Raw genomic sequence first — 144,179 nt, 5'->3', positions numbered from 1 at the left:
AGGCACCCAAGGGTTCCAGCACAGGCAGATTTATTGAAGGAAGACAGCAACAACGTTTCAACCTCACAATGAGGTCTTTATCAAGTTATGCCTTAGCACTGTTATGAGCATGAGGAAAGTATGATGGTATAAGCCAGCTAAGAGGCACACAGGGCCTACCTGAGGCAGAGGAGTAGGAACCTCTAGGCAGGATGGAACGCCAGGCCAGGAACCGGATACATGGTCTCAGAACAAGCCGGGGTAAGTAACAGGTTAATAGGTCCAGGAGACTGAGACATATTCGAAACGCAGGCCGAGGTCGGTAACAGTTTAACAGTTCCAGGAGACAAAGACGTGATCGTAGTACAAGCCGAGGCTAGTAAGAGGTTAACAGGTACAGGCGAAGAACTGGTGCAGGACTCAGGGTAGGGATAGAGGAGCAGGAATACAAGCTTATCTGCGGAGGCAAGCTCTAAAGACAACTGAGTACCCAGCTAGGGATGCCAGAGACTAAAAAAATGTCCCAGGGTACTTAGGATGCTGTGCTCGCGGACGGCGTGGGACTGCTCCAGGATGCCCGATGCTTCCCGTTCGGCGAGAAACAGATCCTTCAGGACGGCGGAGGACCTGGGAATGTTGCAGGGTAAGTACTGTTTCTGACAGAATGGTCCAGCAGTGGTCCATATGTTTACATTGTACAATATGGTCAAGGGAGATCCTCTGATCACCTCATCTATGATCAAGATGTTCCAGGCTGGTAAGTAGAGAGGGCTTGCTACTTAAAGCAGCATAGTGATTCCTAGTTGATAAAATGTAGAACTCCATACTCATTGTTAGTCTAATATGTCCTACCGTTGTGCTTTATAGGACTATGTGGACACTCAGCACTCAACTTTTCAAGGCTGAATTAAAAAGCAGAAAAGCTGAACAAGAACAGAGGAAGTTCTGGGGCTTTACAGAAATGAGTCACAAAGCTCTTAGTCACAACATGAACTGTTTGTCTGTAAATATTATCTATTTAGTATTGTCATAATAACAGTCTAACATATTTTATTGTTACAAGGCCCTGAAACTACTTGGTAGTTTTCCACATCTTGAAACTACAACTTTGTGATCAAACTCAGTGATGATGGTAGAGCATTGTCATGGAGTTCTCTTTGTGTTGCTCCTTTGGTAAAACAGTTATAGTGGCAAATACCGTATTTGCTCGATTATAAGACAACCCCCCAAAATCTGAATGTTTAGGAAAAAAAGAAAAAGCCTGAATATAAGATGACCCTATGGGGAAAAAAAGTTTTACTAGTAAATATTAATTCATGTAAACTTTTTTCATATTTAATAAAAGCTATGATTGAGAAAAATATTTGTTTTGTTTTTATCTCCTTTTATTTGCCAACCTGCCCCCAGTTATGTACATCTGCCCTCAGGCTTGCCACTTTGCCCCCAGAAATGCCTTATACCCCCCTATATGCCACTCTGCCTCCCTGATATGCCTTATACCCTCCTATATGCCACTCTGCCTCCCTGGTATGCCTTATACCCTCCTATATGCCACCATGCCTCCGTGATATGCCTTTTAACCCCCTATATGCCACTCTGCCTCCAGAAATGCCTTATACCCCCATATCCCACTTTCCAGTGCTTCTGACTTCCTGGTGTCAGGTGGGGGCAGAGGGTGGAGGCCGGCTTTAGTTCCGCCGGGACTTCTATGACTGAGCACAGGAATGTCATGTGACGCCGGTGCTCCACCACAGAAGCCCCGGCGGAAGTCCCAGCAGACGTTCGCCGGCTGCCAGAGAAGAGAACTCCAGCGACGGTATGCACGATGAGCGTAGACAACCTCCGATGCTGCCGGCACTGCTGCTCAGTGATAAAAGCCCCGGTGGAAGTGCCGGTAGCAGCTCCTGTTACCAGACAGGAGGATCCAGGTCCCCTGCAGCGCTGCGGCGGATCTGAATGTTAGTCTCATAGTCAGATCTCTATTTGAGGTCTGATTAGAAGACAACCTCGCTTATAAGACGAGGGGTATTTTTCAGAGCATTTGCTCTGGGGGAAAAAATCTTGTCTTATAATCGAGCAAATACGGTATATATTTTCTACTAAGTGGAGTAACACAACACAGCAATGGAAAATGGGTCACAAACTGCTCCCTAATGCATGGATGCCTTGTCGTGTCAAGTATTTGCTTTGCTGCTATATATAATGCTATGGATTACGTGTTTTTGCCTAAGCATACCAATTCCATTTAAATGCTTTGCTTGTAATGCACAATGCAGAGCTGTAAATCCATGCACATCTATTTACTTAAAGCAAATACACATGCTCACATGGAACGTGGCATGAAAGGGTGCACATAGTATTCTATTCTGAAGGAAAAGCAAAAATAACACTTTCAGTTCTCAGGCATTGAAACATGCTTTTTTCGTGCTAATGTTTACAATTGAAATTCCTTTCTCGCTTGGTTCTGCTTTATTCAGAACTTTTTTAATAGAGACATTCAATTTGGTGATTTTATCATGAATACTGTAAGTGGTTAATGTGTTTTAATGTTCTCAATGTATACTTTAACGTGTCTCTATACAAAGATTGTTTTGTTCATCATTAACAACCGCCCTCTAGAGCTTGAGAGCAGGGTTCTGTTTACCTAATGTATCGGTTTGTCTGTGTCAATTCTGGTTTCGTCAAACCCTTTTTAATATATGTATTGTAAGAAGCGCTGCATAAATTGTTGGCACTATATGCATAAAAGATAATAATAATAATAATAATGGTATCTGTTTGAAATGTCAGTTGGTTATTTTAACTCATTGTTATTGTCTATAAAAAATATGTATATGGCATCAAAAAGTACCTTCAAGTCCAAACGATGCTTCAGTTGTTTCATTCAGTGCTTTGTTCCAAAATACACACTTATAATTTTGTATTGAATGTGTTTCACTCTTGATGGTACTTGATGTGTTATAAAATCCATCTTTTGTCAGGCTATGGGAAGTATTTGCTGGCAGAGTTATATTGTTGCCATTATTCTTCCAATATACTTCAGCCTTTGGAAAACCTAAGGACTGGCAAGTCAAAGATATTTCATTGCCATCACTTGACACCTGGGTATAACTGTAAATATTCTCATAGGAGGCTGTAAAAGGAATCAACGAAAAGGAAAAAAGAACACTGTTGATCATCTATTGTAGATGCACACTCAGAGTATGAGCATCTATGAAAGTGAATATGTTTACTATTCTTAATGGTTTCTCTAAATGGTCCCCATATGTGCTTACAGTAATGTGCAACTTGTATAAAAAGTCATAGATATACATGGACTGTTGAGGAACTACCAGTATCGACTATGTATGAGTGATGGTATAGAGAGCTGTGAACTGAATAATGATAGTGCAAGAAGGAGAGAGATGACAGTCACAGTGTGAGTGGAGAGAGCATCAATATGAGGGAGTGCTGATGGAATGTGGGTATAGAGGTTAGATTTTGGAAGAAGTGGGAAAGCAATTATAAAGCAAAACTAGTGGTTAGTTACAATAATAATATCGGAGGAACACAGCAACAAGAAATAACAGTGATTATGTGGTATTAAAGAGATGGACTGAAAACCCTTACGATCAGAATATAAGCTTTGCTTTTCCAACAGATTTACCTATTGTGTGACTTATAATGAGTTCTTCAATACATTGTGTTACCAAATGCATTGATATCATATCTATATTAAGGATGAAAAAAAGGGAAAGATATAATCGGCACTAACAATAGATGTCCTTGAGGTGGATGAAACCGTTTATTCTGTAAGAACACATTAAAAGGCTTATGGACATGAAAACTGACCTTGTACCTCAAGAGTAATTGATTTGTAGTCAGATCCCTCCAACTGTAAAAAGCAAGTGTAGACTCCTGCATCGGTGAGCTTTACATGCTTGATTTCCAACACAGCTATCCCATCCTTTAGTTCCTCAATTAGCATTGTTACTCTGTCGCTGTTAGCATTCCCTTGGTTTAGTATATTTATCTTTCCATTATAAAGTCTCAGGATTTCTTTGTTTGCCCTGGTTGATGAATATATATGTTCCCAAGAGGCTAATAATTTAGTAATGTTAAAATTGTCTTCAACTGGGAAGCTGCAGTTCATTTGCACTGTGTCCCCATATTTAGCCTTATATATCAGCTTTGGAGCTGTCACTACAAAGAAAGCTATAAGAAAAAATAGTAAATACAAATGAGGATTAAAAATAAATACAATGATTTTATACTACAGAATACTTTATATAACTTATATTGTGTCCATATTATGTTTATAAACATATAAAACATTACTAGCACCCCCACTACCCAATAGATAAATATCAGAGCACAGGTACATCAGCTTGATTTCATTCCCCAAGATCAATAAAGGTAACATATAACTATATGTAATAACAAGTGATATATATGTGTGTGTCCATTTAATCGTAATCATTTTGAAATACCAATTTCCTTTATTTCCCAATACCCCTATAACTATGATTCAGCACATTCAACTAACGTAATTAAGTATAGTTAAAGGAGAACTATCACCTCTGGGATAAAACCATAACTGAATACAGCACTGAAAACCACCCTTCAATTATATTATTACTTTTTATTTAATATTAGGTTTATAAATTTAGCCAAAGCTAATTTGAATTAAGTAAAAACCCATGATGGATATACAGTATATGTAAGTAATAATCTAAAATATGACGGTTCTCCTTTAATTTGTAGAATTCTACTTGACAAGGTGTGACATCGCAACGAACCTGATACTTCTTGGAAACTGGATGCCATAAGCATTAAAGACACAAGACTGTACATGTTCTCTAATATCTGGAAAACATTTACAATAAATAATCAGAAATTGTCTTTATGGATGTAAATTAGAAATTGTCTTTACAGATTCTAGGTTAATGTCTTCCTTCTGTTTAGTAAATGTTTGTTTTATATGAAAAGTTATGAAGATATGAAAAGCAAGTCAATATAGGTCCTCTACATTTCATATTGTTCCTCTTTCTTCCAGGAAAGAAGATATCAGTTAAAGGACAGGTGAGTAACTCAGCTTCCCCATGTGAAAAAACCCAAGGCTTATGACTAGATATTTTGTCATGGGGATTTTTTAGATTTGAGTCTACCTGCTAGAGAACCTATTTAAGATTAGGGCTGCAACAACTAATCGATAAAATCGATAATAATCGATGATGAAAATCGTTGCCAACGAATTTCATTATCGATTAGTTGAATCGATTTTTATCGATTATTAAATGAGGGTTTTTTCAGAGCAAACACTCTGAAAAATACCCCTCATTATATAATCCGTTTAGTCTGACTCACAGCAGCAGCTCCTACTTACCAGCCCCTCCCTGTAATCACTGTGACAACTGGCCCCGCCCCCTTCCTTCTCCCAGAAGGCCAGAACCACATGGCTGTGACACTCATCTAACTGTAAGTATAACATTAATATTTGGGCTACTGAAAGTTAGGGGAGGTGGGAGTTAATTTAGGGGCAGTTATGGTTAATGGGGTGTTTAGGGTTAATTTAGGGGCAGTTATGGTTAATGGGGTGTTTAGGGTTAATTTAGGGACAGTTATGGTTAATGGTGTGTTTAGGGTTAATTTAGGGGCAGCTATGGTTAATGGTGTGTTTAGGGTTAATTTAGGAGCAGCTGTGGTTAATAGGGTGTTTGGGGTTAATTTGAGGCAGTTTTGGTTAATGGTATGTTTAGGGTTAATTTAGGGGCTGTTGTGGTTCATGGGGTCTTTAGGGTTAATTTAGGGGATGCTGTGGTTGATGGGGTCTTTAGGGTTAATTTAGGGGCAGTTATGGTTAATGGGGTGTTTAGGGTTAATTTAATGATGAGGACTGAGGGTTAATTTTATTAATTTATTAAAGTTAACTTAAGGTGCAGTTAGAGATAAAGGGGGGCAAACTAAGGGGAATCTAAATCCTGGGGGCAGTGAAGATTAACCCAGTACTTATTTATAAAAGTATGGTCTGTGACTCTATGAGGGGACTATGAGATATCTGGGGGGTATAAGGCATATAGGGTATATAAGGCATATGTGGGGAGGGCAGTGTGGCATGTCTGGGGAGGACAGAGTGGTGTATCAGGGTGTATAAGGCAGATCTGGGGCCACAGTGGCATATCTGGGGGTAGAGTGGAGTGGCTTATCTGGGGGTAGAGTGGAGTGGCATATGTGGGGAGGGCAGTGTGGCATGTCTGGGGAGGATGGAGTGGTGTATCGGGGTATAAGGTGTATCAGGCACAGTGGCATATGTGGGGGTAGAGTGGAGTGACATATGTGGGAGGCAGCGTGGAGTGGTATATGTGGGAGGCAGGGTGGAGTGGCATATGTGGGAGGCAGCGTGGAGTGGCATATGTGGGAGGCAGCGTGGAGTGGCATATGTGAGAGGCAGCGTGGAGTGGCATATGTGAGAGGCAGCGTGGAGTGGTATATTTGGGAGGCAGCGTGGAGTGGCATATGTGGGAGGCAGCGTGGAGTGGTATATGTGGGAGGCAGCGTGGAGTGGCATATGTGGGAGGCAGAGTGGCATATGTGGGAGGCAGCGTGGAGTGGCATATGTGGGAGGCAGCATGGAGTGGCATATGTGGGAGGCAGAGTGGAGTGGCATATGTGGGCGGCAGCGTGGAGTGGCATATGTGGGAGGCAGCGTGGAGTGGCATATGTGGGAGGCAGCGTGGCATGTCTGGGAGGAAGCGTGGCATGTCTGGGAGGCAGCGTGGCAAGCCTGGGCTCAAACGTGCATAAATTGGGGGGGGCTGGTTGCGAAATAAAGACAAGAAATGCATTTTATCAAAGTTTTTTTTATTATGCTGTTTGTATTTAATATAATTTGTTTATTACATTATTTTAAATAAATGAAAAATTTACATTCATTTTTTTATCCGATTAATCGATTAATCGGCCAACTAATCGATTATGAAAATAATCGTTAGTTGCAGCCCTATTTAAGATGCTATCACCCTCCATTCCCCTCTTCTGTATTCTACTCCAGTATAAAGTTGTAATATTTTAAATTAGCAGTCAGAAGATGTAGTTTCTATGCTTACTAGGGAATATGCTGCTCTAGGGTATGGCTGAATGTGTTATTAACAGAGTTAGTGCAACCATATAAGCAGATTAGTTTTAATTGTTTGGCTGCATGTTAGGGGGTAGTTGTCGTGCTGCAGAATACATCTGGGGCCAATCAGATGCCTCCCTGATGCTTTTGCATGATGGATGAGTATCTGTCTGTACTTATCAGGAGACCATTAATTCTGACCAAATCCCCAACTCAGACTTGCAAGGAGCCTCCACCATGCTTCACTGTTGCCTGCAAAGACTCATTATTATAGCGCTCTCCAGCCCTTGGCCGAACTGCCTTCTGCTACAGACAGATATTTATAATTTTGACTTATCAGTCCAGAGCACCTGTTACCATTTTTCTGCACCCCAGTTCCTGTGTTTTTGTGACTAGTTGAGTCACTTGGCCTTGTTTCCACTTTGGAGGTATGGCTTTTTCGCCACAAGTCTTCCATTAAGACTACTTATGATCAGGCTTCTCTGGACAGTATATGGGTATACCAAGGTCCTACTGTTTTCTGACAATGCTGACCTGATGGCACTGCTAAACATCTTCGGATTGTTAAGGGAAAAAAGCATGATGTATCTTTCATCTACTGTACAGTTTCCATGGCACACCACTGTGTCTATGGTCCTCAACATTATCTGCTCATTTGTACTTCCTTAAAAGTGCTTGGCCAGAACATCTAGAAATCACTGCCTTGAAATTTCTGCCCCGGGAGAGACCTTCCTGATGCAGTAGAACTACCTTGTGTCATTTTGCTGTGCTCAGTTTTGCCATAGTGTATGACTTTTGCTATATACTATTGCTAGTGAGTTTGGCTGTTCCTTACCCAGTTTTATTCCTCCCACAAGGATGTTTCTGCTTCAGTTAATGACTGTGTTTCAATCTACATATTAAATTGATGATCATTAGCAACTGTTTGCACTAGCGTAACTACAGGGATTGCAGCAGTCGCAGCTGCAACGGGGCCTGTGCCTCTAGGGGGCCCGACGCAACCCCTATACCCGCATACCGATTCAAAATTGTTTAAAAAGACCCCTTTCAACCTGAACCACACCTATCCAAGTGATGCTCTGGTGAAACCGAGGGTGCTCAACATGCGAGGGGCAGTGAGAGCTAAGCGGTGGCAGGCGGTGTGTTAGAATAAATGAGTATGTGTGTATAGTATGAATAAGTGTGTGTAATTTGTGTAAGTGTGTTTACATATGTGCGCCAGAGTATGCTGGAAGGGGGGCAAGGGGCAAAGAGGGCACGGACAAGTTGTTTGGGGGAAATGATGGCACAGACAAGCTGTTGAAGTTTGGGAGCCCCAGGCAATTTTCGCACCAGGGCCCTGTGGTTTCTAGTTACACCCCTGCCTCTGAATTGTATAATGATACACCAAACTATATTCCTTCAAAATCGATGGTACAAGTGTACTTAGAAGAATGATGATGTTTTGACGGCAAAGGATGGTGATACCAAATACGGGTATGATTTTGATTTTTCTTCTGTTCACTCACTTTTTGTTAAATGATAAAACATTATTAACATGTCTATTTTTGCACAGTACTGTATATATTTCTATGTGTATGTAGCACATAATGCAATACGTTTTTAAAAATATATAGCCTGTGTTATATATATAAGAAAGATCATGGTTTATGAAATATCTGGTAAATAGCAAGCAAAAAGCTACACAATAGTAAGAGACAGTAACAGCCTAGAGTGCAGATCTACATGGGGGCACCTCCTCTGCAGTAGACTGGACAGGCAGTCCAGTCTACTGCCTCTGCAGTTTGTCTGACTATGTTAGTGTGTGAACGTGTGCATTTAGGTATGTTAGTATGTGTGTCTTGTGTAAGTTTGAGTATCTGGGTATGTTTGTGCAGTTGTCTGGGGTTGTGGATATAAGTTTGTGTGTTAGCGTTGAGTGACTGGATGTGTTAGTGCTGAGTGTCTAGTTGTGTTGGTGTGAGTGTCTGGGTGCTGTGCATGTCCTATGTGGGTCCCTTGGGTGTGTGACATGTGATCTAAGCCTACAATGTAGGTGCCCTCAATGCGGGGGGGGGGGGCAGGTCATGTGTATTATAGGCCGTATACAAGGGGCAGAGCCAAAGGGGCGGCAAAATTAGGTTTCGCCTAGGGTGACAGCACAGTATAAGTGAAACTATAATATCCTTATTTTAGGAAAAATCAGAGGAGGAAATGAGCATAGTATGTATGTAGTTTACCTCAGGTTACTACTTTACTATTTAAAGTACCTTTGTATATGTGATTGTTTTAGGGTTAATCCTTGTGGAATCACAGAACAACTTCCTCTAAGTTATTTTGCATGTTATAACAAAAAAAAATTCTATATTTACATAAGCAACCCTCATTACTTGCTCTAGGGACTTTCAGGGTAAGTAAACTGCGGAAATGGATATAAACAATAACTCCCCACATTGCATTATTCAGCCTTGCTCTTAAGTAAATTAGATTAACCAAACCATGCAAAGTTTAAGGCATGCTTCAGTCATTGTATAGATTTTTAGAATATCCCATTGGCGACAATTGACACATCATGAGTTTAACCCCTTAATGACAATTGCCGGTCCTGGCACGGCACGGAAAAGCATGTGCTTTACGACAATTGACGTGCCAGGACCGGCACGTCTTTAAACGGGTGCAGAAAGCGATCTACTATCGCTTTCTGCACCCAAAAAGCGTTGCTGAATGCCTTGACCTCGAGGCATTCAGCAACGCCGCGATCGGCACGAAGGGGCCATCTCTGGCCCCTCCACGGGGCGTCAACATCCGCCATACTTTGTATGGCGGCGGACGCCCGTTTTAAAAGCGTTTAGGAGGCGATCGACGATCGCCTCCTAAACTTAAATGGTGTCGCTGGAATGCCTCGATCAGGAGGCATCCAGCGACACCAAACACTAACCTTTTGATGGGCTGTGACCGCTCCGGAGAGCGGTCACAGCCGCAGCTGCCGGCAATCTTCGCCATCAAGGAAGATGGCCGCCGTCCTGTAACGAACCATCTAGAGAACTTTGGCTCCACTTGCAGGTTGAATACAGGTACTGCATTCACCATGCAAGTCAATGGAGCCCAGCTTTCTAATCACAGTGTGATTAGTAAAAATAAATTAAAAAATAAAATAAAATTAATAATAATTAGAAAAAAATAGTAAAAAAACAGTAAAATGTAAAAATCATTTCCCACTGATGTCACTATCAGGGGAACCTCCAAGTTGAAAAAAAATGTTAAATTTTTTTAAAAAAAAAATAATAAAAAAAATATATATATATATATAAAAAATATATTTTTGTGAGCAAGTCCTAAAATTAGCATATTAGCTTAAAACAATTCTCGCATGGAAAGAGTTAAAATACTGGCATATTAAATGCCCGTGGGGTGTCTACTTTTAAAAAATGTATGATTTGATGGGGTAAATTGAATGGGCCAGGTTCAACAACGTCCCAATTAACACGGGGGGAAGGATGGCCACACATCTAATTTCCAATTAGAAAAATGCACACGTACCAAATGTGGCCTTTTAGTTCCCCCAAAAAATGACACACCCATGCATGTGGGGTATCACTGCACTCAGGAGATGTTGCTGAACACATTATGGGGTGTCGTGTGACAGCGGCATATACCAGGAGCTGTAAATTCATACATAAAGTAGGTGTGTGTGGGAAAAATACACACACAAAAATATTACTGCAAACTTTGAAAAAATGCTGGTGGTAAAATATGTGCATGCAAAGAGTTAAAATACCAGCATTTAAAATACCCTGTGGTGTCTAGTTTTGAAAAATATATGGTTTTGTTGGGCACACTGAAATGGCCTGGCTCAAAGATGTACCAAATAGGGCATGGGCAGTGGATCCCAAATGCCAAAGTTCAACATTGAAAAAAGCGCATGCCCCAAATGTGGCCCTTTTGCCCCAAAACAGCCAGGCAAAATCATTCATGTGAGGTATCGCTGTACTCAGGAGATGTTGCTGAACACATATTGGGGTGTTTTGTGATAGTGACATATACGAGAACATTTTAATTCATACCTGAATTAAAATGTGTGTGGAAAACCAAATGCAAAAAAATGACTACCACAAAGTTTGACAAAGACTGGTGGTAGATATGGTGCATGGAAAGAGTTAAAATACTAGCATTTGAAATACCCTGGGGTGTCTAGTTTTCAAAAATATATGGGTTTATTGGGCACACTGAAATGGCCCGGCTCAAAGATGTACCAAATAGGGCATGGGCAGTGGATCCCCAAATGCCAAAGTTCAACATTGAAAAATGCGCATGCCCCAAATGTGGCCCTTTTGCCCCCAAACAGCCAGGCAAAATCATTCATGTGGGGTATCGCTGCGCTCAGGAGATGTTGCTGAACACATATTGGGGTGTTTTGTGATAGTGACATAAACTAGAACCTTTTAATTCATACCTGAAGTAAAATGTGTATGACAAAACAAATGCAAAAAAATGACTACCATAAAGTTTGACAAAGACTGGTGGTAGATATGGTGCATGGAAAGAGTTAAAATACTAGCATTTGGAATACCCTGGGCTGTCTAGTTTTCAAAAATATATGACTTGATGGGGTAAATTGCATTGGCCGGGTTCAAAGATACCCGAAATGGCACATGGGGGGAAGAATTACCAGATTTGGAAAAAATGGCTTTGAAATAGCAAAACGCTACCTGTACTTATTGCCCCATAATGGGTAGAAAAAAGCAAAAAAACATAAAAACATTGGGTATTTCTAAACTCAGGACAAATAGTAGAATCTATTTAGCAGGTTTTTTCATTACCTTTTATAGATGAGTAAAAGATTTTTCAACTAAAAGTTAGAAACAGTCATTTTTTTCTAAATTTTTCACCATATTTTATAATTTTTTTAATAGTAAATAATATGATACAATCAAAACAATGTCATCTAAAGAAAGCCCTTCTTGTCCTGAAAAAAACAATATCTAATGTGTGTGGGTTCAGTAAACGGGAAAGAAGAAAATTACAGCTAAACACAAGCAGCGCAGAAATGTTAAAAAGGCCATTGTCACAAAGGGTACAAAAAGTAAAATCAGCCTTTGTCTCGAAGGGGTTAAACGGGTGTAGAAAGTGTTGTCATGCCTCAAAGCCATATTTAATATGTCAACGTCTGCCTGTTTAAAAGGCCTCCTAACCTTAAACCTTCCTCCTCTTGCAAGTGCCCGAGGGATTTGGCTAAATTTCCCCTGTGCATTTGCCTCCTTCCCTGAGTATGATGATTCCATAATAGGATCTGGGGGAGATCTTATTATTGAATCTATCATCGTTCTCATTCATCTTTCATGTGACTGTATCTTTCTTGAAATGAATTCACTGCACTTATGTGATTAGTGATATTGACATTACAATATCAGGGGCAGAATTGGGTTGAGTCAGGGCTATGTTCACATGGGGGGGGGAGATAGTCCCGAGCGTGAAAGGGTCAGGAAGTAGAGAGTACCGTATGGGAGTGACCAGAGCCAAATTCCAATACTACTAAATCAGCTGCTACAGTACATGTTATGCAAGCATAAACCATTTTTCAATAGTGTCCTATTCATCTAAAGAATATAGCCACAAGTGAAACCTAGGCAAACGTATTATGTTGTTGTTATTATTATTATTATCTATTACAGAAAGGAATATTCAAGACTTTTAAGACAGTATTATTATTTCTTAACATACTGGAAAGTGTGATATCATAATCACCAAGGTTGGACAGTAAGGAAGCACAATGCCTTGTTCAAGCATATAATCATTTTTCAATGGGAACTACTCAGCGCATACTTTAGCTTACCTTGTAATAAGCTATAGTTAATGTGAGACATGTATAGGGCATTTTCTGTATTATTGCTTTTGGTATCATCATGCTTATTGTTTTCTGTGCCTGACCATGGTCCTATGTAAGTAGTTAGAGGAAATGGCCATGGGGAAATCCAGCCGTGAGGGGAAATGGTTGGCCAACAGTAACCCCTAAATTGAGATTTAAAATATCCCTATTACAATAAATATGAAAAAAAATAAAATCAACACAAAGCTGTACACATTAAGAATTGTTTTAAATCATAGTGATATCGGAATGGGCACTTTTTGGCCACTCAGTGTCATATATTATCACACATTACATTGGCCTAGATTCAAATGCTTAGACCAAAATCTATCACACGTTACTAGGGAATATTGTCTCAGTTAATATGTCCGGCAAATATATCTGTTTTGAGTACCTATTTTTTTTCCAATGCAATGTCTGCAAGGATTGTTATATTTATCTGTGCCATCAAACTCAGACTGTTAATGTTATACAAATACAGCTTCCAGTTATGGCCAAGCTTAAGACATACCCCAATTAATTGTGTGCTACACAGTTCTCCTATTTTTACGTTTGACTCTCTCATATACAAATATTTATTGTATGCTATGTTGTCTTTGAAAACATGGTTATATTGGAGCTGGACTCATCATCCCCATTGCTTTACCTGACTATTGGTCTTGTCTTAACTGTGCATAGCAGTTGGATTACTCAACATCATTATCTCATCGCATCATGATTTCCCACAGGATGCAAACCCTGGAGGTTGGGGTGGTTCACTCTGTATCTGGCTATTCCCAAAAGTCAGCAGAAAGTGAAATGTTGTGCTTCATTATGTATCGGCTTTCAGATTGCATCCTGCCTGTTTAAGACAGGAATATGTTCTGTATAATTTAGTTTTTTTTTTAACAAACATTCAGTAACTATATAACCAATAAATTCACTACGTGAATTTTTTAGCAAAGCAGTTCTCACATCTGACATCCATTTATAAAGCTTCATATGTATTATTGACTTAAAATAAAACCTCTAAATAGCCACACCACCTCTTCAAAAAAGATGATACAATTTGCAATCAGATTCTCATGACCATGATGAATTCTGGCCATTTTTTCTCCAAAGTCTCTGTAATCATTTTTCCATAATACTGTGGTACAATTCCTGCTCTAAAAAGACTTTATTTAATTCACTAGAGCAGAAGTATAACCAGGCTTTACTTACACAGTGTTACTTACACACAGAAAAAAAGCTTGATAAGCAGCTGCTAAAGCATTAACCCCTTAAGTTAATTCTATTATTAAAACTACTTATAGACTGCATTTTATTATTCAATATATTTTTATTTTAAAGATACTGTACATGGTTTAAGTAAATGAAAAGCTAGTTTATCTCAGAGAGGTTGAGATCAGTGTTAAACAACTAGCATATGTATTCATTTCTTGTCCACCAAAATTAAAACAAAGATACATTATATGTGCATACAGTACTGTAATGAAGTCTGTGGTGTATAAGGACACAAACACTGGAAACCACCAGTTCCTTAAAAAAAAGTATTAGTCAACAAAACACAAATTCATGAAAACTAACTTACCCATAACTAATAAGGTGGATAATTAAGCCACTCACCATCTTCCAGTGCCCCTGCCAGCTGAAGGGGCAGACAGATGTGCAATTTTCCTTGCCTCCAGATTGTCTTGTCCTTGGTGGTCTTATGACCTGTTCCTTCCTTGTCTGTATTTTTCACTGGCAGCCTCTGCACATAATGTCCCTGTGCTTCATTACACTAGACAGAAACCACAAGTGAACTCTGAGCAGATCTCATGTCAGCTCCACAGTATATAAGTCTGGGGGCAATGTGAATTAAAGGGAGAGTGTGGCCAGAAGAATGGAGAGCAATTAGATGGGTGTAGGATTTAAAGATGGAGGAAGCAGTTATAGTATATACACAAACAGAGACAGCATTAGAAATGACAGAAGGAAGATGGAGAGAAAAATGAACACTTGGGAAGAGACAGAAAACAATACTGAGATGCAAGAAAGACAGACACAAGAAAAAAGTATAGAAGAGAGGTAGACATGGGAGAAGGAAACGAGTAAGTGAGAGAAGTACAAAATCTAGCAATAGGAAAGAAACTGGAGAGAAAAGGGAAATAATTGTAAGATAAACAAAAAAATAGACCGAAACAGATCAAGAGCACATTCCTAGAAGTGCACCCTCTCCTTCAGCTGATTCCCATTTCACAGATATGAACAGTCAAGTACTGTATGCAAAAAGAGACGTTCTACCTGATTTCAGAGCAGCTGCAGAGATGTCAGGTTCCTGGTCAGAATAAATATGTTGTGATTATGTTGCAATGCTGCATCCTTTCACTTTTACTTTCTTTTTACTTGCCTTTGCTCTAACAATTAGATTTTTTTCTGATGGTTCTAATCATTTTTCCATAATACTGTGGTACTCTTCCTGCTTGATAAGCAGCTGCTAAAGCATTAACCCCTTAAGAACAGAGCTGTTTTTGGTGGGGGGGTTGTACCCTTTGTGACAATGGCTGTTTTAACAGAAGTTATGTATTGGGGGTTTTTTCAGGACAAGAAGAACTTACTTTAGATACCATTATTTTGATCATATCATCTAATTTAATATAAAATATGGTGACATTTTTTTTTAAAAGGACCTTTTCCGACGTTTATTAAAGCTAATGGAAAAACCTGCTAAATACCGTATTTGCTCGATTATAAGACGACGACCCAAAATATGAATATTAATTTATGAAAAAAGAAAAAGCCTGAATATAAGACAACCCTATAGGAAAAAGTTTTACCAGTAAATGTTAATTCATGTAAACTATGTGAACAATTTTTTTTTTTTTTAAAAAAGCTATGATTGAGAAAAATATTTTGTTTTTATTTCCTTCTTTTTTTTCCAACCTGTCCTCCCCAGTTATGCACGTCTGCCCCCTGGCTTGCCACTCTGCCCCAGAAATGCCTTATACCCCCTATATGCCACTGTGCCCCATGATATGCCTTTTAACCCTCTAAATGCCACTGTGCCCCATGATATGCCTTTTGACCCCCTATATGCCTCTCTGCCTCCAGAATTGCCTTATACCCCTATATGCTACTCTGGCATTTAGGGGTTAAAAGGCATATTATGGGGCAGGGGGGCATATAGGGAGGTATAAGGCATTTCAGGAGGCAGAGTGGCGTATAGAGGGTTAAAAGGCATTTCTGGAGGCAGTGTGTCATTAAGGGGGTTAAAAGACATTTCACAGAGCACTCTGTCTCCAGAAATGCCTTATGCCCCCCATTTAACACTCCCTCTCCCTCCCTCCACCAAACTTACCGGAGCTTCTGAGTCCCCGTTGCGTAGTCCGGGCAACGTGTAGAGCTCTACGCGATTCGCGTACACAACTTCCACTGCAGCCGGGAGGAGGTGCGGTTATCAGCGGGCGTTGTCTGCGTCCATCGCGCAGACCTTCCCCAGCTGTGAGAGGTCACGAATCGCGTAGACATCTACACGCTGCCCGGACTAATCACCGGGGACTTAGAAGTACCGGTGGGGGGGAGACAGGAAGATCCAGGTCCCCTGCATGGCTGCGGGGGATCTGGATCTTAGTCTCATAGTCAGACCTAGCTGAGGTCTGATTATAAGACAACCCCGATTATAAGACGAGGGGTATTTTTCAGAGCATTTGCTCTGGAAAAAACTTTGTCTTATAATCGAGCCAATACGGTAGATTCTACCATCTGTTCTGAGTTTAGGAATACCCAATGTTTTTCTGTTTTTTCCTTTTGCAAGTTATAGGGCAATAAGTACAAGTGGCGTATTTTTTTTTCTTTTTAAAAACGGTCATTTTGCCCCCATGTACTATTTGGGACATCTTCAGTCAGTGTAATGTGCTTTCATCAAAAACTAGACACCCCACGGTATTTCAAATGCTGGTATTCACTAATTCTACTACCAGCCTTTGTCAACCTTTGTGATAGTAATTATTTTATGTTTTTTCACACACATTGTACCTCAGGTATAAATTTACAACTCCTGGAATATGTCACTTCAAAACGACACCCCAATATGTGTTCAGCAACGGTGCCTTGCTGAAACCTGTCTATTTTTAAAAGCGCCTTCAATGGGCCTGTGAGCATAAGAACTGGACCACGGAGCAATGAAAGAAGGTAGCCATGTCTGATTTTTTTTTACATCACGTGGATGGCCAGGTGCATGTGTATCGCTTACATTGAGAACACATGGCATCAGGATGCATCCATGGAGGCCCCACCACGCAACTTACAAGACTTAAAGCATCTGCTGCTAACGTCTCGGTGCCAGATAACACAGCAGACCTTCAGAGGTCTAGTGGAGTCCATGTCTCGATGGGTCATGGCTGTGTTCGCGGCAAAAAGGGGGACCTACACAATATTATGCAGGTGGTCATAATGTTATTGCTGATCGGTGTATATTTTTTTACTTAAAAAAAAAAATAAATCTTGGAACTGGAAGGTTCCCCTGATGGTGACACCACTGGGGAATTTTTTTTACATGTTACCATATTTTCATTTTTTTAAACAATTTTTCTTCTTCTGGGTTCCCCCTCATTTATTTTACTATTCACATTGTTGTTGGTAAGCTGGGATTCTTTGACTTGCATGGTTGAATATAGTACCTGTATTTATCCTTCAAGAGGCAAAATCTCTTGGTATGGCGCTTGTGACTGATCTCCCGAAATTTCTTTAAAGGAGATGTCTGGTGCCTTATTCAATATGGAGCAAGTGGACACTATGGGGAGTGATCAGGCCAGGCCATTGATGCAGTTTTCAGTGTTGCTGAATGAATCAACATTAATGCATTACAGCGACACCATTTGGGAGAAGAAACCAAGTTTAGATCACTTTCTAATCTATTGATTGCTATGTTGATCAGCATGCTGGAAAACATCTAATCCTTGCTATTAATGTTACCATCACTGTTTTTTTATGAGATGTACATTTTCTCTGAATGCTGTTGTCTAACTGCCAAATCACAAAACAGTACAATTTTATATAGTTTGTTGTATCTTGACAAAAAAAATAAAAAATAGACTTGGGGCTGACTCCTGAGACTATCCAGGTATGATTATGAAGGAATGAAGTAGAACGGTCCATGTTCTAAATTGTAATATATGCAGATTTGCTGGTCATTTTTACATATTTTATTTCCCTACCAAACACATCCAACGTTGGCAGTAAAACAAAAATCTTTATAAGCAATCTTGCCATTTTGGGTATGCCAACTGTAGAAACAAACACCAATTTGTTTTCTGCAACCTTTCCAGACTACAGGGATTCCATGCATGTATAGGTTTGAACAAATTCATTTTTTTTGTAGTGAAGGGCAATAATAATTTTATAGTGTTTTATATTTCTTTTTTCTGTTTTTATCTTTGTTAATGTATTTAAACTTTTAGATATTGCAATCAACCAATGATTGTCAGACAAAAATCGCTTCCCTGTCTGATGTGTTCTCCGAGCCAGCTCTGGAGGTGACCCGCAGTAAGTATATCACGTTTCAGGAGATTTGTTTACACACTTCTATAGTTACTGAGTCTACTGCTGCTGCTACTTGTATATGATACATATACTGCTGCCTTTCTAGAAAGCACGCTTAAGTCTTGTTCCGTCTTACAGTCCTGAAAAAAATGTGCTGTTGTATTCAAACGCACATATTTCATTTTTTCCCCTGCTCCGCACTATAATCAGCACTTTGAAAAATTGTCTATTTCGTGAAAAATAATCGCACCCAGTGAGGACTGGCAACTTTTGGCCCGGGGACAGGTTAAGCCAAATACTTTAAGGGCTTCATATAAAGTGAAACTCTGGTTCGAAATTCAGAATGTGCAGCATTTACCATGGGGAGCAATGAAAAGATATTGGGTTAAGATGCCTTAAATGCCACTCTGCCCCCAGAAATGCCTTAAACCCCCTATATGCCACTCTGCCCCCCTAATAAGCCACTCTGCCCCAGCTATGCCTTTTAACTCCCTATTTGCCACTCTGCCTCTCAGATATGCCTTATACACCCATATATGCCACTCTGCCTCCCTGATATGCCTTTTAACCCCCTATATTCCCCTCTGCCTCCAGAAAACCATTGAACCCCCCCATGCCACTCCCCCCCCCCCCCCCCCGACTTACCACTGCATGCCTTTACTTGTGACCCATGCTTCAGACTCCCTGGTGTCTAGTGGGGCAGCCGGTGGAGGTCTGTGCGATGCAGACCCCCGCTGCTGCTGGCCAGTACTTCCGCCGTGGCTTCTATGACTGAGCGTCAGCATCACATGACCTTCCGGTGCTCCACCTTAGAAGCCCCGGAGGAAGTGCCGGCAGCAGCGGAGGTTGTCTGTGCGCATTGCACAGATGCCCATCAGCTGCCAGAGAGAAGGATCCAGGTTTCCTGCAGCACTGCGGGGAATCTGGATCTTCGTCTTATAGTCAGACCTCTATTTGAGGTCTGATTAGAAGACAACCTTGAATTTAAGACGAGGGATATTTTTTTAGAGCATTTGCTCTGCAAAAACCTTGTCTTATAATCGAGCAAATACAGTATTATTAATAATAAGAAAATGTTTTATAAATTATGCTGGTGTAAAGGCCGATTTCATTAGTAGTTGTGGCCACTTTTTGTACCAGCGCGTAAAATACAAGTGCAGCAGTAAGTAGCAACATTTTCTGGTTGCTCTGATTGCACCAAGTTGTAGTATGTAATATGTTAGAGGAATAGCCTGTTAGGCCTAAAGTGGCCATTATGTGAAAATATAATTTTATTTTTACCTCAGTTAACAAAAAAGTCGATAGACAAGAAAGTTAGCTTTCTGAAAAATAAGATAGAAGCAAAGAAATATTTCAACATAGTCATCATATTATTGTTAAGTTCCAAAATACCCAATGTAATTAATTGTCACTTTTTTCCCTCTAAACCATAGCTATTGGGTAAAGATGGGGTCGTCATGGGTTTCCATTGGCTCTTAGTGATAAGATTTTTGCAAGAGTGATATTTGATATGGTTGCAGAACTATCAGGACCGTTGAGTACATGCATAAACTCCTCTGACACTGATCTTGTATCTCTATTCATAGAACTCAGTGAAGCTGCATGACGGAGGAGATTGAGCTAAGCCAGCTAATACACTTCTCTTCCATCTCATACAATGACAAACAAAGGGACGGATCAGGCCCAGAGTTTCAGTTCCAGGTCAACTTAATGCATCATGATCAGCTTGTAGTCATCCAGATTTTCACCATCTCCTTCTATGATGTTAGCAATGCGTCAGTCTTATAAGGCCTTACAAACCTTATGACCATTGCAGCTATGGTAATTGTTATTTACCTATGTAAAGAACCATACTTAAACTGCAATCAAAAGCAATCAAGGAAATTCAATTTGCCGGGGAAATGCCTGGCACAAGAGCAAACAGGTGTAATGTCACATAATTGGAACAAGGATTTCATTGACAAATCTAATGTGCTAATAACGTTCAAACGATATTACAAGGAAATGTATGATGTATTTTCAACATATGACATTAGCATTAGCTGATAAAAAATGTTTAAAAAAAATCTGTTTTTATTCTGTACCTGCCAGAATATTATATTTATTAAATTCCACGCATTTAAAGTGCTATATATTGCCACACATCCCAATTCTTTCAACGCCCCAGCAGAATAAATTAACTGGAGACTGGAGTGTTGTATTCGTTTTTGTAAAGCATTGAAGAATTTCAGATGAACCTCTTCCATATAAATAATCTGTATGAACAGAACCAGAACTTGATAGAGCATAGTTTATACTTGGAATTTAAGTTCAGGTGTTTAAAAGTCCTGTATAAATTGGTAAACGCTACACCATAAGATACGTTGGGTTCTATAATTCTGCAACTTCAGATGTTTCTGCAGATGTCTGTTGAAATAAAGGTATATTAATTGAATATATATAAATGTATATATATATGTGTTTTATTTTAATAGTTAAGCAGGAAAAGAGCCTTCTAATAAGTAATTATTCATCTGTAATCTAATCAAAAGATTAGTTTTCCATGCACAGTAAATTTCAAGATTACTAAAATGAATACGGTCACAATAAAAGGAAGTCTGTGTAAGAATCCCTCTGAGGGATTGCAAAAAAGGATCCAGTCATGATGTAAATGCCACATTCCTGTCTAGATTACATTGGCTGTCAGGAATAATTATTAATCCTCTATAGTATTTACCAAAGTATGTTAACCTCTCCTGGCTATCATGTAACTTAAGTGGTAAACCAAATACATATGTTACATATTGTTTAATCATATGACGGACTGAAAAAAAAAAAGAACACCCCCCCCCCCCATATAAACACACACACATGTCTATGGTAATACACAAGCAATCATCTCCTGGCAGAGGTATTGTGATCTCTGTATTAAAAGTGTGCCTGTCCCATTTGCTTTATTAATTTAGTCATTATGGAATGAAGTAGGGGTTGGCAGAACTTCTTCTTATTTTTTTTTGGAAGCCCGAGGTGCGTGCTCCTTTGGGTGCCGCATTCTGTGCACAAGGCAGCAGAAGCCAGACTACGATACCGAGTTCCCTCACGGAGAACTCGGACAAATTCCAACCCCCCCCCATGGGAGGGTCGGATCTTGAGTCTCACCCCGAAGAGTGAGACTCCTTGCTGGTTTTGTGAAGAGAGGAAGGGGCCAGAAGGCTCCCAATCCTCCTCCAGCAAAGTCCAGGCTTCACTGCCTCTTAAAAAGAAAACAGTGTCCAAAACGTGACTACAAAATCGTGTGCCATAGAATAGTGAGGGCCAAGCCGTGAATTTGAAAACCGTGAATTCAAAGGGGGGGCAAATTAATTGGCACTCGTGAAAACGAAGTGAATGTATAAATTAAAGAAAAATAATTTAGGGACAGGCCATTGCTGGCCTGCCGAATTCAAAAATAAAGACTTAACCCCAGGACCAGAAGGTACCTGGGGAAAAGGTAGTGCTGGTAGGCCGCCAGTGAGAACGTGCGCTCACCGTGTGCAGTGGCGTGCAATACCACACACGGTGACTCCAGGCCAGAGGATCAGCATAGTCCCCCCCCCTTCCCAAAGAGGAACTACACTTGATCTTAGCCAAAAGGCCGAGAAGCCTAATAATAAGAAACTTCTTATTAAAAAAAAAAATAAGGATATGAAAATAAAGGCAGTGTATTTAGCAATAGGGGAAGTATCTTGTTAAATTTAACCAATTATATTACATTAAGGAATAGGGATTATGCAGAAACGTTATATTGTAGCAATGCTTGAAAAGTCGTTTTTTGCCCTTTACAACTATAGACGGATCACTTTTTATACATTATTCCCCTATGTGTTATACTTACAGAATACAGGAGTTTAGAGGTTGTGTTTGTGGAATAGGGCCATTGATTATTGTGAAGTTGTTGAGCTTTTGTTGGTTTTCTCGCAATGTGATATCTGTGCCAGACTAAAGTAATCAAAATGAAGAAAAAAGTTATAACTTTTTGTTCGAGGAATTTGTATGATCATATTTCCCATTTCGTTACATTATTGCTCCCCTTTGGCAGCATTTGTATGGGTAGACTAAGGAGATCAGACCAGCAAACCGATTAGATATACACATTGTGACATTTTGGTTTATATCTCAATCTGAATTCAAAATCTGCTGCTTTCCTGAAATGCCACTCTTCCCCTTTTAGCGCAAATATTTCCAGGTAGGTATAATTCATTTTAAATTGCTGTTATTCATTATTGTTATTCATTAGTTCGTGCTGAGCAACATACAATATGTACATGCAAATTAGATTAACTTTAATGGTCATTATCATACCTTTAAGAACACCACACGTGGTGGCTAGTATTAATATGCACGAAGCAGTGATTATCATCCACCTATAGCTTCTTATTTTCACAGTGTCATCTAAAATTAAAATTGTAAACATAAGGAGTGCAACAACAGTATACATACTGTGACATAAGGCATAACAACATGTTCAGAAAGTATGCAAGACTTTTAAGTCAAATATTATATTAAAATGTGAATAAATTATACAAAGGATCTAGTCAGTTTACAGTGCATAAAATATATGAAGGGAAAGTAAGGGGAATGAGCAATTGATGGTAACTGTTCCTGTGTATGACCTTGGCTACCCTACTTCTTTGATTTGGGGCTGGTGTTCCTGGTGGACCATCAAAGTTCGGGAGCTGTTGTAAGTTTTATCCTGTAATCCATGAACCATTTTAGTAGCCCTTCTCTGAACTGTCTCCAACATATATATCCTTCTGGAGATACGATCTCCAGTACTGTACACAATACTCCAAGTGTGGTCTCACCAGTGATCTGTACAACGGCATGAGCACTTCCCTCTTTCTACTGCTAATATCTCTCGCTATACAACCAAGCATTCTGCTAGCATTACCTGCTGCTCTACTGCATTGTCCAAATCCTCAGAAATAATTACCCCTAAATCCCTTTACTCGCACTGTGAGGTTACTCTGTCCTTGGGTTTTTATGCCCCAGATGCATTACTTTGCATTTATCCACATTAAATGCCAGTTGCCATTTTTCCAGTTTACCTAAATCATTTGCCATTTGGTTTCTCCCTCCAGGAACATCTACCCTGTCATCAGCAAAAAGACACACCTTACCATCAAGACCCCATTTGGAACACACTAGTCCTATTGACATACTTCTGGCTTTCAAAAGATTGACAGGGCACAAGAAAAATTACACAAGTCTCATTTTCTAACTCCAATAGCAAAAGATTGCACACACCAGTTTGTGGGAGGAAAAGTCTTTGCAATATGGACTCTATTACAGTTAAATAATGGAGACCAGACTACTCTCTACCATTTTCGCAAGTACTGGGTCATTTTTGTAAGTGTTCTTTCATATAAACCTATGATGAAGTGGTATTGTCTACGCAATAATATTGCTTCTTTCAGAAGTTACTTGGTGAGAATTAATAATTATTTGTATGAAAAATTAAAAGAAGAAAAAAATGAATGCACCTGGGATGGTGAAAGTCAAAGATGTAGTGTTTATAATATCCTTATTCCAGAAGCTGCAGGTGAGTGTTCTATTAGCTACAGAGGAAATCCTGATTATACTTGTGACGTTGAACATTTCTTCAGCAGTCTTGACAGAGCTGGTGTTCACCACCATACTTAGATTGTCCCTTGCGTTTAGCCAGGTGACCTCCGCTTCCGGATACCCTACTGACTGACAAGCTATTTCTTTCATTCTCTGTCCTGTTGCAGTGACAATGTCAACAACCTTCACATTGATTTTCTTGTAGGGAGCTAAATCACAAGATGGAAAAAAAAAGAAAACACATTAATGTATGCACTCTCATGTTTTAGCAATGTTAACACACAGTTCATCCATTTGAAGATGTAGTCGAAGGACCAAGGTTCAAGGAGTAAGATGTAGAGTAACATAAGCTTTAAAGGCTTCAGAAGACTCTTTTTCAGGTGTAATGGAAATACATATCAATGAACCATACAAAAGTGGGTGCCATTACCTTGCACTTCCAGATTTAAAATTTTATAGTCCGCTCCTTGGTAAGATACCATGCAGACATACTGCCCAGCATCTCTTAGCGTAACATTGCTGATCTGGATAACGGCATGTCCCTTGGGCAGCTCATCCTTTAAAATCTTAACCCGTCCCTTGAAGTCTTTGTGCTGGGATGAGAGTATGTCCATGCCTTGAAGAAGCTTGACCACTTCATATGTGCCTCCTTTTTCTCTGCTATGTTCCCAGTACACAGTTAGATCTTCCACTTTCACTCCATTACCCACATGAAAATTACATCCCATTCTGATGTTGGTCCCGTACTCTGCTGTGTAATGTGTTTTCGTGGCCTGAACTGTAAATAGAGCTGTGACAGAGAATCCTTATTAGTCAGGAAAGTTAATTCCTTAGCATAACTGACATTAAATAATTGCAAAATACATGTGTTAGAAAAATGCTTATGTTATCGTAAATATTATTGCTGAGAAAGACATAAGAAAGTAGAAAATGTCTAGTCTATGATATATGCACGAGTTTGCGCCAACACATCTACTCTATATATATATATGTATATATATGTATATATGTGTGTATATATGTATATATATATATATATATATATATATATATATATACACATGTGCAAAGGGTCAAGTCTAGGCCATTCTTAATTATGCAGCTTAAGAGGCGTAACCTGCTTGAAAAGTAACCAATCCGAATGATGCATGCTATTAGAAGTAGATAAGAGGTTATATAAACCATGTAATCCAAACATGTAATCAGACAACGCTTCGATGTATGTGTGTTGTGGGCCTTGTCTCGATTATGCGCATGATCTAAATAAATTAAAACTCTTTCTGAGGAGAATTCGACCATTAATTCAACCAACAACATGTCATATAATTTTGATGCCCACGTTTACCAAGATGATCACCATGCCATAATATCTGAGCACCAGACATTTGACACTTTTTGATTCCCTCTGTATTAACATTCTTGGCTGACAATTGACGTCACGTTAAAACATCTTGTTGTCGACAATTGACAATCACTTTTTTCTCCTAGACGGTGTTGCTGTAATGCCTCGATGTCGATAGCGAGGCATTCAGAGACACCAAAAACCCACGTCAGGATGTACTGTGACCACTTCGGTCAAGCGCCATCGCAAGAGATTTTGCCTCTCACAAGCTGGCAGCTCCCTTTTAAAAATAAACAAGTTTCCAAGAGAGTCTCTCCAGACCCGCCTGAGAACTCTGGTACTCAGGTTCTGCATTAAACCAAAGTCAGTGGAGCCCAGCTTACTAATCGCATTAGTAAAATAAATTAGTTTAGTTTAAAAAAATGTATGGTTGTAATCTGAATTGGCCATGTGCAAAAATGTCCTAAACAAAGGACATGGGAACAGACGGACCAGATCTTGTTGAACACATATTGGGGTGTTGTTTGACAGTGGCATATAACAGGAGCAGTAAATTCATACCTGAAGTAAAATGTGTGTAAAAAAATTACAAACTGTATTTGGAATACCCTGGGGTGTCTAGTTTTCAAACACATACGGTTTGAGGGGGTAAATTGAATTAGGCGCCTTCAAAGAAGTCCCAAATAGGACATAGGGGCAGAATTACCAGATTTAAAATAGCAATATGCTACTTGCAAAAAAAACCATAAAAACATTGGGTATTTATAAACTCAGGACAAATATTAGAATCTATTTTGCAAGGTTTTGTTACTAGCTTTTATATAACTTATGTGTTCAAAAAATGATATGAGCATCGCAAAAATGTTTGCCATTGCCATGATAGGTACAAAAAAATAAAGTCAGTCATTGTCACAAAGAGGGTAAGTATCACAACTGATGGGTACAAAAGTAACCGTTGAGTTGTGACACGGACTGGGTCCAAGCTGATGGCAGAAGGACCCAGCGCGCCCGATGGTTGTTTGCAAGAGTCTCGATGCAGCAGTGGAGTCTGGGGCAGGGCCTGGTGCAGGGTGACCACGCTCACCCAGGCGTTGAGCACCTAGGAAGTGCAGCCAAACACCAGCGCCCTGATATGGCAGCAGATGTAGTCCAGAATAAAATGAATCCTGCAGGCACCCAGGAGCAGGCATGAAGCATATCACACGGATCACGAACAGGATGCTGCAGGCTGGGAGAATGAAGGCTAAGCAAAGGGTTAATGTAGCAGACACATAACACAGCAAAGGAAAGGGAGACCAGGCAAGAAACATGATATAGAATATACATGAGAAGTGGCTAGAAACAAGATATGAATAGAGCAAAATATAAACAGGCACTAGACGAGGAATAAACATAACTAGACAAGACATACATAGTACAGGGCACAACAAAGGACAGGGAAGAAGGCAAGGAACACAGGGGAAGGAGTGAGGAGCCGGAACCCTCGGACGCTTCTCCTATAAGCAAGGATAGGACATATTAACAGGGACATGGGGAGAGGAGAGAGGAACCGGAATCCTCAGATGATTCAAGGAAGAAGGGCAAAGGTACATAAAGACACACAAACATGACTACAGAAACTAGCCTAGGACTACAAGATAACTATTGGAGATTTCGTCACATGATATGGCCATAGTATGCTTAGCCCACCACTACGCCAAAGTACTCCAATGACGGTGGGTCCTAACGCTAATCCCTGCTGACAAGATACAAAACAAACCACACATGTAAACCAAACACAGCACAGAGACATACCTTAGACTGCAGACTGCAGACTGAGACAAACAGAACACAGGTGGGGCACACCTAATAAAGGAAGCAGAGCTGAAGCAAAGAGTCGGAGCAGAAGCAAGGAATGGAAAATAGAACAAAGCAAAAGGAAATCCAGGAATGGATCAAAGCAAAGCAGAGAAACTAAATCAGGACAGATATGCAGCTCCGCAGCCTGGGCAGACCGTGACAAGTTGTAACTATCAAGCTGTCAAAATATGAACTACTTACCAGTAAGAACATCACAGTGGCTCCAGAGCAAAAGTGTGACCACAAGACTTCTGTGAATATCCATTTGGACCCTGGTATACGAGACTGGGAGAAAATTGTTGTTTTGCCATCAGTGAGGGAAACATAGAAATAACGCAGATAAGGGTTAGGGCCAGATCAAATAATACTGTTCTGTGGCTGAAAAGTCCGATGTGTCAAAACCTCTCTAGTACTTCCTCATAACTTTACAGTACGTATAAGGGAAATACATCAAAAAGATTATACAAGAAACAATTACTGACAGTTATAGAAACAGATTACGTGGCTGTAGAATATTTCCCTTAACAACCGAGCAGTGTGTGAGCAGGTTTTCATCAGACAACAGTGAACCATTGGCTTTTCATTTAAAAAAAAAAAATTTATATTATCGCATTCTCTTAGCCCCCATCCCAATTGACTGATATGTAGAGCTCTCTATTTCAAAATTCAAAGTCAAGCATATTTGGTTACAAATACAAGTATAAAGCACAATCATCCAGATTACTGTAGCATTTCAATTTCTACTTACAAATACCATAACATGCTGAAATTGCAATTGCACTTACAGCTCCTTGTAACAAACGTTGTTTCTGCCTCATTTGGTATATGATCACTGTAACATGCCATTTGAATAACAGTCAAACCGATGAATGATGTCAGAATGAATAAATCATTCCATGTCAAATATGAACTATATTTCGCTATCTTTAAACAAATACACCCACACCAATACTTTTGCCAATGTCAGTATTCTTTTCAACACCTACTTTTTTTTCCACATAGCAGATAAACATTTGGATGTGGCCACTTTCTGCTTTCTCCCCACCCACTTCCCTCCCTCAAGTAAATATATGCGGCTAACTCTGCCCCTAAATGTGGCTAACCCTGACCTTTTATAAAGCCACTCCCAGGACAGGAAAAGCTCTATGTAGTCTTCAAGTCTTCATCAGGAACGGGGGGGGGGGGGGCTGGCACCCTCTGACCTGGGAGCAGGTAAAGCCAAGTGGCCCCATGGCCCCTGATGACTAATATATGCACTGGCACACATATATACACACACTCTGACACAAATTTACACTAACACACTCATGCTTACACACACTTACATATACACACTCATGTGAACACATGCACTTACACATACACACTCATGCTGATACAAATTTACACACTCACTCGAACATACATTTACGCATACGCATTTACATACATCCATACACACTTACACCCTCCCTTACCCTCTAACTCTTTTACTCACCCCCTTATACCATTACCTTTCCTGGAGTCTTTTGTTCTATCTGCTCGCACATACTGACAGCAGCTTTGCTTTTACCTCCTCTGACATAAGTGATCCCCCCAGCCTGAGAGGTTCACATGTATGATAAAATACATCAGTATACAAATATAATTAGTCTCACTGTTTGTTTGTTTTCTTAGGGCAGGCATGTCCAAAGTTCCGGACTGATAAGGCCCCACAGATAAGTCCAAATATAGATCTTACGGCCCCCCCGGTGAGTCCCCGAGCGCCACTCATGACTCCTGGGATCTCTCGCCGTGGGACACAGAGCCACAAGGGTGACCATTAAAGGCTATTGAAGAAGAAAAAAAACTTCTGTCTACCAAACACCTTGACAAGGATCAGTAACTGCACAGACATCATACTGACAGACAGACAGGGCTGTGCACTCAGGATACATGTATAAAGCAGACAAGGGAGCATATAGGAATCTGTGGTAGCGAGCTGTCATACCCTTCATTAACCCCTGACTGTCCGTGACTGCGCTATAATTCCATTATCCGATGACCTGGTCTATGTGCTGCAGTCCAGATCTCAGTTTCGACCTTCACATGCAGGCAAGTTTTTTTCAATTGAGATGAATACATTGTAAAATCTCAGTTAATGTCAGTTGGTCTAAATGAGTTATAAATATATTTGAACACATGTATACTTGGTGTTATGTTCCTGTTCACATTTTTTGAACATAAAAGTTGACAGACAACCTTTATTACTTTGTGTAATGTACTTTACAATGTTCCTGACATATTTCAGCTTCCTGATTTTTTATATTAAAGGCAGAGTGATTTAACACCTGTTTAGATTTGTCATCCAAGTCACAAAATGAAAAGTATGCAGTTTACAATAAACTTTGCATAAAATAGTTAATTTGCATTTAATTTTAATGGTCCAAAGAATGTCAGGCAAGATGGTCGGCCCTCGCACATGTTCACTTCATCAAATCTGGCACTCTTCGAAAAAAGTTTGGACATGCCTGTCTTAGGGTATGGGGGCACAGAGGATGTAAATCAGAACTGGTAAGTGGAAGAATGTCTTGCTTGTTTCATTATAATTACCGTACAATTGCCTATGTAAAGTCTTAATTAAATGTCAGATTAATCATTATTCTTGATTTTGCAGGTTCCTTAAAGCCAACGCACTAGCTGCTGTGCTCGTGATCATGTTAACCACAGTGGAAGTATCAGAGGTTTTCCCTATTGTGTGTTTATGCTAGTGTTTATGCTAAATACATTTGCATCCAAAACAATAAACAATAAAATAACCAAAGCCCTTTCATTTGTGGCTTTGTTAAGATGTCTTTAAGAAGTTGATCAGTCTATATGAACTTATTTATAGAAACACTGAAGTTTTTTGAACATTTAAAAAATAATTGTCTGATCTAAAGTAAATTAATTATTGATCCACTCTAAATTATCTTTATTTATATTGATTATTATTATATTGACCAATATATAAGAACTGGAACATGTAACATATACTGGAAATGGTTGTACTTACCCAATAAAAATAACATTGTTTTGTAATCTATAAGTAATAATGCAAGTGAAAGGAAACACATTCCAACAATGATTTCACCACAGCAGACACAGCAGACACACATTTAAGGCATATTAGACAACCATGATAACAAACAGTAATCATTGTAATTTGGCATTTAAAATCCTTTAAATGTAAAAGACCTTATTTATTTTTTTAATAGAAGCTATGATTCTACTGAGAAAATTAATTTAATGATATAACATAATGGGGTGTATATTTTCTTTAGTTACAGGTTGTCTGTATTTCAGTAGGAACAAAAATACTTGTTCCCTTTCTTAATTTAGTTCATCTTTGGTTCAATCTAGAAATGGAGTAGGGTTATGTTACTTGAAACAGACAAGCAGGAAAACTTACGTACACTTTTGCATGAGTGTTCTTTAGTTCCTGGTTTTCTCTGTGATTTACAGAGAAAGAATCTGGGGTTTCTTGCAGATTTATATGAACTTTCCTAGCTGTACATAAGTCACGAGTATTCTTGCAAATACAAATATTGTTTCAGAATTTTCTGATGTGTCATATTTAAGAACATGTGACACCATTTGTGGCTAGTTACTTTTCAAAAGTTTAGCATTATCGGCAAAAGAGGCTATGTTTTTGTCGTAGAAATAGTGGTGTTTGCTAACATATCAGCAAATTATTAGAAACATATATACGCACTTTTATAATGTGTTTTTGTTCTATTTTTTTTTTATTTCAGTTTGTATTTCAAAAATGACACCAAAAGGGAAGGCACCATGCTGTCAGAGTTCTATCAGGTTTGCCAGGCAGAAGCACATTAATTTCTTTGGTCTGTAACGTGTGACAAAAGCGTTTGCCTTTAATGTTTGGCAGCAGGTAGCCTTGGAGGAGGAAATGCGTCAATGACTTCCTATCCCAAATTCAGAAATGATGCTGTCCAGTTCTGCCCAAAACACATTTACAGAAAGTGAATGCACAGAAAGTCCACAAAAGGAATGCCACAATGATGTAATCAGGATGTAAATGCTCTTTAGACACCCTGGTGCCTATATGTGAAGCTGAAGTGAAACATACAAAAGAATTAAGGTACACAATGTTTAAATTAGCAACTGATCCTCTGCTCAGCCCTCCCCCAACTGAAAGGAAAAAGGAAATGTTCTACAATTATGTAAATTGTGTTCTATCCATGAAAGTATGCAGCAGCGAGCACATTTGCATACTCCGCACCAAGGCTCCACACCCGGGTTGCTGAGGTAAATCGTGGAAGCAATGTTGCGGCCTCCTATGCTCATACAAATAGGTTAGCTCTGCCCCTTTGCACAGCAACCCCTGCCCCAGCCAAAGCCATTTACCTGTAACAGGGATGACTCCGGCAGTGGCGTACCGGGGGGGTTGGTCTGCCCTGGGTGCACCCTTCCAGAGATGGACTATACTGTCCGCTAGAGGAGCAGGCTCTAAGCCTATCACCAGCTTATAATCAATCAAGGGAGCGGGAGGTCTGTTAATAAGCAGCATTTATTGATGCTGTACCAGCATCAATGTCTGTCTCAGTATATAATGATAGGAGTTATGCTGTACCACTGTCAACTACTGGCTCAGTTCGGGGGGTAACTAGAAATCACAGGACCCTGGTGCGAAAATTGCCCCAGGGCCCCCCAACTTCAACAGCTGGTCTGTGCCATTGTTGTCCCCAAACAACTTATCTGTGCCTTCTTTGCTCCTTGCCCCCCTTTCAACAAGCAACATATGTAAACACACACAAAACACACACACTCCATCTCACCCCACTTACACATACATGGTCATACACACATTAAACAATCATGCTCACACACACACAAGTACACACCCATGCTCACACACAATTATACATCCATGCTCACACACATACATCCCACCCACCCCCTTTCACCGCTCCTGCAGCTTTCTGTCGGGCTGCTCACTCAACGTGTTTGCAGCCTCTGTTTCACCAGTGCGGTGCAGGTCGGAAGGGCCCTTTCTAAAGGGATTTTTCGGTATGAAGATATAGGAACAAGGGGTCGCACCGGGCTCCCTGTAGTTACGCCAGTGGGCTTAGTATATAATGATAGCAGTTATACTGTACCACCATCAATACCTGTCTCGGTTGCGGTGCCAGCAGTTTATGCTGAGCCCCGGGATCTGACGTCATCATATGACAACCTCAACAGTGAAGCTGTGCGCACCGTGATGGAACAGTGAGACAGAGGCCTTGCGCTCTCACCATAGGACTTCAGCAAGGTAAGTGAATTAGAAAAGTGGGGGGGTGGGGTAGTGAGAAGAGGGAAAGTAAGAATATTTCAATAAATAAAGAGAACATAGAGAAGAGTTTTGCTCTTTAGAGTGGGGGTGTTACATAGAGGATCTGCCCTGGTGCCAAATATTCTTGGTACACCCCTGGGCACCGGCTACTATTTATCGGGCATCCCATTTTTAACACAAAGATACTCAATTTTTCTGACCACAAATGTCCTTTAAATAAAATGTAACGGGGAATCTTTATTGCTCTTGTATGTGTCTCTATCCTGTAATGGACCCTTTAGACTGAGGGCCCTAAACAGTTACCAAATATGTTTAGATGGTAGAGCCACCCCTACTAGACTTACGCAAGGAACCTTTAAAATGACATGGTATAATGTTAGCCCTGCCAACGCTTTACCTCATTCCAAACATTGGCATGGATGAGGAATGTCCATCGTGTATTTATTCACTACACTTCATCTCATTCTACATACATGTGTCATTACATTAAGTCTACAATACTCATAGCATTTACTGTTTACTGTAAAGGGCAGAAGGGAACCTTGATAAGGAAACAAAAAGTAATGATGGAATGCAATCATTTTAGTTGTACTTGGGAGATTAACTTTTTTGTTTTATTGTTTCAGCATTAATGGAAATTACAAACACTTCCAATACGCAAAGGATGAGAACAAATGAAACAGGCAAAAAAAAACAATATTAGTGAACATTCACAGAAACAAATTTCTGCAAACAAACCTTAACCTGAAGACACCACTCACACATTAGAAAATTAGAAACGTGACAAATTCCAGAGAGACCTTGAGGATTACAAAAATGGGCATGTCTATAGATGGCAAAGACAGACTGGAATACAGGATAATTTCCGCAATAAACGTCATTTCAGAAGAGATCCTCTTAAAGAGAAACCCAGTATGAAAAGAATGGATGGATCACGGATGAACAGGACTTCAGAACAGCCCAGCACCTCCTCTTCTTCTTTAGCCACTACCCCCCTGTTTAGGGGGGAATCAAGCGAAGAATCAGAAGGGGCAGAAGATATAAGAAAAAACATGAAATTACCCCCATTATGGACACAGAAGAAAGGAGCATCGAAAAGGAAGAAATTCCAATAATATATTTATCTGACATTGAACTCTCTTCTGATGAACTGTCACTTTTGGGTAAAGGTCTGTACTTTTCTCCTTCATATACTTCCAATCGTCTAGATTTGGACATTGATTTTTTAAGGTTCTTGCGTAATTTAAAACTAAAAGTATTTTTTGAAAAAAATTCTATGCACTGGCAAGTCATCTGTTATAGGGTCTATGCTTATTATATAGGGAGGCGTTTTGGATTAAAGAATTGGATACCATCTTTCCTAGGGGTCTTAATTATGAATTTGACTTGATGCCTCTTATTTGATTTTATTTAAAATTTATGTTTTTTTCTTTATTTTTCATTTTTTATGATCAATTTTTATTCTCTTTTTCTTTTTTCTTTTTTAGATTTAACTTCTTTACTCTTTGTTCTATATGTGCTGATGTCGTCTTATATTAGTTTCAGACCCTCATAATTCACATGATCTCATTGATAGTTTAATAGCACTGTGTCACTTTAAGGGATTTTGTGCAAAATAAAACTTTTTCCTCTCTAAAATACATCACTGAATGTGTTACACTTTTTCGCTGACCTCTATTATCAATGCACTTAACTTTTTTAGAATTGGTTACATTTTATACCTACTTTGTACTTTATTTGATTGTGTCGCATTATAACATACCATTGTATATTAATATAATTTATGATGACTTTGCCATTTTTGGTTTTTGTAAATATTCAAGTTTTTTTATAAGAACCAGTGACTTTTATTTGTTTTATTCACAATATGTGTCATAACTATTTATTCCTTCACAATAGATCGTTTTTACTATTTGTTTGGTCTTTACGATAACAGATGGCGATCTGATGATACATGCACTTGGTAATGCTATTGCACTTTAGAAATACACCTGCACTATTTTATCAGAGATAATGCTCTTGCGCATGCATGGAATGAGCATGCGCAGAACATCACCACGCTTTAGTGCTGACAAATGTTTGCCTTTTTTCTTACTTTAATCAGCATATTTGCTTTTGCCGATTTGGTTGTTTGGTTTGATTTAATTCACACTTTTTTTGGAGTATTAATACTGATTGTGTTTACATGGAACTGCACTAGTTAAATCTCTGTAGGTGTCTATTACAGACACTGATTGCACATACTTGATGTATTCTCTTTGGTTATTTAATACATATGGATCTTAATATACTTCTTTATTTGTCACTGGTTTCTTTTAACATCTGCAAGTATCATTTATTTATTATGCGATGTATACTTTTGAATATTTACTTATGTTAATACATGATTATCAATTATATTACACATGGTGTTAGATCAGATCGGTCTTTTGATTGGCTATCCATTTATTGATGTGTGCTATTTAAACTTTTACTTTTTACTTGTGTGGTCAACTTGATAAAGACCTCATCGTGAGGTCGAAACGTTGTTGGTCGTCTCTTCCAATAAATCTGCCTGATGGAACCCATGAGTGCCTGGAGCCTTTTTCTATTTTGATTTATTGGGGAGCTGGCCCTTCCTGGCACAGCTAAGCACCTGAGTTCCTGTGGGGAGTGAGTGCAGATTCCTGATTTTGGTGACCACTCACACATTAGGCAGAATCTTGCACTGACTTGGGTAAAACCCCAGGACACTCTGGAGATCATTTATTAGGCATCAGAACCCCCCAAGTCAGACATCTAATGTGTATTTGTTATAGTTAACATGATATACATTTTTTAATGATTGCAACATTTCCAAAATGAATATAATGTGTATGCAAGGGGAACATTGTTGTTCTTTCATTTGTCTGTTTCTAGTGATGTCTTTTACGTAGGAACGTTGTTGACCTTGGGAGGGGTAAGGAAAAGTGATGGTATTTTTCTAATTCATATAATGTATGTTAAATCTTGACCTCAATATGTAAGGTGTTCATGTCACAGAACACTCATTTGATGAGTTTTAGAATGTGTGTATATCTTGAAGGGAGCTTTGGTTTCATTTTTGTTATTACATTCCAGTAAACCTTATATGCAATAGGTTATTGTGTTTTGACAGCTCTAGAAATCCCTGGGTTGTTCAACCAATTCCTTTTTTCTTCATAGCAATTAGTGAAATATTGGGTAAGCAATGTATAGTTATTTAAAGGAGATAATGCAAAAAAAACAAACATTAAACTGCACATTTTTTGTTTTTCCTTTTGTTTTACTCTGTGCTGGTAGATGTTTGGAAGTGATGACCAATACTTTTTAAGGATGCAATGAGTCTCATATAGGGACTCAATTTGATTGTGGAGTCTAGCTACTAGAAGATGGCCACTCTTGGGGACCACTGTAGATGAGGTGGCTTAAGAGGATGCTAATCACCCATGCAATAGGGGTAGGAAAGAGGGTAGGTGAAATGGTCTGGTACAGAATGATAAGCAATGTAGTCAGAATGTTAAGGTTTAGGGGCTGGTGGCAGTAGACTGACACAACACTGGTATTCATGCCTGGGGCATACTCCTAACAAAAAAACAAGACCTGAAGGATTTACAGAATACATGAAGAAGAAGCTGCAAGCCAAGTGCTTAACATGGACCAATCACCATGGGAACAGATGCAATGTAGCTTCTGAGCCCCCCAAACTTAGTTATTGGCATGGCTGGCCCTGGGATTCTAGGCTCCATAGATGTTTCATGCACGTGTCCCATCCCTGTCACTTAACTTAAATAACTGACAATTGACAATCTCATTTTCTCAAATGAAATTCAATATTGCACAGCTACTTCAGTCAGACCCGTAGTCAATTGGTAGATATTTGGTCGATTTTTAGTATTCTTATCAATTCCTGGATATATTTCAAGCATACTGCTGATATAGCTCCCCCCCCCCGCCTTAAATGCGTGATAAATGCTAAAGATGTTGTGCGGTTAGAGGAACTACTAACTGCCCAAATACTTATTTTGATATTTGCCTTCTTCTTTAGTTTTTCTTTTTGGGGAAGAATAGCAATTTCTAAAATAAACAGAATTCACTTCTGTTTACCCTATTTAAAATGCTGACACTACAAAAAAAAATTACAATTTATATAGAGCCAGCTTATATATTCAGCACAAATGACATTATGCATAGCTGCCAACAGTTCCACCAACTTTGCCTGGTAAGCCAATACAGCAGGACATATACCCAATTATGGACTTGCTAACATGTAGCGATATGCCTCTAGATTCTTTGGAATGTCAAAGGGAAGTGCTTTGAGTTCTTCTGAGTTAAGTCCAGGCTGCCTACGGTTGCGCCTAAGCTCAGCAGTGGAACAAAGACAAACGCCTTTCACAGCCAAATTGGCTTTACGCTTCAGTCAGTTAATTTTAGTAAACTTGACATGGACAAGTTGTAGATGGAAACTGTGTTTAGTATAAAAAAAACAATATAGTAATGCTGGGGCTTTGAACAGATGTACCCTTGCACCACGGTCAGTCATTACTTGTAGGCCAAGCTCATGTCCACTTTCAGATTATAAAACTGAGATTTTTCTAAAATGATTTACATACTTGGGACATTTCAGGGTTTTCCCTGAGTTTTATCACAATCTGTGGGTGAAGAGGTTTTGTTCTCAGAGTCTAGTGCTGCATCCTTTATATTCTGCTCTAATGCAGTGCTCCTCAACCCTCTCCTCAAGGCACACCTAACAGTCCAGGGATTAGGTATTACTCAGGTGTGCCTACAGTGATGCACAATTAAAAAACAAAAACACCTTAGACACCTGAGTAATACCTAAATCCTGGACTGTTAGGTGTGCCTTAAGGAGGGGGTTGAGGATCACTGATCGAATGCCTTAAGCGTGTGTATACACATATCAAAATACAGGCGGTTAAACCAGGTAACATGTAGGGCTGCAACAACGAATCGATAAAATCGATAATAATCGATTATGAAAATCGTTGTCAACGATTTTCATAATCGATTAGTTGAATCGATTTTTATCGATTTATAAAATTAGGTTTTTCAGAGCAAACGCTCTGAAAAACTCCCGTCCTTCTATAATCCGATCTCAAATAGAGATCAGGTTATAACTGTAGAATCCAGACCCCCCGCAAAGCTGCAGGAGACCTGGATCCTCTCTGCCAACCGGTGAGGGTCTGTGCAAAACACGCAGACATCCTCCGCTTCTCCCCTCCACTTCCGCCGGGGCTTCTATTACTGAACCCGGCGTCATGTGACCTTCCGGTGCGGCTTCCATCATGGAAGCCCCAACGGAAGCGGAGGGGAGAAGCGGCTGTCTGCGCGCATCACACAGACCCCTACTGGCTGCCGGAGAGGATCCAGGTCCCGCTGCAGCGCCTGCTGGGGATTTGGATTTTAGTGCGCGATGTGCGCAACCTCGCTACTTCATCTCGCTGCCACTTCCACCTGCCCCACCAGGGGTTAATATATCAACAGAAGAAAAACAGGACAAGTAAGCAGCACTGGGTAAATATTATCTTTATTTTTATGCTCATTTGCCCTGTGTTTCTTCTGTTGATATATTAACCCCTGGTGGGGCAGGTAGAATTTTTGCGGGATCTATTAATTATGTGCATTTGTGGTTTTTTTTTATGTCTATAATATTTCATTTATTGTCCATATATTTATATATATTGTATTGTGTATTTTTTTTGTCTATATTTAATAAATATAAATATAAAAAAACAATTTTAGTGATGTCAGTTTTTCTTATATCGGGGGGGCATAAGACATATCAGGGGGCACAGTGGCATAAAGGGGCTATAAAGCATATCAGGGGGGACAGTGGCATAAAGGGGCTATAAGGTGTATCAGGGGGGACAGTGGCATAAAGGGGCTATAAGGTGTATCAGGGGGGACAGTGGCATAAAGGGGCTATAAGGTGTATCAGGGGGGACAGTGGCATAAAGGGGCTATAAGGCATATCAGGGGGGACAGTGGCATGAAGGCGCTATAAGGCATATCAGGGGGCACAGTGGCATCTCAGTGCCATATAGGGGTAAAAGGCATATCGGGGCATGGTGGCATATCAAGGGTAAAGGCATATAGGGGGTTATAAGGCATATCAGGAGGGCACAGTGGCATATCGGGGCACTGTGGCATATATGGGGCTATAAGGCATTTCAGGGGGCACAGTGGCATATTAGGGGACAAAGTGGCATATAGGGGGCTATAAGGCATATCAGGAGGGGTATAATGCATATCAGGGGGCACAGTGGCATATTAGGGGACAAAGTGGCATATCAGTGGCATATAGGGGGCTATAAGGCATATCAGGAGGGGTATAATGCATATCAGGGGAGAGAGTGGCATATAGGAGGTATCCCCTTATACCTCCTATATGCCACTCTGTCCCCTGATATGCCTTATACCCCTCCTGATATGCATTTCTGGGACAGAGAGGCAAGCTGGGGGTGAGATGTGCATAACTGGGCAAAAATAGTTTACATGAATATTTACTAGTAAAGCTTTTTTTGGTATTTTTTGAGTTCTTGTTAAAATATAGCTTTCATTATTATGTCAGTAAAATAAACAAAAGAAAGTGCAGCGCTCCGTTTGTAATAACTCTATATTAATAGTGTTATGCAATATTTGAACATATCCGTCCTTACAAAATAACACCCACGTGCATAGTAAATACAAAAAACAAACAAAAAAAAAAAAACCAAAAAAAAAAAAAAAAAACAAAAAAAAAACAAAAAAAAACAGGTATACTTAGATTCAAATCACATGTGATGTCTTCTATGAGACTCTCAGCAGGTTCACATGAAAAATAAAAGAAGCATATAGATAATAGTATAATATTGTTTATACAAGAGATATTAACCCTCCTATAAGATTGGTACTCACAATCTTTTGAGCAACCAAGTTTGCTCAAACTATAGGGCGTCTGTGTAGAAATATCATAGGATCCAATAGTTTCTGGAAAACAGCAGCTTTGTGGTGTTCCACTCAATGTTGTTGTTCCTCAATGAGCATCAGCTCAAGATATACAGGAGGTCAAAATGAAGAGGAGGATTTGAAAGTAAAAATAGCAATTTATTAGTAGTAAAATCTAAAGAACGATATGCTTGCAACAAGCAAACAAAGTTTGTGCTACTTCCAGGTGGGCGTATCGCCAATTTGCATAACGCGTTTCACCCAATCAGGCTTCCTCAGATGCATACCAGTCCCTCCTCTTCATTATCCTTATATGCTCTGCTGCATTAGATCTGCCAGGTGGAGTCCCTTTATGTGCAGCTGATGTTTAAATCCAATAGTATTAGAATGCATTATGTATAAAAATTTGTCCATATTCAGCACCCATATTTAAGTGTCCATAAAAATATCTTTAACAATGTCCATATTGCACAAAGAGAATGAATTAAAAACACACTTGACTATAAAACATTTTAATCATAATAAGTTAGAAATTGGCTCAGAGACCTATCAAACCCATCCATATGGGGCATGTAGTGTTTCTCACATATTAGTAAAATATTTATAAAGATCATGTATAAATACCAATATAAATAGATATACATTACATAATTTAAAACATATAAAACATATATGAGAAATATATATCTAAAACCACATATACATATATATTAATTATAAATTAGTTTCATATTTTATGAGGGAATAATTAATCTAAAAAATTAAATAGATCAAAATCCTGATTCAATCCCATAGGATGTAGTGTTTTCAATACATAGACCCACTTCATCTCAATCTGACCAACTTTTTTAATAAAATTTCCTCCTCTCCAATTTCTCTGGACTACCTGTATACCTATATATTTGAGGTGCTTAGGGTCGCTGTTGTGACATTCTTTAAAGTGTAGAGGTACAGTGTGATTTGTTTGAGCTCCCCTTATTGCTCTGACATGTTCATCGATTCTTTTGTGAAGTGGTCTCACCGTTCTTCCAACATATTGGAGTCCACATGGGCATTCCAATAGATAAATAACATTTTTAGTATGGCATGTTATTACATTTTTTATGTTATATTGTTTGCCTGTTCTACAACTCTTGAACACTTTAATTGCTGACCTGTTCATGCAGTTTGTCCCTTGACATGAGGTGCATTGTCCACATTTATAAAACCCTGTATTATTATGTATAAATCCATTATCCTTATGTTGAGATTTAATAAAACTAGAAGTTAAACTTAAACTCAAATTTGGAGCCCCCCTATAAATCACTTTAGGGGTTTCAGGGAGGATTTGTTTCAGGTCATCATCCTTTAAAAGTATAGACCAATGACGTTTAACAATTTTTTTTTAACTCGTGATGGCATTTATCATAATTGAAAATTAAAGGTATCGTATTATCTTGAACGTCCCTTTTTTTGGATGTTAATAAATGTGTCCGTTCTACCATCTCGGTCTCCCTCATCGCTTTTTGTAATATTGATTCTGGATAACCTTTTTGTATAAATTCATCGTTAACCTTATTAATTTGTTGTTGGTATATAGAATTATTTGAACAGTTACGTTTTATGCGCATGAACTGTCCCTTAGGGATGTTATTCAGCCATGGACTATAGTGTCCACTATTATAGAGGATATAACTATTTGTGTCCACTAATTTAAAGAAAGTTTTTGTGCATAACTTTGATTGTTCAATATATATTAAAAGATCCAGATATGAAATTTGTTGTTTGCTATGTTCTGAGGTTAAATTGATCCCCCACTGATTAGTATTAAGATGCTCCAAAAATGAATACAATCCTTCCGCTGGACCATCCCAAATAAAAAACAGATCATCTATATAACGACGATAGGCAATCAAATTTTGCTCCCAGCTATGGGAAGAATAGACAAACGTCTCTTCCCAATATGCCATAAATAGATTGGCATAGCTGGGAGCAAAACGAGTGCCCATCGCCGTTCCTCGTTGTTGTAAATAGAATTGGTCATTAAAGAAAAAGTAATTATTTTGTAAAATCCACTGGATGGCTCTTATTATAAAATCGCCCTGTATTTTAGGTATGTTTTCTTCTCTATTCAAAAAATATCCTATAGCTTCACAGCCCTTTTCATGTTGAATTATCGTGTATAATGAAGATACATCACACGTAACTAAAAAATAACTATCCTTCCATTGGATCCCTTCCAATTGTTGTAGCAAACTTGTTGTGTCTTTTAGATAAGATCTTGTTTTTCTCACCATAGGTTGTAAAAACTCATCAATATATTTAGACAAATTTGCAGAAATCGATCCAATCCCAGAAACTATTGGTCGTCCGGGAGGATTCTGTAAATCTTTATGAATTTTAGGGAGTGTGTAAAAAGTAGGTGTCCGCGGATAGGTTGTATTCAAGAAATTGTATTCCTTACTAGTTAGAATTCCACATAATTTTCCATAATCCAACATTTGTACATTTATGGCATATTGGGAAGAGACGTTTGTCTATTCTTCCCATAGCTGGGAGCAAAATTTGATTGCCTATCGTCGTTATATAGATGATCTGTTTTTTATTTGGGATGGTCCAGCGGAAGGATTGTATTCATTTTTGGAGCATCTTAATACTAATCAGTGGGGGATCAATTTAACCTCAGAACATAGCAAACAACAAATTTCATATCTGGATCTTTTAATATATATTGAACAATCAAAGTTATGCACAAAAACTTTCTTTAAATTAGTGGACACAAATAGTTATATCCTCTATAATAGTGGACACTATAGTCCATGGCTGAATAACATCCCTAAGGGACAGTTCATGCGCATAAAACGTAACTGTTCAAATAATTCTATATACCAACAACAAATTAATAAGGTTAACGATGAATTTATACAAAAAGGTTATCCAGAATCAATATTACAAAAAGCGATGAGGGAGACCGAGATGGTAGAACGGACACATTTATTAACATCCAAAAAAAGGGACGTTCAAGATAATACGATACCTTTAATTTTCAATTATGATAAATGCCATCACGAGTTAAAAAAAAATTGTTAAACGTCATTGGTCTATACTTTTAAAGGATGATGACCTGAAACAAATCCTCCCTGAAACCCCTAAAGTGATTTATAGGGGGGCTCCAAATTTGAGTTTAAGTTTAACTTCTAGTTTTATTAAATCTCAACATAAGGATAATGGATTTATACATAATAATACAGGGTTTTATAAATGTGGACAATGCACCTCATGTCAAGGGACAAACTGCATGAACAGGTCAGCAATTAAAGTGTTCAAGAGTTGTAGAACAGGCAAACAATATAACATAAAAAATGTAATAACATGCCATACTAAAAATGTTATTTATCTATTGGAATGCCCATGTGGACTCCAATATGTTGGAAGAACGGTGAGACCACTTCACAAAAGAATCGATGAACATGTCAGAGCAATAAGGGGAGCTCAAACAAATCACACTGTACCTCTACACTTTAAAGAATGTCACAACAGCGACCCTAAGCACCTCAAATATATAGGTATACAGGTAGTCCAGAGAAATTGGAGAGGAGGAAATTTTATTAAAAAAGTTGGTCAGATTGAGATGAAGTGGGTCTATGTATTGAAAACACTACATCCTATGGGATTGAATCAGGATTTTGATCTATTTAATTTTTTAGATTAATTATTCCCTCATAAAATATGAAACTAATTTATAATTAATATATATGTATATGTGGTTTTAGATATATATTTCTCATATATGTTTTATATGTTTTAAATTATGTAATGTATATCTATTTATATTGGTATTTATACATGATCTTTATAAATATTTTACTAATATGTGAGAAACACTACATGCCCCATATGGATGGGTTTGATAGGTCTCTGAGCCAATTTCTAACTTATTATGATTAAAATGTTTTATAGTCAAGTGTGTTTTTAATTCATTCTCTTTGTGCAATATGGACATTGTTAAAGATATTTTTATGGACACTTAAATATGGGTGCTGAATATGGACAAATTTTTATACATAATGCATTCTAATACTATTGGATTTAAACATCAGCTGCACATAAAGGGACTCCACCTGGCAGATCTAATGCAGCAGAGCATATAAGGATAATGAAGAGGAGGGACTGGTATGCATCTGAGGAAGCCTGATTGGGTGAAACGCGTTATGCAAATTGGCGATACGCCCACCTGGAAGTAGCACAAACTTTGTTTGCTTGTTGCAAGCATATCGTTCTTTAGATTTTACTACTAATAAATTGCTATTTTTACTTTCAAATCCTCCTCTTCATTTTGACCTCCTGTATATCTTGAGCTGATGCTCATTGAGGAACAACAACATTGAGTGGAACACCACAAAGCTGCTGTTTTCCAGAAACTATTGGATCCTATGATATTTCTACACAGACGCCCTATAGTTTGAGCAAACTTGGTTGCTCAAAAGATTGTGAGTACCAATCTTATAGGAGGGTTAATATCTCTTGTATAAACAATATTATACTATTATCTATATGCTTCTTTTATTTTTCATGTGAACCTGCTGAGAGTCTCATAGAAGACATCACATGTGATTTGAATCTAAGTATACCTGTTTTTTTTTTGGTTTTTTTTTTTGTTTGTTTTTTGTATTTACTATGCACGTGGGTGTTATTTTGTAAGGACGGATATGTTCAAATATTGCATAACACTATTAATATAGAGTTATTACAAACGGAGCGCTGCACTTTCTTTTGTTTGTTTTATTGTCACGTAGGGGTTAAGTGTTAAGTGCTGGCAGCTATTTATACTCACTTTATATATCAAAATATTTATCAGAAGCGCCGTCATTCACTTTATTTTTGTACATTTTTGTGTCAGTAAAATAAGAAGGCGAATCGTGAAATGCCATTGTAAATTATACGTTTTTATTTAAAATAAACGAAAAATTTGCATTTTGTTTTTTTTTTACCCGATTAATCGAAAAAATAATCGGCCAACTAATCGATTATGAAAATAATCGTTAGTTGCAGCCCTAGTAACATGTATAAAAATATCACAAAGTATGCTCAGAGACAGACACATTGTTAGAGATTGTATCAGGGACCCTATCAAAACAGTGGAAATAAAAATAAAAGTGTTTATGGTTTGATAGGGTAAATTAACTTGGCCGGGTTCAAAGATGTCCCAAATAGGGCATAGGCGCAGACTGAGTCAGACCCCAAACAACCCGACAAACCCATGCATCGGCACACTGTACTCAGGAGATGCTGATGAATACATATTGTGGTGTTCTTTTGAAGGAAATTAGATGATATGATAAAAAATATGGATGCACCGAAATGAAAATTCTGGACTGAAACTGAAAATTCAGGTATCACTTGGCCGAAACCGAAAATGACCCCCCCTTTAAAAAAAACACCACACAGGTAAGCAGCCTGGCCCCTGCGATAATGTCCCTAATAAATAAAAACCTATATACCTTGTGTGGGTACACACAGACACACATATATACATACATATACACACACATATCTATATTTATACACACACACGCACATATATATACTGTATTTATACATATATATATATATAAACACAAACATATATATCTATTTATACCGTATATATACACACATATATATATATATACCGTATATATACACACATATATATATATATACCGTATATGTACACACACATATATTTATATATATAGATACACACACACACACATTATATATATATATATATATATATATATATATATATAATCATATATACCGGTATATGTGTGAGTAATTAGCATTTCCCGAGCGCCTGAGCCCGGTGAGTTCCTTAACACTCTGATAAATCTGAGAAGAATGTGAGACGTTCGCTTTCAGTTTCTCTATTGCTAATCGAACACTTTCACTTGCAGACCGTGCTGGGAAACGTCACTAACACGCAGCTTCTCAGAAATGCTTCCGAACTCCCGGAGGCTTTAATGCGAGGCCAGGAGAGGGCGCTGTTGGTATTTGCCGCAGTTACACGGTGTTACCCGTGCAGGCTACGCGCGCTGTGTTTTGGAGCAATTCTCGTATACACTCCCTTCCTATGCTTACGACAACGTCGCCTGCTAACCACTTGTGTGCTGGACTCACTTACCTTTGCCATTACTCCGACAAGCGTCGCATTGGCGTTCCAGCGAGGGAGGGTTAACAGCTACTTTGTCATTGACTATCCCCAAACCTGACCTTTACCCACCCTTCCCTCCTACTCCGCTACTGTGTAAGGAGGCGTCACACGCAGAGGGGAGAAAAAAAGAGCAGCCTATAATCGTGAAAAAGGCGGTAAACTTTTACATACGTACGTTTATTTCATTTTTCCCCTCACAGGTGCTGAAAAAGCAAATTCGATTTATTATACACAGTCATGTTAATATGCCCGCTGCTGCCCGGCGGGGAGCTCGCATGTCAGCCTTTGTACAGTGAACAGTATTGTGTGCTGAGGTGACAGACTAACACGTCATAGCAGTGACGTAGGTAAGTGGTGGTGTGATCTCATATCACAGGTAGTTCCTAAAGGCTCACCGACATAGGAACATAGCAGTATAATGGGAATTAACACATGCAGCGCAGTTTTAAGAGGAATCCTTTTATTATTTTATTTTTGCCTGGTGTGTGAGCTCTATAAATGCATTTCTATTATATGTAATATGAAAATAAGGGATCTGAATACATGTAGCTTGGGACAAAGGAGATAAAAACGTTATTATTATTATTATTACATCTTTTATTTATTAAGCACCAACAAATTACGCAGCAATTCAACAAAGCACAAGAAGGACGTTTATTTCAGAGAACAAATGGTCGTAGTCTAAAGCTAGCAGGTCAAAGGCTTATATGTTTTGTGAGGCAGCTTTTCCTCAGGGCATGGTACCTGAGAGGGTGGTGGTGCTAGAGGCTGAAATAGTGTGTTTGTGTGTGCGGCTTCTTGGCAGTGGTATCTGCCCTGGGTAATGCATTAGCTACACACTGCATTTAGGCAATCCCACGTTGTCTTTATATTTCTCATCAAGCGCCCCCCATTAATGGTACACTCCAGATATTCTATGCACTTTAACGCATAGGATAGCTGAGCGGCCCCTTTGCATTTCCATTTGGTCCCCGACTCCTTAGGTTGCAGGGGATGTGAGACTTCCGGATCGGATGGGGAACCCCTGGTGCAGAAAGCACTCTGGATCTGCAGCATCTCCTAAAATCAAGTGATTTTTTTTCCATGTTAAAAATGCTTATTAACTTCCAAAGTGCCTTAATATAGAGCAGGGGTGTCCAACCTGCGCCCCTCCAGCTGCTGCAGGACTACATCTCCCATGCTCCTCAGCCAGCCACTTAGCTGAAAGAGCATTATGGCAGATGTAGTCCTGCAGCAGCTGGAGGGCCGCAGGTTGGACAACCCTAATATAGAGTGTTTGTTGGTGGGGCTGCATGGGACACAGGAGTGTACCTATATAAACAATCTGTGGAAAGAAAATGTGACAATAACATACTACCTTTTATGGAGTTGGATTCCGCATCCACATGGTGGCGTTCAATGACTAGTTTTTACATGTTTTATAAACTATATTCACCATAACTCTCTGTAAGCCTACACTCTTCTCCATTGTGTCATACAATGCTGGATGCACATTGCCAGCTGCTGAGGAGAGGGTCGTGGGCGGCTACAGACAATGTGGCCATATTTATACCTTTTAGCTCTGTGCTGTCTGTGCTGGAAGCTTTAATGTTGTGATATTATTTATAGCTTAGTAGAGCAGGCTACGCTAGTCACGCTATGATGCAAGTACTGCACAGGACATTGGGGTTGGGCACAAAGTCTAGTATGGCAGACTAGACCAGACATGCCAAACGGTTGAGGTGTTTATTAACATACAAGCAAATGAAAAAAATAGTCATGACTGTTTCTTTCAGTAGCAATGTGGTGTGTGTTGAATACATTTGATTGTGTCATCCTTCTTTACTGTCTTTTTTTTTTTTTTTCTTTCTTCAATTGTTTATTTCAGGTTAGGTAGAAATGGGGTCCCTTTTTTCCAGAGCCGTGGATGAAAACATGAAGAAACAGCAGGAATTCATGATGATGAACTCACAGCTTCAGGTTAGCTTATAATGACCTGTCACGTTACTTTTAGCGTCATTTTAAGTAGGCAGTTGAATGTCCTATTGGTATCATAGCCTAGGAGATGCTGTGAAAAACATTCGGCAACATATACAACCCAAAATGGGTTAATTAGCGGAGAGCTGGCCGTAGAGTTAGTAGGAGAGATGAGGTTACAACTCACTGAATTCATTACCCATAACAACCTACGCTGCTGCCTGCGCTTTCGCCGGTGCTCGGTGATAGACGCCCGGTGTAAGTGCCGGCAGCAGCTGAGGTTACCAGACAGGAGGATCCATGTACCCTGCAGCGCTGCGGGGGATCTGGATCTTAGTCTTGTAGTCAGACCTCACTTGAGGTCTGATTAGAAGACGACCTCGATTTGCACGTCTGCATTATACGGCCAAACATGCTCTTTTTTTCAGGCACGCTGGGGTTGATGTTCATTTTGTATAATGATGAGTTGAAAATGCAGTTCTTCTGTGGCTTCTCCTTCCTACTCCTGCTTAAGTGAATAAACTCCAAACATGTGCCAATGTAGGTGTGCTCCACTGCCTTAGTAGTAAGGTTCTATGTTTCACTTAATTTTTAAAAATGTGTGAACTAGGGCTGCAACTAACGATTATTTTCATAATCGATCAGTTGGCCGATTATTTTTTCGATTAATCGGGTAAAAAAAAAATAATAATAATAATTAAAGCTATATTTTAACAAGAACTCAAAAAATACCAAAAAAAGCTTTACTAGTAAATATTCATGTAAACTATTTTTGCCCAGTTATGCACATCTCACCCCCAGCTTGCCTCTCTGTCCCAGAAATGCATATCAGGAGGGGTATAAGGCATATCAGGGGACAGAGTGGCATATAGGAGGTATAAGGGGATACCTCCTATATGCCACTCTGTCCCCTGATATGCCTTATACCCCTCCTGATATGCCTTATAGCCCCCTATATGCCACTGATATGCCACTTTGTCCCCTAATATGCCACTGTGCCCCCTGATATGCATTATACCCCTCCTGATATGCCTTATAGCCCCCTATATGCCACTGATATGCCACTTTGTCCCCTGATATGCCTTATAGCCCCATATATATGCCACAGTGCCCCGATATGCCACTGTGCCCTCCTGATATGCCTTATAGCCCCCTATATGCCTTTACCCTTGATATGCCACCATGCCCGATATGCCTTTTACCCCTATATGCCACTGAGATGCCACTGTGCCCCCTGATATGCCTTATAGCGCCTTCATGCCACTGTGCCCCCTGATACGCCTTATAGCCCCTTTATGCCACTGTCCCCCCTGATACACCTTATAGCCCCTTTATGCCACTGTCCCCCCTGATATGCCTTATAGCCCCTTTATGCCACTGTCCCCCCTGATACACCTTATAGCCCCTTTATGCCACTGTCCCCCCTGATATGCCTTATAGCCCCTTTATGCCACTGTGCCCCCTGATATGCTTTATAGCCCCTTTATGCCACTGTGCCCCCTGATATGTCTTATGCCCCCCGATATAAGAAAAACTGACATCACTAAAATTGTTTTTTTATATTTATTAAATATAGACAAAAAAAATACACAATACAATATAAATATATATAAATATATGGACAATAAATCAAATATTCTAGACATAAAAAAAAAACCACAAATGCACATAATTAATAGATCCCGCAAAAATTCTACCTGCCCCACCAGGGGTTAATATATCAACAGAAGAAACACAGGGCAAATGAGCATAAAAATAAAGATAATATTTACCCAGTGCTGCTTACTTGTCCTGTTTTTCTTCTGTTGATATATTAACCCCTGGTGGGGCAGGTGGAAGTGGCAGCGAGATGAAGTAGCGAGGTTGCGCACATCGCGCACTAAAATCCAAATCCCCAGCAGGCGCTGCAGCGGGACCTGGATCCTCTCCGGCAGCCGGTAGGGGTCTGTGTGATGCGCGCAGACAGCCGCTTCTCCCCTCCGCTTCCGTTGGGGCTTCCATGATGGAAGCCACACCGGAAGGTCACGTGACGCCGGGTTCAGTAATAGAAGCCCCGGCGGAAGTGGAGGGGAGAAGCGGAGGATGTCTGCGCGTTTTGCACAGACCCTCACCGGGTGGCAGAGAGGATCCAGGTCTCCTGCAGCTCTGCGGGGGGTCTGGATTCTAGAGTTATAACCCGATCTCTATTTGAGATCGGATTATAGAAGGACGGGAGTTTTTCAGAGCGTTTGCTCTGAAAAACATAATTTTATAAGTCGATAAAAATCGATTCAACTAATCGATTATGAAAATCGTTGACAACGATTTTCATAATCGATTATTATCGATTTTATCGATTCGTTGTTGCAGCCCTAGTGTGAACCAAGTATACCTGAAAACATGCATATTTTATAAGTGACTGAGAATCTGTTTCGATGTATGCCTTTTTAATTGCACGCTTTAGGGCTAAAGGACTTAAAAGGTTTTTTTGGTGCAAAGTTGGAATTGTGGTTTTAGCAGTCAAAAACCTTTTACTTATTTTTAGGACTTTGCCCTTGAATCGCCATTTATACATAACTGTCTTTGGGTCTTACTACCTTTGTGCTTCAAACATAATATGTACCAACATGCCCATTAGCTTCTCATTGTTATTGGTCGCTGAGTTCATATGCATTTGACATAACATATATTCATCCCAACTTCCTGGAACTGACCTCCCAAAGCTTTCCGTCTCTTGCTTGTTTATAAGAGACAGAAAATCCCTTTTAAATCTGTGAAATTTCTTGAAAGTTACCCCACCAGATATTGATTGCGCAGGACCAGCTCAGCCTTTGGTGTATGCCAAATGCTTATAATGTATAATTGTTAGTGATTTGGATCTGCAGCTTTCCAGCAAACTCCCGCTTTAGTGCTATTCTAAGGTATAACATAGTAAATGAATATATTATTTTGATAAATTGTAACATGCTAAAGAGGGAAGCAGACTGAGTTGATGTTCTGTGGAGCGGTGCGGATGCAAATCACTTATACATATACAGTGAATTACGCAATCTGGATAATCAGATCACCTACAGTACTGTGCAAAAGCTTAAGGCAGGTATAAAAAATACTGTAAAGTAAGAATGCCTTCAGAAATAGACATGTTAATAATTTATTTTTATCATTTAACAAAATGTAAAGTGAGTGAACAGAAGAGAAATCTAAATGAATCAATATTTACAGCATTTTTTCCCACCTGCCTAAAACTGTGTACACTAAATATATTTTTTTGCATCAAACTGAAAATACGGAAGTTTATGAAGAATAGCATCCGGTATTGTACCTAGGTTACCATGATATCGCTCGATTGTCTTGCCAGTACTGTAGCCATGGTATGAGCAGGTGCTATAGTCTTTTGACTCCTGAACTGTTTGCCAGCCTGGCGGTGTATAGCGTTTACATCCTTCCGCAATTAACTTTGTTTCTGAAGTTTACAGATTGCGTGTTAGTCTTTCCCAAAGACTAGAATGCAACGTGTAAAATTCTTATGTAGGTGTCCAATTTTAAACAGCCGCTCTGGCAAAGAGACGTAATCGATGTAGTCCAAAAGTAAGCTGGTTTATTACGTGTCTTTGATTCAGGGGAAGTGAATTAAAATGAATTCATCGTTACTTCATCCCCTCTGTATTTGTAAGAAAATTACCAAACAGAATATGGCCACAAACTAGACATCCTTCTGTTGTGGCTGACACAATATTGTTGTTATTATTTATTGTTTTATACAGCACCGTCAAATTCCATTGCCTCCATTCTAAAGCGCGATATGTATAAGGTTTTAACTGCTGAACTATCACTAGGTGGCCCTTTCTCATCTTGGTTTTCAGTTTCTTTGTGTAGTTCTGTCCCTGAACTATACAGCCATTATAAAAATAACATAAAGTGCTGCTTAATATATGAACCTTTCTTGGGATCAGCATAGCTCTGATATTTATCTTCAGTGCTATTTACACCTAATAAGTGATATCATTTCTGCTACGTGTTTTTTACCAACCGCTATGAACGGGCGGGGCGTTTAATTGATGAATGTAAAAGTGTTAAAAATAGCCAGGTTTGTTCCAGCAACAACCGAAAGGTAGCGTTTGACAGAAGTAGCGCTGAACAAATTGAGTTACAGCATAGAAGTTATTAATAGGTTCACATAATAAGGGTTATCTGGTCCAAGACCCAGTATAGTAAGTAATATTGTTACTTAGATCTGTTTGTAATTTGTTTGCTTGTCCACCAATTTATGAGAGAAAAAAAACCTATGTCTTTGTTCCTTTAAAGGGACAATTTAAGTAAATATTTGCAAATGGAGTCTATTAAAGGAGAACTGCCATAGTTAAGATAAACCATAAACGAACCTAGCACTAATAATATTGACGTGTTATTATTTTTATTCTAATTTAATGTTTAGTAATTTAGATTTACGGTTTTCATTATTGTTAGCACTTCAAGCAAATGCATAGCCAGGGTCATATAAATGATCCCTCATCTACCACAATGTCCAGCATTCCGTTTTACTGCTTCTGATCTAAGGAGGCAAAAAACTGCCTTAAGATTGTTTTATAGCATTGTTTATAAATTCTTGACAGAAAAAGAACACCCAGTTGCTCCACCATTGCTAACTAATCTAAAAAAAAAAATCTATTTTCTGTGCTGTTTGACATTTTCTCAAGTCGCTTTGTGTGACCCCACCATGTTTTCTGAATCCTAAGTTGAAAATATCACATAGTTGGTTGCATTGGCTTTGAACTTAATTCATATACCATACCATATACACCTTTAGTGTATTGTAAATTAATTCAACCTCACCAGCCATTCTTTATAAACAGTCATTTAATTACTTTTAATAACTTTGTACCTTATTTGGACCTTTTTTTTTGATCCACGATGGGTTTTTTTTTGAGATATGTTGCTCAAAATTACACTGCATTACCAAGGTTTTACAAAATGTTCAGATGTCGAGCATCCAATATCTACACAAAAACAAAATCTGAAGTGGTGGGGGTCGGTCTATATGGATGTATTTTCAGGACCGCCCGAAGTTTGGGGTGATATGGTTCTGTTAAGGTGTTTGCTTCAATGACTGGCCAGTCGGCGGTCCTCAGGGGGACAGGTTTAGTGCCTGTGGATTACAATGACAGTACAGCTAAAAGTCATTGAACATATGTATATATTATATTTTTAAAGGTCACAGGTTGATGTAACACCAGACTGCCTGGAACCAAAAGTGACATTCTTTTGTCACTCTTCATCTCAACAGAAGAAGTGTTTGGAAGTTCACAAACTCCAATTATGAGGAGAAATGTTTGTTTCTTGTCAACTTCCTGTGAAGCACAGAGTAATTGCTTGTCATGTGGGTTTCTGGAGGTCTTTAGGGCCCTTTGCTAGTTGGATGCTGCTAATTTGGTTTTAACTGGAAGTAATTGTCCATGTTTTGTCTCCATTAATCCCACAGCCTAATCGACTAGCCCACGTACTTTTTGAGAGCAGACATCATCAGCTAAAAGAATGGTAGCGCAGAGGGTAGTAAACTTTCCAAATGTGAAATAAAATTGATAGCTGTATTATTTCTCTGGGGTCTGCACCTTTGAACTGATTATGTCTTAATTAATAGAAACAAAATTGCAACTAAATATCTTCTAATGGTATTAAGGAGCAAGAATTCAGAGCATACAAAGTGAATAATATTGAAACATTATTAAAACTCCTATCTAAGGTATAAAAATTGGGATTCTGTCACACTATATATATATATATATATATATATATATATATATATATATATATATATATATATATTGCTTAGCCCACCACTACGTCAAAGTGTCCCCAGGTTGGGCGAGTCCTATCTAATATTTCATGGCTATATCGCTTACCAAGGAGCTGAATCGGTGTGTTACTTGTGCACAAAAGTTTAAGTGCTGAAGACTTTCCCTGGTGTTAAACAGCCAGATCATATAAATGGAAATGGATATGCTTTAGTTTTCCTATTTATGTCTCTATCTTGACATAACTGAAAACAAGAAAAAATTATCTCGTAGTTTACAGACGTTTTTGTGCCATTGCGGATTAGTATTTGTTAGAGATGTCATATTGTGCTAGTACATTTATTCCCTTTTTTCTATAAATGTATATATTTTCTTATTTTGTCTTATCTTCAGATATATAATAAATTGACATGTATGCACAATATCATTTAGATATTGCTAAAAAATGTAAACTATACATGTTAATGTTAAAATTTGAAATTCAGTCCCACGTTTCAACACATTACTGCCACATGTTTACGGTGTTGTTTTACTATATCTTGGTCCAAAAGTATTTTTTAGGATCTTCTGGTATAAATAGGTTATAGACAGCGTTGTGTTGAATATATTTCATTATATATATTTTATATAACTCATATTTTTTTAATAGCTTGATTTAAATGGATTCTTCATGACTAGATAGATGCCTATAGTCTTGCACTGTATTGACTTAATTCACAAATAAACAAAAAGAGAACACTTTGCTTTGGCGTGCAGTTAAATTATCAATGTTCCAGCCTCCTAATTCAGCTTTCTCACAATATTTCATGGCTGCTGTTATTATGAAAATGAAATGGTCTTTGTGGTATATTCACTAAATGGAAGAGTTGTAGTTTTAACTCTCTCACCTCACTATTCACTGGTAAATTTGTCTAGCAAGAAGGGCTGGGCTGATGAGAAGACTTTGTAGAACTATCACTGATTGAACTATACATTATACCGGGCCAGTCAAGCTCTTCCTGCAGCAGAAACTCGCTCATATTATAATGTATAGCGAAGTCAAGAAACTCTCCTGTTAATGAACAGACCCTTTGTGAAGAGAGTTATGGGTGGTAGCACTGACGCTGTTAGAGGATATAACAAGAGTTGTGTATTCATTGTACGAGAAGAATGCTACTAAAAACTAGTAAATGAAAAAGAGGCCTTGGCTGTATAGTCAATCCAAAAGCTGATGTGTTAAAAAGGGTTCGTTGCACATTAAATTTGCTGTGCCCTTGTATTGATTTTTTTCGTGGAATCTTTTTTTGTTCTGTTTGTGTTTTCAAAGTCTCTGACGCACACGGACTTGGAGAGATAGAGAGAAGCTAACGGAGACTTGTCTTACAGATATAATGAAACCAATTAGCCCTTATTTTTCTTAGGGGCTGATAATAAATAAACCAAACAATCGGTGAAGTATTTCAGCAAAACAGGGAGGATTCAACTATGTTTGACTGGAACCTTTGATCTATTTTGCCATTTACCAAAGTAATTTAGTAGTGGTGTAGTATTAACCCCCCCAAGGGCTCAGTAGGGTAAACATTTTGGCCAAGGCACTAAAGGCTTTGATGCTCTTTGGTAACAATTGCTTATACAATTGTGGCCAAAAGTTTCACCATAGTAACATCTGACAAAATTATCTAAGAACACTGAAACAAACTTGGTGAAGGCCAATACTTGTGTCATTCTCAAAACTTTTGGCCACGACTGTAGTCAACCACCATACTCTTTTTTGGTAGTTAAATAACGCTGAATGACACACAGACTAGTAAAGAACATGACGGAGGCAGGTATAGATATATAAAGCAGCTTCAAAATGTCCTGTACAGGTCGTCTCAAAATCCATGTGTCATTTTCATATTAACCCTATTATATGTTAGATTTTGTAGTTCGTGTCCCTAATCAGAATATCAGTTTCAATTCAAATATTAAGGTAGCACTATGAAACCGATCCGTTAGGGTCTCAAGTGTTTGGATAAGGGTATGGAACGGCAATGTTTGTCAGCTCAAAGTTCTAACATTGCTAGACAAAGTATGATAGGCTATGAGAACATTCTTTTTTATCACGGGAAAGCAATTGTCTCCCCATTTGACCAAGATCCGAGACAAATGCCTTTGCTTCTAAAGATTCGGCATCATCAGCTTATATGAAGTGTATTTTTAAGGAATCACTCAAAACTCTAAGACCCTCAATCTTTTCTACAGCACAGCATTTATGCAGAGATACTGTGCTCCTCTGCTCTGTGCTGTCGTAATAGGATATTATTGAGTGTCCTTGACATTAACAGCAGTTAACGCCAGATCACCAGGAGTATTATCTAAGCAGGAGACATTTAAAATACAGAAATGCTTTGTGCTTTTACTGATGGGGTTGTGTTCTGTGCTAGATCTTTCTTTGGTAAAGATCATACTTACGTGTAATGGATTGCAAGCTTTGAAAACTATCTAGGTGTCTTTCTATGGCTAACACGGTGCAACTCTACCTTTTTGATTAGAGAAACATTGCAATTCTTCTAAGTTATTATTGTATTAGTTGTTTTGGCCACATCCACGTTGAGAGGCATAGTTAACTCTAATTGTAAATAACAAAAAAAGATCAATGAAACTGGTGTATTCACTTTTCCTCTCTCCAACCAATCTGTTAATCAGTTATGGTGTGAGGATGAAGCCAGGCATTCTGTAGTGACACCCTGTTGACACCACAACGATGCTTACCCCTGACTAGTTTATTAACCCCTTGATGACAATTGCCGGTCCGGGCACGTCACCGAAATGCAAGTCGTTAACGACAATTGACGTGCCAGGACCGGCACGTCTTTAAACGGGTGCAGAAAGCGATCTATTTTCGCTTTCTGCACCGAAACGGCGTTGCTGTAATGCCTCGACCTCTCTGGCCCCTCCCCGGGGCGTCAACATCCGCCCGTTTTAAATGGGGTCACTGGAATGCCTCGATCAGGAGGCATCCAGCGACACCAAACACCTGGGGATGGACTGTGACCGCTCCGGAGAGCGGTCACAGCCGCAGCTGCCGGTAATTTTCGCCATCAGCAAGATGGCGGCGGCCCAGGAAAAAAACCAATAAAGACGAAAAAGTTCACTACAGGGTCTCCAGACCCTCTAGAGAACTCTGCCTCCACTTGCAGGTTGAATACAGGTACTGCATTCAACCATGCAAGTCAATGGAGCTCAGCTTTCTAATCACAGTGTGATTAGTAAAAATACATTAAAAATAAAATTAATAATAATTAGAAAAAAATTGTAAAAAACCAGTAAAATGTAAAAATAATAATAATTAGGGGAACCTTCAAGTTGAAAAAAAATGTTAATTTTTTTATATAAAATATAAAAAATATATTTTTGTGAGCAAGTCCTAAAATTAGCATATTAGCTTAAAACAATTCTCGCATGGAAAGAGTTAAAATACTGGCATATTAAATGCCCATGGGGTGTCTACTTTTTAAAAATGTATGATTTGATGGGGTAAATTGAATTGGCCGGGTTCAACAAGGTTCCAATTAACACGGGGGGGAAGGATAGCCGCACATCTAATTTACAATTAGAAAAATGCACACATACCAAATGTGGCCTTTTAGTTCCCCCAAAAAATCACAAACCCATGCATGTGGGGTTTCACTGTACTCAGGAGATGTTGCTGAACACATATTGGGGTGTCGTGTGACAGCGGCATATACCAGGAGCTGTAAATTCATACATAAAGTAGGTGTGTGTGGGAAAAATACACACAAAAATACTGCTGCAAACTTTGAAAAAATGCTGGTGGTAAAATGTGTGCATGCAAAGAGTTAAAATACCCTGTGGTGTCTAGTTTTCAAAAATATATGGTTTTGTTGGGCACACTGAAATGGCCCGGCTCAAAGATGTACCAAATAGGGCATGGGCAGTGGATCCCCAAATGCCAAAGTTCAACATTGAAAAATGCGCATGCCCCAAATGTGGCCCTTTTGCCCCCAAACAGCCAGGCAAAATCATTCATGTGGGGTATCACTGCGCTCAGGAGATGTTGCTAAACACATATTGGGGTGTTTTGTGATAGTGACATATACGAAAACGTTTTAATTGATACCTGAAGTAAAATGTGTGTGGAAAACCAAATGCAAAAAAATGACTACCATAAAGTTTGACAGGCTGAATTAGTGCTTGGAAAGGGTTAAAATACTAGCATTTGGAATACCCTGGGCTGTCTAGTTTTCAAAAATATATGACTTGATACCCGAAATGGCACATGGAGGGAAGAATTACCAGATTTGGAAAAAATGGCTTTGAAATAGCAAAACGCTACCTGTACTTATTGCTCCATAACGTGCAGAAAAAAGCAAAAAAACATTGGGTATTTCTAAACTCAGGACAAATAGTAGAATCTATTTAGCAGGTTTTTTTATGACCTTTTATAGATGAGTAAAAGTTTTTTCAACTAAAAGTTTTCACCATATTTTATACTTTTTTTAATAGTAAATAATATGATACAATCAAAACAATGTCATCTAAAGAAAGCCCTTCTTGTCCTGGAAAAAAACAATATCTAATGTGTGTGGGTTCAGTAAACGGGAAAGAAGAAAATTACAACTAAACACGAGCAGCGCAGAAATGTTAAAACGGCCATTGTCACGAAGGGTACAAAAAGTAAAATCAGCCTTTGTCACGAAGGGGTTAAACCCTATCACTTTCTGAGTCATTGACCTTTTCTCCTTTTCCTCATCTGTCGCTTTTCATAGAATCAAACCTGGCTCGATTTGTTATGCTACAGTGCCAACTTCAGACCATCTGTCATTCAAGGCATTTGTTCTTTTTTGGAATGTTTAAAGAAATGATTTTGTATTTTTACTTTAATGAGACAGAAACAAACACTTTTAGAGGAGAAAGAAACACACTTTTGCATATGTGTCACATGTCACATTTTTACGGGTGCGGTTGGAGGGGAACGGGCCTTTACAAGACTTTCGATGTGACTGTGACCTGTTCATGGGTATATATGGGTTACCTTAGAGCTCTCCAGGTGAAGCACTGCTTTTCAGGATCTCAAGGTCACTGTGCTTTGCTTCCGGGTTGTGGGAGTGGTATTTAGGCACCCCCATTTTCGGACCTATGCCCCTCCCACTCCAATACAGATTTACACTATCTGGGACTACCCCCGGCCTTATATAAGCAGTTAGTCCTACCCGAAAAGGTAGCCTGGAAGTTCCCAGATATGTAATATATGTAACCGATTCATCGCTGTGAGCTTAATTGGTAAGGAGATTTTTAAGGAATCTCATGGGTGTGAATTCTACAAAGCCAGCCGAGATCCACATGCTGGGGAAGCTCATTGGGATTGGACCTTCGTAAAGCACGGTGTAATTGGTGAGTTCAGAACCACAGGTCTCCTGCAAAAAGAATTTTTTTAAAAAAACCAAACAGTTTAGTAAATGAAGCCCCAGTTAGCAATATCAGAGAAGGACTGTTTTTATACGTACTTGATATCAATAAGACAGTGCCGATATCTGTCTGTTTCCGAGGCTAGCAAAAATCCTTGAGGCTGCATTGGAAACATTTCATTTGTATAACTCCATTTGGGGAAATAAGGAGCCACAGAGGACACTACTTTTGTTTATGTGGCAATTAAGCGTGGCTTAGGACAATAACACATTAGAAACTGAATGGACTTGTCAATGAAATACTATCCACCAGCTTGCTGTCTGAGGCAGTTTGTTGCCCTGTATTACACGGGGTGCATGGATGCATCTTTATGTATCATTAGTAAGACCAAACACTGAATGTGTACATATTATATATATATATATATATATATATATATATATATATATATATATGTTAGCCATGTGCCTATCCCATGCATGTTTAACCTCTACCACATCTGCTGGAACTCTGTTCTATCTAGCTACTACCCTCTGAGTGAAAATTTTAAATTTCCTACTCTGTGAATGTTGATTCATTAAACTGTATTACTAACTCCTTAAAACAAGTAAGTTTCTCAAGCTTTTTTAAAATCAAACATGCTTCAGCATTCTGCTCTTGACTCTCCAGAACAGAATAATGCCTTCAGCATCGGAAACGTATATATTTTCTTGTCGGCAAGCTCACCACTTCACTTAACTTTCATAATCTGTTCTGAGCAGACCTAACTATCATTAAGAAATACCATTGGGAAGCAAAAAAAAAGCAATGTAATGATGCCAATTAGTGCAAACATGAAACATTTGCTTTTTGACAGTATTGATTAGGGCACGGATGTCCTGAGTGTTTGATTCTGAGTTTTGACAGGCAGGATGAACGACTGCGTTTTATTCCACAACATTCAAACATTTGTATCATTTACCGGAGCGCAAAGACTTAAATTAGGTCCTCCGAGGTAAGATTTCCAGGCATTAGCTGCTGCCGTGCTTCGTTATGACGACATTATGTGATCCTGTCAAACTCCATGTATCAATTAGTGAAGACTGCCGGGCTTATTCTTCCTAATTGGTCAAAAGTCAGGAGCAGGTTGGGGGTTTAAAGTTTATGACGCATATTTTCACGTGTAGCGTGTTAAAAAAGATACATATAGCACATTCTGGCATGTTGCATCATAAAATCGTAACACATGTGTATTTTGCCCATTGTTTTTGTTATTTTTAGTAGGTCATATTGTATAATATAATATAGTATTATATAGTATTTTATATATAATATATATATATGTGTGCGTATATATATTTATTTTTTCTTCTATCTTGATGTTACCTCCTCTGGGGTCTAGACTTAGTTGTTTTAAGAGTTGTGGTTTATGTGTGATGTGATCAGAATCTTTGAAGGCTTAGATTTCATTTCAAAGAATAATGTACATTATTATAAATTGTGCTGTTGCTTTGAAAGTAATCACCCCCAGACGATACACGTTTGTCCCAATGTTCCTGCTACTTTTGAGAAGCGATACTAGAAGTCTTTAAATGCGATGTGACAAGTTCTGTCTTCAAATTATTCTGTATAGTTTGAAAGATATCAATTCTTATTTTAAGCATCGTTTTCATTTTTAGGTTAACAATTTTGGAACCCGTTTTGCAGAAACTCAATACATGCTAATTCTTCAGTCAGAATCACGTGATATAATCTGGAGGAGATTGTCAAATTATTGAATGCTTACTTACCAGTCTATTACTTTTTTTTCTTTCACTTTTGTGTCCTTTGGGTTGTCTTTGACTGATTCTCAGCGATGTTGGATAAGTTTTATCCATTTTACACCCAAGGCACATTTGCGGGATTTGTGTTCCACTTTTATTTTTTCCCCCACGTAAAACTTGATACATTTGTTTCTTCTTTTTCCTGTCCACTTATATTAGAACAAGCGACACTGAAACACAAATTTCTCAACACTATAGTAAGGTAATAAGAGGCAAACGTTTTTCCCCATTTGTATAGGCCTTTGTACAGTAATAGACAAAGTCATAGAATGTATTGATCGCTCCCCGTATGAAAGAACTAACCAAAATGTTGTCGATTTTACCATTCAAGTGACTGTGGCACTCTTATGAACTTGTGCTTCGGTGGGTAGCTAAGTGTATATTTTATATTTCTAGATGAGTTATCAGATAGTGTTCTGTATTAGTGAATGTGTCCATCATGTAACTAAGGAATCAAGCCTCTTTTTGCCTTACCAAATAAACACATATAGTTTGTGTATGTATATGTTTGTATGTATATATATATATATATATATATAAAACATATTCTTTATTGGAAATAAAATAACAGGTGTGGACCTTGTCTGGTATTTTGTCTTAATAGCCCAATTTGTCTTTGAATGAGTACGCTGCACTCACACAGCAGTGCCAAATATAAAAATGATTGAGCTTGCCGTTTGGGTTGTCTAGTTGTTATTAGATGTGTATCACTCCACCTGCTCCTGTTACATTAAGAAGAAGAAGAAGAAGAAGAAATCATTGTGGATAAGGAAAAAGGTGCTGACGAAAAAAAGGGCATGAGATAAATGGGTGGCTCTTATATTCCACAGACACAATTAAGTCTAAGGCAGAACGACAGTCAAAATGTGTGTGTTTTTTAAAAAAAATAGAACTGTGATAATCGATATTTTAAGTACTTTGTAGAATACAAAGCAACCAGCAAAAAAAAAAAAAAGGTTGCTTAAAAAATGTTGATTAAAGCTGTATTTGGCATTAAAAGATACACCTATCACTTTCAGCCGAAACCTAATTTTTATCAGCTGGTAGGAAATGTAACCTTCATCTACCCCATGACCAAATTAGACACTGCAGTGCTTTGGAGGACCCACTGATTTGATTTGTAATTATTATTTTTTTTATTCTCTGTTTTACATGTATTTATTTGACTCTTTGTTTTTGTATCGTTTATTCACCATTATTCAAGAAGTTTGATAGGAAATCAGCAAAGAATGTTGGACTCTGATATGTCTGTCTTGTGCGTTTGATAAGGTGTATTTTTTTTTTTTTAAGATATTTTCAGAAATCCAGCACCATATGTCTGATCTTCCTCCTGCTCAGGTGATGTGTTAACTGTACAAAGCAATTTAGAGTTTTGCATTCCTTTCTTTACTTTATCAGTAAGAATATAGAATAAAATTACTTTATTGCCTCTATCCAACATTTTGGTTGGTCTTCTTCGTTGCGCTAGGTCACAGTCTTAAAGGAATACTCCATCCGTTACATTGCCTTTAATGCATTGTGGTGCCTTTACTTTAATATCTATTTTTGTTAATGAGGCTTCATGGGGTATTAGACCGTCCTTTTATCATTTCTTTTTTTAATTTCATTTTACAGTCCATAGTTTGTGGCTATTCTTCGCAAGACCTTTTTGGCGTACACCTGCCCCTAAGTTACTGCAGCTTCAAGTCTGCTGTTTTAAGTTTGTTGTAGGAAAATTGCTTGAAATACTTTTGTTGTAGTTGTTACTGATTCAACTTGATATCATCTGCTAATTGCATTTTAAGGAACTCATTAGCTTTGCCTGTGTCGCCTCCATGTCAACCCAGGGTGTTGTGCAACTGTTTGCAGGGTAGGTTGGGAACATTCTGATTTATTGTACATAATAATTCTTTTCTACCGCCTCGGGACCTCGTTCATCTTCAGCAAACCCTGCTGTGGGTAATAAACATTGAGTATTAATACGCAGTAATTTGTACCAGGACAAAAACTAATTATTTTTAATATAGTGTTAAGTGGTCATTGGACACCAATACATTAAAGTGATGAGTGCATGTCTTTGGATGAAGGACCTTGAATAATAGTGTCATACTAGTGTATAAAGGACTGGAAGATTAAGTATAAGACGGTATAAGCAGTTACTCATCAAAGAGTTGAGCTGTATTTAATGGGATTTTGTAGTTTGGTTTCTTCTGCAGTTTATAAAAAAAAAATTGCGGGAACAGTTAGTGAAATGTAGATGTTATAAGATATGTTTTATCAAGATTTAAAAGTTATCGGTGTTAACCATTGGAGTTATTTATTTGGATCAGGGGTGCACTTAGATATGAGCATGGCACCCAGGAGCCCTGGTGACAGAGGTGCCCAGTGGGCTTACTTAACACTTTTTATGTTAACAGCAACTTGCAGAGTGAGTACAAGCGGCACAGGGAGAAGGAGAAGCAATGTGAGAGAGGAAGGGAAGGAGAGAGGGTGTCATATGGTGTTGGCATGTATGCACTGCCATTGACATTAACAAAGAACCCCTATCTATTTGGATTTACATCTAGGGAAATAATTTATTCATACAGAATTGCTTTTTTAAATTACATACTAATAATAGTTATGTTTGGGGATTTTTGGGGCATTAACTTATTACTTCAAGTGTTGTCTAAAATAACTTACATTTTGCCTGAGGAATCTATGGGGTTGTGCATCATTTTGGCTGAGACAGTGATTAAAGTAGATGATGAAATGTAAGGGGTTTAGAGTGTTGGTGGTGGTAGTAGTAGTAGTGGTGCCTGAGAGTGGCAGCAAAGAGTTTCATGTAGTTTGCTCCAAACATTAAAAAAAATGTGTAAATCTACAACAGAATGTTTTCTTTTTTCCAGCCAATCAGGTTGTTGCAAAGGCCCAGTCAATGTCCAGACCTCAACCTGATTGAAATGCTGTGGCGGGACGTTAAGAGACCTATGCATAAATAAATGCCTGATGTGAGTAGGGCTGTAACAACTAATCGATAAAATCGATAATGAAAATCGTTGCCAACGAATTTCATTATCGATTAGTTGATTTGATTTTTACTGATTATAAAATGAGGGTTTTTTTCAGCGCAAATGCTCTGAAAAATACCCATTGTTTTATAATCCATTAAAGTGACTCACAGCAGCAGCTCCTACTTACAGTTCCTCCCTGCAGTCACTGCCGATTGGCCCGCCCACTTCCTTTTTCCAGTCCCTCCCTGCAGTCACTGCCGATTGGCTGCAAGGAGGGACAGTGGGAAAGGGGGCGGGGCCAATCGGCAGTGACTGCAGGCAGGGACAGGGATAAAGAAGGGGCGGGGCCAAATTGTCGATTGGCCTCGCCCATTTCCTATACCGTCGACATGGCTCAAGAACTCACTGGTGAGTATAAAATTAATATTTGGGCTGCTGCAAGTTAGGGGCAGTTATAGTTGGGTGTTTAGGGTTAATTTAAGGGTAGTTATAGTTAGTGAGGGGGTTTAGGGTTAATTTAGGGGCAGTTATAGTTAGTGGGGTGTTTAGGGTTAATTGTGGTTGATGGGGTCTTCAGGGTTAATTTAGGGGCAGTTGTGGTTGATGGGGTGTTTAGGGTTAATTTAGGGGCAGTTGTTAACTTTATTTATTAACTTAAGGTGCAGTTAGAGTTAAAGGGGGGCAAACTGAGGGGAATCTAAATCCTGGGGGCAGTGAAGATTAACCCTGTATCTGTTTATAAAAGTATTGTCTGTGAACGAGTCTGCAAATCTATGAGTGCACTATGGCATAGGGGGGTATACGACATACCTTGGGAGTGACATATCTGGGGGTATAAGGCATATAGGCTATATAAGGCATATGTGGGGAGGGCAGCGTGGCATGTCTGGGAGGGCAGTGTGGCATTTCTGGGAGGCAGTGTGGCAAGCCTGGGCTCAAATGTGCATAACTGGGGGGGGGGGGCAGGTTGGGAAATAAAAACAAAATATGCATTTTTATCAGTTTTTTTTATTCTGCTGTTTGTTTCTTACATCCTATGTCACTTACTTATTAATTATTTAAATTATAGTAAATGAAAAAATTAAATTTTTTTATCCGATTAATCGATTATCGTTAGTTGCAGCCCTAGATGTGAGACTGATGTGAGACATTGATAAAGTCGTACAGAAAATTATTTTTTCAAGTTTTACCAGCTATTGAATCATAACGTGTACTTAGTTTTTACACACATGGCTTCTCCATTTTGGCTTTATTTTTGTTCAATAAATTATGACACGGTGTCATGTATTATTGTTTATCTCAGTTTGTATTTACCTAATTTTTAGACCAGCTAAGGAACGGATGATTGTTATTAAATCCTGATATGTAAAACCATAGAATCCAAAGAGTGTATTTTCTTTTTCACATGACATATGCACACACACGGTAGTATATTTATGCTGGGTGCTGTCTTAGGTGTGTCCCAGAGCTGCACCCCAGGTGGATCATCTTTCTTTTGCTGTGCTTTGATTGTGTTTTTTTGCACTGGGGCTTTGTGTCAATAACTTACTCATGGTGCAGAAGAAGAGATACTACATAGGCTGTGCCAACTAGGCAGTGTACCATGCACCTTGATATTGCAATAGAGTGATCTGCAAAGGTAATACATCACAAGATCTGTCAACCACAAGGGCCTGATGGCCTTGGTGTTTGTATGCATTGTTAGATATGTGTAGTTTCCTTCAATTGGCAACACTGTAAAAGCAAAGGTTTACAATTGTATGTGTTTGTATTGTGTGCGTATGGAACCACCTGCCTCAAATAAAATACAGATAACATTTTGTTGCATTTGCAGTTTAAGGAATTAGTTTTTATAACATTAAAAATACAAATCAAATTGCATACTGATGGATGACAGATCTGGCTAATAACGGTACAACCGTGTTCAGGTGTGCAAATTGCATTGCGGTGTTTCCTAACTAAGTTTGTCTTATATTGTTTTCTACCTTCCAGTTGGAAAGACAAATCCTCATGCAAAATCAGATGCGAGAAAGGCAGATGGCCATGCAGATTGCCTGGAGTCGGGAATTCCTTAAATATTATGGGACATTTTTCACCTTGGCAGCTATCAGCTTAACAGCCGGGTTTGTAGTTTTGTCGAACAATTGCATTGTTCATGTTCACAATGAATCATTATACAGAACACGGGGGGGAGATGTATAAAAATTAAAAAGCAAGTTTCTAACTGTATGCATAGTTCCCATTTTAATTTCCTCTCCGTTTGTACAAAAAATATCTGTCTGAGGACAATAACGGGAACCATTGGGACTCTTTATACACTGACGTTTTCATTATCACATTGTGAGTCTTGTCCGCAATTCAGAACATGTCAAAGAAGGGGTGGTAGAGAATTCTGGTACTAAAGTGTTCTACCATGTTGCGTTCTGGCAACTTTTTAATGAATAGTCTACAACAGAATTATTAATAAGTCTATGACAGAATTCTTAACCTCGTTTATACATCATTTTTCTATTTTAGAATGGCAGTCACAAATGTGCCTTTTCAGGTGCTAGTCATCTCATGCGTACATAGCGAATGCTGCCTGTGTCACAATTACTCTTTCAGAATAAAACGTTTATCACCGACGTACATTTCTGCATCTCCCTCATTAAGTTACGAGTGATTGGAGGAGTTTTTATTTTTACGATCTCCTAAATTTCATGAGCATACATTGGGACTACAATGGCCAACATAGACAGAAAAACTTATGGCAACAGGGTATAAATGTGAATATACCTGGTTACCAATTTTTGTTTTTTGAATAAGACCCCTGGACAAACATTTTTATCGATATGAATGGAAGGGTAAATAAGTTTTATAAAGAAGGGCTTTGAAAATAAGACCAAAGATTGAGATAGACAACTGAGGACACACAATGATGTTGGATTTGAGATGTGGGAATGGTTACTGAGAAGAGGATCTCTGGCTTAGGGGACAATGAACAGAATAAATAACATGAAGGAAGACTGAATATTGTTGAATGTTTTAGGCAGGGAAGAAGTATAAATATTGGAAATCTAAACCTTACGATTATTCGTCTTGTGTAATAAAGCAGGCCAGTAGCGCTGAGTGTTCTGAAAAGAAATACACGTTCTTTATGCAGTAGGACAGACTGAAAGCTAGAACTTTTAGAGAAACTGCAAATATGTATATTTGGTCATTGAGCTTTGCGGTTGCATTTCAAGTGCATGTCAGGCTTGTTCTTTATTGCCTGCACAGTATGGCATACACATTATGAATCATCAAAGTATTCACAATACAAACACTGCATCTCTACAGAAATATGTATGCCAGAAACTATTTTTCGTAACGCTACTGAGGATGACATTTTAGTTCTCCTAATAAATATGGAGATACGTAATATATTGGTTAATTTTATTATTCCTGTAAATATTTGGGGTTTTGTTTTTTGCACTCAAACTCCTACCATCAACTATTTCTTAGGATACACTGCTTCTTTAAAATAATGTATGTGTGTTTATTTTCAGAAAGCCTCCCTCTTATATATATATTCTGTTGCATTTACAACAAAAGCCATCACTGGCACCCTGCCTTACAGTCAAAATGAAATACCATTAACGCAGTATGCTTAGGGAGAAGAGTATATATCCCCAACTAAACTACCTGTGTACAAGCATGAACTGCAAACTTGAATTCAGGTTTTGTGGTACCAGATATTGTTATAGCCTGCTGTATAGGTGTTCCATTGGAAATATCATAAGTTGTATTAGCCCGGTTTAGTTGCTATGGTGACTGAACCACTTTTATCGCACTCCACCTGAATTGCACTTTAGGCAGATGCACATTTCAACCTGTCTGTAGCCCCACCAGCACTTAAGGTCCTCCAATGCGTGTAAAAAATCCAGCTTTCCACTGTTCCTGTAAACTGTCTAACACATATTTATGTTTCTGTACAGGGCCATTAAAAGTAAGAAGCCAGCCTTATTCGTGCCTATTGTGCCACTCGGATTTGTTTTTGCATACCAGATGGACATGGGCTATGGGACTCTAGTTAGCAGGATGAAAGGTACCTAGGCGAGGAGACTGGAGAACTCACTAACCTAACTATACATTATACAAGTTCGGCCATGCAGAAGCTCACTGGTGTTTGCTGTTCATATTGTATAGTGAAGTCAAGGAAAGCAAACAACTCTCCTTTTGGGTGTTTATGCATATGTGATCTCCGCTATTTGTTGCATGTGTTTTGTGAATATACTTTATCCAAGCTCATTCCTTACGCCTGTACCTAGGGGGTAAAGCTCTCTGTAGCATTGCAAGCACATAACAGCCACCTAAAGGAATCACTGTGCTTCTTCCCCACTTTGTTTTTTGCCATATGTGAGTTGTTTTTTCGGTTGCATAGGCCTTTATTCGTTCGAACAAGCAAACTGCTGTCTACTCACTTAACCACTATTAATTTTTTTTCATTTATTTTTTTGTACTTAGGTGAAGCTGAGAACATTATTCAAAAGGAAAACAGCTTGTTAGAATTACCTAGTGGGCTGCCGACATTTGAGAGCATTGAAAAGGAAAGAAGAGCTCGGAGAAACTTATTCATAGAAAAATAGAAAAGGCGCTTTCAGCTGGCCATAAGAAGCACCAAAAAATCTGTCCATGCACTGCCGATCCCTTCCCTCAAACTCCGTCTACAAGAACCTCATAGCTCTCGCTATGTAATCTGACACACACACAAAGAAAATTCCGGGCTCCTGTGTAACAGCGTGTATCCCCCCCCCTCGCTCCCAGAACCAAAAAATGACACTTTTATGTCTGACTGCCACGTTTTAATACTGATACTCATAGTAAGGGCAGATATACACCAATGATAAATATTAAGCACTTATATGGTGCTTCTCAAAACAACTAAATATAATTTAGGAAATGTTATCACCTTCAATATGCTCATTTTTATTGTTAAATAATTTAAGAAATGATTGTAAAAGCGCAATATAAATAAAAAATAATTTTATATAATAGATGTGACAGTATGTATTGTATAAAACATACAAGTTAAAATGCATCCCATTGATATTCTTGTAGAATAATAATGTTATCGTTGGTGTTGGGAGTAATTAGTTCTGATGGAAACAACCAAAAAAGGTAGAGGCCTTCCTCTTATTTTTCAAGTGTCCCTTATTTAGTGGCCTACAATAAATCTCATGGAAACTTTATTTGCAGATTATGCTGTAATTTTGATTGTAATCAATTACGTCCAGTTCCTTGTCCCTTCTCCTGATTTTATAATTAATGTGCTTTTGTAGTGGCGTTGAGGATTAAAGGAAACCTTTGGGATATGATAAGACTACGCACAAGTGAGAAACAGATTTTGCAGCTTCTAGGTCTTCTTAAAGGCATTAGGGGCAACTTCATAAGCTAGAATGCTTGTCTATTAAAACAATGCAAAAAAAAACAAACGACTTTTGTATTTGCCTTATTACCTATAGCAGATATCATTTTCTAATGCCTAGCTAATAAAATCTAGCATGCTGAAAAGCGAAACACACTTTACCAAAGGAAACATGTAGCCAAATAAATGGGTTCTTGGGGAAGGCATTAGAAAGTATACAGTAACATAATCTTAAAATGATCTATTTTGATGTAATGTATGTATTTCTCAGTTTTGTGTGTGCAAGTCATGTTTGTGTGTAATATATGTGAACTCACTAGGGTATGTGAATTTGAATTGCCCCTCAAAATGTCTAATGCATTCAGGCCAAAGGTGCCCCTTTTTGGTGAAATTTGTACTCTGCTAGATCTGCTCCGGTCCACTCTAACAGCTATTGTGGAGTGAAAGCATCTAGAAGTAACAAGAGCTCAGCCACTAAGCTAGATATGCATACTGACACCGCAAAAAGCCAGCGTACTGAAGCATATAGCTCATAAAAATTGCTTGTCCTCTGTAGCATCCCTCACTACAGAGTTCCATATTGCGTCTGGAAAGAAAATCAGCACAAGCACTGTGTAGCAGGAGCTTGGCAAAAAACACCATGCTCAATACCAACTTTCAGCGGAAATGGTGTGAAGTACACCTCCACTGGACTCAGGAGCAGTGGAAATGTTCTCTGGAGTGATGTATCAGACTTTATCATCTGGAAACTAGATTGACGATAGGAGAACGCTACCTACCGGAATCCATAGTGTCTACCGGATCCCTTAGTCCTAGTGAAGGGTTATGTTACTGCTACAGCATGCAGACATTTGGGACAGCTTTATGTTGCACCAGTTTAGGGAAGACTTTTCTGTTGCAACATCACATGCCCATTGTAGGCGCTTTTGGCAGTGGACAGGGGTCAGCATGGGCATCTACGGCTACACAGCCCCATACACAACAAACTGCCTTTTCCCCCATGTGCATCGATGAGCCTTGGCTGCCCATGACCCTGTTGTTGGTTCACTGCTTTTACTTCCTTAGACCAATACTGACCACTACACACAGGGAACACCCCACAAAAGCTGCAGTTTTGAAGATGTTCTGACCCAGTCGTTTAGCCATCACAATTTGGCCCTTTTCAAAGTCACTCAGATTCTTACGCTTTGATAACAAGTTTGTCAGTGTTATTCTCTTCACCTCTCAGTGGTCATAATGTTATGACTGATCAGTGTATGTGGAACACAATAAAAATTAAAGTTCCAGACACACAGATTCTGGTTAATGTATAGCTCTTGGAACTTAATTTGCATCCTGACATGTCTGTGCTAAATCCATGATCGCGTGTTACAAACACTAAAGAAGGAAGAGCAGGAAAATATCTAATTACATAAACCAATGCTTTCCAGAAAATACTGGAATAAAACCTCAAACCTTATTTAGTTTTGGTCTTGCGTTAAATTTAGAATAACTTTATGCCATTGAATTAACCACTACTACATCTGTGGAAGGCTGCTCCAATTGTTTGCCACCCACTCAATAAAATAAAACTTCCTCATTACTTCTGTCTCTAAACCTCTAATTTTAGACTATGAGTTTTTGCTTCTCCTTTAGTTTGGGGTAGCCGTATTAGTCCAGTGTATAAGAATGCAAAAAAACAGAATGTTGCAGAATCTTGTAATACCTTTTATATTGGACTAACAGTATTTAAAATAATAGACAAGCTTTCGGGAGTCCTCCCTTTATCAAGTCAAAATGCTTTTGACTTGATAAAGGGAGGACTCCCGAAAGCTTGTCTATTATTTTAAATACTGTTAGTCCAATAAAAAAGGTATTACAAGATTCTGCAACATTCTGTTTTTTTGCATGCTTCTCCTTTAAAATATACTTAAATCTTGAATTTTGTAGAATCCCAATTACTTTATGTATATTTTTTTCCAGTGGCGTATTGTGGCCTAGGCCCAGTGCAGCAGGTCCAGGGGGGCAGTGCCTCTGCCACATAACAGGGAGCAAATTGCCTTGTTAGGAGATCAGGGTCCCTGTAATGCATCTGCTCTCTGTTAACACAATGCACTACTGTGGCAAGTCAGCACAGCCTGGATTGTTTCCTTTTGCCTGACACCATGCATCAATAAAAGGTCAAGCAGCGGTATATGACATCATGGTCATGGCATTCAGCCATAAGGTGCTTGGTGGCACGTCCCTGTGTAGCACCCACGATATATATGACACTGATTTTGTCACATCTCTTCTCCCTTCCAAGCTATACATGATGAGATCCTTAGTGATCATTGATAATTGTTTCTTATAACGCATTCATTATTTTAGAAACCTCTCTCTGAACTTTGGGGTCCAACACGAATCTGGTGTACAAGGTGTTGGAGCTCACTGTACATATACAGCTTGGTACAGGTGTGAATTCTTATTTACTCCGCTGCTTTAGATGAGCTGCTACTTTTTTCTTCACTTCTCTTAACGACCTTTGTTGAGCTTGTGGTGACATAAGTATTGTTGTCAATGTTTTAGCCAGTTGAACTCTTCCTGTATTACATGTCTTTTGATATGTTAACGAGGGCACACCTACAGTGATTCAATATGCCTGTTGAATGAAAAATCTTAGTTCAGTCTCTCTCTGCCCATCATCCTGCATGGATGGGGTAATCGGTGGTGTGCTGGGTTATGTTGGACCTTTAGGTTGCAGGTTAGTCTTGGAAAGTGTTGCATTGTATGTTGGGCTGTCACTCATTTATTGTATGTTACTGTGTTTTTGTCTCTTATTAAATATCTGTTAAAGTAGACAAACCTTTGTGTTATATTTTATATTTGGTTTTAAACACCACAGAGCTTGGGTTCCACAGATCTTTTCCCTGTCTGGAATAAAGGTATATAAAACTCAGGTGTGGGTATTATATGTATCTAAAAGGGTTAACTTCAACAAAAACATGTACATATACAGTACAAGTTAAGTCTATAATTATATTAATCACTACCATAAAATAGTTACAATGTATGATGAAGTAGCCTTGTGAAGTGGAATATGCTGGGTACAGATAAGGAAGAATGGAAAGCAGTGGGAGGGTAATCAGGATCCCTAATTACTTGAACTTCATAAGGAGTTGTTCATGGCTAGCGATAAGTGGAAAGCATTGCAATGGTAACTGGATGTATCTCAAGGTTGGTATTTGTACATAACTCAGTGTACAACTAAACATCCCATGTACCTCGGAAGGTCTATATGTTTTTCTTTCAAGGATATGATAGTATTTGGTACATAGTATAACAACTCTTGGCTATATTCTGATTGTAAAGGGAACATATATATATTAATACATTTAAAAATCTTATCAACATGGCAATTGTCGATCCTACTGGCTAGTGCCAGATGAAGGTCCCTTTGTGCCAGGTGTGTCCCTTTGTTATCTGTAATTGTCTTCCAAAAGCAATGCACATTTTAAAATAACAGAAGTGCCTTTTTGATCTTCAACTCTCATAACCGTGGTATTAACTCGGAAATGTAACAAAACAAATATTGTTATTGATGTCTATAAATTGCATATCTTATGTAAAATTGGTTGCTTAGGAATTTGCCTAAACTTTTGACATAAAAATTAGTCATGTGACTATAATAACACAAAAAAATGCTCCAAAATCTTATATTATCAAGAGAGTTCCAAAAACAGATCATCATAGATTACCTTCTGTAAAATTCCATTAAAACCAGATTCACTTTAAAAGATCGGGAAACATATTGACAAATAATAATAACATGAAATTTAGAAGGTGGCTAACACACAGCTTCCCATGTAACAGAAAGGTCACAAGAAAAGAAAGAGAGGATGTGATACAAGAGCAGGAGCAAGGTGGTTGAAAACGGCTAAGAATAAGGTAAGGTGCATTCTGGGAAAAATAATTGCAACTTGTAACTAGATCCGTATCTTCTTTCTACATCTGTTTCTCCTGGTGTCTTCTATCTTATGTCTTCTTCCATAAGAACCTGTCCTCCTGGTGCAGTTCTGCAAAAGGGCGGAGCCATGAGGACATCCTTGCCCTCTTTCTCCAATCATGGAGAAAATGTGCTCGGAAGATCTACCCTTTTGCGGAAACATTTTTCCTACCTTTTCGACCTGCAGCTCACATGCACACAGTGTATCTGAATAGAACCTAGCAAGATGCACTGAACATATTTATATAGGTGCATCCTATTTCAGGCATATATCCGCTAGCAATTAGCCATATTAGGCATCTGTCAAAAAACAGATTTTTTTTTTTACACATAAAAATAATGAAATTGCTGCAAATTAAAAATGGGACCTCTGTGTGCAAACATGTGTACTCTATGACCAAACGTATGCAGATGACCTTCTAAGTAATTTTAGGTGTTTCAGCCACACCATTTGCTAACCGGTACATTATCAAGCACATCTGATTTGACATGCTATCTCCATAGATAAACATTGCCGGTAGAATGGGTCATTCTGAAGTACTCAGTGACTTTAAATGTGGCGCTGTCATATTTTGCCACCAATCAGTTTGTGAAATTTCTGACCAGTCCACTCTAAGTGGGAGCAATCTCTTGGTGACAACAGCTCAGCCATAAAGCGATTGACTACTCACACATTGTGCGTAAAAATCACTTGTGCCCTGTAGTATCGCTCATTACAGAGTTCCAAGAGTCCTCTGGAAGGAACATTAGGGCAAGAGCTTCATGAAATGGGTTTTCATCATGGACGAGCAAAACTATGTGAAAACCTGACCATCACACCTATATGAGCTTTGCGACTATAACAGCTTCCACTCCTCTGGGAAGGCTTTCCACAAGATGTTAGAGTGTTTGTGTGGGACTTTCTGCCCATTCATCCAGTAGAACATTTATGAGGTCAGGCATTGATTTTGGGCGAGAAGGCAATCCAGTTCATCCCCAAGGTGATCAATAGAGTTGAGGTTAGGGCTCTGTGCAGGCCACTCAAGTTCTTCCACACCAAACTCATCCAAACGTGTTTATAGACCTTGCTTTGTGCACTGGGGCAGAGTCATGTTGCAATAGAAAAGGGGCGTTCCCAAACTGTTCCCACAAAGCTGGAAGCATGTTGAAGCATTAACATTACCATTTAGTGGAACTAAGGGGCCCCTGAAAAAGCCACAAGCCTTTATCCCTCCTCCAAACTTTACAGTAGGCACAATGCATTCTGGTAGGTAGCGTTCTTCTGGTACCCACACTTTAGCATTTGGAGGCCCCACTCTGTGAGTGTCCTAGTTGCTTCAACTTAATAATAGCACTTACAGTAGCCCGGGTAAGATTTAGCAAGCAGAAATTTCCCAAACTGGCATCTGAGCTCTTCAGTACCATTCATTGTACTGCCAGTGTTTGCCTATGTGCTTGATTCTATACACCTGTTAGCAATGGGTGTGACTGAAACACCTAAACTCAGTAAGAAGGGTGCACTTTTAGTCATATAGCAACACCAGCCATGTTAATGCTTTGTATGTGCAACTGTATATGAGTTTCTACCCATTTTGTACTTAGAAATATACCGTATTTGCACGATTATAAGACAACCCTGATTATAAAATGACCCCCCAAAATCTGAATATTGATTTAGAGAAAAAAAAGAAAAAGCCTGAATAAGACCCTATAGGAAAAAAGTTTTACTAGTAAATATTAATTCATGTAAACATTTTTTTCATATTAAATAAAAGCTATGATTGAGAAAAAAATATATTTTTTAATTTCCTTTTATTTGCCAACATGCCCCCCCAGTTATGCACATCTGCCCCCAGGCTTGCCACTCTGCCCCCAGAAATGCCATATACCACCCTATACGCCACTCTGCCTCCCTCATATGACTTATACCCTCCTATATGCCACTCTGCCCCATGATATGCCTTTTTACCCCCTTTATGCCACTCTGCCTCCAGAAATGCCTTATACCCCCCTATATGCCACTCTGCATATCTCCTCTCTGGCAACCGGGGAAAGTCTGCGAGATGCTCGTAGACAACTTCCGCTGTTGCCCGTGCTTTCGCCGGCACTTGGTGATCGAAGCCCCGGTGGAAGCGCCGGCAGCAGCTGAGGTTGCCAGACAGGATGATCCAGGTCCCCTGCAGCGCTGCGGCGGATCTGGATCTTATCTCATACAGTAAATACCAAGAATAATAATAAAAAGGAAAAAAAAAACTATTTAAAAGTGTCCTAATACCCTTTATCACTATAATTAGATACAGAATTGTTTTTAAAAAAATTGACCGCTAAACTTCTTAAGCTAGAACTATTAAAAACACAATATACCGTGTTTCCCCGATAGTAAGACACCCCCGATAGTAAGACGTATCGGGAGTTTCAGAGGGGTCAGCTAATATAAGCCGTACCCCGAAAGTAAGACATATGTCTTACTTTCGGGGAAACACGGGGGATTTGCCTACGGCCTACGGCCGCATTAACGCAGGGCATAAGGGGCGCCTGCCCCTTAGGCCCGCCGCACCTGCGACCGGGTCCGCCACTCTAAGGGGCCGGGAAGTCCCCACCAAGGCCGGCCTTACGTGTCTGCGGCCGCACAGGATTTAAATTAAAACATCGGGGTTTTTTTTTTAACTTTATTTAACATCCTCCATGTTAAATAAAGTTAAAAAAAACTTTATTTAACATGGAGGATGTTAAATAAAGTTTTTTTAACTTTATTTAACATGGAGGATGTTAAATAAAGTTGAAAAAAACCCCCGATGTTTTTATTTAAACCCTGTGCGGCCGCAGACCCCTAAGGCCGGCCCCTTAGAGCAGGGCCGACCTTTGGGGTGTGCGACCGCACAGGGCGCCACACTCCAGGGGGTGCCAACCTGCGGCACCCGGCACCCCTCCAGAGACGGACAGTAATGTCCGCCGCTGGAGGAGCAGGCTCGCAAGGGAGCGGTATCGGAGGTCTTTAACAGACCTCCGGCTCCCTTGAGTGATTTTAAGCCGGGTTCAACCCGGCTTAAAATCACTCAAGGGAGCCGGAGGTCTGTTAATGACCTCCGATACCGCTCCCTTGTGATCTGCGCGGCAACAGCTGTTGTGCGCCGGGGTTTCTTGTCAGATCCCGGCGCACAACACTGAAGCCGCGCCCACCGCTGTCCGTGCCCTCTGACCCGGAAGGAGACAAGAACTGGCGAAGAGGAGGAAAAGAAGCTGAAAGAAGAAAGGAAAGGTAGGAAAGCATTAAATTCGAAAAATTTTTCCCAATATAAGACATACCCCGAAAGTAAGACATAGTGGGGCTTTTAGGGATAAAAAGAAAGTAAGACGCTGTCTTACTTTCGGGGAAACACGGTAGGGTACTATACTGTATAAATGATGTCTGTGGCTCTATAAAAGATGAAAATGCATGTATGTATGTATGTATGTGAGTATGACTGTAATGAGGGAATAATGATAAACATAAATTGGCTCTTTGTTTAGCAGTGACGGCATCTGTGTAGATGAAATCCAAAGCGAAATTGCAAAACAAATGTTTTTTTTTGTTTTTTTTTACACACTAGCACTAATAATTATATAATTTATGTGTTCATATGGTTTCCAGAGACAGACCTACTTATTCTAAAATAAAATAAAAAAAATTCTTTTGAGTACATAAAACATGGATGAGGGTAATCACAGTAGAACCAACATATGGTAAAAATGGCCAAAAAAAGCTCCATGAAAATGAAAACCCTCGGTAATGAGGGGGTTAATAATATCAAACTTAAAGGGTTCCTTTTTAACTTTAAGAAAAAAACATGTATAATTGTATTTAGAGAAGATTTAATCTTTTTCTCAGTTGGAAGTTTTACAATATAGTCTAATAACTAAATTTTCAATGCAGCCACCAAATATTTTCTTTGTTAATGGACAAGTTATATGTAAAACTCTCCTGTCAAATGATGCTCATGGCATAAAAGCTACCCGTTGTACAGCACTACGGAATATGATGGCGCTATACACAATAAATTATAAACTTGCCACTATGTGCATAAAAATGAAGCACACTTTCGAAATATCCCGTTCACTGTTCCGATTGATGGTTAGCAATATGCAGACCTGTTGCTGCTATATTCATCAAAAATATCAATATCACGCAGCTCCGGTTACAAACGCTCTGTGTCTTTTACCGAAATTCTTACAGAATGGAAGCAAAAGAGCACTCGGTGAAGTCATGTGGAAGGTGAAAAGGGTGCGATAAATCGTAAGGTGGGAGAGGGTGGCGGGGGGCTGTGTGATGATGAGCAGCGGTTCGGTGAGTCACGGGAGCCGTGAGGAGATATAAAGGCGCAGGGCGGACGGGAGCCGGCCATACACACTTTTTGTCTAGAGAGTGCCGGCGCCTCGCTCCGCTTAGACACCAAAAGTGCCCTAAACTCATCAGGTGGGGAACTTCTATACACCGTGCGGTAGTTACCGAGCAGGCGGCATTGGCGCCTTTATTAACACGGCTCTACAGGCTGAGGTACCGAGCGCAGCTGTTTGCCAAGGCGCGCTATCCCATTGCGTGTGCGCTCCGGCCAGGGACACGCTACCCCACCGGCCAGGTGTGAGGGCGGCGGCACGTAACGGCTGAGGAGACTAGAGAGCCCGCCAGTAACCCCACGCACACACTTGTCACAGGTAGATATGGTATCAGTGCGCGGGCCCCTCCTGTGCGCGGCGCTGCTCCTCCTGCTGGCTCAGCTTCCCGGGGAGCTCAGAGCAGAGTACGGCGTCAAACTGTGCGGCCGGGAGTTTATCCGGGCTGTGATCTTCACCTGCGGAGGCTCCCGCTGGAAGAGGCTGTCATTGGAGGCGGAGGACGGCGGCGACTGGCGGAGGGACACTTCGGGATACAGGAGGAGGACAGGAGGTGAGGAGCTGGGTGGTACTTGCTGTACTTTTTGAGTAAGTAGTGTGGGGAGGGGCACATAGTGAAGGCGAAATAGACACAAGCAACAAATCACCCGGCACACATACGCTTATGTACAAAAAGCTAACGTAGCCCAAATGCAACCCTCTGCAAAGTACCCGAGTGCACGGCATTAAAAGCTGTAGTTAGAGCACAGCAAAAGATGTGGCAGGGCCAAGGAGCTGATGGAGCCGAACAAGGGTCCATGTAACTGATGGGAATGAGAACCACCCAGTATGGGCGTACTCGGGAACTCTCAGGGGTAACCCTGAGTCTCAGGGCTGTTGCCCCAATTACCTGGGTGAAGGGGAACACATTTGACCAGGGACTACAGAGGATCTTCATAATGGGCTATTAAAGGGTTAATATTTCAAGAGTCTCGGTGTCAGCTCATTTAGAAAGTTCCCAGGTTCTGGTGTAGAGCTACGCCTAGGGGTTTTTGCTGTCAAAATGCCACTCAATACAGTTGGCAGGCTGTTATGGTATGGTGTGTGTAGTGTATATGTGTGTATGTGTAGTATATATAGTATGTATATATGTGTGTATATATTTATATATAATGTATGTATGTATATGTAGGCAGTGTAATACCATGGAGAGTTCTTGTGTGTAATATATTAGAACATTAATGACTTTAGATGAAAGAGCCAGTTCTCTTTTTGTCTATTTTAATGTCTCATTGCTTACAATTATTTAACCCTTGCACTACGTTTGTTTAGCGGAGACATGTTCAATGTCACAAACTCTTTTTGTATTGTCACCTGTTAACAAATGAGGTGGCTTAAGGCTGTGTCTCATTTCTGCGTAAACACTACAGCTTGATTTCCATGGCGTGTTTAACAGAGGACAGTGAGTTAGCCGGGGCACTAATACGCTTAATGTATCTATAGCGAGAGTTATAAGTAAGTGGGCAAAAGGTGACAAACACCGATCACCAGGGCTCAGATATGTATTGTAGCCAAAGCACACTGATATCAGCCAGTTGAACCAAACCAAAATGAAAAGTAGGGTCTGAAAACCCCCCAACCAAGTGTCTGTACACCTTTCTTCAAAGAAAATTTTCCAAGTGTTAAAAGAGAACAGCGACAAACGTTCTCAGCTACCACAAGCGAATCACAATATGCTGATTCCTATGTTAGCGTGTATAAAGCTGATCCTGATTTGAATCCAAAACATGCAAACTTTCTAATATTCTTTTACAGAGTCTAGGCAGAGGTATGTATTGAAGGATAGAAGGTATGTCCCCTTTTGGTTGTTTTTTTTTTTTCACCCGTTTTTTACAGTTTGCAGGTTTTCTGTTTAGGACAGAAATTTTTTTTACATTTCTTTGCCGAGATTTTATTTTACTTGTTGTATTCTGTACAGCAGAGGTCTTTAGTCCCTTTGTGCCCACCGTTAGCCTTCTGAATGTGCTGTATGTAGCCCTTCGGCACGCTTACACACATTAGCCACACATGTTTCTGGAACGTAGTAGTGACAACTAACAAGACTGAAACACCTGCTTGCGGGTGTACCTTTCTGTCTTGTGAATGACTGCCGAAAAGCCTTGGACACTGCAAGCTTTGTATGAAGGGACATGTACCCATTGTACAGTGCTAAGGAATTTGATGGCACTATATAAAGCAATAAATAATAATAATATATTTAAACTCACAAAAAAAGGACGTGTAATGTGTTTTAGATATTCCGGATACAAAAGAAAATTACACAAGTACTACATTTACAGCTATAGAGCAAATAAATCCTATAGATTGCTTTTTTATGGAGAGAAATGGGAAAATTAGAACAAATTCTAGCATACTAAAAGAAAACATAACTTTATAAAATCTTATCCATATTGATGTAAGCACATAGTAATAGGATAACAACAAATATTATAAAAGCCATGTGTTAGGTATAGATATTAAAATATATATGGGTGCTAAGAGATCAGCCCCATCACAGAACAGGGCAGATCATTCTGGTTGCAATCAGATAAATGTATAGCTTGGGAGACAGGTCTCACGCATATTTTATTAATTTCACTAGCAGAAAAAATAATATATCCTCTGTACACTCCGAATATCAAACAAACATACTGATTGAATACACAAACATTTCCCCCACTATGCTGAGTCTATAATAGTGTTGTGGCAAAGAAGCAGCGTTTCAGAGAGAACTTGATTTCATTGAACTAGGAATTGGTGAAGTATAGAATGATTTACCCCCTGGAAAAATGAGTAACAGTTTATTTAGTGGGGTCGTGGTACATAGTGTAGGTTGGACTAATCCTCTGAGTCAATTTCCATTTATTTTTTTTCCAGGTTTCTTTTTAGTGTATGAAGAAGGTTCATTTTTTAGAACTGATGCACTTAGACAGCATGGTCCAAATGAATTCAGTCACTTGTATCCCAGCGTTTAGTAGTTAAAAGGCTTTTATTTTACAATCCATATGAATTAGGACCGATCTTGCAGCAAAGTATGTGTCTGCACAACCAAGAGGGAGACTTTTGCTGGGTGCTAATTTAGGAAGTTCTAAGGTTTTAGCGTATATTTGCAGGTGTAAGAATCCAACTGAACATATTTGAACCAGAGTGGCATAAAGGGGGGTTTAAAGGCATATCATGGGGCACTCTGCCTCCAGAAAAGCCTTATGCCCACCCATATAACACCCCCCCTGACTTACTAGTGCTTCTAGCTCCCTGGTGTCTAGTGGGGGCAGCAACGGTGGTTGTCCACGCGCATTACACAGGCGTTCGCCCGCTGCCAGAGAGGAGAATTCCCCGCAGCGCTGCAGAGAATTCTCCTCTCTGGCAGCAGGGGAAGGTCTGCTCGATGGACGCAGACAACGCCCCCTACTGCTTGTACTTCCGCCGGTGCTCGGTGATAGACGCCCGGTGTAAGTGTCCTGATTTCAGAAGTACCTAATTTATATAGAATTTTCATACTTTCCCAGCACTTATAGGGAACATACTATAAGGTATACATTATTCGTAGCATTTTTACATTAGGTATGATGGGATTGCAACTCTAATTTTAAACAAATAAACCAAAAATACCCACAAAAGTATATATTTCTGTAAAGCAGTTAACCCAGACTATTATATCAGGTGTATTTGATAGCCAAATAGCTGCATGAAGAGTGCCCAATCACTATCAAAGGTGGCCGCAGAAATTATTTCCTGCGCTTTTTTCACCAACAATTCTGTGTTGCTTAGATTTTTTTGAGTATGTGTTACGTCAGAGAAATTGTTTAGCTGCATCTCCTGATTACGGAGGTACCCCACATCTTTAGTTGTTTTTTTTCTAGAGGGCCATATCCACCCCTTACATATAGTACCCTATAGGGTAGTATTTTTTATACTTATGGCTTAACAGGTTTGGGGGTTGTGAACGGGGGGCCAGGAGGGTTTTTAGATGTTGTGTTAGGGCAATGGGATGTAAGGGTTTTTTCCTTTTTTTTAAATGTTTTATTTTATTTTTTTATAACAAAAAGTATGGTTAGAGGTCCTCTTGAACATGTTATTAATGCCAGTGATGTCACAATGACATCACTTAGCTCACTTTATTGTTTTTTTTTGTATTATTATTAATTGTATTATTTTTCAGCTTTTGTTTTGCTGATTTGTGTTTCAGTATGTGAGAAGACTGATAAACATGGTTTTTCACTCTCCTCCCTGCGATCCTCCTGCACCGATCACACTGATCTCCATGCAAGTCTCCATAGACAGTATCTGTGATCAGTGCCTCATTAGACCGATCTGATATCCTAGCAGGGTCTAGACAGACCCTGCAAGGCATATGCTGTCCTCTGATGACCTTCTGGGTGACGTCAGCAGTGACGCGACCCGGAAGGGAGCGCGCGATCAGGTATTTAAAATAGCAACAGTGTTCCGGCGCTTCTGCCGGTCAGTTGTTACAAGAGGTCTGGCAGCATTGTTGGCTTCTGCTGACAGGGGGGAGTCCAGGCTGTCAATTGACAGCCTGTTCTCCCCTGCAAGAAGTTCAGGACGTACCGGTACGTCCATAGGGGCTTCTTGAGATGCGTTTTATGGACGTATCGGTACCTCCATAGGGGACTGAAGGGGTTAAAAGTTTGATTTATCCAATAGGCAAGCTATATCACATACACTGTGTGTTTTTAAGGTGTGAGGTGAGCTATAAATGGTTCATGGTAGAGCTTTTCTGAAATGTTAAATTGATATGAGGCTTCACTCAGAAATACATTCAGACTGACCTTATTTATTTATTTTTTAACAGATGCAGCCATTCAGGATTCCAGCAACAAAGAGTTAAATCAGCTAAAGCTGCAGCCGTTTTTGGAATCGCGTATAGATCACCTTGAGAATGCAGATATCCCTTTAAGACAGCGCCCACTGAAAGATACTTTGAATATATACGATGACTACAGTGATTATGCACCCAGCTCCGATGACTTCAATGCCTATGTACGGCAGGCGGAAGAGTCTACTCGAAAGACCCAAAGTGGAGCAGAAGTCAGTGGTGTTGTAGGATCAGATAGATTCCCATGGATGAATAGGAGGAGGCGAGAAGCATCTGTCGGAGTAGCAGGCATATGCTGCAAATGGGGGTGCACAAAGGCAGAGATAAGCACCTTGTGTTAACATGTAACCGAAGATTTATTTCTGCGTAATGTACACGGACATCATTTAAATAATGCGGATTATTTTATTGCATAATTTGGGGGGACAGCATTAAGTATTGGGTCCTTCACTATTTGTACTTTTACGGAATGCCTTTGTGAAGGCTTTAAGCGGCTAATGTGGTTCATTTGGTTTGTCAATAAAAGTTATTGTTTTTCTGCTGCTATTGTAGTTTTCTGGTGGTTTTCATTCATCCAAAGCAAGAATCTTAGCTATGACATGAAACGACCAGATACTGGTGAATGTAGTGGGTATATAAACAAAATAAATTCATGTATGCTATGTGATCGGTTTTATTATTTGCGTTAACAAGGAATCGTCACATCTAAGCAAAACTCAAATTGAATCAAGTGATTAATTGTATTGTTAGTAATATTCCATTTGCAATTAATTGAGACTTAGATGTCCTTCCTCTGTCATCCACCAAAGCCATTGTCCATTTTCTTGGTTTCCCATATTCCTTGGCAAAGAATTTGTTAGAATCCTACAACGAGTACAAGCAGAAAGTTAGAATGCACTTCCTGTAGAATGGATTGTTACAGCGGACGACACACTATCTTCTAGCACTAGAGCATACCTCCCAACATTTGCAGTGGATGCGGTTATAAGAGTGCCAATGAAATGGGGCTTTACCAAGACTTTTTCATGACTTTATGACCTATAATATAGCTATGGCTGTAAGTAAGACACTTAGAACAACATATACTGTATTTTTACCTGGCGATGTTAAGCCGTTTCAGTCTAAACTAGAGGTTCAAAGGCTTATATGTAATGAAGTATTCCCAAAAAGGCGGTAGATAATTTGAACATGCCTCCAATGGTAGAGGGTATTACAGTGTGAGAATATAAATAAACAGGCATAGAACTAACCTGAATGTAACACAAGACTAAAGGCTTCAAGCAGAAAAAAAACCAGCATGAAGTTCTATGTTCCAGAGAGAATTTTGCAACTGTGTGCAAGAAAACTTTTTTTTTTTTTATGTACATTTATCTGACAATTGGTAAAAACAAGACTTCTTAACAACATTAGGTGCCACAAGATGACCTCCTCTACATAATAGACATAACAATACTGCTGTAGTTTTATTGTGCGAAGGAATCATAAATCTCCTTGTAAACATTAATTTGCTCTGCCCTTATATTTTGCCCCAACATGCAAAGTAAAACTATTCCTAGCCTATAGAATATTTATTTTGTAACAATATACTTTTGAGAGGGCTTAATAAACAATTTGTTCCCATACAACACAGAATTGCAAATGGCCAGAGCAGAGCACTTGTATTTTTGGGGTGTATTTTACAGTGGGGACAGTACTTTACCCAGACTTCTGATGTGATTACTACTTATAACTATTTATTTAATTTGGTAAGGCATTAAAAAGAAATAGAATGCATTTAATTTACAATTAACTGTGTAAATAGATTCTTTTCTAAATGTATACACATTGTAGGGCTGTAGGTACACAGCAAATATTCTGACATCCTAGAAAGGAGGGAGCTCAGAGACCAAAGGGGCCACAGGGAATATCAATTGCTGGGATTTATCTGTGAAGCACTCTTTTGATTGGAGGTTCTTTCAGTGAATGTGCATGGCTTCACCACTCCTTTAAAATGTTTGTAACATTCACTCAGAGAAACACCATGGGTAGTCTTTTTGTAAAAAAAAAAATATATATATTTCTACCCGTCCTTATTTAGGTCATTGAGCTGCTTAACCATTAAAAATAGTGGCATAAAACACATTTTTTTCTTTACAATAACTACAATCTACAAGCTTGTGAGGACTAAATATCAGTCAATGCTGTGCTCCTATGGACTTAAACATTGAAAAAAACAGTGCTGACCTGAAAGTCAAGGGTTAATGATGATCAGATCACTCCTGGCCAATAGGAGTGATCTGATCATTATGGCAACCCCTGGATGACCATGCCCTAGAAAGAGAGGAGGGTAATAATGAGAGAGAAAAAATAAATACAATAATTATTACCTGATCCCTTGTCAGTGACATTTTAATTTGCTGATTATTGATTGGTGTCCCAGATCAATGTCAGTGGCCTAAACTTGTCACTTACAAGTGATCTGTACATCTAAAAAAATATAAACAAAGTTTGAAAACAAAAAAAAAATGAATTTTTTTGTTTATTTTTACACACATTGTACTTCAGGTATGAAGTTATCGCTCATGGTATAGGTCACTTTCAAACACAAAAATAGATTTGTAGTGTTGCTTGGGGGCTAAAAGGCCACATTCGTGAAGTGTGCGTTTTTTTGACATCTGGTCAGTCTGTGCCCATGCCTTATTTGGGAAATCTTTGATGCCGGCCAGTTCAACCTCCATTAAAATACCATCTTTTTAAAAATGAGACACCCCATGGGTATTTCAGATGCCAGTATTTAAACTCTTTACATGCCAGGATTTTGGAGAAGATAGATATGTATATATATATATATACCTACACACACACACACGCCGATCAGCCACAACAGTATGACAGATGAAGTGAATAACACTTATAATCTTGTCATCATGGCACTTGTCAGTGTGTGACATATATTAGGCAAGTAAACATTTCGTCCTCAAAGTTGATGTGTTAAAAGCAGGAAAAATGGGCAAGCGTAAGGATCTGAGCGACACTGAGAAGGACCAAATTGCGATGGCTCTTGTGAGGTTCCCGGTCTGCCGTGGTCAGTACCTATCAAAAGTGGCCCAAGGAAGGAAAAACAGTGAACTGGCGACAGGGTCATGGGCGGCTAAGGCTCATTGATGCACATGAGGGTGAAGGCTGGCCCTTGTGGTCAAATCCAACAGACAAGCTACTGCAGCCGAAATTGCTGAAATAATTAATGCTGGTTCTGATAAAAAGGTGTCAGAACACAGTGCATCGCAGTTTGTTGTATGGGGCTGCATAGTCGCAGACCAGTCAGGGTGCCCATGCTGACCCCTGCTCACTGCCAAAAGTGCCAACAACGGGCATATGAGCATAAGAACTGGCCCACAGAGCAATGCAAGAAGGTGGCCTGGTCTGTCGGTTTCTTTTAGATCACGTAGATGGCCAGGTTCATGTGCGTGGCTTACCTGGAACACACGGCACCAGGATGCAGTATGGGAAGAAGGCGGAGGCAGTGTGATGCTTTGGGCAATGTTCTGCAGGGAAACCTTAACATAACCGGGGAATTATTTTTACATATTACCACATTTTTATTTCTTTAACAATTTTTTATTTTACTAATCACTCTGTGATTAGTAAACTGGGCTCTTTTGACTTGAATGGTTAAATGCAGTACATTCAGAGTTCTAAAGGCGGCATTTTATTTGTTTATATACTCGTATTTTATTAGTGGGTGCCACCTTCTTGCGCGAGGCAACACCCCTTTGCTATTGCGCTTGTGGCTGTGCTAGGCACATCAATTGTCGTTAAGGTGATGTATATCCGTGACGTGCCTGGTACATCAATTGTCGTCAAGGGGTTAAATAAATTAAATTAGAAACTGCTGTAAGCCAGTTAATTAGACAAAATCCTCAGAACGTCAAATGTGCATAACACGCCAGTCTAACCAAATGCAATCTTCTAATAAACAGTAAATGCAGAGTCAGGAGTTAATTAAACCCTTACATTGATAGAATTGAATAACTAATGCTCATTATAGAATAGCAACATCAAAGTTATCTGTGCAGTCACGTATTATAAACTCACATGTATTTACTATAATTGATATCCATATTCAACCTTATTTAAATCATTTGATCTTCAAATGTAATGATATTATTTGTTCATTAATGAACATGTAATACCAGCAATTAACACATTTCTGGTAATTTCCATTATGCTCATGGCTTTGACTGACAGCTGAATCATAACACAGTGAATAGTGACGCAATGACCACAAAGTGATCAAGTCCATAGAAAATAGCCACATATTTAGATCTTGTATATATTAACACATATATAAACGTTATTGTAACATTATGAAGTTTGTACCATGAGCCACCAGATGGCAGCAAAATAATCAACTACATAGTAAATAAATGTGTTAAATAGTTTACTATATAATAAATAAAGCTATTAATATAAATATGTAAATTACAATTTAAAACATGATGTGCAATATTAGATACATAAAATGAAAATTGCCCTGTGGAAATAACCACATTTTAACCATATAGTGAATTGAAAATGCCCTGTGAAAATAACCACATTTTAATCATATAGTGAGTCCCTGAGGGTGGCCAAATGAAAGACACAGAAAATGTCTAATGAATAAAATTCCTCCCCCTAGGAGCACCAACTACACGCTCTATACCATAAAACCAAAAAAGTCCAAATTTCCCCCGTTACAATGAGATGTCCGAAATATACGGCTTTTAATTGCCTCACAGTAAGTCCAATGTATTGTACAATTCTCACAAGTACCCAAATAACTTACATTACCGGTAGAGCAATTTACATAATGTTGCACCTGAAACACTTTGTTGTTAACAGTAGAAACACGTTGTCTGGACTTGATAATGACATTTGCACGTATTGTGACCACACACAATCATCTCTTTCATGTGTAACCACATAAGGTATTTTCCGGAGCAGTCCGGAAATAACTTGGAGATAAAATATTACCTAATGTCCCGGTGTTTTTGGGTACTACCTAGAAAAATTGGTGTAAATGGTGGCACCCTTGATTTGGATTTTGTTCTGTTCACTCACTTTTGTTAATTGATAAAACTAAGCTATTAACATGTCTATTTCCGACAGCATATTTTCACACCTGCGTAGAACTTTAGCAAAGTACCAATAGGTATCATGTGACAAACTCACTACATCAGACTTTTCATAATCAATACAGGGACTCCAGCGATCATATGCAATTTAATGCAAAAGATAGGCCCCTTAATATTTCCATGGTGCCTTTTCGAGTGCCCCCCCCAGCTATTTTCTGTGCAGGAGATATAATTACATGATATTTACGCACTGCCCCTTAGTGGTGTATTGGGGAACAACAGAAAAGTTGCTTATAACGATGTAAAAACATATTGTAAAGCACTGAAAAGTCTTTAAACGTATGTATAGCCTGCAAAAGATACATTAATGTTTTTTTTCAGCAGATGAAAGATCATTATGCAAATGCATGGAAGAAAGAGGTCTCATAAAGTATTAATTTCCTACAAAAGTGGCAACATTAACAAGACACACGACACTTGTATAACACAGTAAAAGATCTTTAATGGATACCAAAAAAGTCTGTATCTCATGGTCACATCTAAAAAAAAAAAAAAAAAAAAAGCAAAAAAGATATATACATCATATGAAGGACAATATACAAAGTTTTTCATTAGGAAATAGTGATTGCTTATTTGCATTAACTTAAATTGTATGAAACATCTATAAAGACAAGCATATGATTACATATTCGTTTACTAAAAAAAGAAAAAGTCGCCTACATCAGAGCCTAAAACTTCAACTTATTCCAAAGCCAACTGCTATTATGCTGAAGATACTTAGAACATGGGATCATATAATACACAGCCCTACAAATAATATTGTCAGATGAAGGGTTGTCTCCTATAGAGTCAAACGTAAAAGCTTTTTATTTCTCTCTTTTTAATTATGTTCATCTATAAAAAAAAATTTAAAAAAAAAATCAACAAAAACAGATTCTTTTTCACCGCCATCGCTCATCTCAGTCTCCCTGGAAGATCTTCAATGCATTGTACATATACGTATTTACATGTCCCTGAGTATTGCCGTACACGCAAAAATATAATGAAAATGATTTCTTTCTTTTTACAATAATTTACAAATCTGAGTGCTTCTTCACTAGGGATTCCATACAGTAGCGGGTGTTAAAATGTCCACAATACATGAAAATGCCATTTCAGGACTACACAAGGCATCGGCAGAAGGATCCTGAATATGCTGCAGTCATAATATAGGAAACTGAAATCAGTGATGCCAACACATAGAAAAACGCCCCCCCCAAAAAAGGTGCCTTTAAAAGTTTACAAACAATATCAAAGTCCGCTATAGAGGCAGATAAAGTTGGCTACTGGCACAATTTGTCATATAAATCCGACATGAAACATTCCAATTATCTGAGGTACTCTATTAATCAATATATTACATATTGATTTGCAGCCTTCTTGGCTCTCACGCCACACACAAGCTTAGAGATACAAAACTTGGAGACATTTTTTTGTCATTGCACCTATACAATTCTAATTTCCCATTTCCAGAAGAAGAAAAAAATTAAAATTATTCTTAAGAAGCAAATATGTAAAGCTAGGTATGCTTCACCAATCACAGCTTGTCACAAATAATGTTCAATTTTTCACCAAATACTATTTATAAAATATTTTAGTGTCAGCATTTAGGCAAGATAGGTAGGTATTAGTTAAAGCCTGCCTATTCTGTATTTAGACCATCATTTATTACTTCCCCATTAAAATCGCTTCCTATAAAATGTATCTCTGTTTTAAATGGTGGGATGCCAAGGGGAGATCATAAGAGCAACATCTTACTTCTTCATGTCTTGGGCAATTGACATTCTTGTGGAATAATATATTGTATAATGACAATGTGGAGAGCTGAACGCTGCTCACATGCTTCATCTGGGAATCTGGCTATTACTGTATGTATTTTAACAGAGCCTAAAAAATGTGCACTTCAGTCGGGTCAAGGACCATACATGAAGCTCCATGGCCTTCAGATGGATCAACTACATACATGCGCATAAATGTTTTCATTACTCTGTTTAGCTCTCTCTTTATATATATATATATATATATATATATGTGTGTGTGACTTTACTACTGCCCAATTCTCACAACCGCCAAACAGTGCATATTAGACATGAGACTGAATAACTGGTCCAGTGTGTGTAGATATTATACACACACAATCTAACCAATGGCCCCATTAGGGGTAAAAGGTCTTGCCAAGCATGTGTTCCCCGTTCTCCAACAACGAAAGGGTAAAATCTTGACTCCATCTTTGGTGCTTGCTTTCCGATTCAAGGCCTCCCTCACAGTATAACATCAGCATTATGTGCTATATATATGTATGTATGTATGTATATATATATGTATGTATGTATGTATGTATGTATGTATGTATAATTTTCCAAAAGGCACTACGGCAAACAAAATCCCAAACTTCAGTTCTGCACAGTTTGTTTGGGTGCTCAGGGACCTGAGCAAGGCTTGTCCCAGTAATTACAATAACAAAAAATTATTTACTCCAGCTTTTTTGAGCAACAAAGATGAGGAAACTTTTGGACCAAAAAAACAAACAAAAACTGAGCACGAGAGCAGCACAGGAGCTAAAAGAAGTCTTTATGTTTTGAAAGCAAGGCAGAATTACCTTAATACAGTTCGAAGTGCTTGTTAATCATGTACAAATTTTACTTTTACTTTTTCCTGTTGTTAAAGTTTGAGCAATTGCTGTTATGTGCTTTAGCTGTTGAATATAAAAAGTAGAACCGACAGTTGCTTTTTTTGTTATAGGACCTCCGAATGCCATTTCCTTTCTTATACGGCTACTGTATTTTACATTCTTTACTATTCACCAATCATGTTTTCAGATGAAACACAGGATTTAAGTGACATGAATAATGACATCCAAGGTGGTGGTTCATCTGCCAGTACCACTGTTTTGTGATTCCACTACAGCCGGGGCAGGCGGTGTTCTCTTGTGTGTGTTTTGCTTTCTATATTCTATTATTGCCTCCAGGGAGTCTAAACTTTCAAGAACTTTGGCGATCATTCACACCCCAAATCGGTTGGCTCGGTGCTTCATTTTATACAGTGTCATTTGAGCAAAAGTGTGTTGGCTAATACTACTAAGCGAGTCTATTGCACGCTGTTATATCATTTGGTCAGAAGGTAGCCAGCCCTCTCCTGATCAAGACACTAATCACGAGAGCAGTGTAAAGGAGGACGTGATGGTTTTGAGACACATTGGTACAGCATGGGAGAGGTATGGTTTAAAATCCTATATTTTAACTACTAATCAGAAGTGTTGCAAGTTCCTAAACCCGTCTGAGGCCTACAGATGACAAAATGTCCCACATACATTTGATTACTTAAATCAAAACACCAGGTGAATATGTTTACCAATATATGCTTGCCCTGCTTCAAAAGCACATCAAAAAGCACTTGGGGAACTATGAAGATACTCAGCAATATATATTTGATCCCTTTATCATGTAACATGTCTGTATAATACAAAACAAGCAGGCAGTCTGTACAAATGGACAGGCACAAAGTTTTGTTTACAAATTAGCAAACGATCTTGTTCATGTGCAAATTTACGTAGAACAAAAAATTTTTTTTACATTCTATAAATATATGTTAAGATCAACAAAAGCCCTTTAAAACCAAAAACTTGATGGCAAGTAACTTAATACTTGCACAAACTACACCAATGCTAATTTATGCTAAACAGTGTTAATAGAAACACAATTAATGTTTGTCTTGCTCCACACTGCCCCCATGTGGAAACACGATACATTGTCGCAGTGTTAACATTTTCTCTTCTCGGTTAAGAAAATATATTCTTCATCTTCAGGACACCTTTTGTGCCCTCTGTGTAGCAAACTTTAAGCAACTGGAGGAAAAGTTTTGCTTAAAAATTAGCTTTTGGTAGTCTTCGTTGCAAAGTAAATTGGACTTTCGTAAAATGTACAAGTGTGTTTTTTGCACTCTCATTCCAAAGCGGACTTGCACGTACCACACAGCATGAATTTGTCTCCACAGACGTGGAGCTATGCACCGTCCATCTCTGTGGCTCAGCGAGGTCCATGGTCACATAGCTCTACAGAGGGTAGACTCATCCTCCCATGTGCTCTCTCAGCCGATCAACTTGTATTGTAAGATCTTTAAATGAAGGCCGTTGGCTGATGTTATTATTCCAGCATTCTTTCATGATGGAGTAAATCTGAAGAGAGCAAAATGCAAATAAAAAATATTAAGAAACTGAATTCAGTTCAAGGGGGAACAAACGTATGCCTCGTTTTGGGCAACAATCAATTTTTTGCATTTCCCAAACTCTGTCCGTAGGTGAAGCAATCTGCAGACGTATCTGCAGGTAACATGTATTTACCGCACATATATCTACACACACATATTATATATATACACACACTTCCTGCCAGCCAGCCAGCCCCCCCATGATACTGACACACAAACATACTTAACACAGCACACACTAGCACACTTACACAGTGAGATGATAAAACACATACTAACATACTTAACAGATACATACTGTACTAACACAAACACTTAAAACACACACACTTTTTTGCACCCCCCAAGAACCCTAGACATCAGGAAGAGATTTCAGGCTGCCATATCTATGAAAATGATGGTACAGCTACTCCATGCTTTGCAAAATGACTTCATATTTTAGTGATGCAAGGAAATACCTCAGACGGACAGCCATCAGGCTGTGGCAGTCTCCCGTTGTTCTTCAAAAGCTCTATCAAGTGAAACACAATCATCTGTCCTTGTTTATCACTCCCAATCATTCGCATGAACTCCTGAAAAATGATAACCATATTTACTGTCACAAAAGAAATGACTTGTGACCAAATGCCAAACTCAATTCACAATGTACTTAGTTACAAGACATACAATATGTGGCACTTAAAATCCAGTATTCTGCAAGTATTGCAGTATTAAGTAATGTCCAAATGTAAGTAAATAAAACAGCTGCATAAAACAACTTGAGTCTAATGCTTGAAACGCAGTTATACACAGAATTCCTTATATATAAGTAATATGAAGGTCTTCCAGGGCGACAAGCCAATGGCAAAACGATAATTATTTCCATTGCCTCAATTTCATCTCCACCTCCATTGCTCATGCAATCCTTTCATCTGACAAATTCCCCATTTTCCAGGGGTGTTGGTACAAAATTGCTGCACGTTGGACCTGGATACAGAGTTGTGAACTCTGCTCTCATATAATAATAAAAATGCCCGTAAATGACAAGAAACAAAATACAATCACTAAAATCTTCAATTAACAAGACTGGTCACTTCCATCGGTTGTCCCTTAAAGTAAACGCGCTTTGGCACAGATCATGAATGAACCCTCATTCACATTTCTTGAAACAAGCAGATGCACACTGACCGAAGGAGGGCTCTTATTCTTCTCACTGTATGTGAAGAGCTCATACAGCACAACCCCGAAACTCCACACATCTGAAGCCACAGAAAATCTGCTCTCGGACAGAGACTCTGGGGCATACCTGAAAAGAAACAAAATGCAAGGTGTTTATATATAGTCGTTTAGGTTGAGAAAAGACTCGCGTCCATCAAGCCCAGCCCTTTTCCTAATACACGTTTACCCCTGTTGGTCCAAAAGAAGGCAACCCCTCCCCTTATGTCAGCAATTTCAAAGTGTGCTTTCAATGGGGAAAAATTCCTTTTTGACTCCAAATAGCAATCGGATTTCTCCTTGGATCAACAAGCACTAAAAAAATAATTTCTATACTATCATGCATAGCCCTCTATGTTCTGCTTTATTAAAAAGTATCCAGGCCCCCTTTTAAAGGCATCTAATGTATTTGCTAGCATCACCACTTTAGGCAGCGAATTCCATAATTTTATTGTCCTTACCGCAAAAAATCCCCTATGCTGTCAGACTAAATCTCCTTTCTTCAAGTCTTAGCGGGTGATCTCTTGTCCTTTGTAATGTTCCATTAATGAACAGGTCTTTAGAGAGCCCTTTGTATGGGCCCTGTACGTATGTATATATCATCATATCCCCTCTGAGACGCTGTTTCTCCAATGTGTACAAATTTAACGTTTCTAGCCTTTCTTGATAATTTTTAGAAAAGGCACCCAGAATTAAACTGCATATTCAAGGTGGGGTCTTACCATGGACCTGTAAAGAGGCAGAATAATATCTTCCTCCCGTGAGTCAATACTCCTTTTAATACATGCCAATATCTTATTTGCCTTTGCAGCCACTAGCTGGCACTGTGCACTACTGCTAGGTCTATTGTCTACAATTACTCTCAAAGCTTTTTCATTAGTAGATTTCCCCCAAGGAAACACCATTTAAATGATACATTGTGGGGGGTTTTATGCCCAAAATGCACAATGTTACGTTTGTCTGCAATGTTACGTTTGGTTATCAGCCCAGTTACCCAATTTATCCAAATCCTCTTGTGGTGAAGACACATCTAGTTCAGCCTTTATTAGCCTACTTCATTTTGTGTTATCGGCAAACACGGAAACCTTGCTCCCTATGCCCACTGGGAGAATATATATATATATATATATATATATATATATATATTCATTTATATATATACACCCCATGAGGGTGACTTTTTATGCACAGGTCATGCTACATGTTATCTTAGATTGCTTGTGATGTGTATAACGCCGTTCTGAGTGTGAAAACAAAGAAAATTAACCAGCTTTCAGATACAGAATGAGCAAACTGGTAAAGGCAACAGATTCGGATGTCAAAGTTCTACACGTTCAACTCCTGTCTGCACCATGTTATAAATGCAGAGAAAACACAATGAATGTGTAGTTTTAGTATTTATGAAAACAGAAATTGAACTTAAATACAGAAGTGGTATAATTGAATACAATGAGGGCACATTATTATACACATAGCATATGCATAGGGATACCCTGGATATAATCAACGGTAAGGGGCCAAGAAAGGCTTGCAGCAGGTAGAAAACAATGTGCAGACTAGATTGGCCTAATTGCTTTTATCTGAAATCATGTGCTATATTTCAAAGTCAGAAAAAGTCTGCAATTTAACCTCCGCTTTTGCATTTTATAGATGTGTGTGCAAATCCACCTACCAGAAAATTGGACTTTCCCCCGGATCCTTGACTTTATAATATTCTTTATCCTGGGGCAATACTTTTGTCAATCCAAAGTCACCAATTTTCACTCTGCTTTCATTCTCCACCAGGATATTCCTGGTAGCCAAATCTCGGTGGATGTATCTTTTCACTGTAAGATATTCCATGCCCTGTAAGACAGTTCCATTGACAATGAACACATGACATTCAGCAAATACGTGAATTAATGGGAGTCTGCACACAAATATCCTACTGAAACGATTCATGGAACAATAGATGTTATATGGGGACCTAGAAACACTAAGGGTATTACATCATAGGAAAGGTCACCATAATAGAGAGCAGCAATGATAAAATAGTAACATATATATTCAAAATAAGTGTATATTTATTGGTATGGTGATCTATCCAGCAATGTATAGAAGACAAGTGACAGTGGAGATCATCATTTTTTTTTTTTTTTTTTTGCAGAAGTAGTCCGCCTGGTAAGGGGTTATGCTGTAAAGATTTGCTTCGTATGCTCTCCAGGCTGGTCAACATAAACAACCTCCTGACTGTAGTTAACAGAATCATATAAGTATCAGGACTTTATCAGGTGGCTGGAGTTAACCAACTGGGGGAAAACTATCTCTTCTAAAATGATGCTGCACTAGCTTGTTGAAAGCATCAAGAATAATTTTAAGATTATTTAGAAGATGTGTCAATAGTTGAAAACATGAATTCAAAACATCTACAGAAAGGGCTTTTTATCTTTGTAATTAAAAACACTAATGGCATCTGGTTCACTTAAACACCATACATGGTTACCTTGCAGATCTGCGTTGAATACTGCAAGAGCTTTTTGAAGTCCAGTCTTTCTTTGTGTTTCTGCAAGTAGTCCCGCAAGCTTCCATACGGCAGATATTCCATAATCAATCTAAGATTTCGACGTCCTTTTCAAAATATAAAATATAAGCACATCGTTAATTTGTGGTGGAATCCCACTCCATCAAAACATGCAAAGAGTAGGGGGACAGAGACAAGTTCATGATGCAAACAGCAAGTCACAAGTTCAGAAATACAGTCAAGACTGGCCCGAACAACACATACAACCAGTTAATGCAAACGCACAGACATAGAATCTTTTATAAAAAGGATTCTATAAGTGTTATGTCCGCTGACATAATGTATATTGAGTGTATATAGTTAACTATTTAAAGTACATACCGGCTTAGTAAAGATTTTGAAAAGCTGATGAACGTAATTTCTACAACTGTGATTTAACGTACAGCTCATGTAACTTGCCAAGAATGCAGCTAAAAATAAGTTCTATAAATAATGCTGGTTACGGAGTAAAGGGCAGATAAGGCCTGCCAGAAAAATATATTATATAATCAAAGACATAAGATTACACGCTATTAGAATGAATGTCTCCTTATTTGTAATCCGCTCTTTTAAAATACGCTGCATTAAAGATTAGCAGCTTCATATATGCCAGTGTGTATCGTGTTAAGTAGTATTTATATGCGAGGCCACAAAAACCAAATATATATGTATAACATTTCTCTAGCTTCTCTAATCCAATCCCTACTATTATGTCACCCACTGGCATATTATATGGGCCAAATGATTCTTATTTGCTATCAAGTTACTTGCCTATATAACCCTACCGCACACAACTGCTAAAGCTGAAATATATCTATGTTTTCCACATGCGAGACCTCTGCAAATGAAAGGGGTTAATATGGAGCCCAGCTTGTTAGGACAATGGTTCATGGTTTCATGCACAACGCACTCACCTGCGCTATAACATACACCCTTATATCTGACAATGTTTTCATGTTGCAGGGATTTTAGAATTTCAATTTCTCTTTCAAAGTCCCTCAGGTACTCTTCAGTAGTGTGCTGGAGCTTTTTAACAGCTACAACCTCACCGGTATTGTCTTGTAAGGGGTCATAACGGCACAGTTCAACACTTCCAAAATTACCCTGTAATAGAAAACTAAATGTAACTAAAAATACCTTTTCCAATATTACTTTTTCTATTATTGGCGTCCTTTTATAATTTGTCCATGCAACTCTTTCATGTTGTTACAATGAACACATCAATGATGATAAGGAATGATTAAAAAGTAACACTGATTTTCATCATTCAAGTCCAATGACATACCTTGCCAAGCTGCTGTAAGAATTTCAGATGCCTTTCTTCAAAATTGGTTGGATCACGGTCTTCAAACGCTCCAGAGAAGCCAAAAGTACCAATCTTCATGTTGGGAAGCAAGTCATTTTCTGCCAATAGTTCATAATCTACAAAGAAAGCACACACTGTAAGCCTTAGCTTTATTACATCAATAACTAGTATGTTACAAATAAAGGTCTAGGTGTAACGCATGAGATGCTGCTTGCTAATCGATCACATATACCGGTACCTACCGGGAGTGAACAGGCTGTTAAGTTCCCTTATAACTGCTCTGAATGAAGGACGGAAGTCTGGCTCGTAGTCCATACAGCTGTGTATTAAATTTGCAAGCTCTATCCATTTTGGTGCAGGAAGCTGATGTCGATCTTCATAAAACTGTAGTTTCTAGAATAGACATTATGTTTCTTAAAACAGACATACTGAATATGTAACGAATCGACATATTTTAAAAAGAAAACACATAATAAAACTATTACTTCTAGCACTTCTTGATTAGCAAAATCATGGTAACATCAAAAGGTCTACGAATAAATGCAAAAGCATGCTTTGTGCCTACCATATTTATATCTAAGATCTATTTTAAAAAACCCAATATATTGCCAAGCACATTGAACACATTTGCACCATGTCCACACCAACAGCCTTAAAACCTGCACAAGCCACTTGGGTGCTGGCAACACAAAAAACGCGACAAGCCAAGTGTTATATAATATATCCTTAAAAATAAGCTATACAGTACTCTAGAAAGTAATGTAAGTTCCTATTTTACGTGTTTATGGTTCCTTTGCAGATACACAGATGGGCTGCATTAGAATTACCATTCCTCAAGAAAACAGGACAATATATTTACTATTACAGATCTGTCCTTAAAGAAGCTTCAAAAATATTTAATTATGAGCGTTAGCTGGAAATCTCTGACATTTACCTACATTTTATGCCCAAATATTACTTTCCTGTCCCACTTAGAACAAAAATTCATACCTTCTCCTTTTAATAGATTTGGGACTGGCCTTAAGGTATCAGGCACACTTGACAAACTATGTATCCGGTGTCCCTCTTTTGCATGCACGTGTGTTTATTAAAAACAACATATTCTTCATTACACATATTATATATTTTATTGAAATTATCCCATGTGATAGACTATAAGGGATCTCCACAGACACAAACCATGTGGAATTTCCTATGTACTTCACTTACTCTTTGGGAATCCAGAGCATTAAGCGGCTTCTCTCCACCACTGCATATCTCCCATATGGTGGTGCCAAAACTCCACTTGTCCGAAGATGGATTTAGATGTTTGGAATTCTCAATGCATTCGGGAGCAATCCAAGGAATCCTCTCCAAGAGAACTGGAAAGAAAAACAAACATATTGACAACGTACTATGCCTTGTAATTTACAATTCTACAGATTATTATTGCTACTAAAAAACAAAAAGGTACATCTGGTATCTGATCTCAATTCCACACATCCCTTCTGTGTTTTCACGGAGAATAAAAGTTGCTTAGCGATGTACTAAGAACAGTAGATCTGATGTTTTGTGCACACAATTTATACTGACAGATGGACATACTTGTTTGTGGAAACTAATAAGCACACCCTAACATGCTCACTTTCTCTAGACAGGACTGTAAGGCTTATGCCGGGGTCGCTGAGCTTGATAAAGGCGGGATTGCCAGTTTTCCTGTCTTCTTCTCTGATCAGTAGGATGTTCTTTGAGCAAACATTTCCATGCACAAGGTTCCTGTCCTCCTATGGGAGAGGGACAAGAAATATGATAGTAGTGTGTGGCAGAGTCAAAATAGCTCTTTATTAATATGGCCCCCAGATTTGGGCAGGGATATCCCAAAGGAAAGTAAAAAGTGCACCTGCTTTCTCTCTAAAGTATACGTAAACAATGGATAACAATACATGTTAACAATACCCTTTAAGAAGGAAGTATAAATGTTATGTTTAAAAAAAAAAAACCATAATAAAATTGGCTTATACATGAATTTATATTTCGGGGCTGTGTACTATATGGCCATTACTCTATATTGAGAGCAGTCTCTATTAATGATACGTACGAGAAATTGCATGGCCCACGCCAGTTGTTTAGAAACTTCTAGCTTCCACATAATATTGACCGAATGTCTGTTTTTTAACAAATATGTGTCCAATGACCCAAATTTTGCATATTCTTGGACTAGAATACCTATGGGGGGAAAAAAACAAAAAAAAGCAAAAATTATTATTTTCTCCAATATAATCTAAGTGCAATCGTACTTGTACAATCTTGTTTAGTGAATCTTATCTTAATCTAATGGGCTTCTCACAATGTGAGATACTATGATTTTTCTTCCCAGGAATCAAATGTAGGCATTCATCTCATGCACATACAAAAAAAGGGCAAGAGAGGGGAGACCTCCCCAATTTTCCTGATGTTAAACACTTACTCTCTTCCCCACAAACACAGACTCCATAATTCAAAATTAAATGTTTGTAAGACAGCTGGCTCATCATACTTGCTGCTTCAAAGAAGGCCTGCAGCGTAAAGAGAAGAAAAAAAAATTAAAGCGAACTATGAGAACACACAAGCCAACACAAAAATACAATTTCTCAAAGGACAGACTAGACATAGATACTACGCGGAGAACATGTATGTGACGGAACCCTCCATCACTGGGAGAGAGCCTCCTCCCTATTGACTATAGGCCCTGATTTTGTAAAGACTTCTGTGGCTACCTCCAGCAGTATATCATCCCATCACTTGCAGAGAGGAATATCTCCGCCAGACAGCCAGGATCTGCAACCAGGAAGTGACCACCATTGTTTTACTTTAATATCAGCCCCCCACCCCATGGTGCACTACTATGTTGTCCCCCCACTTCCCCCTCAGTTCCATCACTACGGACATTTACCGCGGCCAATCCTTGGAACCGATTTCTGGCAGTAATAGAGACTGGGGGTTGGGACCCTATTGTATTGTTAATCCCGTTACTGCCCCTGTTGTCTCTGGGAGGTAGATTAAGGGGGCGGTTTGTATCTCAATATCTTGTTTTATGTTAAAGTGTGTTTTGCTGGATATGTACACAACACAAAACTAAAAGTCCAATCTAAAATCAGAAACAAAATTACATCACTAGTTCATTATGCAAACATGCCTTTAATCCCTAAACAGAATGAACCCTGTACAAGATGTACATTCTTTTTTAAGAATGACCAGCACCTAGATAATAATTGGATGGCTGTGATTTTGTCTCTTTTGAGACTTTGCGTAATGTTATCCCATTTATCGTCTCTGAAAAGTTTTACTACTACTACTTTAAAGGTGGTAGATGTGGGCCATTTAAGTGGAGGGATTTTGTAAGTAAAAATAAATTGGAAAAAAAGGTTTGCACTCAAGTGATTGCTTTAATGTGCAATAAAGTGCCGTGTAGTCTGTAAAATGTAGTGTAAAATGGCCAATACTGTTGTTTTTGTCTCTTGCGTCAGACTTGATTTGTTCTCTGTTCTGCTCCCGAAAAAAATATAACAAGCTTTAAAAAAAAAAAAAAAAAAAAAAGTTATCTTCAACACATAACAAGGATTGTTACAATTGACAGAAGTCAATAAGGAGACAGTATACAGACTATGATCCTTGTTCCAAGTTTCTTGTACAGACCTCAGAGACGTTCCTGTGACTCTTGTCCAGGACCTTGAGAAGAACTTCGGTCTCATAAATCTTGTTGTAGTCTCCCATTTCCTCCCGTTTCCCTCTGAAAATTTTAGTGAAGGTTCCCTGTCCCAGATTCTCCATCTGTTGAAAAATAAATGATACATGAAATCACCATGAGCTTTTAAAACGTTTAATTTTAAACAGGATATGAAACATTGAAACACAGAATCTGACGGCAGGTAAGAACCATTAAGCCCATCTAGTCTGCCCATTTTCTCCTACTTAACAGACCTTAATCAGTGCTTGGTCTATGCTTAGAATCAGGTTAGCCATATGCCTATTCAATGTAAATTATTGTGTTGGCCTTTATCACTTATGCCGGGAGGCTGTTCCACCATCTCAATAAAGTAAATCTTCCTTCTACAGGACACCAAAGCCTCCGACTTCTAGTTTTTGAGTATGACCTCTTGCTTCTCTGAAATTAAGTTGCTCCTGTCCTTTCTTAAATCCCTTTAAGTGTTTAAATGCTTCTAGTAGATCTCTTCTCTCCTACAAGCAATACATATTGAGATCCCTTAGTGTTTTCCTGATCATTTAACTTGTGCAAACCATTCACCATTTCACATAACGTATGACGACTGACGGGGTAATAATGCCTTTATTTGTTGCACTGATATCTATCTTGCAATAAAACAGCAGTGTTATGCTTAGAAATACGCCCCGATTGCTTTCTCGTCAGCTGTCTCTTGGCATCTTCTGCTCATATCCACGTTTGCACACTCAATGCAGTGACTTCTAGATGGTGGGTTCTTTTTTGCACTAAGGGCCTCATCTTCTGTGCTATTGGTATGTTAAGCTGCTAGACAGCTAAATCTGCAGAGTGTTTCTAAGTGCAACTTCCGTGATTTCCTTCAAGCTCACATTCAACAATCTGAGCTGCAGCCAGACAAATACTATTATTGGGCTAGACAAGTAACCAGAGGTCTGCAGCAGACAAAAAATGTGAACATGGAACTAATTTATGTTACATTGCATATACGTGTACAATCACTAGAAAACATTAGGCAACCAACCCGTTAATCAAGGACACTTGCACAGTGTATAAAAATGCGATAAAAAAAATGACATTCAGAAACTTACAAAAGTCAAATCCTCGTTCCTGATTTTGTGAAACACCATTTGATTTATATTATTGTGCCTCTGTAACGTGGGTGACGCAGAAACCTCAGAGTCACTATTACTTCTGAAAATAATTAGATTGGATTTCTCTGGGAAACGACAAGAAGTTTATTAGAGGTAAATCATTACAAAACAAAGCTTTAAAAACACATATCAACACTCCGGACTAATGGCATCCATTGGTAGTTTACATGCCCTGGGGATTCTTAATAGTCAGCCTATGTCATCTACATTAACAGACTTGGATATTACACATTGAATTCCCTCCAATAAATGTTGTAATGAAAGTGCCTTACAATCACTGCAGAGAGTTTTAGCAGGCTTGACTTAATATAATATTTAGTTGCATGTGTCCAAAAAAAATAAAAATGTAATTTTCGATAATTTAATTTAAACTCATAAAATGTTATGTGCAGCTCCTATCTCTATGACAGCAAGGTTGAATATAAACTAAAAATGCATCAAGATTGTTAATATTAGAGATATCGTGGAGTTGGAGTTTTCAGATAATTTGCCTCGAAGCACAGGGTAATTTTACTTTCTAACCTTTTAGTTTTGGGGGACAACATCGGCTGAACTGAAATATGATGCCATCTAAGCGTACAGTTTCTTTCTGGTAGCAGCTTAGTAACTCCTTGAGCGTGCCAAAACTTTTTTTAGCGCCTCTTAAGTTGTATTCACTGTTTCCGTTTTTGGTTATCAAACCATGCTTGAATTCAGGTACACCAAGGCGCTGCGTGGCACAGAAATGAATAAAAATTAAAAAAGGAATTTAGTGCCATACTTGTAAGACACATACACAGACATTTGCTTTATAAGAGCACTCATACAAAATATTAACAAACATCACTTTAAATAACAAAACGATTAGCATTAAACTGTGAATGTGTACGGCTGGCTGACACTATAGCTCCTGAAACATTCCAGATCTTTCCTATCATCCTTTGAACTGTGCTTACAACTGTCTGTTCCAAAGACATAAAAGCCTTCTGAACAGGCAAACACAGCTATCTTTTACAAGTTGTGCCTCCCCATATGAGGTACAGATAAGCTATACATTAATAATTACCTCTATAGCAAATGTAAGGTAATACTTATTATATTCTTTAGGGCAACATCGAAGAATAAAAAGTCCTCTCTGGCTTCCTGCTTTCTTCAGTTTATTGATGGCAAATTCCATTCTATATTCAAATGAGAAAGAACAAAAAAAAAAAAATCAAATTATAAAAAACATGGAAACAGCAAAAAACTATACCAAACTATAATACAGAAAAGCATCAAGAACCGTGAAATATGTAATAGGAATTTATGTTCATTTTGAAGTGAAGCAAATTATTTTATATGTCTAAATATAAGCAGTTTAATTAAGTGAGAAGTCATCAGCACTAGAGTGTCGGCATGAAAACATTCACCCAATTCATTCACACAGACTGGTTGAAAGATGAACCAAGTAATGCCTCATTGGTGCTCTGATATAAGGAAGTATAGGTGGGTTTGTATTTTATTAAAATAATTGAATTTAGAGACAACTATTTTGTCAACAGTCATGTTTTGCTATTATTTCAAAGGAGTGCTTGGTAAGTGAGAATACTATTCCATGAACAGTGAATGAATGAATGAATGATAGGGACACTTAAGACAGGGCAATATAAATGTAGATTTTAAGGAGGGGTATTTTTTATTTTCTTTTTTGATTATCTTATCAGATAGGCATGGCATCAAAGTAAGGAAAACATTCCCTTTTTTAAGTAAGAACATGGAAGGTTTTTATTTAGGACACCTTGGGGCTTGAATATACTTTGCTTCAGGGCTAATTGGAGCAATTACAGATTTCAATTGTCAGGCTTCAACTGCTGCCTAACATTTTGGCTATAGCATAGGAGCTGATGATTGTGCACTGAGAACACTTTGTACAGCATTTCTTTCCCATGGTAACCTACATCTAGACATGTACTGCTTTTTACTAGACTAATTAGCAGTTATATTTTGGATTCCTCATAAAACGTTCTGTGTGTTGGTGAGGAAACATGACAGTATCACCAGTTCCCAGGGAGCAGGTCTGCAGCGTACTGGTAATATAACTCAAACTGCCCTAAAAGAAAATGGCCCTAGTCAAAGTACTGCATATTAAATATACTGGTCCGGTACGCTTTACTAAATTCTTGAAATCCGCCTTATTATTCAGTAGATTAGTGAATACGTCCTCCCCTCCACTTTTAATTAATGTAGCTCAAAGGTTTAATAGAAATATATCAAAGCTTGTCTCACATAAAGGTATAATTATCGTGTAATCAGTTCATTCAGTACAATTACATGTCTAATAAGCAGGTTACTAACCAGCCATATCACTTAAATATAAAATCTGGAGAAAAATTCCAGAAATAGCTTCTAAATAAGATGCCCTAGTGGTAAAAGTGCTTATGACTGAAAACCACCTTAGATGAGATGGAACAAGTGTGTTGCCTAGTGGCAGGTAGATTATACCCATGAATGTAAACCCAATGATTCAGAAGTTAATAATTTACCTGTGAGAAAGTGAGGCTCTATCCACTGAACGCTATCTCATAACAGTTTAATGTTTCATTTAACACTGATAACATGCAAAGTATAAACTGTACATATGCCCAAAACATTGTGCTGTATGTGTACCCTCTATATAAAAACCAAGCTTAACATACCATAAAAACATATGTAAAGGAAGCCAACTAATGCATTATAATAACATATAAAGTAGCAAAGTACACTTCCGTTTGGTCAAAATAACCAACAACAATCCGGAAAACTCTGTATGTGGGTGTAGAATACTTACGAAACAGGGCCATGGCAGTGGCTCTGAATGCACTCCAGAACTCTGGGGGATACTACCTCCTTACAAAGATAATGGTGTGCATCTGCCGTCAATCTGTAATACCCATCAACAAGTGACACAAACGAGAGGGCTTCCTTTAATGAAGAAAATTCCACCTCCTGGAATAAAATAACAAAATATGTTAGGACGGTCTTGTTGACATGTAAAGCCTGCCCTTGTATTGACAAGAATGTAAGAAAGATAACGATATACTGTTCGAGAGAAGATGTTATTATAGATGTTTACTTATCTCCCTCACCCGTCGCTTTACTAACACTTCTCCCCTCTGCCGGTCTCTTCACTGGCTGCCTGGGCACTTCAGAATTCATTTCAAAATACTGACTCTTACATTCAAAGTGATTCCCTTACTTACATCTCCTCACTCATCTCTAAATACACTCTTAACCGGTCTCTCCACTCGTCCAGTGGGCTAACCTAATCCTCTCCCCCTAACTTCAGTCCTTCAAAAAAATCCCTAAAGACCTTCTTAAAGGACGCCTACAATCTTACGCACTTAAGCTCTCCTGTAACACTCATACTAGTATGGCTGGTCTATCCCCAACAACTTAACTTTTGTGTTGTTATGTTATATACTACAGCACTGTGGAATATGATGGTGCTGTATAAAATAATAAATCATAATCATTCTAGGAGTTATTTATAAAAGTGATCACTTTAAAAGTACTCCTTTCATCATAGCAAACAATAAAACAATTCATGTGTTCAGAATTTGAACGAGAAAACAGTACCATAAAACAAACACACACAAAAATGCCATAATTGGCAAAGGAGATTGGCCCTGTTTTAAGCATATATTGCTTGGAAATGTTATTATACTGTGCAAATAGTATTGATTGTTGACATGTTGTCTTTATCAGTACTTTAAGGTGTAATAAGGGGTTATTTAGGTACACTCTGCGGCTGGTGAGTGGGTAGAGCACAGTGTAGGAGAAAAGATGGTTTCTTTAAAAAAAAAAAAAAAAAAAAAATTCCTAAAGAAAGAGAAAAATGAAAATGCTCTCCTCAAGGGTTAAAAATATATATATATAAGATACATATGTAATTATCCAGCTTTCACTATAGTCGACATAATAATTCACCCTGCTTTGTGTATGTTTTATTCAGTACCCAGAGAGAATGGCTATGCTCTGCCAGAGCTTTGTTAACTGGCCAATCGGATGGCACATTTCAGGGAGTTTATCCTGATGATTCAGTCCTTAAATATGACAAAAGTACTATTTTCTGAATGGAGCTTCTAAAACTCTACAAGAAGCAAAGTTAAATAGAAAAGGAACAAAGTGTGACTCTTGTTAGAAGGGAAACAAGCGTCTCTCAGAAAGGAAAACGATGTTCTGTACATAGCTGTCACTGTGCAAGATAGTCGACTGATCACACAAAGAAATTGTCTGCCACAGGAAACCTGACTTTTGCTAGATCTGCAACACGTTCCATACCGCACCACACCACAAGATTATCTCTGTTGTAAAACAAGACTTCAGAAAGGATGGGTTACACTTTGCAGCCTTTCCGTTATACTAATGTCTTCATAATAATAGACACCAATATCTTGAATTTTGCCAATAATAGGCAGTACATTTCCATTCATTTGGTGGCTTTCACGACCTTATACAAATGAACCTTACAAGCCAAAGAACACTAGTCGGACATGCTTATAGGCATCTACATCTTCTGACACCCCACTCTTCCCTTTTATCGGTCCGGTTCGCAGACTTGGAAAAGGTCCATGTGTGGCCCCGAAGAATATGATATGTGCCGTCTCTGATATATATATCCGAGGGTTCTCAGAGCTTGTACCGACAAGCTTGTATTTACTCTAATCTTAGAAGCTCACATAAACGGGCAGATAAGTGCTTATAAGAAAACATACTTGTGGATCAAAGATAATTGCAGGTATCTCAATAAACAATATATTTTAAGTTAAGGTTTTCCATTGGAACCCCAACTTCTGGTAATCACAGTTAAGGAGTATCAGGTTATACTCAATTAGGAAGCTGCCAGGCATGCTGATCACCCTCTCAAGTGGCCAGTGAAACATGAATGAAAGACTCATTGCTTTTGATACTAACTGGCAGCCATCAGATGAGCTATATTTTATTCTCTGATAAATAAATAAGACACAACTAGCAAACATTTTGTGCATTGTTGGCATCTAAATTACTTTAAAAATATGCCAAATATGCTCAAGTGATTTGTTTAGGGAGCAGTGAGGATCTTAATGTCCTTGACAGGGCCAGTTATCATGCCGCAAGGACGCTTACAAACATTAATGTTCTTGTGGTTAAAAAGATATGGGAAAACACTGTGTCAGTATGTGCCGATTCTTCTTTTAATGTTTTCAATTTCACTAAAAATAGTAACCCTTTTCTATAAACAGTGACATAGTCACCTATTAAAAGCACTACCAGTAGACACTTACCAGAATCTTGCTGTCTAGTTTGTTGATGGTAACAACCCTGCTCTCGGTGGATTCGTCGTTGCTCGCTTGTTTGATGCTGATGTCTACAATCTCTGGGAAATCGCAATAACTCTGCAGATCCTAAGATTAGAGACTGTATGTTAACAGGCAATTTACTCAGTCGTCACTAACACTGTTATATAGGCAAGTTTCAATATGTGTGTGTATAGAAACATATAAAGTGTGATAACAAAAAACACATAGTTCAGGCAATTGGTTGGAATTTGATATAAATATAATTTAAAAAATTAGGATAGGAAGTCCACCCAAGGGTATGCATACATACGTTGGGGGATCATGTATAATGACTACATATGTTTAAATACAAATGTGGTAAACATCAAAAGATTGCCATGGTGACTGCACAACTTTTAACACTTTGCACTAGAATTGGCTTTAATGCATTCCCAACATCTGCCTCGTTACACAGGGCTGCAGGAATTGTTGGTGGAATGCAAATGAAATATTAATTCTCCACTGCAATCAATGGGTAGCCTAGAGTGATCACAACCCAAAGCTTTCATTCATTTATATGGCTACTGTAAATATTCGTCCATTCCTTCTATTATATATATTAGAAAATATAATTTTAAAAAAGATCAAATGAATACCTGGTCAGTGAGTGCTCTTCTCTCTTTGGATTTCCCTCTTGACAGCTGGATGCCGTTATTTGCGGAAACCACTATGGTCGCAAAAATCTCTTCCCCTCCGCCCTCCTTGCCTGGCTCCTTTACTTCAAAGTGTTCCGAATAGAAGTCTGACTGAAGGGTCTCAAGATTAATGAGATACTTCAGTTTTAAGTCTCTGGCAGTAGCTTTACATTGGCTGAACTGTTGAATAAACTTGCGGAACCTATACTTAATTCTTTTGCGAGTCAAAATGTGGTAGTCCTGGATTTTTGCTCGAATACACTTGGGTAAAAATTTCTTGTAGCTGCACAAAAAAGAAAAAAAAATCATTATTGGCAATTCCTTTAGTTGGTTATAGTTATAATGTTGGGCCACTGTTTTAAGATTATTATTAAGACTAACATTTTTTTTCACGCTAGACCCCTTTGGTTCCTGTTATAATTACTATATTGTATGTTCGAGTTTCCCCATAGTTAATCTTCTTAAAGAGCCCATAGTCAGTGTATGACACTGCAAAAAACTTTAAATAAAAAGAAGCTCCTCTTTAGGTTATCAATATATGAAAAAGGAATATCAAGAGAGCTGCATTTACATGAAACTGTTTAGAATAAGCGTTTAGACATCTGTTTGCTATAGAATAGGCACTCCTATACTACTCATTAACATTAACATTTGCAAAAGGGATCATCAAATTTCCCTTCTGAAGACTGAACATAAGTTCTATTTAATATCTGGTAAATAAATATATTACCTGATGGCATTGTAGATGTCTAGTGGGCTTTGCTGTTTTTCACTGGCCATGCGCATCATGTCCAGAACTGCCATTCCAAGGCATTCCTCTTGCGCTTCATGTGTGACAGGTACCTCGATCCAGCCATTGACAAAATCATCTCTCCACTGAAATGAGACACAAGCTACAAGGTCAGCAAATTGACACACTTTAATATGCTATGTCACTAGTAGCATACATTTTAGGAATATAAAACCTGTTTAGAAATCTCTAGCCTCAAATATTAGAAAAACAATATTTTTTCCTTATTTATTTTACAGGAGTGGTTCGACAAATCTGTACTCTTCACATAACCTAGAAACATAGAATTTCACAGCAGATTAGAACTATTTGGCCCATCTAGTCTGGCCATTTTTCCTGAAGCAAGGGACTCAAACCCCCATCAGTCCTGGCCTGGTCCCATAGTGAGGACAGCCCTATGTCTATCCCATGAATGTTTAAATTCCCTCACTGTATTAACCACAATCACTTCTGCTGTTCCATTTATCTACTACCCTCTCAGTAAAGTAGAACTTCCTTACATTACTGCTAAGCCTCCCACCCTGTAGTTTTAGACTATGCCTTCTTGTTCTAACATTGCTTTTCCTTTCAAATAAACTTGCTTCCTGTACATTGTTAAATCCATTTAAATGTTTCTATTTCATCTCCCCTCTCTCTTCTTTCATCCAAGCTGTACATATCAAGATCCTTTAATCTTTCTTAATAATTTCTATCTTGCAAAACACCATTTTTGTAGCCCTCCTCTGAATTCTCTCCAATGCGTCGGTATACTTCTGGAGATGGGGTTTCCAGAACTGTACACAATACTCTAGGTGAGGCCTGACCAGAGATCTGTAAAGGCAGAAGAACCACCTCCCTCTTTCTGCTACCAATACTTTATACCTCTCACTATACAACCCAGCACCCTGCTTGCTTTTTCCCCCGACTCCTTATTGCATTGCCTGCTCACCTTTAAGTCCTCGGAAGCAATTACTATATTCTGAATTGGGCTTTACATCCCAATTGCATTGTTTTACATTTAGCAATGTTAAACTGCAGCTGCCACACTCGTGACCATTCTTCTAATTAACTTAAATCATTTGCCATTTGACTTGCTTTACCTTGTTGCAGACCTTCGTATCATCTGCAAAAAGACATACCATGGCATTAAGACTTTCTTTAATATTACTAATTAAAATATTAAAAGGTGTGGGTTCCAATATTGGCCCCTGAACTACATCACTAATAACAAGACCTCCTGCTGAATATACACCATTAACTACAAACATCTGCCTCATGGCACTCAGCCATTTCCCTATCCATTCAACTACTTTGATATCCAAGCCCAAAGATTGCAATGTATAAGCTCCTCCCTGGTCTATTATCTTAGTTACCCAGTCAAGAAAAATAGTAGTAAACCTGTGCCGTTTCTGAGCAAGGAAACCATTTACTTCCAGATACTTAACAATCCTATCCTTTAGCATGGTTTCCATTAATTTGCCAACCACTGACATAAGGCTACACCTGCCAAAACACAGTTGGAGCTCTTTTAATAATTTTGGGTGTATCCCATCAGGTCCCATGGACTTGTCTTTGTTTCCTTTGGTGAGTTCAAGCAGACCTTCTTCCTGTGTAAACACCCTTGTTTTATATGTCACCCTATTTCTTTTTTGCTAACAAGGGTCCCTTCACCTTCCGCTGAAAAACAGAACAGAACTATTTATTTAAGCAGTTGGGTAGATTTTTATCCTCATTGATATAATTCCCTTCATTTGTCTTGGTTTGCCCAGTTTAACATTTTCTTCTCTCACGTATCATATCTAAAAAAGGCATCATCACACATTTCTGTTACACTAGAATGTTTCCCCTCGTGTGTGTTTTGGTGAATCTAATAATGCGCTTTGCATCCCTAAGCTTTGCTTTATATTTCTTGCCTTCAAACTAGTACTTTTCTACATCATTTAGCTTTTTCTGTATCTATGTTAATCCCACCTTTCATTTCCCAATTTAACAAAGCTATGCCCTGTGCTGCTTATATATTCTATTCTAAAAATGACAATCCAGTGTCCCAGGCAGCACATTCAACAAAGAATGTATATTAATGCAGTAGCGTACCTAGCAGGGCGGTCCGCACCGGGTGCCGCTCATCAGGGGGGTGCCAACTTGCCGGGACCCCTCCAGAGACGGACAGTAATGTCCGCCGGTGGAGGAGCAGGCTCGCAAGGGAGCGGTATCGGAGGTCTTTAGCAGACCTCCGGCTCCCTTGAGTGATTTTAAGCCGGTTCAAGGATCTCCCTTGAACCTGGCTTAAAATCACTCAAGGGAGCCGGAGGTCTGTTAAAGACCTCCGATACCACTCCCTTGCGATCCGCTGCTGTGCGCTGGGGTTTGTTGTCAGATCCCGGCGCACAACACTGAAGCCGCGCCCACAGCTGTTCGTGCCCTCTGAACCGGAAGAAGACAGAAGAACTGAAGAAGAGAAGCGAAGAGGAGGAAAAGGAGCTGTAAGGCAAAAAGAGGAAAGGTAGGAAAGCATTCAGTGAGAGTGACAGTGGATTGGTATATGTGTGGATTGGTATACGTGTGGATTGGTATACGTGTGGATTGGTAAGTGTGTGAGAATGATGGGTGTTATGCTGTACCATTTCCAATGTCTTTTTCGTAATATAATTATGCTCTAAAAGTACATCATAACTCCCATCACTCTATACTGTTACATACAGTGGCAGAGCTGGGAGACAGAGGCCTTGCACCCCCACCGCAGGACTCCTGAAAGGTAAGTGAACTTCAAAGAGGGAGAGGGTAGATAGTTAGGAGGGGGTAGATAGGGAGAAGGGAGTGAGACGGGGGATAGGGGGTAGATAGTGCAATCATACTCCTATCATGCCAAGTCTGCGAGTACATCCTGAAATCTGGGTATGCCTGGGCATGATAGGAATGTGATTGCTGTTATCAATCATATATATATATATATATATATATATATATATATATAATATTGTTATTTAATTGTTTTGTCCTATTTTGGTGTGTTACTTACTTGAAATAAAAGTGTTAGATTTTTTTTATGGTGGGGGGGGCATTTTCGGTTTCAGTCCAGAATTTGTTTTGGTGCATCCCTACTACTAATGAAGTGGTAGGCCTACACCACATCAATGTTTGGCTTAGTATATAGTGATTGGGGTTATGCTGCACTATTGTCAATGTCTGGCTCAATGTATAGTGATAGGGATTACGCTGTACCACCGTCAATGTGTGCCTCAGTATATAGTGATAGGTGTTATGCTGTACCACCGTCATTGTCTGCCTCAGTATATAGTGGTAGGTGTTATGCAGTACAACCGTCAATGTCTGCCTCAGTATATAGTGATAGGTGTTATGCTGTACAACCGTCATTGTCTGCCTCAGTATATAGTGATAGGTGTTATGCTGTACCACCGTCAATGTCTGCCTCAGTATATAATGATAACAGTAATGCTGTACCACCTTCAGTGTCTGTGCCGGTATATAACGGTAGAAGCTATGCAGTTTTAAAGTGTGTGTGCGTGGGGGGTGCCACATACAGGATCCGCCCCAGGTGCCAAATACTCTAGGTACGCCCCTGTATTAATGTAGTTTTTAGGCACTTCACTATGCATTCATGAAACCTAGTGGGGAGAAGAAGACAAAGAAAAAAAAAGCTGGGGAGATGCAGAAAGGGTAACTTCGTATGGGGAGGGGGGAATTCTGGAGAATGCCTCACGTATTTGCAATGGAGATAATATGTAAGTTTAAAGGGGTCACTTTAGCTGTCATATGTAGATACAATAGGCACAGTGTCACTTTAAATTTGTTTTTATTTCATAAAAAAAAACCATAACAGTCAAATGGCCTTCTAAAAAAAATTCAGTATGACTCAATTGTGTAAAATTTGGAGGAAACTAGCTTCTTTAGGCTGTATCCATAATCAGTGTCCATGTATTAGTCATAGGCCTTGCAAAATAGGTTTTGGCTTGTTTGTGCATGCAAGCCTGATTAATAACCGCAACTATTGAGCTGGAAGGCCTGGATGTTTTACAGGGAGGTCAATATAAATAGCACAAACCAGCTTGTGTTTGGCTACAATTAGCTAGTCAAATGTGTCTTACAATGCTTTCTTTTTATTGTAGTTGCAACACTAATCACAGACACTTTGCGATATTCCGATATATACAGTATATACATTTACGGAGATTAGTTCACTTGAGCTGCCGCACTGGCGTCAGTATGGAGACTGCTTTTTCGTCAAGAACTCTAATATCGCTTTATAGACGTAATTTCCTTGTTTTCAGCCATTGCCCACAAACTGAACAGCCAAATGCTACCCTGCGCAGTTCTCATAGTCAGAAAATCCCGTAGGTTTATATTTATCATAACTAGCAATTTCCATGGTCACTTGACTAGCGCAACTCATTCTCGCTTATATAAATTTAAATCATTTAAGCCATAAAATTGATGGTTAGGTTGGCATCATTCACATTAAAGATCATATAATGGGACTTCCACCAACATCGCAGAGAGCTCAATGGGAAAGGAAAGGTTGCAGGTGCCACACAACCTGACTCTGGGCCAGTAACACCATGGGGTATTTATTATATCATTATTTACAAAATTAATTTTGATCCATACAGGAAAGGTTAAACACAGAAGAATAATAGCTGGGAACTTGCAGGGACCTCTACATCAGCAGGTTGACTTTTCACAAAGAAGAATGTCAACTATCTAAGATCGAAATTTTTAATAGACCCTGGACACTATTTTCTGAGCTTGTAAAGTTATAATAAATACTTAAATTAAATGGGGAACAAAAGCCACCTGGGCCATATGAACATTGTTGCTTAATATGACACACACTTCCTAATACGATAAGCATAACTTTACCTCAGTACTATCACCGCATATGATAGTATGCCAATGCTTACAGAGGAACCCATGCAATACTGTCCAATGTTTTATGAAAAGGTCTCCGGCAACATTTACTTTTTTACTTTTTCTTATTTTGTACTTTTTTTTTTTAAATTTAACTGGTGGCCATTTCTTGCCTTGTTAAAATGATTTCAAAATTAATTTTGTTGAAATTGTTCATAAATGCCTCAACACAGATATTAGATTTATGTTGCAATGTTTTGTTTTTATTGGGTACAGTTTTTTGCTCTAGTTATTGGTCATAAAATTCAATAAAACCTTGACTTTCAAAAACATAATATAGGGATTATATATAAAACTAAACTGACAGAAACTCAAATACGCCTTTAAAGAAATAACACGTGACTAACTCAAAATGTGACAGGTCATCCTGTATTCTAGAGAAAGCAGAGGGAGAAAAATGAAAGCACAACAGCATAATTCAATTAGGATATTCATAGGTAATCGTGTCCTAATTATCAAAGAAAGTCAAACTTCACACCGTACAATATGCACACAATTTTTCACTATTATACTCAACAGTAACATGTGCAGACATTAATATCAATGAGTTTTTGTTTTGTGGTCTTCTCCAAAAGTCAAGATAGGAGGTGGCAACCCACGTTTACCCTGACTATTTGAAACTAACCGTAATTCATTGTTTACTTACATAATTCTCTCAGTATTAACACATGATGTCAAACCAAGTCATCTCAAGTCCCTGAGGAAGATGAAGGCTTTAATATTTAGCATTGAGGTACAGACATATCACAAGAATGTCATGAATGTTCCATTAAAGCACTGTTAGGGCTAAGGGGCACAGAAATTATTTTCCCAGGACCTAACAAATCAAATTCCGACCATAAAAAACATGTCTCCATGGATCCTTTAGGTCATACCCGGAACTCGCATTATGCTAGGGATGGGGGTAATTAACTCTGGTGAGGCAATGGCTGGAGATGTCATAAGAGGTCACAAATGGGGATCAGTTGGCAAATTTCTGAGGAAGACCACTTCTCAATCTCCTACTACTCTATAATCTACTTTTATGTTCAACATTGGAGAGTTTAGTAAAGTTGAAATTGAATTCCCAAGTGGTATGTCACATTTGCTTATTTTTAATCAAATCCACAGCGTTTAAAAACAACTCAAAGAAAAATGTTCCACTGGGAAATGTTTAGTTGCGTCACTGCAGTTGGGAAACATGCCTTACTTAGACTTTTACTTCTCTATAAATCAGAATTACTTACAGTCCCTGTAGGGTTTGTGCATGCCATTTCTGCTTCTACCCAGCACACACATTGCAATAAATCCACAGCATTAAACCCAAAGCAAATGTGTAACATATCTGTCATAGGCTCTCTTGGCCCCTTTGTGACTTTTTCATGGGTAGATCCTCTCATTGCATTGTCTCTGCCCTATGGTGAAGATGCTGATTGTTGTTGATTGGTTCAGGCAGTCTTTGTAGGGTTGCGCGCTGGTGAGAGAACTTTGGGTCTGGAAATGAATTAATCCTCTAGTTGTGACATACCTCAGTTTTCTTGTATTCCTTTACTTTTATACTAAATATGTCCAAAACAACTATTCCCCCGGCAAAACAAGATACAGCGGGGCAAAAAAGTATTTAGTCAGCCACCAATTGTGCAAGTTCTCCCACTTAAAAAGATGAGAGAGGCCTGTAATTTTCACCATAGGTACACTTCAACTATGAGCGACAGAATGGGGGAAAGAATACAGGAAATCACATTGTAGGATTTCTAATGAATTCATTGGTAAATTCCTTGGTAAAATAAGTATTTGGTAACCTACAAACAAGCAAGATATCTGGATCTCACAGACCTGTAACATCTTCTTTAAGAGTCTCCTCTGTCCTCCACTCGTTACCTGCATTAATGGCACCTGTTTGAACTTGTTATCAGTATAAAAGACACCTGTCCACAACCTCAAACAGTCACACTCCAAACCCCACTATGGCCAAGACCAAATAGCTGTCGAAGGACACCAGAAACAAAATTGTAGACCTGCACCAGGCTGGGAAGACTGAATATGCAATAGGCAAGCAGCTTGGTGTGAAGAAATCAACTGTGGGAGCAATTATTCGAAAATGGCATACAGGACCACTGATAATCTCCCTAATCTGGGGCTCCACGCAAGATCTCACCCCGTGGTGTCAAAATGATCACAAGAACGGTGAGCAAAAATCCCACACAGGGGGACCTAGTGAATGACCTGCAGAGAGCTGGGACCAAAGTAACAAAGGCTACCATCAGTAACACACTACGCCGCCAGGGACTCAAATCATGCAGTGCCAGATGTGTCCCCCTGCTTAAGCCAGTACATGTCCGGGCCCGTCTGAAGTTTAAAGCTAGAGAGCATTTGCATGATCCAGAAGAGGATTGGGCGAATGTCATATGGTCAGATGAAACCAAGGTAGAACTTTTTGGTAGAAACTCAACTCGTCGTGTTTGGAGGAGAAAGAATGCTGAGTTGCATTCAAAGAACACCATACCTACGGTGAAGCATGGGGGTGGAAACATCATGCTTTGGGGCTGTTTTTCTGCAAAGGGACCAGGACGACTGATCCGTGTAAAGGAAAGAATGAATGGGGCCATGTATCATGAGATTTTGAGTGAAAACCTCTTTCCACCAGCAAGGGCATTGAAGATGAAACATGGCTGGGTCTTTCAGCATGACAATGATCCCAAACACACCGCCCGGGCAACAAAGGAGTGGCTTCGTAAGAAGCATTTCAAGGTCCTGGAGTGGCCTAGCCAATCTCCAGATCTCAACCCCATAGAAAACCTTTGGAGGGAGTTGAAAGTTGCCCAGCGACAGCCCCAAAACATCACTGCTCTAGAGGAGATCTGCATGGAGGAATGGTCCAAAATACCAGCAACAGTGTGTGAAAACCTTGTGAAGACTTACAGAAAACGTTTGACCTCTGTCATTGCCAACAAAAGGTATATAACAAAGTATTGATATGAACTTTTGTTATTGACCAAATAATTTTTTCCCACCATAATTTGCAAATAAATTCTTTAAAAATCAATGATTTATGGAGTTTGTTGTCTTATCCTGTCTCTCATCGTTGAAGTGTACCTATGGTGAAAATTACAGGCCTCTCTCATCTTTGTAAGTGGGAGAACTTGCACAATTGGTGGCTGACTAAATACTTGTTTGCCCCACTGTATACCTGCGCCAACAGCATGCTGAATAGAGAAATGTGCTATGAAGCCGAAAGGGGCAGCACTTGGTGGCTCTATGCAGATGGATGTTGGGGAGCTATGGCATTTAAACCAACGGAATATATAAGTAAACAAAACCTAGCAGAAGTTATCTTTAACTTTCACAAATCATGTTCTCTTTTCAGAATTAAACTTCCTTAAAATGAGCACTGCGAGAACTTGTTGGCCCCTCACCGTGGCCCCTTTGCAAAACAGCCTGCAGACCACTGTATACTAAACAGAGTTGCGGAAAAAATATAGTTCTGTAAAATAGAAGAAGGTGTGTTCCAGAGATGACAAAGAAAAGCCACAGTGCTTCCTCTTTTGTATGCGGTTTAAAGAACTGCAATACTCTCACAAAAACGAACAACTGTGAAACAATGTAAACAATTACTATATGAAGGGGAGTTTGCTGTTCAAACATTATGTTAGGGAGCAGAAAATCTTTATAAACAGGGTTAAATCTCTATGCTGCCAAGAAAAATCCAATGTATGGAAGTTTCATCAATGAATCTAGGCCAATCCTAATGCATATGTCTGCTGTAGCATATATAATATTGGAACCACCACTATAAGGTTATGTGAAGTGTAAAGTGCTGCATACACCTGTTGGATTTTAAGGATTAAAGGCATTTAATGACACATGCATTTGTAACTCTGTTTTTAAGGCAGTGAGAAGCAGAGAACTCTGTATAGTCCAAGAAGAAGCTGCCTGTTTGGGTCTACATTCAAATGCTCTACAGAGACGATCATGCAGATGACAATACACAGCTATTTTTCTCATAGTGGCATCCTCACTCACACAATGGTTCTCCTCATAGCAAAGAAGGTCATAGCTTTCACCAAGTCAACATAGAAAAAGACGTAAAGTGACTTTAAACTTTCAGAACCTTGGAGGTCTCTCATACAGATGGAACTGAGCATGTACTCAAACGCAAAACAGATGAAGAACAAAAGAACCAGACATACACTTTTTGAAGAGTAAAGTAGCATCAATAATAGGATCATAGAGGATTATAATGGTTGTTCTTCTGTTTTCATTCTAGGCATACTAGACACAATGCTTCCTCTCCCGGAAACACACTATCTGGTGCAATAATCCATTTTCGTTGCAGTCACATTGGTACTGATGAGCGCTGGTGTCCTGTCTGTTTAAATTTCTGTAGCGAGTATGAAATTTATACACGGAAGTTGCATTTATCAGAACGCAGTTTGGCATTTGCATTAATCAGGGAATCTTTTTCCACTGTGCACACTCTAGACAACGTCATATACATTTTAATGCCTCTTTACATTTACATAGTGTCCCCCTTGGAAACGCATTGGAGGATTACGGAGAACCAAAGGCCTTTTACATTTTCACATTTAAACCTCACCCAGTTTATATCTGCTACTAAAGCAGAAATACAAAAATGGGCTCATTTCCAATAATTCGGCAATCTATGTGAACACAAAATATAAAACTCCAGTCTCTTTAGACAGAATGCTCAGTATATGAACCATATAAACATTCTTCTAGGGAAAAAAACAATTATTAGCAGCAAAAGTAAAGAGCTCTGAATTTCAGCCCTGAAAAAATTAAATACATACAAGAATAGTGTATGCCATATGACTAAACATCAGTTAAAACTTGTCTAGTATTAATCATAACCACAAATATCACTCGGTCATGAATCAAAATTACCATTCAGAGTTATGCAACCCAATTTAAAAAGAAACAAAATTCAAGAAGAGAACACAATGACTTTAAAAGAGAGTCCAGTGCCCCTAAGACGCCCCAAAAAGTGGCAGCGGCTAAGGAGTCATGGGATCTTCCACTCCCGATACCCTCCAAAGTTCATTATACAAACACGTTATATGGTTTTTTTCTATGCAGGTCATCTAGTACTTCAACTATGACAATGATCTCGCTCTCTCTTTTTTGAGAACACCTCATTAGCAGACTTAATGCTCATTGTATCCAAGTCGCTGTTTTCATATTAACCCGTGGTATATATAAAGATGTATATATATATGTATATATAAAGATGTTACACGATGCATATAAAGATATGCGTCATTTGACTTTTAGTTTTGCAAATGCAAACTCCAAAAGAGCCAGTAAATGTCTGATACACATTTACTGTTTTGGATTACAACAATGAAGGAGGTGTGCAAATGCTTGCACTGAAAAGTTGCCAGAATACACGGGCAGAATCCCAAGTAAATAGTCTGTAACTCCTATGTACTTAGGATCGCAAAATGGTTATCTCCAGACCTGGGAACTCCTTGGATTTACTCAGAGGCTCCATAAATAAGTTCAAAGAGTTGAATACTAAGCCACTTCAGTGTGCTTTATCTCCAGAAGCACTAACCCACCCAGACACCCACACATCCCACCAAGGCTACACCCACTACTTCGCCCTTTGACGTCTACTTTGGGCTAGTCCTGCCCCCTTATGACGACCACAACCCCCCTTGCTGTTGCCTACAAGACATGTATGGCAAAGCTCCGGGGGCACTGAGCAGGAGTTGCCAGGTATGATCACGTCCCACAGTGTATTAACGAAACAGTACCAATACATGGGGAAAGGGCACGGAGCGGGGATTGACAAATTTGCTTTGGATTTAGGAGTCAACTATTTTTTCTTCCCAAATGTTTTCATTTTCATTTATTATCCCCTTTGCCTGCAGTTAAAGAATGTTTACTGAGGCAATACGAGATAAAACACACCTTTCTTCTGTGCTGCACCACTGTACGATACTGCAGTCGCCCCCCTCCTGTATGTTATTCTTACACGATAATATCTTACGCTCACAAACACTAACAATTTACAGTAACATACCATCATACACACTATATGCCGACATACACACTCATGCTAAAGCCATACTGTAACACAAACACCACCATATATGCTAGCACCACACTCTTATACATATGCACACACTATCCAACAACACACACACACACACTGGCTAACACTATACACATATAAAAGTACATACTTTAACACACACAATCTGGCACTATAAATGTATACACACACAAAATACTGGCACTATACACACACACAGTGACAGGTTGACTGCAGCACGTGCATTACGTGACCTTGTTGGACGCCTCACAGGAAAGGGTAGGGTGCAGTGTTCACGATGGTTTTTACTCTCATGTCTGGCAAAACCCTGAAAGTGGTTTCTAGTTGCCATGGTGACCTGGTACCAGGGGTTTTCTCGAGGCCTGGCATAGAATAAGTAGCTGGTTGTTTTAACCCACAAGTGTCCACTCAGGTGGACAGACAGAGGTTAACAGGTTTGAGGATGCATTGATGACACTTTCACTCAATGGGTGAAATCATGGATATATGTTTATTAACCAAATCAAAATACATTCACAAAAACCAGCTAAAAGAAGAGTGAATTATATTATGCTTACGTCCCTTCCTCCACTTGGGGAGAGATTCAAACTGATCCATTTGCTGGATCAGTTCATTTGCTGGAAGGGTCCCACTTTTATATCTTTCAGTAATACATAAATGTTTATATAACCGTCTGTGTATTCATGCTCATTAGCTATTGTTTAGAAATGTGGTTAGTTAGAAAGGAACAAAAGAGGATTCTCATGCTGTACTCCCTGTCCTGCCAGTCAGGATTCTTAGACACCCAGCATTCCAGGTTCAAGGACATGTTTAGCTGTGTTCAGCCACATTACAACTTTCTACATAAGAGCATTTTAATTTAAAGCTCCTGTTATACAGAGAGTAACTGTTGAGGAAAGGGTTAATATTCTGTTTTCCAAATAACCATAACAGCCTTTTGCGTAACAATTCACTCCCGGCCACTAGACTGGTAAAACTACAGGAACGGGCTTACATCTTTTAAACTAATGGGCTCACCTAGCTGAATGATCCTGTAATTCAAAACCATATTTCACGTTTGGCAAACACACACATCATGCACCATCTCATATGGCCATCAAAAGGAACTTTCTAGAAAACCAAGTAGAATGTATCCAGCATCTTGCCTGTTCTGTCAAAGGACTATGTAACCTTGGACAATCCAATAGAAAAAAGTAAAACAAAGATGAATACATTCTGGTCATTGTCCAAAGCCTCCAAAACCACAGCAGCCCTAAGTTATGTTCACACAACTTGTTCTGCTGCCTTATAGAATATACGTCTTAACCTATGGCACACTTAGCAAGGAGAAACATTCCTCAGCCCACTATTGTGTACCCCTAGTGAAATTTAATTTTGAATGTTAATATCTGACATCAAGCAAAGATCTGCTTGGCGTACTTTTTAACAGAAACATGAGAATCATTCAAAAACTTAAGATTCCATATGGGATTTATGGTCACTTTAAAGCTGCTATATGCAGGTGCGTACCTATAGTATTTAGCACCCCCCCCAAGAATATTTATTGCACAAATTCATAAACTGCTTTATCCCAAAGTGTTTCTCCTCCCTTCTGCACCCCAGGACCTGCGTAATTGATCCCAGGGTGATCTAGTGGGGTGTTTACATGAGGGGACACACAACACTCTCCAGAGTGCGGCTATCTAGCAGTGCATTTGAAGAACACACTGAACGTGTTACCCAGAAGAGCATCAGCACAGACTTGCCACATAGACACAGCTCAGCACTCCGCAGAGGACTCTGGCTGAATGCAGGAGCGTAACTAGAAACCACAGGGTGCCAGTGCAAAAAACTACCTTGGGGCCCTCCAAAGTCATTAAGTCACATGTCCCACACTGCCATCTGTTTGGTTTTGGAGAGACTGAGTTTCAGGAAATGTGCAGAGATCGAGGTAGAGATAGATAAAAGGCAGTTAGTGACACAATCTTAGACAGAGGGAGAGAGATCAGGATAGGATAGACAGATAGATCTGGGTGTCATTAGCATACAGTGGTATTGAGAGCCAAAGAAAGTGATTAGTTTGCCAAGTGAGGAAGTGTAAAGAGAGAACAGAAGGGGTCCTAGAACTGAGCTTTGGGGGACTCCGATAGAGAGGGAGACAGAGACGCTGAAGATACGATCAGAGAGGTAAGAAGTGAACCAGGAGAGAACAGTGTCACGGAGACCAAGACCATGAAAAGTTTGAAGGAGAAGAGGGTAGTCCACAGTGTTGAAAGTAGCAGAAAGGTCCAGTAGGATTAGCACGGAGTAGCGACCCTTGGATTTAGCAGCGAGTAGGTAATTTGTAACTTTAGTAAGGGCGGTCTCAGTGGAGTGTCGAGGACGAAAACCAGATTGAAGAGGGTCAAGTATGGAGTTGAAATCAAGAAACTTAGCTAATTTGGTATAAACAATAAACGAAGATGAGAGATGTGACGGTAATTGGACAGATCCGTTGAGTCAAAGGAGGGCTAGAAGGGTACATAGTCAGAAGGAGGGTGAGGGTGGGGACAGTGCAGATGAGGGAGGTGAAATAGGTTACCTTAGCAAGGGTGAGAACATAGTAGGAATGTAACATTAATTTATAGTGCAGAAAGTCAGACATTGAATGAGACCTCTGCCAACTAAGTTCAGCAGTGCGAGAACAACGTTGCACAGTTGTGTGCCAGGATTGGAGACGCGAACGTTGTGAAAAGCGAGTAGTAACTGAGGCTACATCCTCAAGAGCAGATGTGAGAGTGGAGTTATAGACAGATGTAGCGTTGTTAGGGCACGTCATGTTTCAGATAGGAGAGAGTAGATGGTTGAGAATTTCTGAAGGTTAATAGAGCTGAGGTCTCTGGTTAGGCGAGGTTGGGGTGCAAGGGAACAAGTAGGAGGCAAGGTTAGAGAGCAGGAAAGGAAGTGGTGGTCAGAGAGGGGGAAAGGAGGAATTAGAGAAGTTAGTGAGAGAGAGCACATGCCAGAAAAAATAAGATCCAGAGTGTGACCATCATCATGAGTAGGGGAGTTTATATGTTGTGCGAGATCAAGAGAGGAGGTAATAAGACATTTTCGAAGCCATGAGACTATTTCCAATGCAATGAAAAGCTGTATAAGGCCATTATACATGTTAACGTATAATAATAATCAGCTATGCAGAAATAAATGGTATCATTTTAACTATACTTTTCTCCTATGCAGAAATAATAATACAAGTGGGGCATGGATGTGTCTCTTTTTTACGGTTTCTGTACATTCTCTGGGGTGCGGTACAAATAAATCTAATAAAAAAAGGAGAAGCTATGTGATGCAACCGAAGCATAACGACAATCTTGCAAAACAGGCGAGATAAAAATAAATAATTGTCCCTCTGTCCTGGTTTCATCATCCATCGCAGTGAAACAACAAGGGCAGAAAAAGATGAGTTACATCCAGAAAACACCAGCTGCCAACCTTATTACTGTTCTATAATTAGTCAATGGCCCTTTCTACTCATGAAACTAATTATGCTGTCTTTTTCCACTATGAGTGAAAAAAAACTGCATGTTGACATGTGACTAAACCACTGACATAAACATGGGAGAAAATAAGCTTGAATGTTTGGGCTCTACACCATAACCATACATGACAAGGTATGGCCTCTTTGCTCTGTGCCGCTTTACCTAATCAGATCTAGCTAGTGCTTGCTAAACTGCAATGTCCATGATCTTTGTAGTGTTCTTTTTTATTTAGTCAAAGTCTGGTCGAGCACTGTAGCACTGGTCGAGTTTGTTCAGCGACTCGCTGGATTCTCTTCTCTGGGAGGTCTCTTCAGGTTGGAGGCTTCTAGTAAAGTGACATTAATGGTGCCATTTATTACCATCTTATAATGAAAGAGCACATTTATAGTAGTGCTACGGGGCTTAAGTTTATTCATTCTTATTAATCCTATAACGTAGTAGTAGAAATTAGATTTCTTGTTTGTGGCTAGGATCTGAATTCTAGCTTTTGGCTGAAAACAGATAGTATCCAATTCATCTTTCATTTGAAACATCTATGTTTTTCTGATAGGAGGAGCAGTCAAGTCTTCTAATGTTTACAAACCTTTTTGAACTTCCCTGGGTTTGCTAAGGCATTACTATAGTGCCTGAAGAAACGGGCAATCCTACATCCTAGAAGAAGATACAATCACTTCAACCAGTTCTTCAACTAGTTCTATTGCTACAAGATTAACACAGGATTGTCTGATCTTTTTCTACCACAAACTGTTATGAAACAATAAAGAGTAAAATGTTTCATACAAACCTGGGCAAACAAGTATGACATGACAGAGTCATCAAGAACAGGACTCTCAGATCCTTTTGTAACCCCGTGTCGAAAGGCTCTGCAGCTTCCGCTTCCATACCAATGGGGAAAATAAAACCTGCAGGGAAAGTAAGAAATTAAACTACTAGGGGGAAAAAAGAGCGACACACTTTGTATAAGAACTGTGTTATTAGGTTTTATGCACGGAGAGCTGCCCCATGTTACAATGGGGCTTATGTTGAATTGTAGAACATTGTGGTATTGGTTGCTACAGTGGCTAAATTCAAAAAACATACTATCGTTTGGCTAATTGTGCTGTTAAAGGAACTCTAATCCTAGTTTCATATTTAATGCATATCAGAGCCCATTTTGTATGGAAGTCAGTGTACTTTACTATTTGCAGATCGGTGCTTATTGGAGTTTTTTCTGGCTCAAAAGAAATACCATGATGTTCAACTCTTCTCACACTCTACTGAAAGCAGGAAGCATACTCTGGGATGTTACTCGCACAGGCTCAGTAGGAAATCCCTTCGTAAGTCAAAGGGAGCAGGGCTTCCACTGAAAGCATGGAAAGTGAAGTGGGTACGTTATTTACTTCAATGAGAGTGCTACTGAGCATGGCCGATGCTTCAAAGAACAGTGTAGTCCTCATCAGTCTTGGTCACTGTATGTAATTTAGGACTCGCCACACATGGGGCACCTTGACATGACTGGCGAACTTATGTGCTCTGGGCCAAAATACAGTACTAAGGCCCAAGGTCTATAGTATATTGATAGTATGAATTTGTCTTTTTTTCTTATGGCCTTCAGATTAGAGCATGCATTATTTATTTGAGGTAGACACCGAGACCTTTCCTCCTTCACCGACTGCCAATGCACTGAAACCAGGAAGCATTAGTAAGTAAAGTTCTTGCACACGCTCGGCCGCACTCCCATGTAACTCCTTAAATTAGCAAACAATTGCATGCATAAATAGAGGCAGCCAGGGGAGGGCATAAATGGCACAAAAGCCTCCAATAGCCCATTTTGAATACAGTAAAAGGCATTGGAGCGCATGTAAGATGCATTGTAAATAATATAATACAATTTTGGGGAGTAGGCTGTTCATTTCAAAGTGCAGTTGTGCAACTTGGGCTAGCAATGTATTTAGAAAAAAGCATGGGGCCCCAAGGATATAAAAGTACAAAAGAAAAAGCAAGGGTTGTTTTCTATGAAAGGATGCTATTTGCAGTTCACTATTTCAAGCAAAAAATGTATGCTTAATGAAAAAACAACCATTACAAAATAGACAAAATATTACTATTACCAGTAATATTATATTTATAGTCCTTCAGGGGGACACTTCCTATTGGCTGGAGTGAGGTCAAAACAAAAAACAACAACAGCCAATAGGAACTCCCCAATGTTTGATTTTACAAGTCAGGGCCAGAAAAAAAGCACCTAGTAGTATAATAAGTGTTTGTGTTTTATTAATAATCCCTTTACTTTGTAGGTCTAATCAGTACAATCATTAGTGTTAGTGATGCAAGACAACTTCACTGAGTGGTTATAAAGGTGGTTTAATTTATTTATTTATTTTTTTATTTGGGACTCTTCACTGGCCAAAGATCACAATTAGCTGTTTACCAACCAACATTTTAATCAGAGCTGTAGGCTCTGTATAAATCTTGCTGTATAAATCTTGCTGAAGATTTATACAGAGACCAAAATGTTGGCGACTTTTGCAGTTATTTTGAATTCATGGCACAGGTCACAATCCTATTATAGGTTCATGCCAATGCTATAATCAATATTATCAGGCCAAACTTTAGGTTTGTAAATAATGATGGTCAAAAGATCAATCGTTTAACAAAACAAATATTGCACAGCAGTCAAAGACCAGTCTTTCACCACCCTCTGGTGATGTGCACACAAAAATCTCCTCTTGTAGCCCTTCATGGGTGACTGTCGTTTATGAAACTTGGATTGGGTTTAATCCGTAATCCCTGACTGTACATGAAAAAAATCAATCAAGTACTGTACCTTATTCGAAAGATCAGATTTTGTTTTGTTGTTTCTTCCACCAGAAATGCCTGGTTGGGGGAAAAGTATATTCGGTCTGTCTCATTCATTAATGCAAAGAGGCTGCAATACACAGGTGTCACCCCTAGGAAACAGGCAGAGAAAAAAATTCAAGGTTATTTCAGCTTTTAAAATAGAACATAGTTACTAGCACACAGGTAATTAATTTAGTCTTAGTAGCCCAAGGGAAGATGGAGCCTTTAGACAAAGTTGATACTTTTTTTTTTTCATTGGGTCAACCAAAAAAAAAAAAAAAGATGTGGTGACATAAGCTTTCAGAGTCTCAGATGGGATAATGGAAGATGGAACAGATCTCTGAGGTGCTTAGAGTTTATGTGTCATCTATTACTACATTGGACAAATAAAAGCCAACAACTTAAACCTAAGATTGCTACACAGAGCACAGCAACTGGGCATATGCCCGATTACCTCTAGTAATGGGGTTATGGCATAGCTCCTCTGACAATGTATTCATGTGGTTAACAGCAGGGAACCATGGGCCTGAGGAATGGTGTGATCCTTGGAGTGTGTTTTATTGCATATTATGGCCTCAATTACAATTGTCATCCTGTATGGGTAAATAGGACATCATGCTGTGAAAACTGAATCATACACCAGTTGCGACACATTAAAATAATGTTTGTTTTTTTAGATTAGAATTTTTTTCTACTTGGTTTCCAGCAGAGTATTTGGGACAATTACCTGCTTCTACACAGCAAAAACTATTATTATTAATATTAATAATTAAATCCAAACACCAAAAAGCTAATTCCAACATTATTTCCTAGAGGTCAACATATACACCATTATATAAAGTTGTAAGCAGACTATAGTGTGGAATGTTGAGCTGTCTTTAAACAGGACAGTCTGACAGTAAAAAGGAATGTGACAGCCCCGCCAAGGAAGAAGGCATGTTAAGTTCCTTTGTAAGTACTTTAATATGTGGTTTAAAAAAAAAAAAAAAAAAAAAAAAAAAAAGGCATTTAGCACCTTCCCTATCATGCACTGGTGTGCTTGAAGCAGCCAATCAGAGGCTAAAAAAGAGCTTCCACTGAAATAAAAGGGAGTTCTTTCTACTCATGGGAACATGAGGTCTCATTGCAGAAGTCTGGAGCTGGCTGGTTGAAAGTATACGGTGCGCGTTCTTTAGCTAGCAGAATATGTCTGGCCAAACAAGAAAGAGGCAAATGCATAAAAGGGGATTATGCAGACTCTTCTCATGGATTTGCAAGGGGACACTCCACCTATCCAACAAACCCTAATGCATACGATAGCTGAGTGTCCCAGCCAACTGGCCACAATTTTGGATAACCCAGGCTGGGCAAAGGCATCTCAATTGACAGGTCATTAAATGAGTTGTTTTGAGGCAAGGAAACACATAATGCCTGCCTGTTTGCGGCCACCTCTAGGACAGGAGTTGCCCACAAGCTTTGAGTCTGAACCAGCGAACGGACTCCTGCAGCAGTGACTGTTCTGCAAACAGGTGCATAACAGAGAGGTCGGCACTGGGGTGTTCAGGAGGCAGAAACGTGTCTAAACCCTCTAATTTCTGAATGTTGGTTTTGCTGGTTTACCTACCGTTCACTTTGCCTACGCGCCGCTGAGGTCTGCACACTAATTAGTAGCGTTTGCTACATTATGAAATCAATGTTTTAACAACTTTCTAATGAGATAAGGTGTGCACCTCTGCAGCAGGGTTACGTAAGGACATTACACACTGCGGTAGATCAGATCATCGTTTAATTACTTCCCTATATCATTTATAGGAAGGGCGACATGTAGTTGGATTAACGTTGTAGCGCAAACCAAATGTCAAAAGAAAAAAGGTATTTATTTTTTTTTGTCATTTTGTTAGAAACTAGAGAAAACAAAGACGATGGGTAGGGTGTAGCACCTGTCCGTTATGCGGCACTCAACCAGGAGCATCTCTAATATGCTTTGTATGATGATATCTCTGTTTACCTATTTTACATTGTTTCATTTATTTCCCCAAAAAAAGTGAAGAACACAAAAAGGTACCAGCCTAACCACACAGTAACACACTAGGAATTTCACATTGTTTAAGAACTTGACAATCTCTTGTACTTTTTGTTACATACAATTACCTGACAGAGTTTTGTTGCAATTCACTGCACCACAACATTTATACGTAATATGTACATTTTTTGCATAATTACGGATTGGTATATACTAAAATGCTCATTGACCAAGCCTAAAATTCCACCCATGAGGGTGTTATTAATTAGGGCAGAGCTGTAATTTGTTGGTAAAGGTGGAGCACTAAAAACGTGCCTTACTAGTCGGTGCATACTGGTCCTATAGAGTTGGAACTGAATTCCGCTGTATTACATCACCGTAACTGGCTATTTAAAGAAATCTTGGGCGTTATGTTCGCAGAGCAATTCTGGAGTTCTACATGATGTGCAATCCGTAGACACATCACCGTACGGTCTATGGTGACTGCAGCTCATTCAGAACATGATGTATAAAAAGTGGTCTTAGCAATCCAACCAGGAATATTTCCTTGGCTGGTGTAGTGATAAGCCTACTTTTTTTTTACCAGGATCCTTTCTATAAATAACCACCTTTGTCCCAGATCTGCTCTTTTTAGATAATTCTGAGGGGCAGTGAAGTTATTTGAGGGCCACCATAACATCATTGCCCACGTGGGTGAAGCTCAGCTGGGACACAGATCCTCATTATTCGATCAATTATTTGGAAGATTGTGTTAGTAGAGTTGAGATAGTATTTAGAATACAATTTGAATCTGTGTATACGGCACATGAATTCAAACTTTTTTGTTTTATTCAAACTTTAAGGTGAATACCCATCTTTCTATCTACAAACAATATAAAGCACTTGATCACATAACTGTACTATGAAATTAAATAATGCAATATAATAATCGATCCTGTTCTTTGATTATTATTATTTTGATATCTACTTATCTTTTTGGAACAAGCTACTGGAAAATAAGCCCTTACTGGTAGGATGGATGACCTGTCAAATGTCCGAAAGTTATCTAGGGCAAAGTGTTAAAGCTGGTGGTTTCGTAATGTTTACATGCTGCATTTGCAAAATGATGATCTAGCATTAACTGTTTATTCCTGGAGTCAGAGACCTTGATGTGAACATTAGCACAGTGGGAAATTTCGACACTGCTCTCCTACAATACGGGAGTAAACTTTTGGTCATCCATTTGAAATGTTAATGCAATTATAGATGAATAATAAAAAGTTCCTTGATAGAACTCTGCCAAGAACGATACCAGCATGGGTAGAACCTATCATGCTCCTATTTCAGAATTCATTCCCGCACATCTGCAAGCTAACCCAATGAATGAATCGGAAGGCGTACCATCAACTCTATTCCCCAAGTCAGCGTATTGTTTGAGAAAACCATGGATTGTTTGCCTAAGGGCTCAAATACTGTCTGAGAAGAGCACTTATTGTAAAACTGATAACCCTATAATCATTTGATATAGCCAGCATTACACATCAGGAACGACATAGTTAAATAAAATCCTGACATTTCCGTAAAAAAAAAACGTTCATGTTTTTTTCTTACATTGCCGATAAGGAAAGAGGAAATTCTAGAGGGGGGAGGCACGGTGTGAACATTTTTGGAAGGAAATTAGACAGCAAAAATCAATATCATCTTGAAATGAACACATTTTGTCTAGAAAACCATTTACTAAGTTTAATAAGTGTTTAAATTTAAAGCGCGTAAACAGGTTTTCAGAGAATGTTTCAAGATACGGGGTTGGTGTCTGATTATTTTATATGAAGAGACGGGTGGAACTGGTCAATGTTCTAAAAGGGGATGGATAGGAAGCTATTTAATGCTTGGTCTAAACACACAATTATGAAAAATCCAATTGAAGAATGGAATGGCTGGATCAAAACAAAAGGGCAGCATTTTATCTCTAAAAAGGAAACGAAAAACAATTTTCCTAAATGAGATCAAAATGTAGATTCGTCTTTCTTAAATGGCTAACAAATTTCCAGGCACAGACAAAATGTACAAAGTCAACTTGGAGTAAAATCTTTGACTGCCAATGGGAACAAAAAGGAATGACGTAGTCTGTGCATGGGTCCCAAATGAAGTGTGAGATGTGTAGTATATTTAGCTGCAAATTATATTTTTTTTTTTTACAGCCGTGACCATTTAAAATACCAGAGCTGCTGGAGAATGGACTACTGGCTACCAAACAGTTCCCTCTAGAGCGACCATATGCTATACCCTTTCAGGGGCAGATCTATGATTGGATTGCAAATGACACCTGGACAATGAAGCGCATACAACATAAACTTATTAAAAAGAAAAACCAAACAGAGTAGTGGTGAACAAGCCAATGTATAAAAAAATGGATACTGTATGTACATTGCAAGATACAAATATATTACCTTTCCATGCCGATGCTCTATAAAAACACACTCGGAGAGGGTCAAACGATTGAGCAGAAAACGTGGTAGGGACAGGTTTCTCATTTAAACAGAAATAAGTCGGCCCTGGTAGCCCCTGCCTTGTGATGCCCCTGCCTTGTGATGCCCCAGCCTGCTTGGTACCCAAATTGTCTCCCTCACTCATAGGAAGTGAAGATTTACCTAATGTAAAGTAGAAGCTAAGCATGATGTGAAGAGAGGCTACTTACATCACAAGAATAACACAGCATTGACTAAAAACCAACAGACTAAAATGAAGCTAATTAGCAAGCGGGATATCAGAGATGCAAACAAAGTTTTTGGTTGCTGGACCAAGGAACATCTTCATTGAAGATGAACATGGTCTCATAAGTAATCGTGCCTTAGTCAAAATGTCTTCCATGTTTTTAAGAAGATTTCTAAGGATTGCATATAAAAGGTGGAAAGTAGGGTACCTGACAAGACAGACTGTCATGATAAAGAGTCCTAACCCATAGCTAACTGTGCTTAAAGAACATCCGATGGCAGGAGCTTCAAAGATTTTTGTCCACAGGGAAGAATTTGAAAAAAAGAAACCCCCCCCCCCCCGACAACCTCACAGGACAGAGGTAGCAGAGGCATCACTGTCTTATTACGGTATTTTTATTGGTGATCATTTCTAAAGAATGTTGCTTGTTTTTTGTTCAGGTTAATAAGTAACCTTTTCTGGAGAACCAGAATACAGCCAAAAGACAGTCAACACAACATTTTCACCTTCAAAATATAAACCTTCAGGTTAATCTTGGTAAACTACAATGGGAAACGCACAAAATGGATTTCTTGAAGCATGATTAATGCTTCGTTTGGTTGTTGGCCGCCGGTGGAAATTTCCCATTTTTTGACATCTGAGTTGTTTCAGAAATCGTTGTGTTGCTAGCCAACATGAAAAGCGAGGTTGTGGGGGATTTCCACAGAAAAGTACACACATTTTCCTAACAATATGAGTTGCTGCACACCACATTTTAAAAAGAATGTATCAATCAATGTTATACTAGAGAAAGTTATTTGCTTAAGTGGCCATACTATTAGTTACTCTATATACAACTGGACGCATTTCTCAAAGGAGAATTGAACAAGCCAGATCCTGGTATTCTGATGTGCAGATCTGTCTGGTAGGTACATCCTAAATAACATGGCACAAAGGGGAATGTGTACACAATTCTCTTTTTTTTTTTTTTATTTTGTTTTAAACTTGGAAAGCATTTACAACTGAAATCGAGATCTTAACTCTCGGCTGAATTATTATGGTATTCTAAGGACATGATGGCTTGTCCCGGACTTTCGCCATATTTTTTTTCTTTAGAAAACAAATTGGTAAAATATTTGGCATCAATCCCAAGCTTGAGTTTGGGATTTGGTTTGTGTTCTTTAAAGAGATAGTAATGTTTCAAGATGAGTTTGTATTGTTACATTTTTTCTTAAAATACATATGCAATTGTCATTTTGTGTCTCTATTTAAGAGGAAACGGGGGCTGCTATTAGGAAGGCAATTTCCCAAGAACTTTGAAAGCAAGGGCGATCGGTGCATTGGAGGTCAGAGGTGGCCCAACCTGAACAAGGAACAGACCAACAGCCACAAGGAGACTAGAAGTCAGCTTCCATACACAGAGGCTGTGGGGTCCATCTAGTAAGTTCATAGGTATGGAGATTAGTTTATACTCATCTATGCCTCAGATCAGTTATCACTATTTGAATATTGGCTGAAAATACCAAGAATCCAATTAGAATTTTACTTTGCACGTCAGCTTTTAAATTCCAAGCTCCTCTACCACACCGATTATGTTATTATTTTTCTTTTACTATTATTATTTTAGGAGGCACTAGAAGCACATGGCCAACTTTGATGATGTTTTGGGTACAGCAATGACCAAAGTAAAACCATACATACTGTTTATTGTGCACACAAGAATTTTCAACTTGTATAGGGTCACACTGTTTTGTAAACCTACATATGGGTCTATTGCATATAACTGTTTATTCAATGCGCTTATATGAAAACTGGTATAGACCAAAGGAGATGTGGGAACTGGTGGTGCTAACCTTGCAGCTGAAAAGAAAGATTACACAATGTTCGTGTTTTGCCATCCAACAAGCCAGGTGATTCTCAGGGCTTTTTGATATTTACTTAGAAGGTCATCTGGGGACAGGTAATGAAGTGCAGTTATAATCAAAATGTGAGAAGTACAAAAACATAAAAGCTTTTCCATTTCAATCCGTTGACATAAACCACAAAAATAAAAATAGTAATAAAAATCACAACAATTCAGTTGCAATTGTAAAACATCTTTTGATTCTTCTGTGTACCAAATAATGGATCAAGTAACATCCACAGAGAATTTAGTGTCTAATTTTGGTACATTAAATCGAATCCATTAACACTCGGCAGAGTTAAGAGATAAATCTACCATTAAGTAGCTAAATCGTAATCCTTGCATTCAGTGTAATGGAAAAATGAAATACTAGATTTTTATCAATTTATATTTATTTAACAAATATTGATCATTTTTATTTACTCTTACCTTCCATTTTGGAATTGTTGTGTGGATTATTATATTGGATAATGTGGGGTAAATTTACCTCTGATTAAAAAAAAAAAAAGACGACTGGATTTAATACCAATAAATCTACCCCTTCACATAAATATTATATTCTCTATTATTTGTAAAATTATCACTTGTTTTATTGTTTTGTCAATATAAAGAGCTTAAAGGTCCTGATTTACACTTCACTTAAAAGAAAACCTCTCTCAAGAAGCAATGAACTCATTCAGCAATAGTGAGAAAGTCCAAGCTTCTGGTTTGGTTCTGCCCGGATCACTGAATGGACTTTAAGCAGCGCATCTGCTTTGTCGATATTGCATTTTTATCCCTGGTGTCAATAGCACTAAGGGCACAACATACGTCCGATGGATCCAACCATACTTGTAGCTGTTGTAAACCAGCAGAGTACTCTGAGGAAAGGGAAACCATTAGTCTGTTAGTGTGCGTGCTTCATGCCACATTTAACATGGATTTTCTGACAGCTGCTCTTTATAGTAATTATAGTTCAGTGGGCTATCGCGAAGCAGTGTACAGCAAAAGCTAATGCTGTAAATAGAAGTCACTTAATCTGCTGCCCCAATCACGGTGATGTATATGTTTACATTGGAAGACTATGTACCCAGTGGAGTGTAGAATGTGACATCTCCGAAGCATCTAAATTTATCTCACGTTTACTTCTATGGCCTTAATTTTTTTTTTTGCGCCCGCGCAGACAGCTATGAGCGGTCAGTTGTGCAAAGCATGCATCCTTAACACACAAAAACCCAGACTATGCCTGCTGTTACTGTTCACGCATGAACACACTAGCTCGCTCTACCCCTCATAAACTGCATGTATTTACGCCTGTGCTGTCAATGCTGATCATCTAAGATCTGCTTAAAGTATAAACATCCTTAAAATGAAATGTACAATATTCCTTGGTATCTGGATCTGATATAAATATTTGCTGGTCACTGCTGGACAACCTTCAACCTTCTGAAGGACACTATAATGCCATACACACAAACACACACACACACACACAATGCGAACCCAATTTCCAGTGAAACAAGCCCTGGTATCAATAAAGTACTCTATTAACAATATTGCGACTTCGGAAGGAAATTACTGCTTTTAAGAATTTAAGTTTAGAGAACTGAGAATGCCTATTTTTTTATATTGTCGACAAAGCTATTCTTGGTTTCCGATTATTCTAAACTGAATTACTATCTGGCTGTGTTTAACTGTAAAGTTGAAGGAAACTGGCATTGTTAAACTAGTGTTGGCATGTTCTCCAATAAGTTCAAATTTCTCATTAGCCATGCATTTATTTGTCTTTCTACCTGCAATTTGAGCTTAAAAAATACAAAAGAAAAAACTATATATCCCGTACATCATGCTTTTCTCCATTTAGGGCTTTCTGTAAAACACCTTTATTTGCATCAAATGTGTCCAAAACCTTGCATGTGAACAGGTTACGAGGAAAAAACAAACAAACTAAAATAGTAATAACTACAGACTCATTAAACTAGTATGAACAATCGCCATTTTCCATCTGTCAATTTACTCTTCATGTCTGAAAAAAAATGTTTTTATATATTATTTCCTGGAAAAATACTTGAAAAGTCTGAGATTACAGATTTTTACTAATCCTCTAACACTATCGGCAAAAAAGGTTTTGCTACACAGATACCAGTCTGCTTAGGATAATCTTGTTGTACACGTTACATGTTAACATAAACTGGAACCACAGTAAAAAGGGGTATAGAATTCCTTAAATTAAATTTGCCGTTCCCATTTTATTTATCCAGTGATCAAACGCCAGACAATGATGAGGATGAATTCTCACATGTTCAAAAGAAAATAACTTTATTGGCACACCAAGGTCACACTCACATGGGAAGACTAATATTTTGCTAGCATTTTGTTAGTCAGGTGTGAACACACTCAAACTAGAACCAGAATCTGACTGCTGATAAGAATGATCTGCCCATTTTCTCTGGCTGTACACACCCTATTTGATCCTTAGTCTTGATTTATGTTTGGGATAGTCTTATGCTTATCTCATGCCTATTTTAATTCCCTCACTGTATTAGTCACGTCCATTTCCGCTGGACCATTGCACCACTTATCCACCACTTTCAATGAAGTAAAACTTTGCTTACTAGTTAACTGTTAAGAACTACCAAGAGTTCTTGAACAAGTAATATGCCATTTGTATTAACTTATATACAGTATACACAATAGACTGAGATACCTGGAAACTCTTCAGATCTGCCCTAGAGGCTGGGAGTATGACAGCTAATTACTGAGCATCCGGGGTAGTCTTTTGATCTCGACTTCCATATCTGCTGCGCCACTAACACTCCTATCCACACCTCATTAGCCAGGTTTCACCCTCTCCATTCCCATAATGGATTTACCCTTCTTCCTGGCTGGGGCATTACACTAATGCAGCTGACAGATGACATGTTTAATAATATGTGTACAGCCGAAACACATCTCCATGCATACATCGTCATTGGCACCAGTCAGCCCCAGTACTAGCTTGGTGAACACGGTGGGCAGAGGTCTATGTAGACCCCCATGTGCATGAATGGCAAGCTCTCCCACTTTTCAATACCAGACCATGGAGTAACAGGACAGCAACTTCTAGACCAGGTGTTTCGTTTTTCTTTTTAATTTTGTTATGAATGCCGTTTGGAGTAGTTTGGATGCACGCTTCTTTAATGGGGGTATTAGGGATATTACACTGCTCTGCAACCTAATGCAGAAAAAGATTGGCATTTGGAAGCTAATGATGCCTTGTGACCTATGTTTTGAAATGCCTGCTCTTGCCCTGTAGGAAGACAGCATTAAAAGCCATAGTAGTACACACGCACGTGCACACACGCACAACCCCCAAACTACCTTTAACCCCTTCGTGACAAAGGCTGATTTTACTTTTTGTACCCTTCGTGACAATGGGCTTTTTAACATTTCTGCGCTGCTCGTGTTTAGCTGTAATTTTCTTCTTTCCTGTTTACTGAACCCACACACATTAGATATTGTTTTTTTCAGGACAAGAAGGGCTTTCTTTAGATGACATTGTTTTGATTGTATCATATTATTTACTATTAAAAAAAGTATAAAATATGGTGAAGAATTTAGAAAAAAAATTACTGTTTCTAACTTTTAGTTGAAAAATCTTTTACTCATCTATAAAAGGTAATAAAAAAACCTGCTAAATAGATTCTACTATTTGTCCTGAGTTTAGAAATACCCAATGGTTTTATGTTTTTTTGCTTTTTTCTACACATTATGGGGCAATAAGTACAGGTAGCATTTTGCTATTTCAAAGCCATTTTTTCCGAATCTGGTAATTCTTCCCCCATGTGCCATTTCGGGTATCTTTGAAGCCGGCCAATGCAATTTACCCCATCAAGTCATATATTTTTGAAAACTAGACAGCCCAGGGTATTCCAAATGCTAGTATTTTAACCCTTTCAAAGCACTAATTCTACCATCAGCCTTTGTCAAACTTTATGGTAGTAATTTTTTGTGCATTTGTTTTTCCACACACATTTTACTTTAGGTATAAATAAACAGGTTCGGGTATATGTCACTATCATAAAACACCCCAATATGTGTTTAGCAACATCTCCCGAGTACAGCGATACCTCACATGAATGATTTTGCCTTGCTGTTTGGGGGCAAAAGGGCCACATTTGGGGCATGCGCATTTTTCAATGTTGAACTTTGGCATTTGGGGATCCACTGCCCATGCCCTATTTCAGGGGTGTCCAAGTTTTTTCTGCAGTGGGCCACTTCATCAGAATTGTATACGTGCGCGGGCCGCACTCATTTTTCACTGTGAGAAAATATGGCCTTTAATAAAATATGCAGATTAAAATAAATTAAATGACACAAAACCTTTACTTTTCCTCTCACTGATTTCTGGGCCTAGAAAGTGTTGTGACTACAAATTCAGGGTTCTGGATAAGTAAAAATAAAATAGTTCTATTTATTTTAGCGATGCACTAAAATGAAAATTCTGGACCAAAACCGAAAATTAAGGGTTCACTTAGCCGAAACTGAAAATGACCCCCCACACACTTTTAATAAAAGTAATTTACACACCAAAATTGTACAAAAAATGATATATTATGATTGTTAATAGCAATCTCAGGCATACCCAGATTCCAGCATGTACTGATTGGCTGGGCATTGTACCGGTATTTTTTGTCCAATTTTAGTGTGTAACCATGCTTTTATTAAAAGTAACACACCACAACTGGACAAAAAAAAAAATCAACAATATGACTTGGCATGATAGGAGTGTGATTGCTAACAGCAAACACACTCTTTTTATACCCAGCCAACCAGTAAATGCTGGAATCTAGGCATGATGGGACTGTGATTGCTGCTAGCAGATTTCTGTTAGCTGTTAGCAATCACACTCCTATCATCCCAAGTCAGCCAGTACATGCTGGTACAGGGTGGCTGTAAGTGCAGACCCCATACTGCTGGCAGCATGAATACACAAGGGGGCAGCTAGCCAGGTTTCAGCATATACTGGCTGACTTGGCATGATAGGAGTGGGATTGTTAACAGCAATCACAGTCCCATCATGCCTAGGTTCCAGCACTTACACATCCATGCTACCACACACACAAATTCATTCATTCACTGATTCATTCCCTCAATCAGGCATACTCATTCAAACACACTCCCCCACCCCCTTACCTGCACTACAGCTCTCTCAATGCCGATCACAGACTTCAGCAGGGGGCGCGGCCTCCCTCGTTCTCCCCACAGAGGAGGCAGGACTGGAGCAGAGAATAGACCCTCCCACAAGTAAGCAGCAGGGCTCTTGTGATCCTGGCTGCCGATCTCACGCGGGCCACACCTCGAGGTCCCGCGGGCCGCATATTGGACGCCCCTGCCCTATTTGGTACATCTTTGAGCCGGGCCACTTTATTGTGCCCAATAAAGCCATATATTTTTGAAAACTAGACACCCCAGGGTATTTCAAATGCTAGTATTTTAACTCTTTCCATGCACCATATCTACCACCAGTCTTTGTCAAACGTTGTGGTAGTCATTTTTTTGCATTTGTTTTTTCACACACATTTTACTTCAGGTATGAATTAAAAGGTTCTCGTATATGTCACTATCACAAAACACCCCAATATGTGTTCAGCAACATCTCCTGAGTACAGCGACACCTCACATGAATGATTTTGGCTGGCTGTTTGGGGGCAAAAGGGCCACATTTGGGGCATGCGCATTTTTCAATGTTGAACTTTGGCATTTGGGGATCCACTGCCCATGCCCTATTTGGTACATCTTGGAGCCGGGCCATTTCAGTGTGCCCAATAAAGCCATATATTTTTGAAAACTAGACACCCCAGGGTATTTTAACTCTTTGTATGCACACATTTTACCACCAGAATTTTTTCAAAGTTTGCAGTAGTATTTTTTTGTGTGTATTTTTCCCCCACACACCTACTTTATGTATGAATTTACAGCTCCTGGTTTATGCCGCTGTCACACGACACCCCAATATGTGTTCAGCAACATCTCCTGAGTGCAGTGATACCCCACATGCATGGGTTTGTCATTTTTGGGGTGAACTAAAATGCCACATTTGGTACGTGTGCATTTTTCTAATTGGAAATTAGATGTGTGGCCATCCTCCCCCCCCCCCCCCCCGTGTTATTTGGGACATTGTTGAACCCGGCCAATTCAATTTACCCCATCAAATCATACATTTTTTAAAAGTAGGCACCCCATGGGCATTTAATATGCCAGTATTTTAACTCTTTCCATGCAAGAATTGTTTTAAGCTATGCCAATTTTAGGACTTGCACACAAAAATATATTTTTTATATATTTATTTTATTTTAGCCTTTTAAAAAAAAAAACATTTTCAACTTGAAGGTTCCCCTGAAAGTGACATCAGTGGGAAATTATTTTTACATTTTGCTGGTTTTTTACTATTTTTTTCTAATTATTATTAATTTTATTTTATTTTTTAATTTATTTTTACTAATCACACTGTGATTAGAAAGCTGGGCTCCATTGACTTGCATGGTGAATGCAGTACCTGTATTTAAACTGCAAGTGGAGCCAGAGTTCTGTAGATGGTCTGGAGACCATCTAGCAAACTTTTTCACCTTTATTTTTTTTCCCGGGCCGCCGCCATCTTGGAGATGGCGAAGATCACCGGCAGCTGCGGCTGTGACCGCTCTCCGGAGCGGTCACAGCCCATCGAGAGGTAAGTGTTTGGTGTTTAAGTTTAGGAGGCGATTGTTGATCGCCTCCTAAACGCTTTTAAAACGGGCGTTTGCCGCCATACAAAGTATGGCGAATGTTGACGCCCCGGGGAGGGGCCAGAGATGGCCCCTTTGTGCCGATCATGGCGTTGCTGAATGCCTCGAGGTCGAGGCATTACAGCAACGCCGTTTCGGTGCAGAAATAGATCGCTTTCTGCACCTGTTTAAAGACGGACCGGCAATTGTCATCAAGGGGTTAAAAAACAAACCATAGATTAATAAAGAAACTCATTAAACTGGAAGGGGGCATACGCTTTACCTTTGCTCTGCATATAAAGAACAAGACATGGAAAGTCCAAGGCTCATCTCCAAACATTTTTAAAGGAGATTATTGAACAATCTGGCATCGACCCAGCATGTTTTTGTTTTTTTTTCTTTTCTCAAGGCTGCATAGCGAGCTGGGAGCCACTGTCAGTGTACTCTGGATCATACAGTATGCCCCTGCACCAGATGATCTTTGCCTTAATCCGGGCAGTCCAGAGACAAGCCAACATATCAGCTGCAAAGAACACGAATAGATTTAACGTTGAAATACCAAACGTCTCAACATCAAGAGAATGCTTTTTTTTCATCTTTTTGTTTCTGTCTTTCCTTTCAAGTTCCATTCAGAGTCACTGCAGTAGTTTTGTTGTCTTCGCGGCTTTGGTTAAAAGACAGACCCTTCATTTTCTGTCGCTTTTACAAGGGGAATCCCAAGAAGTATTTTTAGTTCCAGTCTACCTCCTGAGTGCTATTAAGTCTTTTCAGCTCTAAAAAGGGCGTACGCACTAAACAATTATTAAATTGAAGTACATGTTCAAAATACGGTTTGCAAAAACACCTATTATAATTATTATTTATTGTTTTATTTAGCCCCATAAAACTGTGACTACTACTTTCTCGCTATAAGATGTGAACAGGTTCCAGCGGCTGTCTATGCTCCAAACATTGTCTGGTTTTCCGATTTGCCGTAGCAGACAGGTTCAAGAAGAGTTCAACTTAAAAGTTTCATTTTAATGCTCATATGCACCTTAATACTTGGCAAGCGATTTTTTCTTCAGAATTTTGGTAGAAAGGAGAGTTGTATGAAACAGACAAAAGCAGACCCATGTTTTTTCTTTTTATAATCCGCCAAGCAAAGCCTAGAGTTCACAGTAATTGGTTTTACCCTTAATAGTCTTTGCGACTGAACGTGTGTATTTACTATGTAATTCCTGGGGGATCAACCAGCTACGCTGGAGAATGGAACAAGACTAAGAATTTTTAGCAACCACAAGGCTACCACCAGCAAGCTCCCCCCCCCCCCCCCACGTAGTCATATAAATGTTCTTAATAGTTCTTAATTTTGCATTTTTTCTCTGGTCTAATGACATTTATATTGAATGTCACAGCCAGACACATGTGTCGAAGTTAGGAGGCAGGAAAGGATGTATCACAGGGGTAACTGCTCTTTAAATATAAACCCTAACGCCTAATTTTAACAAGTCATCATGCCTTGAGGAACAGCCATATTTTTTTTATTTAGAAAAAAAAAAAAAGAAAAAAAAACGGGTTCAGAAGAAAATGTATTTTTAATTTTTAAGACACCCTTCCACAAGTTTTTCAAATTCCTATCCTTGAGTAGGACAATACAAAAAACCATGCAGTCAGTTGTAGAAAAAGTTAACTAGCAAAATAATCCACTCTACAAAAACCTGTTAAACAAATATTTTCAATAGCATTCAGTTTTCTTGTTTCAGAGAAAGGAATATTCTGAAACGTAGTGAATGCTATTGTGTTCACGTTTCACTAAACATAAATAACAAGGTGAATAACAAGCACAGCAGAAAATAAAGAACACATCATGTAGTAAGATATGGTGGACAAATACAGACACAAACGATATCTCTCTGGATCCGGTTTTATCTCTGAATGCTGACACGGATGCAGACGGTATCAGACACAATGTTTCTATTTCCTTATTATGACTTGATTTATATAGCACCCTCATATTCTGTGGCACTGTACAATTGATAAACAAGGGGGGGGGGTCTTCTGTTTTTTTAATACTCCTCCATCCGACCAGGGAGCGTCTCCACTCATCTCTCCCTTAGCAATGCATAAAACCGCACAGGGTCGCACCTTATCTCAGTAAAAACACTTGCTTTACTCGCCACACATCATATAAAAAAAAATAGTACATATCAACAAAGTGGCTTTGGGGTCTCCAACATACCGACTGTCTCTCGCTTACCAAGCACGGTCCCGCCCAGTGTGTTGCACCAACAAGCAGGACATGAGTAGCGCAACACATAATATGGGCTTACCGAAAAAAATGTTGAGGAGCTAAAAGTAGTTTCATGTAAAAAATATCAGTGGCTATATAATGTAACAGCCCCCCTATAGCAAAGGATCGGCTATTCACCCCCCAAACGAAATGTAAAACTCACCGGAGGCTTTAGCAGCTATGATACATATCTCTTCAGCCACGTACTCCCCTGGTGGCAATTGCAGGCAGTCTCCATTCTCCTTCCCCACGCTGTGGTACAGACGGATGGAGAATCCCGCGTCGCTCTGCTTTGGTACGCTTGCATTCGAATTAAGTTCCTCGCTAGCGTGGACAGGAGGGGCTGTGGTTATGTTCATTTCAGTCATTGTGAGGCAAGCCATCACATTACTTCATAGAGAACAGTTACCTGCGAAAGAAAATAGCCAGACTAGATTAGTTACGCCGTGTTTGGATACTTCATTTATCTGCAGCGTCGGGTACAGTGAACAATACTGTGGTGGTATATGTGGGGTGACAACTAATATAAGGGGCAGAAGAGACACACACGATGGCATTGTAAAGACGGTTGGACAAGCAGAACATTGTAGGCACATCTGCTAATTTCAAACAATATAGGAGTTAACAAAATCTTAGGTCTGTACAGCCCTGGACATTATATAGAGGTGTTAACCGGACAATCCAGCCATCATTTGCATATATAATAGCTGTGTGGCCCCTTTTTGTATAATCTATTTTGCAAATGCATGGGGAATTCTGCATTTTGACCCATTTACCTTTAGACCGTTTTTATCTCAATAAAGATGTCACTGAAACTGCTACAGTCATGTGAAAAAGAAACTACACCCTCTTTGAATTTTATGGTTTTACATATCAGGACATCTGTTCCTTAGCGGTCTAAAAATGAGGTAAATAGAACCTCAGATGAACACCACCACATGGCATACTACACAATGTCAGGAGTTATTCATCAAAAATAAAGCCAAAATGGAGAAGCCATGTGTGAAAAAAATAAGTACACCCTTACTTATTCCATACAAATCAGGATGCTAAGTAGCAGGTGCTGCTCTTGATTAATTGATCATCAGCAAGTGCAACCACCTCTATAAAAGTCAAAGTTTTACCAGTTTGCTGGTCTGGAGCATTCTGGTGTGTGCTAACACAATACTAAAGGAGGAAAAACCATCAGAAATTATCTTGGAGAAGCAATCGTTGCTGCTCATCAATCTTGGAAAGGTTATAAGGTAGTTTCCAAACAACCGGAAAAAGACTGAACAAGTATGGTTTGTTTGGAAGGGCTGCCAGGAGAAAGCCTCTTCTCGCTAAAAAGAACATGGCAACACGGGTTAGATATGCAAAGTTGCATCTGAATAAACCACAAGACTTCTAAAACAATGTCCTTTGGAAAGACAAGACCAAAGTGGAGACATCCATAATGCACAGCACCATGTTTGGCGAAAAAACTAAACACAGTGTATCAACACAAACACCTCGTGGCAACTGCCAAGCATGGTGGTGGAGGGGTAAAAAGAATTATAAAAAACCCCATAAGATCTATTGTGAGCCCTTCATAAAGCTCTTATACATTTGCAACAGGAGCTTCAGGGTTAATGCTGACATCACTAAAATGTTTACTCTCACTGCTCCCATATCACTTGCTCCTCATATGCTCAGAAAAAAAAGGTAGAAGGGAAAACACGCTGGCAAAGAACCTTATCTCATAAAAACAAATGGCTGATGCAGGCAAAGACAGTTGTTTTCAAAGTGACGGCTTACATTTGCTATACACATACTAAGGTCCTGCCCACACTGTACTTTTTTTTTATTTTTAAACTTCAAACGACTTTGGGTTTGAATATATTGCTGTAGAAGATAAGGTATTTTATCATCTGGAATGGAAAATAAAAAAATGCATTGCACACGTAAAAACACATTAATGTTCTATCTATGCAAATGGAATAAGAACCCCAGAAATAAAGTAGACCTCCTTTGGCATTTAAAGTTGGTTTAATGAAGATATGTCCATCATAAAGTTGGCCATTGTCTACCCTGATGACAGACTTCATAGAGAAAGAAAAATATGAATGTTTCACACTTAAAGGTATCATTATAATACCTCTCAAACTGTTGCAAACTCCAATCAAAAGGTATTACTATTCACGTGAAAAATTATATATATATATATATATATATATATATATATATATATATATATATACACACACACACACACACTGCAATACGTAGTTTAGGGTTTACAGCACCACCTTCGTTTGGCATAACCGTTTCTTTACAAGTAACAGTACCCCAGCCTCCGCTTCACAGACAAACCCTCGGCCCCGTCCCATTCAGCTTAATTTTGCATCAAGGCTAGGAAGCTGTAGGCCCACAGACGGCTGCCGGCTCGATTCAGTCGTAAACTCTGCTGGTGCTGAGCTGTGGTCTGCTCGGAAGCAGACACCAGCCTTGGTTTCTAAATGAAACATTGAAATCAGAGGGAGTTGAGAGAAGCAAACATTATTTGCTTGACTGATCCCTGAGCAAAACAGAAATTTGGGCCTCTTTAAATCCCATAGCGCTGTACAATGAGTAGATAGGACATCACAAGTAGTGCATAACATAACAAATTGACTTACAGAGAAAGGTGAGGCGGGCCCTGATCAAACAAGCTTACAATCTAGGAGTTAGGCTGTATTTATTACACAATAGGGAAAAAGGAAAAGTAACATGGGAGGGCGTTAATGTGCAATGTTGTAGGCGTCCTTAAAGAAGTGGGTCTTGAGAGATTTTTTGAAGGACCGAAGATAGGGAGAAAGACGGATAGGCCGGGGGAGGGCATTCCAGAGGATCGGGCAGCCCTTGAGAAATCTTGTAAGCGGGCATGAGAGCTAGAAATCAGAGGAGAGGATAGAAGGAGATCACTGGATGAGCGGAGAGACCGGTTAGGAGTGTATTTAGAGATGAGTGAGGAGATGTAGGGAGGGGGAAACACTCTGAAGGGCTTTGAAAGTAAGAATACAATACAACACGACAGAATTTATGCTTTTTCAGGCACTATGGGGGTTCCCGAACGTTTCATCCAACCCGCAGACTGACCCCTTAATCTAGGACACTACTGTTGTGTTTGTGCATTGTGCTCGACTCCTCTCCTTGTAAAAATATCCAAGGAGTGGTTGGACTGTAAGAGATGACATTTCCAACACGTGCCAAGAATGTAATTACACGGAAAAAAGACCTGCTCTAAGCAGACGATGTACCGGGCTAGCGGGTGACATGGCACTTTGGTTGCAGCTGCTGTACATGTCCAAGCAGTGCT

General features: G+C 38.9%; 4 protein-coding genes across 4 annotated transcripts; 2 read left to right on the top strand and 2 right to left on the bottom strand.

The window, feature by feature from the left end:
- Positions 1-2,819: 2,819 nt before the first annotated feature.
- LOC149300647 (programmed cell death 1 ligand 2-like) lies at positions 2,820-24,733 on the bottom strand. Its single transcript, XM_089485127.1, has 4 exons — positions 24,436-24,733; positions 24,023-24,214; positions 3,811-4,173; positions 2,820-3,112 (listed from the first exon to the last, which is right to left on the bottom strand). The coding sequence occupies exons 1-4, from the start codon at positions 24,731-24,733 to the stop codon at positions 2,820-2,822; spliced, it is 1,146 nt and encodes a 381-aa protein (XP_089341253.1).
- A 22,741-nt stretch (positions 24,734-47,474) lies between these two features.
- Positions 47,475-68,095, top strand: LOC149300646 (plasminogen receptor (KT)-like). Its single transcript, XM_089485205.1, has 4 exons — positions 47,475-47,555; positions 65,481-65,611; positions 67,445-67,554; positions 67,974-68,095. The coding sequence occupies exons 1-4, from the start codon at positions 47,475-47,477 to the stop codon at positions 68,093-68,095; spliced, it is 444 nt and encodes a 147-aa protein (XP_089341331.1).
- Positions 68,096-77,515: 9,420 nt separating this feature from the next.
- LOC149300645 (relaxin-3-like) lies at positions 77,516-82,384 on the top strand. The gene is made up of 3 exons (XM_089484959.1): positions 77,516-77,741; positions 81,487-81,489; positions 82,026-82,384. The coding sequence occupies exons 1-3, from the start codon at positions 77,516-77,518 to the stop codon at positions 82,382-82,384; spliced, it is 588 nt and encodes a 195-aa protein (XP_089341085.1).
- Positions 82,385-91,241: 8,857 nt separating this feature from the next.
- Positions 91,242-141,246, bottom strand: LOC149300644 (tyrosine-protein kinase JAK2-like). The gene is made up of 23 exons (XM_089484961.1): positions 141,027-141,246; positions 125,281-125,404; positions 123,259-123,376; positions 107,952-108,097; positions 107,183-107,504; positions 106,533-106,652; positions 104,057-104,214; positions 102,317-102,428; positions 101,794-101,980; positions 101,209-101,336; positions 100,075-100,209; positions 98,867-98,954; positions 98,498-98,625; positions 98,045-98,183; positions 97,630-97,781; positions 96,663-96,813; positions 96,400-96,536; positions 96,029-96,218; positions 95,058-95,182; positions 94,248-94,420; positions 92,549-92,666; positions 91,840-91,953; positions 91,242-91,349 (listed from the first exon to the last, which is right to left on the bottom strand). The coding sequence occupies exons 1-23, from the start codon at positions 141,244-141,246 to the stop codon at positions 91,242-91,244; spliced, it is 3,393 nt and encodes a 1,130-aa protein (XP_089341087.1).
- Positions 141,247-144,179: the final 2,933 nt, after the last annotated feature.

The sequence above is a fragment of the Sceloporus occidentalis genome, unplaced genomic scaffold, assembly GCF_023333645.1.
Source record: "Sceloporus occidentalis isolate IW3139 unplaced genomic scaffold, rSceOcc1.0.p SCAF_24, whole genome shotgun sequence".
Taxonomy (NCBI): Eukaryota; Metazoa; Chordata; class Lepidosauria; order Squamata; family Phrynosomatidae; genus Sceloporus; species Sceloporus occidentalis.
This window is presented reverse-complemented; position numbering and strand designations above follow the sequence as displayed.

Bases quoted from the DNA above. Each gene is read 5' to 3' on its own strand.
- LOC149300647 (XM_089485127.1), bottom strand. From the start codon at position 24,733: ATGGGATGTAATTTTCATGTGGGTAATGGAGTGAAAGTGGAAGATCTA. The intron at 24,215-24,435 runs GTAATGGCACCC...CTTGTGATTTAG, and splicing joins TTTAAATCTGGAAGTGCAAG to CTCCCTACAAGAAAATCAAT. The intron at 3,113-3,810 runs GTCAGTTTTCAT...TTCCTTTTACAG, and splicing joins AATTACTCTTGAGGTACAAG to CCTCCTATGAGAATATTTAC.
- LOC149300646 (XM_089485205.1), top strand. From the start codon at position 47,475: ATGGGGTCCCTTTTTTCCAGAGCCGTGGATGAAAACATGAAGAAACAG. The intron at 47,556-65,480 runs GTTAGCTTATAA...TCTACCTTCCAG, and splicing joins TGATGAACTCACAGCTTCAG to TTGGAAAGACAAATCCTCAT. The intron at 67,555-67,973 runs GTACCTAGGCGA...TTTTGTACTTAG, and splicing joins TCTAGTTAGCAGGATGAAAG to GTGAAGCTGAGAACATTATT.
- LOC149300645 (XM_089484959.1), top strand. From the start codon at position 77,516: ATGGTATCAGTGCGCGGGCCCCTCCTGTGCGCGGCGCTGCTCCTCCTG.
- LOC149300644 (XM_089484961.1), bottom strand. From the start codon at position 141,246: ATGGCTTGCCTCACAATGACTGAAATGAACATAACCACAGCCCCTCCT. The intron at 104,215-106,532 runs GTAAGTGTCTAC...ATTTTATTCCAG, and splicing joins AACTAGACAGCAAGATTCTG to GAGGTGGAATTTTCTTCATT. The intron at 91,350-91,839 runs GTATTTCCTTGC...TGCTCTCTTCAG, and splicing joins CTGATGGCTGTCCGTCTGAG to ATTTACTCCATCATGAAAGA.